Source organism: Pseudopodoces humilis, chromosome 3 (assembly GCF_049639895.1).
Source record: "Pseudopodoces humilis isolate 2021_Gansu_Grassland_sample_001 chromosome 3, ASM4963989v1, whole genome shotgun sequence".
NCBI lineage: Eukaryota > Metazoa > Chordata > Aves > Passeriformes > Paridae > Pseudopodoces > Pseudopodoces humilis.
The window spans coordinates 717,346-843,081 of record NC_142202.1 but is presented as its reverse complement, the minus strand read 5'-3'; the positions used below and the strand labels follow the sequence as shown (position 1 = coordinate 843,081).

General features: G+C 56.9%; 11 protein-coding genes across 19 annotated transcripts in view; 7 read left to right on the top strand and 4 right to left on the bottom strand.

Moving 5' to 3' along the window:
- Positions 1-1,323: 1,323 nt before the first annotated feature.
- Positions 1,324-18,555, top strand: MERTK (MER proto-oncogene, tyrosine kinase). Of its 3 annotated transcripts, none has more exons than XM_088053390.1 (19): positions 1,324-1,753; positions 6,471-6,783; positions 6,889-6,989; positions 7,078-7,251; positions 8,209-8,295; positions 8,845-8,960; positions 10,808-10,991; positions 11,203-11,354; positions 13,442-13,592; positions 13,814-13,967; positions 15,010-15,095; positions 15,189-15,284; positions 15,490-15,570; positions 15,705-15,797; positions 15,887-16,005; positions 16,207-16,316; positions 16,429-16,588; positions 16,831-16,967; positions 18,025-18,555. In XM_088053390.1, the coding sequence occupies exons 1-19, from the start codon at positions 1,684-1,686 to the stop codon at positions 18,497-18,499; spliced, it is 2,859 nt and encodes a 952-aa protein (XP_087909516.1). In that variant the 5' UTR covers positions 1,324-1,683; the 3' UTR covers positions 18,500-18,555. The 3 variants fall into 3 exon arrangements, with proteins under 3 accessions (XP_087909516.1, XP_014110203.1, XP_014110202.1); XM_014254728.2 differs by having other exon boundaries at positions 13,439-13,592; positions 13,847-13,967; XM_014254727.2 differs by having other exon boundaries at positions 13,439-13,592.
- A 1,472-nt stretch (positions 18,556-20,027) lies between these two features.
- FBLN7 (fibulin 7) lies at positions 20,028-25,211 on the top strand. 2 transcript variants are annotated; one of them, XM_014254616.2, is made up of 9 exons: positions 20,028-20,068; positions 20,968-21,074; positions 21,232-21,382; positions 21,483-21,653; positions 21,968-22,093; positions 22,176-22,313; positions 22,725-22,862; positions 23,871-24,009; positions 24,103-25,211. In XM_014254616.2, exons 3-9 carry the CDS (start codon positions 21,274-21,276, stop codon positions 24,461-24,463), a joined length of 1,182 nt encoding a protein of 393 aa, XP_014110091.1. In that variant the 5' UTR covers positions 20,028-20,068; positions 20,968-21,074; positions 21,232-21,273; the 3' UTR covers positions 24,464-25,211. The 2 variants fall into 2 exon arrangements, with proteins under 2 accessions (XP_014110091.1, XP_087908732.1); XM_088052606.1 differs by lacking the exons at positions 20,028-20,068; positions 20,968-21,074 and having other exon boundaries at positions 21,079-21,382.
- Positions 25,212-28,055: 2,844 nt separating this feature from the next.
- Positions 28,056-41,199, top strand: ZC3H6 (zinc finger CCCH-type containing 6). Its single transcript, XM_088052605.1, has 12 exons — positions 28,056-28,287; positions 32,019-32,199; positions 32,480-32,605; positions 33,149-33,404; positions 33,606-33,727; positions 33,818-33,934; positions 34,840-34,953; positions 35,592-35,699; positions 36,139-36,392; positions 36,840-37,342; positions 37,721-37,960; positions 38,809-41,199. Exons 1-12 carry the CDS (start codon positions 28,196-28,198, stop codon positions 40,302-40,304), a joined length of 3,609 nt encoding a protein of 1,202 aa, XP_087908731.1. The 5' UTR covers positions 28,056-28,195; the 3' UTR covers positions 40,305-41,199.
- A 194-nt stretch (positions 41,200-41,393) lies between these two features.
- On the bottom strand, positions 41,394-49,981 carry LOC102100796 (uncharacterized). Its single transcript, XM_088052607.1, has 9 exons — positions 49,897-49,981; positions 49,530-49,745; positions 49,214-49,394; positions 46,185-49,069; positions 45,557-45,827; positions 44,820-45,062; positions 44,375-44,547; positions 44,011-44,128; positions 41,394-43,044 (listed from the first exon to the last, which is right to left on the bottom strand). Exons 1-9 carry the CDS (start codon positions 49,977-49,979, stop codon positions 42,784-42,786), a joined length of 4,431 nt encoding a protein of 1,476 aa, XP_087908733.1. The 5' UTR covers positions 49,980-49,981; the 3' UTR covers positions 41,394-42,783.
- Positions 49,982-50,415: 434 nt separating this feature from the next.
- NAPB (NSF attachment protein beta) lies at positions 50,416-58,491 on the top strand. The gene is made up of 11 exons (XM_005525483.3): positions 50,416-50,800; positions 52,727-52,806; positions 53,068-53,184; positions 53,857-53,903; positions 53,981-54,058; positions 54,729-54,784; positions 54,995-55,079; positions 55,640-55,744; positions 55,921-55,989; positions 56,173-56,223; positions 56,863-58,491. The coding sequence occupies exons 1-11, from the start codon at positions 50,703-50,705 to the stop codon at positions 56,965-56,967; spliced, it is 891 nt and encodes a 296-aa protein (XP_005525540.1). The 5' UTR covers positions 50,416-50,702; the 3' UTR covers positions 56,968-58,491.
- Positions 58,492-58,575: 84 nt separating this feature from the next.
- Positions 58,576-65,892, bottom strand: GZF1 (GDNF inducible zinc finger protein 1). The gene is made up of 6 exons (XM_014254649.2): positions 65,669-65,892; positions 63,458-64,897; positions 62,073-62,167; positions 61,427-61,594; positions 60,770-60,927; positions 58,576-60,447 (listed from the first exon to the last, which is right to left on the bottom strand). The coding sequence occupies exons 2-6, from the start codon at positions 64,702-64,704 to the stop codon at positions 60,133-60,135; spliced, it is 1,983 nt and encodes a 660-aa protein (XP_014110124.2). The 5' UTR covers positions 64,705-64,897; positions 65,669-65,892; the 3' UTR covers positions 58,576-60,132.
- On the bottom strand, positions 65,888-74,252 carry LOC102100974 (GDNF-inducible zinc finger protein 1-like). 4 transcript variants are annotated; one of them, XM_088053895.1, is made up of 8 exons: positions 74,150-74,252; positions 73,513-73,688; positions 71,066-71,938; positions 69,611-70,486; positions 68,576-68,670; positions 67,920-68,142; positions 67,311-67,468; positions 65,888-66,603 (listed from the first exon to the last, which is right to left on the bottom strand). In XM_088053895.1, the coding sequence occupies exons 3-8, from the start codon at positions 71,935-71,937 to the stop codon at positions 66,377-66,379; spliced, it is 2,451 nt and encodes an 816-aa protein (XP_087910021.1). In that variant the 5' UTR covers position 71,938; positions 73,513-73,688; positions 74,150-74,252; the 3' UTR covers positions 65,888-66,376. The 4 variants fall into 4 exon arrangements, with proteins under 4 accessions (XP_087910021.1, XP_087910020.1, XP_014110126.2 ...); XM_088053894.1 differs by lacking the exon at positions 74,150-74,252 and adding an exon at positions 73,922-73,970; XM_014254651.2 differs by lacking the exon at positions 74,150-74,252 and adding an exon at positions 73,922-73,970 and having other exon boundaries at positions 67,920-68,087.
- An 18,572-nt stretch (positions 74,253-92,824) lies between these two features.
- On the top strand, positions 92,825-97,013 carry CD93 (CD93 molecule). 2 transcript variants are annotated; one of them, XM_088053824.1, is made up of 2 exons: positions 92,825-94,710; positions 96,598-97,013. In XM_088053824.1, exons 1-2 carry the CDS (start codon positions 92,966-92,968, stop codon positions 96,605-96,607), a joined length of 1,755 nt encoding a protein of 584 aa, XP_087909950.1. In that variant the 5' UTR covers positions 92,825-92,965; the 3' UTR covers positions 96,608-97,013. The 2 variants fall into 2 exon arrangements, with proteins under 2 accessions (XP_087909950.1, XP_087909951.1); XM_088053825.1 differs by lacking the exon at positions 96,598-97,013 and having other exon boundaries at positions 92,825-94,838.
- Positions 97,014-100,596: 3,583 nt separating this feature from the next.
- On the top strand, positions 100,597-102,389 carry THBD (thrombomodulin). The gene has a single exon (XM_005525531.3). The coding sequence runs from the start codon at positions 100,633-100,635 to the stop codon at positions 102,253-102,255; it is 1,623 nt and encodes a 540-aa protein (XP_005525588.2). The 5' UTR covers positions 100,597-100,632; the 3' UTR covers positions 102,256-102,389.
- A 2,179-nt stretch (positions 102,390-104,568) lies between these two features.
- SSTR4 (somatostatin receptor 4) lies at positions 104,569-106,728 on the bottom strand. Its single transcript, XM_014254594.2, has 2 exons — positions 106,371-106,728; positions 104,569-105,945 (listed from the first exon to the last, which is right to left on the bottom strand). The coding sequence occupies exon 2, from the start codon at positions 105,902-105,904 to the stop codon at positions 104,687-104,689; it is 1,218 nt and encodes a 405-aa protein (XP_014110069.2). The 5' UTR covers positions 105,905-105,945; positions 106,371-106,728; the 3' UTR covers positions 104,569-104,686.
- A 17,730-nt stretch (positions 106,729-124,458) lies between these two features.
- Positions 124,459-125,736, top strand: part of FOXA2 (forkhead box A2) — a 2,801-nt gene continuing 1,523 nt past the window's right edge. Inside the window, exons 1-2 of one of the 2 annotated variants that reach the window (XM_014254628.2) lie at positions 124,459-124,510; positions 125,336-125,405. In XM_014254628.2, coding sequence (XP_014110103.1) covers positions 125,337-125,405 — 69 coding nt within the window. In that variant the 5' untranslated portion in view covers positions 124,459-124,510; position 125,336. Of the gene's footprint in view, positions 124,511-125,280; positions 125,406-125,736 lie in introns of those variants that run through there. The other variant, XM_005525484.3, reaches the window with a different exon arrangement.

Below are 125,736 nucleotides of genomic sequence, written 5' to 3'. Positions count from 1 at the left end.
TCTGGGAGTGATTTGTTGGGGTTTTTCCACTGAGCTTAAGAAGGTTTTTCTTCCCAGTTGGAAAAAGCTTCCATCTGGATTAGGTATGGTTCTGTTCTTTGGGAAGAGTGCAGCAGGCAGTGACTTGTGGCACAGGTTCAGGGAGCAGAAAGGCTGGTGCAGAGAAATACCAGTGCTTTCCAGCCACATCATCAGCCTGCTGGTTCCCCAAATCCCAGTCCCTTCCCGTGGAGGGGAAACACCTTGGTCCCAAACGTCCCCATGCAAGTGTTGGGGCAGGGGCTGAATATCCAGAACCTCCCCTGTTCCCTTCCCATGGCACAGGAGATGTGTTCAGTTTGCCTTGGATTAGTGGCTCATGCTGGTTTCACCTGGGTCTTCCTCCTTTCCTCGCTTTTGTCCCCTCTTGTGCTGCTGCTGTGGGCCAGGTGAGAAGGAGCAGTGCCTTCAGCACAGCGTTCCCGTGCTGGATGTGCCACAGGGCAAGGGGGTGAGATCCCACAGGGTGAAGTGACAGCTTCTGCACCTCGGTGACAGCAGCAGAGCTGCAGGCTGGGGACGAGCGGCCGGGAAAGGTGTGAGGTGGCTGAAGGCCAGCCCAGCTGTGCCCAGCTGTCCGAGGAGGCAATGGCAGCGGAGTGGCCACAGGATCAGGGCAGTGACCGTCCCCCTGTGTGACCTCAAATACTGGGGGAAATTTTGGGCCTCGCATGAAAAGAAGGACTTGGAGGCGCTGGAGCGTATCCGGAGATGGGAATGGAGGTGGGGAAGGGTCTGGAGCACCAGGAGCTGCTTGGGGAGCTCAGCCTGGAGGCAAGGAGGTTCAGGGGGGACCTTGTTACTCTCTGCAAGTGTCTGAATCATGGCATGGTTGGGGTTGGAAGGACTTTAAAACTTTAAACATAAACAAAGGCAGGGACACCTTCCACTAGCCCAAGGGGCTCCAAGCCCCATCCACCTTGGACACTGCCAGGAACGGGGCAGAGGAGGTTGTAGCCAGGTGAGAGTCGGTCTCTGCTCCCAGCTAACAAGTGACAGGACAAGAGCGATCTTCCTCAAGCTGTGGCAGGACCGGTTTAGGTTGGACACTGGGAAAACTCCTTCACAGAAAGGACCGTCCCGCCCTGGCCCAGGGCAGTGGTGGATCCCGGCGGCGGAGGGGTGTAAAGCCCGTGCGGCCCTTCCCGACGGGGCTCGGCGGTGGCCCCGCAGTGCCGGGGGAGCGCTCTGGGCTCGGCAGCGCCGCTGCAGCCCGCTCCCTCCCCCGCCGGGAGGCGGGCCGGGCCGGGCCGGGCCGGGCCGGGGCGGAGCGGAGCGGTGGCGCTGCCGGCCCCGAGCGCGGAGCGGAGCGGAGCGGAGAGTGACCCGCTGCCGGGGCTGCTGCCGGCCCTGCGCCTGCTGCCTGCGCTGGGGGAGCGCTGCCCTGCCAGCCCCGGAGGCGGAGCGGTGAAACTCCGGGTGGCGGAGCGGTGCCGGTCCCGGTGGCGGAGCGGTGAAAGTCCGGGTGGCGGAGCTGTTCCAGTCCCGGTGGCGGAGCGGGGCCGGTCCCGGAGGCGGAGCGGTGCCAGTCCCGGTGGCGGAGCGGGGCCGGTCCCGGAGGCGGAGCTGTTCCAGTCCCCGTGGCGGAGCTGTCCCAGTCCCGGTGGCGGAGCGAGGCGGCGGCGCTGGCGGTGCCGGCGGGCGATGGGCGGCGGGCGCTGGGCGCTGCTCTGGGCGCTGCTGGCGGCCCTGCGCCCGTCCCGCGGAGGGACCGGTGAGTCCGCGGCGGGCACGGAGGGAGCCGGGCACGGAGGGAGCCGGGCATGGAGGGAGCCGGGCATGGAGGAAGCACGGAGGGAGCCGGGCACGGCCCCGGGACGGGGGGCGGCGAGCGGAGCTCGTCCGGGCCGCCGGGAGCGCTTTCCCCGCGGGCTCTGGGATGGGCACCACGGGCACCCCGCGCGGGCCCGAGGAAAAACTGAGCCTGGATCTCCCGCCGGGATCTGCCCGCATCGCCACCCGAGCGGGGCTGGCTGTGCTGGGACACAGGATCTGGCTGTGCCGGGACACAGGATCTGGCTGTGCTGGGACACAGGATCTGGCTGTGCCGGGACACAGGATCTGGCTGTGCAGGGACACAGGATCTGGCTGTGCAGGGACACGGGATCTGGCTGTGCTGGGACACAGGATCTGGCTGTGCAGGGACACGGGATCTGGCTGTGCTGGGACACAGGATCTGGCTGTGCAGGGACACGGGATCTGGCTGTGCAGGGACACAGGATCTGGCTGTGCAGGGACACAGGATCTGGCTGTGCCGGGACACAGGATCTGGCTGTGCCGGGACACAGGATCTGGCTGTGCAGGGACACAGGATCTGGCTGTGCAGGGACACAGGATCTGGCTGTGCAGGGACACAGGATCTGGCTGTGCCAGGACACAGGATCTGGCTGTGTTGGGACACAGGATCTGGCTGTGCAGGGACACAGGATCTGGCTGTGCAGGGACACAGGATCTGGCTGTGCAGGGACACGGGATCTGGCTGTGCTGGGACACAGGGTCTGGCTGTGCTGGGACACAGGATCTGGCTGTGCAGGGACACAGGATCTGGCTGTGCAGGGACACAGGATCTGGCTGTGCAGGGACACAGGATCTGGCTGTGCAGGGACACAGGATCTGGCTGTGCTGGGACACAGGATCTGGCTGTGCAGGGACACGGGATCTGGCTGTGTTGGGACACAGGATCTGGCTGTCCTGGTACATGGGATCTGGCTGTGCAGGGACACGGGATCTGGCTGTGCAGGGACACAGGATCTGGCTGTGCAGGGACACAGGATCTGGCTGTGTTGGGACACAGGATCTGGCTGTGCTGGGACACAGGATCTGGCTGTGCAGGGACACAGGATCTGGCTGTGCAGGGACACAGGATCTGGCTGTGCAGGGACACGGGATCTGGCTGTGCAGGGACACAGGATCTGGCTGTGCCGGGACACAGGATCTGGCTGTGCAGGGACACGGGATCTGGCTGTGCAGGGACACAGGATCTGGCTGTGCTGGGACACAGGATCTGGCTGTGCAGGGACACGGGATCTGGCTGTGTTGGGACACAGGATCTGGCTGTGCAGGGACACAGGATCTGGCTGTGCTGGGACACAGGATCTGGCTGTGCAGGGACACAGGATCTGGCTGTGCTGGGACACAGGATCTGGCTGTGCAGGGACACAGGATCTGGCTGTGCTGGGACACAGGATCTGGCTGTGCAGGGACACGGGATCTGGCTGTGTTGGGACACAGGGTCTGGCTGTGCAGGGACACGGGATCTGGCTGTGCAGGGACACAGGATCTGGCTGTGCTGGGACACGAGGTTTCTCTGTCCTCAAACACATACTGTGGCTGTCCTGTGACACAGGATTTTGTTGTCCTGGGACACAGGGTCTGGCTCTTCTGGGATGTGATTTGGATGTCCTGGGACACGGTTTGGCTGTCCCAGGACAAAGCTCTGCCTCTGCAGCGTGGTCTTGCCCGAGTTCTTCACTGCCTGATGTGCCTCTGCTTGCCAGGGACACCACAACAGGCAGGGACCACAAACTGTGGCAGATCAGTCTGGGATTTATCCCATTAGCCATGAGCCAGCTACGTAGTGATGCTGGGAAAAATCCTCAGGAATCCCCACGATCTGTGGTGCTGTGCAGTGCAGGCAGTTTGGTGCCTCTTCAACCCCATTTGCAGAAAGAAATGAGGAGGTAAAGTAATTTTTGGACTTTCAAAAATCCTGTGATCAGGGCTGTCGGACCTTTGGGAGCTGCTGGGGGAGCTCAGGGGTGCTGGGGGGTGTCGGAGTCGCTGTGCAGATGGAATTTAGCAGGGAAGGCGGGAATGTGAGTGTTTGCTTTGGGCAGGGAGGAGTTAAAAGTCCTGACTGTCACAGCAGGAGCCTGCAGCGAGGGGAACTCTCTGTGGATGGAACCGGGAATCCTGGGCTGGTTTGTACAAGATGTGTTTGAGTAAGGAAAATCTCTTCAGATCCAGGTGTGAGCCTGGGGAAAATGAATTTCATACAATTGTAGAATTGCTTGGCTTGGGAAAGATCCATCGAGTCCAACGTTAACCCGACACTTTCAGGTCTGCCACAGCTCCCAGGGGACGGGGAGGCTGGAAAACCCTCAGGCAGGGGTTCCTCATTGCTCCTGCTCAGCAGTGCCTGAGCAGAAGCTGTTGTCAGCAGGTGAATTACTGCCAGCAGTGGGAATTCCAGGGCCAGGGATGCAGCCAGCGTTTTGGCAGAGCTGGATGCATCATGACTGCAGTAAAAACCTTGTTTCAGTCGCAGGGTGCGCAGCTCCCTGCTTGTCATCCTGCATCCCTAATGATGTATCCCGCCCGATTTTCCTGCTAAAATTCCTCTCTCCAGGGAGGAAGGCACACAGGACCTGTGCAGCCAGATCTGCCTGTGCTGGCCCTGGAGTTTCACTGCAATTCCAGGTGTTCCAGGAGAGCGGCAGTGCCCTTGCGAGCGGTTTCATTTCCACGCCAGCTTTTGCCTCAGGCCTGGCTGTGGTTGGGACGGGAGCTGCTCCTGCACCCACGCAGGCACAGCAGGCTTGCAGCTCCCTGGCTTTAGCCTGGGGCTTTAGAGCCAGCCGAACTGCTCTGGACTCCAGCACGAGCTGTCCTGCCACCCAGTCCAAGGTGCCGTGAGGATATCCCCGTCCCAAACTCGTGGGGTACCCAAAGGCAGCGCTGGAGATGAGGAATTCCTGCACTCACATGAGTCAGAGAGCAAAGGATTTCATTCCCGGGCCAGCAAACACCTCTTAATTAGCGTGAAAACAAGGCTGAGATCCTCCCTGCTCCTTGCCTTGAAGCTTGGAGCAGCCCAGGGGAGCAGAAACCATGGCAGGACACAAATCCATGTCCTCCCCAGCCAGGGGTGCGTGCTGGGGGAGCTGCTCCGGCCAGAGCCCTCGGAATGGAGCATGGAAGCAGCACTTGGAGCCTGGATTGTGCCAGGCAGGGAGCGGCTCCAGCCCCGGTGACTCCGGGAGCAGCAGGGGAGGGAAGGGAATTTGGGATCTCTGCTTGTTTGTGTTTAGCAGATCCTTTGGGAGCTGCTGCACATCCCTGTCCCTGCAGCTCTGCACAGCTCCCACGGGCTCTGTTTGTGTCGGGATGGGGAGGCTCAGGCACGCAGGTTGGAAAAGCTGCGGTTCTTTTTGTTTGTTTGTTTTGTTTTTTTTCCTGAAAGGGAAACCCATTGTGCTGCGGGAGCGGCAGGCAGAGCCTCCCCCTTCCCTCCGGAGTGAGAAACCCTGTCCTCCAGCAGCATTTCTTGAGGGTTAAAAATAGGGAGAGGTTTAGCAAAGGGATATATCCAACCTCAAAACCGGGCTGTGTTTCTTGGCTCCGGGAAAAACACGCCAGGCTCGTGCCCCATTACTCACAACAGTGGTGACGTAGCTTTAAAAACTTGTTGTTTGATGTTTGAGGGCTAAAAACCTGCCCAAAAAGCAAACTCGGCTGAGCTCAGGTTCAATGAAAGCTGGGCTTTCTTTATCTTTTAAACTGCGAGTGGTTGATTGGCTTTTCTTTCTTGGAAAAAGGAATTAATTTAGGTGAAATTCCTGTCTGGCACAATGCCTCTGCTGGCTGAAAGGGAGATTTAGCACTCGGCTCGGGATTGCTGATGGCTGGGAAAGCCTCAGGAAGCTCAGAAATGGTCCGGGAAGACCAGCCTCCAACCTGGTGCATCTCCTAGATCTGGTCTCCTCAAAATCGCACTTATTTTTGGAAGAGATTTTGCTTTCAGTGCTGCTCTTCATCTCAGCCGTGGCTGGGAGGGGGGGTGAAAATGCCACTTGGTGATTTGGAAGAGGGGGGGTACGAAATCCTCAAAAAGAGCTTTCCCTTGGGAAAAAATGCGGGAGAAGACCCTGGGGGAGCAACAGTGAGCAGCAGCTGGCTCCTAGACGCTGTCCAAAGGCATTTCTTCATCCGCCTGCAGCTCTTTTCCTGGGAAAGGCAGAGCAGTGCAGGCACTTAGCAAAAGTTGACTCAGAGCGTGTCCCGCTCTCCCTGCCCTGGGAAGGGACAGGCTCCTGGCAGAGCCTAAAATCAGCAAAATTCCAGCCGGGAGCTCTTCCTCTGCCCCAGCTGAAAATGCTTCAGATGAGGCCCCGCAAGGGGTTTGCTGGAGTAAAGTCCCAAATTCCTGCTGCCCAGGGATCCTTTTATATTCCAGTCCCGGGGGTGTAATGCAGCAGGAACAGCTCCCTGCCCAAAGAAACGTGGCTGAGTGTTTTCTTTAGCTTGGCCTGCCCCTGTTTGTTTTAAAAAGGGCTTTTTTGGAGGTGCTGCCCATACAGAATCCTGGGACAACGTTTTGGGAAATGGAAATGATCTGCCTTCAATCATTCTGGGAAGCAGTGGGGTTGTTTTGCTGCGAGGTGTCCCAGACTTGCTGGTGGTGGTGCCACAGCCCAGGTGTTCCCTTGCAGAGGATGCTGATGGAGAAGGAGGTGTGAGGCTGTACCCGTCAGCGCATTCCCGGCGTTCCCAGCACCGGAGCACCAGGGAGGAGCCCGTGGGCCAGCTCAGCTTCAACCCCACGGTGCGACACGTGGTCATCAACGAGCACAAGGACGTCACCTTCAACTGCTCCATCAAAGTGCCTCAGGAGCTGCTCCGGCCCGATGCCCCGGGAATTTCCCTCTGGAAGGACGGCAGGGAGCTGCACGTGCTGGATCGCATCGCCAGCAGCCACTTTGAGATCCCCGACGAGGAGGAGGTGGCCATGACCTCCACCTTCAGGTGAGCGCTGCCGGAGCAGGTGGGAAGGAGGGGTGCCCCGAGGGCCGGCTCCCAGGGAAGGTGGAAAGCCACCAGGCCTGAGGGGGCGTCCGTCCTGTCCCGCAGCATCCTGGGCGCCCAGCGCTCCGATAACGGCTCCTACGTCTGCAAACTCAACGTCTCCGGCGTGGAGGTGGTGTCGGATCCCATCCTGGTGCAGCTGGAAGGTGAGCTGGAGCGCTGTGGAGTTGTGTCCCGGCTCAGCGACCGGGGAGCTGGAAACGGGGAATCCTTCGCTTCCCTGTGTCCGTGCAGGTCTCCCGCACTTCATCCGCCAGCCCGAGCAGCTGAACGTCACCAGGAACAGCCCCTTCAACCTGACGTGCCAGGCCGTGGGACCTCCGGAGCCTGTGGAGATCTACTGGTTCCAGAACAACATCCAGCTCAACCACAAACCCCACATCTCCCCGTCGGTCCTGACGGTGCCAGGTGAGTGGGGAGCGTCACTGCCGTGGAGCGTCCCTGATGGGAACGTGCCCTGTGCCATCCCAGAGCCTGTCCCTGCCAGGAGGGTCTGTTCCCAGCCCTGGAGAGGCAGGAAGCTCCATCCAATCCCCTCTGGCTGCTGACAGAAATCCCCTTCCTTGCAAAAGGTGGGATACTCAGTCAGCTCGTTCCTGAGCGAGCAGTGAATTTTTCCGCCAGCCTCTGGCTGTGCCAGCAGGAACCTGGCTGCTCTCCTGGGCCCCTGGAATGTTGGTTGGTCCCCACTTTGTGTCTCTGGAAGAGTTTGGGATGCCCCCTGTGCCGTGTGTCCACGGCAGCTGTTGGGACACGGGGAGAAAGATCCTTGGTGTCCCATAAACCCCACTGGGGTATTGCTTGCTTTGCTGGTGAGGAGGAGGCCGGTGGTTAATTAGGAGCTGGGCTGTAATTGCCCTTTAAAAGGCAGTGAAAGCCGGAAGAAGCGACTCATTCCTCTTGGATGGCCTCGCATCCGCCTGGCACCCGCTCGGTTGGGTCATCGGAGCTTCTCCCGGCCCGGGAGCCCCGGCACCCTGCGGCACGGGACAGGGATCCCAAACCCGGGCTGGCCTCAGCTGGCCCGGGAGAATCCAGCCTCGGGAATTCCCAGCGCTCCCTCTCCGCCGTCAGCTGCGGGTCTGTGACCGGCACCGAATCATCTGACCGGGGCTCTTCTGCTTTCTGCCTTCCCCCTTTTGGAGGGAGAGCAGCCCCTTCCTCAGGGGCTTGTGCAAGGGACATCGCGTCCCCGCCGTGCACACCGTGCCGGGGGCAGCCGGAGCCTGGGTCACCCCCGGGCAGCGGAAGGGGCACGGGGGGAAGTGAGAACGGGCTGGGAAAGGAAACCCTGGGCGTTTGCTGCCGGGGAGCTGCCGGGCTCGGGATGGTTTGGGATATCCAGGCGCTGTGTTTTCCCGGCAGGACTCAGCGAGCCGGCGCTGTTCAGCTGCGAGGCCCACAACAGCAAAGGCCTGACTGCATCCAGCCCGGGCCAGGTCAACATCAAAGGTCAGCTCCCACTGCCTGTCAAAGCCCGGTGTCCGAGTCTCCCCACATGCCAGAGCTCATCCTTCAGTCCTGGAATTAAAACCAAGCGGGATCCGGTTGTAACGTGCTCGTCCCGCTTTGGTCATCCCAGCACCGGGATGGGGGAGGGAGCACCAAAACCTAAATCTGAAAGCAAAGCTGTCAGCTTCAAAGTAGAATTTGGAAAGGCTGCGTTGCTCCTTTCCTTCCTTCCGTCATAACCAGGGCGGTGCTCCATAGGAATTTTCCATAGGAAACAGTGGAAATTGCTGACATTCCTGATGGGAGCCACTCCGGCAACGTGAGGAAGGTGTTCCCCAAAATAAATCGTGGCCTTTGAGCTGCCCAGAGTGGTCACAAATATAGAAACGGCCAAAATAGTCCTGAAAGTGACATTTTTGTGCTTCCCTATCCGGTGGTCCGGCACATCCGCAGAATTCGGATTTGGGGTCACAGGCCGAGCCCCGGGAGCCGCAGGGAAAAGCCACCACGCCAGGTTTGTGCTCAGGCTTCCCTGGCTTCTCCCTGCAGGAATTCCATCGGCTCCCGACAGCGTGCGGGTCCTCAACAGGACAGCCCATGGAATCAGGATATCCTGGGAGCCGGGCTTTGATGCCTTCTCTGCCTTGAACAGCTGCAGTGTCCAGGTGAGTGTCCGGAATTCCCAGAGCCCCACAGCTGCCCCGCAGGGATGCTCCAAGGCTTTGGTGGTGTTTGGCACGAGCTGCGCAGATTTCACGGAATCCTGGGATGGTTTGGGCCGCAAGGACCTTAAAGATCATCCAGTTCCGACTCCTTTCCAGCACCTTCCGCTATCCCAGGTTGCTCCAGCCTGGCCTTGGGCACTTCCAGGGATGGGGCAGCCACAGCCTCTCCGGGCAGCCCGTGCCACGGCCTCACAGGGAGTGTTTTATTCCCAATAACCCGTCTACCCCTGCCCTCTGGCAGCGGGATGTCATTCCCCCTTGTCCTGTCACTCCACTCCCTTGTCCCAAGTCCCTCCCTCTCCAGCCATAAATTTATCCTGGGAAATCTCCGCTCCAGCTGGGAGAGAGGCGACCTTTGAAGCCAGGTAAAAGTGAAAGGAATTTCGGGGAAGAAAGGTACCAGGGCTAATATTAGCGCCGTGTCCTGCTGCTGCCTCCCAGCCGGAGCTTGGGAAGCGGGGTGGAGAGCCAAGGAATTTCCTATGACTTAACATTCACGGTCTGTCCGTAGGAAACGGCCTTTGAAAGTGGAAAACAGGAGAGGGTTTCTGGCAAAAACACAGCTGTGACTCAGCCCTTTTGCTGCTGTCCCCTCGGATAATCCCCGGGCCCACCGAGCCAGTGACTCATTCCCGAGGGCTGCAGCTGGCCCACCTGCCAATTCCAACCGTTGCAGTTGGCAAACATCCCCATTTCCTTCCAAAACCCATGGATTTGATGGATTATCCTCAGAAGACGGTTGAGGATCGGGCTGGGTGCTCAGGGTCCGGTCCCGGAGGCGCTGTGTGTGTTCCTCTGCTGACTGCTCGCCTCCCTCAGAGCGTCTTCTGACAGCTTGGGGGTGGGGGTGGCATTCCCTGACTTTTTCAGGAGACAGGCAACCCCTCAGCTCCTTCCTGTAAGGAATGGGGAGTCGAGGGAAACCTGCCCTTCCGAATCCTGACTTTGGGAATGCTGCTTGGCTGGGAAGTGCGTGAGCAGGACAAGCGTGTGGCTGCAGCAGCGCCGGCCTTGCAGAGTCTTCCAAAGATCTACTTGGGGCATTTCTGGGAATTTCTCCAGGAAAACCTGAGGATGGAAGGCTGCTCTTTTATAATTTGGCTGTAAAACAGATTCTGAGACCATCCTGGGATACCCTGGGGGGCTCTTTTGATTGAGCATAAGGATAGGTGTCCTGCCATCCCAAAATCCTGGCTGGAGGCTTTTCACAGGCTTGGTTGGGTTGTCCTTGTTCTTCCTCTTCCCTCTTTCCTCCCTCTGTCCCAGTCCAGGTAGTGCTTCCCACAAAATGAGAGGTTTCCTGGAAAGCTGTGGTGCCTCCGTGGGGGCTCCACATCCATAGATTTGTCTCCCTGTGAAAAGCAGGACTTGTTTTTGGGATGTTGAATTCTTCCGTGCTGCTAAATGTGACAAGGATGGGGCTTGGTCCCGTGACATCCCATGGAGATAAATCCCATTTTCCAGTGATGTGCGGTTTTTTTGGGGTTTTTTGGTTTTTTGGGGTGTGCTGCCAGGTTATTTTATTTGGGGCTTCTTCTGCTCCATGCCACAAGAAACAGCAAATCGTCCCTCCCTCCTTCCCGACATCCCTGGAATGTTCCCAGCTCCACACCTGCTGGAGCCGTCTCCCTGTGCCCTGTGAATGTCCTGCCATGAGCTTTCCCTGCAGGAACTTTTCCCTGCAGAGCTCAAATGGGAGGCAGGGCTCTGGATCCTGTTTTCCAGCATCTCTCCCTGCAGGTTGTTGCTGACTAATCCCTGTTTTTGGGCTGATTTTCCAATTAAAGGTGCAGGAAGCTGTTCCGAGAGGCAACGTCTCCCTTCAGCCCTTCCACACCTCGGTGCCTCCCCACGTGTATCACATCCAGCAGCTGGAGCCCTTGGAAGAGTACAACATCCGTGTTTCCTGCGGGAATGAGGTCGGCTGGTCGGCATTCAGCCCCTGGATAACGGCCAGCACCACGGAGGGAGGTAGGAAACGGGGAGCGAGGACTGGGAAGGGTTTCCCTGCCTCAATCCCTCTGGATGAGAGGCAGCTCCGGAGCCCCGCTTGCTCCCGGGGTGGGAAAGGAAACATCCCCGTTTTCCATGGGCTTTTCTGGTTGAGTTTTCCATCAGATTCCCGCTTCTCCGCACCCATTCTCCCAGCTTCCCTCACCTCCTTCCCCACGGATCCCCACAGCTCCCAGCACGCCGCCGCGGAACGTCACGGTGTCCTTCAACGAATCCAGCTCCTCGCTGGAGATCCGCTGGGCGAGGCCGTCCCTGGAGAGGATCCACGGGGAGCTCCAGGGCTACCACATCTGGTACAGGTGGCACAACTCCGAGGGCACGGTGAGTCACCAGGAAATGGGGAAGAACGGTTCAACCCTGGAAAAATTCCAAGCAGGGACGTCCGGATGGGTTTTGGTGCTTCCACGGATTCTTCTGGAGCTCATTTCTTTGCTGTCTTGGGCTCTCGTGTGGGCTTCAAACCCCTCCTGGCCTTGCATTCCCTGGATTTTGAGCTGTTCCTTACGCAGATGGGATTTTTCCCACTGTAACCCACAGCACAGAATTCCAGAGCTCGAGGAACATTTTGGCCCAAAGGCCTCTGTGCGAGTGCATGAAATCACCTGGCACACCCTGCTTGCCTTTTCTAGGATTTGGGAAGTAGCTGCAGGAATTTGCTAGGGCAAGGCTGGCCCGGGCTCTGGGCAGAAGATCCCCTCCAGAGCCTGTGGATAAGAGCAGGAATGGATCCAGCTGTGCTCTGGCTTCCTCTGTGCCAGGCTGGAAACGGTGACTCATCCCCGTTTTTTTGTCGGATGCTGCACTTTCTGTTCTCCTTTTGCTCCTCCGTATAGATCCAGCCTGAATGAAGCCAGGGAAACAAAACCATGGTCTTGTGACTCGGCATGAAAGTGCTGACAGGAGCTGTCTCTCTCCAGCAAAAGGCCAAATCCAGGCCTTGCCCTTTAGGCCCTGGGAGATTCTTTGCTGTTGTTGTTGTTTGTTAACTTTTGTCCTATTTCCCAGCTTATGGAGCGAAATTTTTTTCCAGTTCTCAATTTTTCCATGAGTCTGAGGCACGAGACTGGAGTTCTGACTCCTCAAAAAGCTCCTTCTAAGGTTGGACTCGACAATCTCAGCGGTCTTTTCTGACCTCAGTGATCCTGTGAGAATCATTCCGTGAAATAAAGTCCCTGCACAGGCTAAATCTGGACTGCCCCAAAATAACCACCAGTTTTTTGCAGGATAAAGCCAGGAAGATGCCGGATTTCGGTGTCACAGGGCCACCTGCAGGCCTCTCCACGACCAGAAAATTCCCAAAAGTTGCTTTATTTTCCTCCTTGACCAGCAGTCCTTGTTGGAGCCGAGGCTGCCCGACTTGGGCCAGGAAGAAATTCCCCAACTACCACAAAACTCATAAAATCCCATTAAATTTGGCAGGTCAGGCCTGCTCTGTGCTCAGGGTCTGGTCTGTCCTCAGATGACACAGCAGGGCCCTGTAGGACAGGGAAGGATCCCAGTTTTAGCCTGGTGGTAGGGGAAGGATCCCATGTGGATATGAGGAGGGAAAAGGCAGGAATGTGGGAGCAGAGGTGACAACAGCTCCTGCCACCACCAGCAGGTGCCCACGCGTTCCCAGGGTGTTTCACATCCGTCCCCGGGGCTTTTTCGGGACAGGGAACAGAAAGTGGTTCCCTCTGAGCGGCTCTGATCCCCTCTCCTCACCCACTGATCCCCCTTGGCTCCTGCTTTTTCTGTGGGATCTTCAGGAAGGAGCCGGGTGCTGCCGGACACAGCAGCCTGCCAGATGTTTGGGCAGATGTTTTGCAGCTGGAAATCGGCAGGGAGCAGCACTTTCTCGGCTGGAAACAACCAGGAGAGGATGGAATTCGCAGGGAAAGGCTGCTGTGATTTTACCAAGCCTCCTGCCATGGTACCAGCCGAGGAAACGCATAAAAAGTTGGAATATAACTAGCTGGACACAAAAACCACAGGAGGCAGAAAACACCTGCCCTAGGATCTGCTTCCAGAGCACTTGGACATTCCCACCAGGAGCACAGGGATCAGCGGGTGCTGAGCCTCACGGGGCTCCCATGGCCACAGCTAAGGCGCAATGGCACAATCCATGTCAGCAGAGCTTTTCCCTTCCTTGCCAGCTCCTCCCCTGCCTCTGTCCTGGCCCTGCTGTGGAGGGGAGAGGGCCAGAAAGGCTGGGATTGAACGGGAAGCGCCGCTCAGCTCCGCTCCCGATCCCATCCGGCCCTCGCACACAGGGCCATTCTTCTCCCTAAATAGCCGGGTGCTGCGCTTCCTCTGGGCTGGGAAAGCAAAGCAGCTCCAAAGGTTGCCAAGGGGACAACTCTCAGTAAATCCCCAGGTTTCCCTGCCTTCCCCAGGCCAGCAGTTTCTCGCTTTCCTCCCTCCAGCAGATTGTCTCCGAGGAGGCCCGGCTGAACGGCAGCGCGGCCGTGCTGCCCGTGGTGGCCACCAACGCCACCTGCTCCGTCCGCGTGGCCGCCGTCACCAAGGGGGGAGTGGGACCTTCCAGCGCTCCCGTGGAGATCTTCATCCCTGCCGGGGGTAAGGAGGTCCTTTGGCATCTCAGCACCCTCCTTCCGATGCGTTCCCCGTCAGCCAAGGATCCTGATGTGGGAGCAGCAAAGCCTCACTCCTCATTCCCTTTTTTTCCCCCCCGTGTAATCCTCTGGGCTCCGCTGAGAACCCCTGGGAATTCCTGCCCCAAACCCCGGGTGCTGCAGGCTGACTCTTTCACCAGCTCCATTAACAGGGTATTTTCTTAGGATTAATAACCTCAGCCCCCTCTTCGACTCCAGCCTCTGGGAATGCCGACTCCTTTGTCATAGCCCTGGGATTTATCTGCGGGACAATTGCCGTCGGAGTCCTCCTCTGCTTGTCCGTGGTCATCCAGAAACGATGTGTGGAGACAAAATACGGGTAAGGGGATGGGAAACAGGGCGGCTCCCAGCCCCTGCGGGGTTTGGGGACGAGGATTCTGTCCCCAGGACTGATGTTGTTACCACAAATGACGTTTTTTGTGCCCATGGTGAGGGACTACGTGGGTTTTTCCTTCCCCTCCCTCCCTTAGCTCAGCTTAGTTCACCTTGTGCTCACTATTCCTATTTTTAAAGGGAAGTGAACTCGTGCAGCCTGGTGGGGGAGGTGTTTTGGCACAGAAATGAGAGAGCAGGGGGTGTCACTGGTCACCAGAGGGTGACCTGGACCCAAGGGAGTGGCTGGAGCTGTGTCAGGGGAGGTTAGGCTGGATTTTGGGAGAAGATCCTTCCCCCAGAGGGTGCTGGCACTGCCCAGGCTCCCCAGGGAATGGGCACGGCCCTGAGGCCACCAGGAGAATTTGGACAGCGCTGCCAGGGACGCCCAGGGTGAGATTCTGGGGTGTCTGTGCAAGGCCAGGAGCTGGACTGGACGATCCTGGTGGGTTCCTTTCAACTCCGTGGTTCTGTGGTTCCATAATACCCCATGTCCTGGAGAAACCCTCCTGCCTCATCCCACGCCCGGGTTGAATGGCCCAGCATTGTTTAAAAACACGGACAAAGGGCTGTTCTCTCCTGCAACAGCCCAACGCTCCTCACTCATCCTCGTGACTTCCCAAGTGCTGTTTAACTGCCCCTGCTCCCACTTTGGAAGCTGGTACCGAGTGAGGGTCCCTTTCCTAACTGGTTATTGCCAGCCTTCGCTCTGCAGCATCCTGCCCTGGCTGTGTTTCCCAGAGCTGGACTCTGCAGGGCTCGTCGAGTAGGAAAGAGTGTCCTGCTTCCTCCCCAAAAGCTTGTGACTCGCTCCTCGATGGTTCAGTGGTGTTTGTGGAGCTGTTGTTTTGCTCAGACGTCGCAGGCGTGATCCAGGAAAAAGGAAATGGAACGTGCATTTCCCCTTTTCCTGCGGATCCGCTGGGCTCCTGCCCCTGCCACGCCGCCTCCTTCGTCCAGGCACAGCAGATGTGTTTGTGTTCCCTCAGGAATGCCTTCAGCAGGAACGACTCGGAGCTGGCAGTGAGCTACACTGCCAAGAAGTCCTACTGCCGGAGAGCCGTGGAGCTGAGCCGTAAGGACACGCTTCTCTCCCTCTGCAAGGGGCTGGAGGGGGAGCCTGGCAGCAGGTGGCAGCTGCCTGAGCTGCTGTCCCCCTCTCCTGCAGTGGGAAGCCTGGGTGTCAGCAGGGAGCTCCAGCAGAAGCTGCAGGATGTTGTCGTGGACAGGAACGCCCTGAGCCTGGGAAAGGTCCTGGGAGAGGGTGAGTAAAGCTCCCCTCATCCCAACCTCCTGCCGCGGGCAGGGGAGCTCCTATCAGCCCAGCTTGTCCTCCTGTCACAACGTGTGACAGTTCCTCCTGTGAGGAATGAGCCTTTCGGCCTGGAGCACTCCAGATCTTCGGGATCTGGTGATGTCCTGGAAGGTGGTGCTTGGGATGAAGGGATTCCTTCTTCCCTGTGGTGCAGGGGAGTTCGGGTCCGTGATGGAGGGACGGCTCAGCCAGCCCGAGGGGCCCCCGCAGAAGGTGGCTGTGAAGACCATGAAGTGTGAGTTGTCTCCCTGCCCCACGGGACCTGACGTCTGTCCCACTGGACACCAACATTCCCAGTGCCTCTCTCAGGAGCGGCATCCTGCCACCGTTTGGGGGCTTTAAAGCTCTTCCTTTCTCTCTGCTTCCCAGTGGACAACTTTTCCCAAAGGGAGATCGAAGAGTTCCTCAGCGAAGCGGCGTGCATGAAGGACTTTGACCATCCCAACGTCATCAAGCTCCTGGGTACCGTCCCTTGCCGCCCTCCAGCCGGGGTTTGGGTGGAGCTGGATCCCTTTTCCCGGGGCGCTGTGTGAGTTGCCCGTGTTTCCCAGGGGTGTGCATCGAGCTGAGCTCCCTGCAGGTGCCCAAGCCCATGGTGATCCTGCCCTTCATGAAATACGGGGACCTGCACAGCTTCCTGCTGCGCTCCCGGCTGGAAATGGCCCCCCAGGTAGGGAGCAGCGGGAGCAGAGGGTGGGGTGGGATCGAGGTGGGAGTGGAGCCGCCCTCCGCAGCTCCTGCAGGCTCGTGGGTCAAGGAACGGCACGGTCTGAGGGACGGGAGCTGGTCTGCTGCCGTGGGCTCATCCCTTGGGATGGCAGAGGGAAACCTTTCGGATCGACGCCGTGCAGCCCCCACCTTCCCTCCCCAGTTTGTGCCCCTGCAGACCCTGGTGAAGTTCATGGTGGACATCGCCCTGGGCATGGAATACCTGAGCAGTCGGAACTTCCTCCACAGGGACTTGGCAGCTCGGAACTGCATGTGAGCCTTTTCCCCTGCTCCACCCCACGGGGCGCACCCTGTGTATTTTCCCTCGGTTTGGAGCCACAGCCTGGCCCGTGTGGCTGTCCTGAGGCCGCGTGTGTGTCCCCAGGCTGCGGGATGACATGACGGTGTGCGTGGCAGACTTCGGGCTCTCCAAGAAGATCTACAGCGGCGATTACTACCGGCAGGGCCGCATCGCCAAGATGCCGGTCAAGTGGATCGCCCTCGAGTCCCTGGCTGACCGTGTCTACACCACCAAGAGCGATGTGGTGGGTCCCGGTGCCCCCGGGCCGAGCCGCGCCGCGCTCCTGTCGCTCCTCGGAAGCGCGGGAGCCGTCGGGGTGGCCCTCGAGTGGGCCGCTGGCCTCCCAGCTCGTTCCCGGGTTGGGGAGCGCCGCAGCTCTGCCCGTTGTCCCTCGGACGCCGGGCGGTGACCTTTCCCCATGAAAAGGTTCATTCATCCCTCCTGGAAGGGTCCCCTGAGCCTCGGCCTCTCCCTTTGTGCCGGCAGTGGGCATTCGGCGTCACCATGTGGGAGATCGCCACGCGCGGGATGACGCCGTACCCGGGCGTGCAGAACCACGAGATCTACGAGTACCTCTTCCATGGGCAGCGCCTGAAGAAACCTGAGGATTGCCTGGATGAGCTGTGAGTCCCGGGATGCCAGCTGGGAAAATGGCTTTTCCTAGGAACGAGCCCCTCAGTGGAAAGCCTGGAGCGTGGGTCAGCATCTGCTGAACTCCAGGCAAAAAAATCCCAACAAATGTCCTGAGGGGAAGCAACGGCTTTGTGGGGCTGGCAAAGTCACCAGGAGCAGTCAGTGATGGGACTTGTTAGTATTTCCGTTCTCGAGTTTTGGGTTTGGTTTGGCCAAAAGGTCCTGGCTGGTGATGCTCCTCTTTGTCCCACAAAACTCCCTCTAGGGCCCTTCCTTGCCTCAAATCTGTAAATCTGTGTCCCCCTGGAAAGGGGAAACGCAGAACACACAAACCTTTGGATTTCTGAGCAGCTCAGCAAAGGCCTTTCTCCCAAACTTCTTTCCTGAGTTTTTCCCCCAGTGCCATTAGGGCTAAAAAATGCTTTAACCCCCCATGGCCGAGAGCTCTGAATCCCAAGCGGATAAACAAAGTCCAACATTTCCTAAAAGGCTCCTCTCCACTGCCTGTTCCTGAAGGAAGCAGTGCAGGAACCTCTAAGAGTCCGGCCTGCTGGAGGGCAGCGAGGCTGGCAGGGATGTGCTGGGAGCTTCCAGGGCTCCCTGACATCCACACACAGGGCTGGGATGTTCCCAGGAAACAGATCCCAGGGAACAGATCCCAGGGAACAGATCCCAGGGCTGCGCTGGAACACTTCTCACATTCTAACAGCAGCTTGGGCTGATAAATCCATGCCCTTGGGAAACAGCCTGAGCAGAGAGAGTTGGTTTCACTCTTGATTTAATGGGAATTTCAAGGCTTGCCCAGCTTGGAGGGAAGCTGGAAATTGGTTCCCATACTTGCCCTAATCCAGAGAAGTGCAGGCTGCCTGGAGAAGCTGTGGCTGCTCCATCCCTGGAGTGTTCAAGGACAGCTTGGAGCAACCTGGGATGCTGGGAGGTGCCCATGGCAGCAGGGTGGGACTGGATGATCTCCGAGGTCCCTTCCAAACCAAAGCACCCTGGGATGCCGGAATCCTCTGTCAACCGCACTCCTCTCCCGGTTTCCAGGTACGAAATAATGTCCGAGTGCTGGAGAGCCGACCCTGCCACCCGCCCCACCTTCTCCCAGCTCAAAGGCCAGCTGGAGAAGCTGCTGGAAAACCTGCCCACCGCCAAAGCCTGCGGGGACATCATCTACATCAACACCGGCCTTCCCGAGCAGAGCCCGGACTCCACGCAGGATTCGGGCTTCCCGCAAGCGGACTCGGATTTGGACGCCGCGGAGGCGTCGGAGCCCGGCTCCCCCGGCGCGGAGGCGGCGCTGGTGGCCGTGGACGTGCATCCCGGCGAGGCGTGGGACGCCAGGTACGTGGTGGAGGAGCAGCTCGGTGGCCCCGTGGAGGAGCCCTACGTGCCGCTGCTTCCCTGCCGGGGCTCGGAGCCGGGCAGCCGATGGAGCCAGGCCGGCACTTTGCCGGTGTCGGAGCGGCCGCGGGCCGGGAGCCGCGGGGAGGACTCGGAAGCGCCGCTGGGAGCGGTGTGAGCGGCACCGTGGCAAGGACACAGAGGGAATATTTTAATAAACGCTCGTCTCTTTTATTTATTATCTCCTGCACGGTTTTGCTGGCTCTCCCCGGGAGCTCGTCCCTGGGCTGAAGTCCCGGGGGTTTGGAATTAACAGTGGAATTAACAGTGGAATTATTTTGCTGTAATTATTCATCTTTTCCAGAAGGAGCAGAGCAGGGTGGGGCGGGTGGTGCTGAGGGGGCAGCTGGCCTTGCAGGGCCCGGTGTTTTCCCCCTTTTCCATGGCCTGTTAAGGTCTGTGGGGTGGGCAGCCCCCAGGATGGTGAGGGCTCCAGCTCTACAGCCTGCTGGGGGATTTGACACTCAGGAGATCCCCACGGGAAACGGGAGCCCCAGTGGGAGCAGCGGGTGCTCCCACATTCCCTTCTCCCGGCCGGCTTCCCATCCATCCCATCCCCGTGCCGAGGAACCATCGCTCCTGCTGCAACGCCAGGGAAACGGGAGCCTGGAGCCCCCCAGCCATGGCCTGGGCCCTTCCCTGCTGCCCCTTCCCCTGCTGGGGGGAATTCTGCTGCTTCCACAGCTGGGGCTGCTGCGCAGCAACCGGAGCTGGAGCCAGCGCCTCTTGCCTCTCCCTGGGGGAGACCGGGCTGGGAACGGGGGGGTGCAGGAGCTGGGGAAGGCGTTTTGGGACTGGGGAAAGGGGTGCAGTGACTGAGATGGGGTGCAGAGCTGGGAAAGGGTTTCCCTGCCTGGCGCGGGTGGTCCCGGGGCTCACAGGGGCTCCTGCACGGTGCCCGCTCCTCCCGGCAACACCAGAAACAGCTTTGCTGCGGGAAAAGGCCCCAACCGCTGGGGGTGGATGCCCGCAGCGCCCCGCTGATGTCCCGGGGGATGGATGCACAGAGCCCGGCCGGTGTCCCGGTGTCCCGGGGGATGGATGTCCAGAGCCTGGCCGGTGTCCCGGTGTCCCGGGGGATGGATGCCCGGAGCCCGGCCGGTGTCCCGGTGTCCCGGGGGATGGATGCCCGGAGCCCGGCCGGTGTCCCGGTGTCCCGGGGGATGGATGTCCGGAGCCCGGCCGGTGTCCCGGTGTCCCGGGGGATGGATGTCCAGAGCCCGGCCGGTGTCCCGGTGTCCCGGGGGATGGATGTCCAGAGCCTGGCCGGTGTCCCGGTGTCCCGGGGGATGGATGCCCGGAGCCCGGCCGGTGTCCCGGTGTCCCGGGGGATGGATGCCCGGAGCCCGGCCGGTGTCCCGGTGTCCCGGGGGATGGATGTCCAGAGCCTGGCCGGTGTCCCGGTGTCCCGGTGTCCCGGGGGATGGATGCCCGGAGCCCGGCCGGTGTCCCGGGGGATGCGCGGGGCCGGGCCGGCGCCGGGGCGGGGAAGCGCCGCGTCCCCTGCACGGGGCAGCGCGGGGGCGGCGCGGGAGGGGCGGGGAGAGCACGGGGCAGCCGCTCCCGGAGAGCGGCGGGGCCGCACCGCACCATGGCGGGGCCGCGGGGGGCGCGGGGCCGCCTCCCGCCGCCGCTGCTGCTGCTGCTGCCGCTGCTGCTGCCGCTCCCGGCCGCGCCGGCCGCCCAGGTGAGCGGGGGCCGGCACCCGGAGGGGCTGGGGGGGGACACGGGGCTCCTCTCCGCTTCTCTCTCGCTGCCCGTGCGCCCCCGCAGCGCTGCCCCGGCAGACAGGTGGGCAAAGCCGCGCTTAAACTGCGCCCGAGCCGCGCTTAAAGCGCGAGCGGCCGCTTTCGGGATCTTTTCTCCCTTCTCAGCCCACACCTGAAGCTGCCCCCGAGCGCACCGGGGGCAGAGAACCCCCGTTTGGGGCTTTCTTTTTGGCGGGGGCAGGATTTTCCAACTTTGCGATGGCTCAGCATCCCGCCGGAGCTCGCGCTGGCTCCCGGAGTTAAACCCAGCCCTAACAAAGAGCTGTTTATTAAAGCCAGCGACGCGCCAGCATCTATTTGCTTTTGCCTCCCTTCCTCTGAGCTCGGGGTATCACAGAGCTGTCAGCACACCCCCGGCAGCCCGGGAGCCCCGAAACCGCTCCCGGGGAAGCAGAGGACACCGAGTGCTTGGGCTCCCCGTTTTGTCCTCCCTCAACCCTCAGCAGCGCTTTGGAAACGGGAATCATTCCACAGCGCGGTTGTGGAAAGGGGGGAGGAAATCCCTTCCAGCAGGTGGGACACAGCCCACCAGCTCCGGTTCGCTTTCCCGGAATTCCGTAGCCCCCAGCGCAGTCCCTGCGCGCTCCCTCGTCACTGCGCTCCCCGGATTTCTGAGATCTGGGAATGGCTTTGCTCTTTTTCCTCGGTTTCGAGTCAATTCCACAGGAATCCCATAATAACGGTGCCCGTCTCCGGCATGAGTCAGTCCCGCGGGAGCGATCGCTTTGCAGGCAGGAGTCCCAGCAGCGTTCCTGGCCCCGGCAGAGCTCACAAGACAGCTGTTTTCCTCTTCTTTTGTCATGTGGAAACGGGACAGGGCTGGAGCTCCAGCAGGATGAAACATGAGTTATAGCATCTCTCCCACAAAGCGATCCCAGCCCTGCCTGGAGCGCGGGCCTAGGTGGAAAAAACTCCCGGATCTGGGTAAATGCGGAGGGAAAGACAAAGTCAGGGCGCTCAGGGAACACCGGACGCCGCGGAGCTCCCGCACCAGCCTCCTCCCGGGGCCGGCCGGGGGGCTCCTGGGGGAAGCGGCAGCACGGGGAGGTCCCCATGGCTGTCCCCATCCCTGTCCCCGCAGAGCTGCCTCAGCAGGCAGCAGCTCCTGGCTGCCATCCGGCAGATGCAGCAGCTGCTCAAGGGGCAGGAGACGCGCTTCTCCGAGGGGCTGCGAGCCGTCAGGAGCCGCCTCGGCACCATCCACGCCTCCCTGGCCAAGGAGCCGCCCGCCCGTGAGTCCTCGGCACAGCATTCCAGGGAAACAGCGGCTGAAGGGTGGCTTGGAAAGAAAGGGCCCCCTCCAAACTCATCCCCTTTCCGTGGGTCTCGCAGCCTCCTGTCCTGCCCTCCAAGCCCCTGCGGATGGGAAGAAGTTCGGCACCAAATATTTGGTGGATCACGAGGTTCACTTCGCCTGTGATCCAGGATTCCAGCTCCTGGGCTCCAGCACACGGACGTGCCAGGCCAACGGCAGCTGGACGGGGCAGGAGCCGCGCTGTGCAGGTACCGCTCATTCCCGGCCCTGGAATGGCCTTTGGAAAAGCCGATCGATTCCAACACTGGGCTGCTCACAGTGGGGAGGGATCGCGGCTGACCCCCAAAGTTCCAGGGATGCTGCAGCTCCCGTGGCTTTGGGATTTCTCAGTCTTAAGGAAAACTGGGAATTACAGCTGGAGCAGCTGAGGAGATGAGGGCGAGCGGGGTGGCGGCTGTGATGTGCCGCAGGGTACCGAGGCTATGCCGGTGTGCGCAGCATTCCCGAGGTTTGCTTCCCGAGAGGAGGTAACACGGCACACGGATCTCTGCTTTTCCCGCAGAGATCAGCGAGTGCTCGAGCAGCCCCTGCCAGAACGGCGGGACGTGCCTGGAGGGGCTCGGCCACTTCGAATGCCTCTGTCCCCCGCAGTGGGCCGGGACCAGCTGCCAGTACCGCGCTCAGACCGGTGGGTCACCCTTGCCGGGGGATAAATGGGATATTCCATCCCGCGGCCCATCCCGGCTCCCCATCCCGGCGTTTTCCCGCAGCTCCTCCCGGCTGGAGCGTGTCGGATGACCCGGCCTTCAGCCGGCAGCCCCGCTGCGCCCAGCTCGCCCAGAGCCAGCAGTGCAGCTGCGATCCCGGCTTCCAGATGAGCGGCACGGCTTCCAACGGCATCTGCCAGGGTGAGCCGGGATGCGGGAGGGATGCGGGGATGCCGGGAGTCCCGGAGGAGCCACCGGCCGGGCCCACAGCGGCTCAGCCCCGCAGCCCCGGGGCCCACAGCCCCGTGTCCGGCTGCTTCTGGAACATCCCCGGGGAGGGAGACCCGGCCGCCGCCCCAAACTCCTCCGGGAGGCTCCAAGCGCTTCAGCCCAGCGGTCCCATGGATCGCGAGCCGGGCCATGGGGGCCGAGCTGGGCCGGGCCCAGTGTCGCTCTCTGCGGGACACCGCCGGTCACAGCCCCCGGGCTCCCGTGCCCTGGGGTCCGGCAGCCCTGCCCCAAGCCGCCTCCCCGACTCCTCCAGCCCCAGCTCGCTCCCTGGCTCTTCCCGGGAGGCTGGAGCGAGATCCCGGTGGATCCCTGTCTCCGCAGACCTCGACGAGTGCGAGGTGTACCAGCAGGAAGGGGGACCCCGGCTGTGCGCCCACGCCTGCATCAACACTCCCGGCTCCTTCCGCTGCTCCTGCCCCGCCGGGTACGTCCTGCTGGGCGACGGCAAGAGCTGCGAAGGTGAGGGGGCTGGAATCCATTCGGTCCCAAGGGCTTTGTCATTTCCCCCCAGCTTTTTCTCCATTTCCAAGGCACAGGCTGGTGCAGAGGGGAGGGAGATGATGGAGCCACGCTTTGCGGGATGGCAGCGGATGGAGGATGTTTGGGTTGGCAGGAGCCCCGGCTGGATGCAGAGCTGGATGGGGAAATGAATCCCAGGGTTGTGCTGGGGAAGGGAAGGGAAAACTCCACCAGAGTGCTTCAAAAGAATCCCTAAAAATGAAAATAAAATGCTTTCCTTGAAGCATGGCTGCTCCTTCTCTTCCTTCTCCTTCTCTTTCTCCTTGCCCTTTCCCTCTCCCTCACCTCTCTGGATGATGGAGCAACACTTTGGGTCTGCACCTCCTTGAAGATGACCCTATTGTGGCTGTGGGGATGTTCCTGGAGCAAGGAATTCCTGGGAAGAACCGAAAGCGATGTTAAACCCCGCGAATTCCAGGATCAGCTCAGAGGCTGGCAGTCCCAAGGGAATTGGGGTGCAGGTGGAAGGCAGTGGCTGGGAATGGTGGGAGGCCACAACTGCTGAAAAGCCTCCTGAGAAATAGGGAAGTTTTTGTGCCCCGAAGTGTTGATTGCTGCAGTTCAGGGTAGAGAAAACCAGGATTTCCCCATTGCTCCCTGATTTTCCTGCGTTCTGTGACATCTCGCTAATGCTCCCAGCAAATCCTCTGCATTCCAGCTCCTGCCAGGTGTCCTTCGGGTGATCAGTAAATAAAAAGGGATGGGGTTTCCAAACAATCGAGCAGAAAGGTTGGGAAAGCAGCTGCCTTCCTGCTGGGAGAGGGCTGCTCTTAACCCGGCCCGGGACTGAGCCTGGGGAGAGGAGATGGAATTCCGGGATGCTCCCATATTTTTTTGCATCGTGTTTGACCTGTTTCAAGGCGGTTTTTTCTATTTTCTGACAGGAAGGTGAGCTGAGCTGGAGCTCAGTTCCAGGCTCTGACCCCTCTTCCCGCCCCTCTTTTCCAGATATTGATGAGTGTTCCCTATCCCAGGATAACTGCACGAGCGGGAGCAGCTGCATCAACACGGGCGGGGGATTCCAGTGCGTCACCCCCGAGTGTCCCCCGGCCGCCGGCAACATCTCCTACGTCAAAACCTCCCCCTTGTAAGTGCGGGGCACCAAATCCACGCCGCGCCATCCCCGCGGATCCATCCCCCCACCCCCCAAAAAAACCCTCCGTGGCTTTTCCTTCCGCAGCCGCTGCGAGCGCAACCCGTGCCCCATGGAGAGCCGCTCGTGCCACCAGGCCCCCAAAACCATCTCCTTCCACTACCTGCCGCTCCCCTCCAGGGCGCGGGCCCCGGTGCCGCTGTTCCGCATGGCTCCGGGCCGGCCGGGCCCGGACAGCCTGCGCTTCGGCATCGCGGGCGGCAGCGGCCGCGGGCACTTCGCGGTGCGGCGCTCGGAGCGGCACGCCGGGGAGCTGCTGCTGCTGCACAGCCTGCGCGGGCCCCGCACCTTGCACGTGGATGTGGACATGGCCGAGTACCTGGATCGGGCCTTCCAGGCCAAGCACCTGTCCAAAATCACCCTCTTCGTCTCGGCCTATGAGTTTTAAGTGAGGGGGATTGTTCCTTGATCCCTGCTCGGCTGCCCGTGGCTCCTGGGGGAGGTCCAGGCTGGAGCCGGCCGGCGGCCGCTCTGTCCCGAAGGTCTCCATCCCGGGGGGGATTTACGCCTGCCTGGGTAGATTCACACCACCAAATGAGGTGGAAAAGTCCCATCCTCATCCCGGCTACAACAGCAGATGGAAACCACGGCCCTGATTTCCTTTGAATTCCCATTTTTTCCTTTAGGAAGCGGCGAAGCCGAGTGTGTGGGGGGAGAGAGGCTCACGGCCTTTCCTGCTCTCCTCCCTTGTTGCACCCAGACCTGATCCCTAAAAACACACTTCTGCTTCCCTCTGGATGCTGAGAATCCCCCTGGCAGCCTGAGAATCCTGGAATCCCTGTAGGGATTGAGGTCTGGCACCCCTGGGATCCATCAGGGCTGGAAAACTCCGTGGACATCCACCTGGGTGCCCTCTCCGGCAAGCGGGGCAAAGGAGCAATTCCAGGGCTATCCCTGCTCCTCCAACCTCCCAAACGGGGATCCCCCATGGGTCCCCCTCCCAGCAGAGCTTCAGCTGCACGTGGAGGTGGGAATATTCCCTGCTCCATCAGCCAGAGCCTCCATCCCGGCGTAGGAATGCTGGGGAGAGCTGGGATTCGGCTTCTCCCGGGGGATTCACCCTCCTGCTTGTGCATGTTCTGCATGTTCCCTCATCCCGCTGGATTTAGCACAATTAAAGGATGATGTAAAGGATGGCACTGGAGTGAGGCACCTGATGGATGTGTGGGATGGGGGGAATGCTCACCCCGAGCAGTCCAAGGGGAATTGGGATCCGGGAGGGCAAGAACCTGTTATCCGTGGGTTTATTTTCCTGCTTTATTGTGTTTGGGAGGGGCTGGCTAATAGCAGGGAGCTCATTCCCACCGGAGCATCCTTTCCCCTGGGAATCTTCATCCCTGAGTGTCCTTTCCCCTGGGAATCCTCACTCCCTCGCGTCCTGCCCAGCTGCACCCACCAAAACCATTCCCACTCCTTGTCCCGGGGAAGGAGGCTCCCCCAGACGGATCAGTCTCCTCTAGGGGATCTGGATTTTTGGGGGGTACGGGAGCTCGGGAAGAACAAGAAGGGACATTCAGGGCTGCTGTCGGCAGATGGAGGATGTTTGGATTGGCAGGAGATCCGGCTGGACGCGGAGCTGGGCAGGGAAATGCATCCCAGGGTTGTGCTGGGGGAGGGAAGGGAAAACTCTGGAGTTCTTCAAAAAAACATCCCTAAAAATTAGGAGAAAATGCTTTTCTAGAAGCACGGCTGCTCCTCTCCTTCTCCTCTCCCATTCCCTGCCACTTCCCAGCCTGGCTGGACGTGCTCCTCCAACAGGCCACGGGCCTATTTTGGGATGATAACAAAATGTGGGAGCCGAAAAGCAGGAATCTGGGAGAGGACAAGCTCCTGACCGGGCAGAATCGTTTCCATCTGCCGCTTTCTCTGGATAACACAGCTGGAGACGGGCGCCTGGACCGCGCTCCGGAGGCTTTTCCTTGCGGCACGATCCCAAACTGACAACATTTTCCTAATTTCCGAGGCCAGGGTGAGCTGGTTTCTCCCTTCCAGCCCTGGAAAAGTTTAAGTTCGGCTCTTTGCCTTTCTCAACCTCTGGCTGCCGTTCCAGTTGACTAAAGGAGATTTGTTTCCCGTCCCAGAGCGGCTGCTCCGGAATCTTTCAGACTTCCCGAGGCTGGAATTTGCAGAGAGAGGCTCTTCCAATCTTGGAATACCTTCACTGGGGATGATAATATTTAGGAGCTGAAAAAAAAAAAAAAAATTAAAAAAAATAAAAATAAAAACAACAGGAACGCTTCTGCTTCCCTTTGGTGGGCACGGCTGGCCCCAGATGCGCTGTCCCAAAAATCACCATTTCTCACCCCAGAATATTTAACCAAAACTTTAGGATTCTCCCTTCTAGTCCACGTTTAGAATCCCTTTTTTTCCTTGCCTGTGGCCTGGGGAGATGATGCTGAGCCCTGTGAGCCTCAGCTCCAGGGCTCCACCTGTGCTGATGGCGCTAATTAGTCCTAAGTAGCCCTAATGATGCTTCCCCAGCCAGCAGCGGCCCGTCCCTGGAGGAATGCTGTTTTCCAGCCTTTTCCTTGGGTTTACCGATTTCTCCGAGGGTCTGGATCCTGTTTCTACACTCAGGTGTGTTGGGAGAAGATTCTTCCCTTAAGGATCTGAGGCTCTTCCCACCGGGAATCCCATGGGAATGCATGCGAATGGTCCGCCTCGTTTTTATAAACTTTATTCGACTGCTAGCACTGGAAAAAGCCGAGCTTTTTTTCAGTGTCCTGAAAAGCTCTGAGAGGCAGGGAAAGGAAAAAAATGGAACTTTTCCCGGGAACGTTTAATGCAGCGTCATTGGGGTGACTCTTGACGGACGCGTCTTCCCTTCGCCCACCACATTTTTATTAAATGACTGGCTTGGAACCACTTTATCCCGCCTTTTGTCACGCCCTGACCCCGACGGCGACTCCAGGGACAGCTTTTGTCCCGCCTTGGGGCCACGCGCTCTTGGTTTAATTACGAGCGTCACTAATTAATGACCGCGCGGACCGCTTCCCCTCACGCGCACCCGCCGCCAGGGGGCGCTGCCCACGGCGCGTGAGGGGCGGGGGGGGGAGGGGGGCGGCCGTGACGCAGCGGCGGGAGGGGAGGCCAGTTCCCGCTCCTGGTGCCCGTCCCGGTTCTCTCCCGGCGGAAGCCGCCGCCCTTTTCCCCTTTTCCCCTCCCTTTTCCCCCTTTCCCCTCCCTTTTCCCCCTTTCCCTCCCTTTTCCCCCCTTTTCCCCCACCATTCCCGGGGGGACGCCGCCGTCACGTGACGGGCGTGCGCACGTGACGCCGCGCGCCGCGAGGCCCCGCCCCCTTCGCGCGCGCACGGCGGCGGCGGCGGCCGAGGGGAAGCGGGGGAGGGCGGGGCCCGCGCGTGACGTAACGGGAAAGATTGACGGGCGTGACGGGCAGCCAATGAGTGCGCGATACGCCGCGGCCGCGGCCAATGGCGGAGCGCGGGGGGCGGGCCCAAGGCCGCGGCGGAGGAGGAGGAGGAGGAGGAGGAGGGGGCGCGCGGCGGGCGGCGGCGGCGTGAGGGGACGCAGCGACATCGCGGCCCCGGCGGGCGCGGAAGACGCTGTGGCGGCGGCGGCGCCGTGTGCGGGCCGCGGGCGCTGAGCGAGCGTGTGCGGGCACAGCGCCGGGGGCCGCTGCCGCCGCTGCTGCCGCCGCCGTTCTCCTCCTCCTCCCTTCTCAGCCGCCGCCGCCATTTTGTGCGAGTGCCTCGCGCGGGCGCCATGTTTGTAAGGAAGAATTAGGGCCGCCATCTCCGGCCAGCAGCACCTCCCTCCCCCCGTGTGTGTGTCCTCCCGCTCTCCTGTGCCCCGGGGCTGCCGCTCGAGCCGCCGCCGCCGCCGCCGCCTCCCCGCAGCGCCCGCGCGGGGCGGCCGGGCCCGGGCGCTGAGAGCCCCGTAGTGTCTCACCAAATAACCGTGAGTGCAAACCTTCATCATCTCTCCTCACTGAGGGGCCCGGCCCTCCTCCTCCTCCTCACCGAGCCGCCCCCAGCGCGGCCGTGCGCGCCGCCGCCGCCGCCGCCTCCTCCCGCCGCTCCGCACCGCGGGCAGCGGCGGGGCCCTGCCTTCCTCCACCTCCCTCCTCCTCCTCCTCCTCACCACACCACAGCCAGGCACAATGGCCTTTGAAAGCTTGTTCTCCAAACCCCCAAACCCAGTTCTTGACCCAAACATGCCCGACTCTGACAGGCAACATGCAGGGGACGAAAGGTCGAGTAACATTCTTCTCTCTCTCCGCTTCTCATAATGGTGGTACTTAGTGGGGTGATGCTGGTAATGATGATGCTGATGCTGATGATGATGATGCTCTGTTAATGTGCCTGAGGGGGTTAACGATGTTTTTGGGGGGCAGGTCACCTTCAGGCTGGAGCGGGGTGGTGGTGGTGGGGAATGCAAGGAGGGGAGGGGGGTGTCACTGCATTAAAAGTGCATTTTTTTTTAGCAAGGTTTTAATTTTTTCCTTTTGGAATGCATGCGTTTTTACATCTTCATTGATTTATTCTGGCTGGGAAGGGGGGCTGTTTGCCATTCTTTCCATAAATTGCACTTTCCAGGGGGTGTCTGTTGAATGTCACCATTGTTCTCTGTCTCAGGCAGGAAAGGGTGCTCCGAGTTGGGCGGGTTTTTTATTTTTGGCTGTTTTTGTTGATACCACAATCTCTCACTAGAGCCATATTTAACGTCATTTTCTTGCCAGATTCCACCTTACACATTTAACTGGATCTTTTTTATGCAGATTAAGGGCTGACTGACGTTATCTTTGCCACCTCTCAATCCCCATGCGCAGAAACCCAGAGTCCTGTTCCTGGTGAAAGGACCTCTGTTGCTCCCTCCCTCCTTCCCTCCCTCCTTTTCTCTCCTGCAGCTGCTGGAAATTCAAATCCTTTCTCCAGGCAGCCCTGGCCTTCCTAACTAGTGCTAAAAATACTGTGCCAGGGTGGCAGTTACCAGTGCTTGAGCCTACGTCTACCCTGAGCATTCCTGACACAGCTGCAGGAGTTAAAAACGCCGGGGTTTTGGGATTCCCAGAGCTTGGCCTGCCCCCACACAGCTCCACAACCCTTTGTGGTACTTCAGAGGACTGGAAAACACTGGGAAAAGAAACCCCAAACAAACAGATAAAAAAAGAGAGAAGAAAAAAAAAAAAAAAGGCTTGGTGGGTAAAGGCAAAACTGTTTCCTTGCTGGGGAAAAGAGTCCCGAGGTCTGTGTTACAAATTGGGAAGTGGTCCCAAAATGCTCCTGGGGTTTAGTGCAAGGGTCAGGGCAGGGCCCAGAGCTGCTGGTGCTTGTTTGTCCTTTTCTGCTTGTCCTTGGGAAATGCTCCTGGGATTTAGTGCAAGGGTCAGGGCAGGGCCCAGAGCTGCTGGTGCTTGTTTGTCCTTTTCTGCTTGTCCTTGGGAAATGCTCCTGGGGTTTAGTGCAAGGGTCAGGGCAGAGCCCAGAGCTGCTGGTGCTTGTTTGTCCCTTCCTGCTTGTCCTCGGGAAGCGGTCCCTAAAATGGGCTTGGGGTTTAGTGCAGGTTCAAGGCAGAGCCCAGAGCTGCTGCTTCTCGTTTTCCCCTTCCTGCTTGTCCTTGGGCAAGGGTGGAAGTTGGGTCATGCTCTGTTTTCCAAGCCGATTGCACACCAGGAATCCGCTGGGATCTCTGGAGCTGGGGCAGAGCTGTGCCGTGGAGTTCTGCGGTTCCCACTGTTCCAGGGATTGGGAATAGCTGGAGTTCTCCAGTCCTTGAGGACGAGCCCGAGTGACTCCGGGTAGTGCTGGGAGCAGAGTTTTTCCAGCTTGGAGTTCTCATCCTCTCACCAGCTGTTCCCACCAGTACAACCAGTTGTGACACTGGTAATTGTAAAACAGAGCCAATAAGTGCCACCTAACAACCTAATTAGTTTTAATTTACAAGCCTTCCTTTATAATGTTTTAATTTATGAGGTGAAGAGCAACAACACACACAAGCTGGGAGATCGTAACTTGATTTTTTTCTAAAACTTCAGCTCTGTAAAGTAAGTTCATTCACTTCAAAAAAAGGCCCAACTCCCAAGTTTTTGTGTAACATCAGGTGTGCAAATGTAGGACCAGTAAAACCAGTTCACTGCAGGGAACACCCATACTGGGAACCTCACGACTCCAAATCAATTTGTGCAGCAGGAATTCTGTTAATAGTTTGATTTGAGCTGATCTGAGCTGATTATTAGTAAAAAATAATTTAAAAGACTCCCCTGTCTGGCCACACTTTGAATATTCCAAGTTGGAAGGTTGTTTTAATGCAGTTTTCTCAAGACAGGAATGTTTTTAATTCTTTAATTAGTTTTAAGTAATTCCTGTTGTTGACTTTATTTTGGTGATGAAGGGTCTGAGCCTTCCAGCACAGGGGTCCTGGAAAGATTTTTCCTGCAAGGATTTTGTGAGGGTTTCTTGGTTCTGTGTGGGTAAATCCACGGCAGGGTAAGGAAAAAGTTGGAGGCAAGTTTATTTACACACAGATTTCCCAGAAAACAGCTTGGAATTAATTTACTTTCACTTTTAACTGCTCCCAGCCACCCTCTGCTTTTATTTGATTTTTCCCAGTGAGAATTCCCTGTTATTTGGAGTTATTTTCTTTCTTAATTCCTAATTTCTTAAGCAGCACCTTAGTATCAAAATTGGGGGAATTTTAGCCCTCAGGGAATTTTAACCTAAAGTAAAATTATTTTTGAATGAAATGATGGGGAATGAAAATTTAAAAGGCTTCAATGATGTCTGAGGGTAAAAATTCCCCGAATATTTCAGAAAATGCATCCTGGGTTTGGATCTTGGACTTAAGGAGCTTCTGGAGTAAATCTTCTTTGGGTGTAAGGAATTCTATTTTTAAGGATGACCTGAAAGAAGGTCAAGGAAGGGGAGCTAAAATCCAGGTTGGAAGGTTAGGAACTAAATTAAAATACCAGAATTGGGGTTTTCTGATTCTCCCTTCCCAAATATTTGTGGAACTGCCCAGGGATTTCAGCAGGTTGCTTTTCCCTGGAAGTTCATTTGGCTTCTGTGCCTTTCTGATGCATTTGGGAGATGCTCTAGGAATCCTCTAAGACAGTGGGAATGTTTCCTGGGATTGTTTTCACATATCCATCGAGCTCCAAATATCTGGAGGTTGTGGGAGAGGGAGGGAACTCCTGAAAGGGAGGTTCTGCTGTCCCTTCCTGGTGCACAGCTCCAGTTTGGGATTTAAATGGGAATAAAAGCAGCTAAACCAGAAGAGAATTCCTGCCTTGGCATTTCCTGGAAAAATGACTTTTTTTCCAACAAATGGTATCTTTGACCATTATCTTTTCAATCCTTGTTTATCCAGTTGTTGTGTTTTTCCTCCTTTTTTTCTTCTTTTTCCTTTCCCTGCCCTCTTTTTCACATTCTTGAAGCTCAGTCCTTGGAAAATGCTTGGATGTTATGGAAAGAATTTAGGGATTAGAGGACTTTTGTAATCTTCCCTCTGCCATGCAATCCAAGGGATTGTATTACTGAGATTGGTTTACCTGGAAAGTTATTCCAGGCAATGCCTGGATGCATCCCAAAAAAGTGCAAATCCACGAGTGTAATTCCCAGAGGAACTGGGACTTGGGAACAACTTTGTTCCCAGGGAGCATTTTCAGTAGGTATTTTATGGAAGAGGATATTGTAATTGAATCCTTGAGGGAATGAGTTTAACCAATAGTGTCAAAACATAATTGGATTTTTGGGATACCTGCAGGTGTTTCAGGGATATTAATGTTCCAGTTTTATTTCATTAATGTAATTCCAAGAAATTCCAGGTCATACAGCAGTTGTGTCTTCTGCCTGGCATATCCATTTTATCCCAAAAATCACAGCTTGGGGTTGCTTGGGACTTGTTAACCGTTGTTTTTTTTCCAGTGACAGGTGAGCTGGATAATAATATGGAATTTTATTGTCTTCCTGGTTTCCCTCTTCCAGGGAGGATGGAGAGCTGGAAGATGGGGAAATAGATGATGCAGCCTATGAGGATGTGAAGGAACACGGCTCAAAAGGGGAGGATAAGCAGAAAAACGAGAAAGGCCACCGGAAATCCCGGAAAAAACGCAAAAAAGAGAAGGAAAAGAAAAAGTCCAAAAGGAGAAGACGGGACAAGCATAAGGTTAGGAAAAAACCCCCAACATTTTGGAAGTGCTGATTTGACTGAAGGCTGTCCAGGACAAGAATCCAAGGAACTGGCAACGGAATTAAAATGGTTTTACTACCATTGAGACTTAAACTGGTCTTAAATGTTCAAAGTTAAAGCCCAGGTCTTGGAGGCTGGGATTTGAGAGTTTTTAGTATAAGATGCACAATGTAAATGTATCACTTTTGTGCTCATTGTATTTATGGAAAGAAGATGATTCCCTCCAAATTCCCAGCTTTTTTGTTGTGTTTTCCAGCATAACTCCCCTTCCAGCGATGACAGTTCTGACTACAGCCACGACTCCGACATGGAGCGCACAGAAAGGCCCCACAAAAAAAGCAGCAGCTCTTCCTACAGGGATTATGATTCCTCCTTCAGTCAGGTAGGAAGTTTGAAACTCATTCCTCACATCTTTATTGAGGTGACATTCCAAAAACACAAATATAAACACCGTGGGTTTGGAAGTTTGGCTCCATCCCGGTGCCCGTTCTCCCGGATTTCCGGAAGCACATCCAGCTCTCGTCTCCCTGAGGAGATTCCCAGGTGTAAAGCAGGATCTGTGGTAGAAAATAAGCCTGATACCAATTTTTCCTCCATCAGGCAACAGGAATTAAGGAAGCTTTATTATTGAGGAATCTTTTTATTGCCTGCGCTGGATTTAGGCTGGACTCAAAGGAAAGAACTCTTGAAAAGCCACTTTTCAATATCTAAAGTGGATTCTACTCCGTTTTCTTGGCTTTTCTCAGCTGGTGAATTAAAATTATTAATTTTTCCTGAATAACTGATTTTCCCTGTGTTATTGATCCTTTTTCTGGACAAATCTGGTAATGATAAAACAGCCCCAGAAATGGATTTTTAGAGCAGTTTGGAGGGGTGGGGTTTGGAAATACGGAATTGCTTCCTAATGCAGTCCCTTTCCTTACAGCATGGACACGTGTCAGGGAATTACATGAGTTCCCAGAAGATGCAGCATAAAAAAAATGTCAAAAGTAAGGAATATGACAACTACAGTCATTACAGTGATGAAAACTTTGGCAATTACAACGAGGAGGAAAAGGATGAGGATTTTGCTGACCAGCTCAAACAATACAGACAAGCTAAAGAGACTTCCAGTGGGGATTTGGGACCTCCATTCCCAAAGGAACCAGTGAAGAAGCAGGGCATGAAAGGGATCCAGAAAGGTAAGGGAAGTTTTGGTGGCATTTTGGGATGGAGACCTGGATGAGGGAAGCTGCCAGGGATGGTTTTCCTGGGGATATTCTGGCAGATCAGAAATTAAGGGAGGGGTTTAATTTACTCCATTTATCTCTCCTGGATGCCATGGGAGAACCATTTTCCCTTCATTTCTGTGATCCTTTTAAGAGCTTATCCCCGTTTTCCAGGCATTTCCCAACGAGGGAACAACTACAACATTGGAAGAGGGCGTGGAATGCAGAAGAAACTGAAGCGCAAAGATCGCGGGAGGGGCAGAGGCGGCAATAAAGGATCCGATGGCTTCCATGAGGTACCTGCAATTCCAGCCCTTATTCCCAGGATCTGCATCAGCAGTGCTCCAAAAGGGAACCGATAAAATGCGGATTTCCTTCTTTTCCAGGATGGCAAACCAGTGAAGAAATGGGTTAATATGAGCCAGGAGTTCATCAACCAGCACACGGTGGAGCACAAGGGCAAGCAGATCTGTAAATATTTCCTCGAAGGGAGGTGCATCAAGGTAAATTTAATTCTTTTTTTAAAATAAATTCTTAGCAAACTTGGGTGTTGAAACTCAATATTTTGATTTCTGACGTGCTGAGGATTTCTAGATGGAGTTATTTGTGGGAAAACATCCCCTTCAGTTACACATCTTGAATTAAATTATAATAAAAATTTGTATCTTATATTATATCTTAAAACTTACCCTGAGAATGATAATGTGTTAATGGCATCATATCTCACAAGTCTGGAATCTCTAAATAGGCAACAATTCCTGAATATATTAAATTATTTCCTGCTGATATGGGAATTTTGAAAGAATCACTTTGTGGTGCTAAACTTGAAAAAGTGGGATTGTTAGAAAACACAACCACTAAATGACTTTTATTTGGTTCCTTGGCTGGAATTTTCTGTTTCCTACCCAAATGGTAGAAATAAAAGTGGAAATGATGGGAAATGTTTCTTGCTGCCTTTGGGGTCAGATGACTGTTTGCTGCCACCTTCAGTTTTAGAAGGGACTGAAAGAGCACTTGGTGTCTTTTTCAGGAAAAGAAATCCTACAAAAAATACCCAAACCCCCATCCAGCAAAATAATCCTAAAGAATAACAGAATCTATGGAAGTCATTCAGTAAAATATTATTTCAGTGCCTTTTTAATGCAAATTCCCAGGTCGAGACAGAAAACAGGGATTGTTTTCTGTCACCGTTCCATCTATTCCTGTGAATTCCGATCCAGGAATTTTCCCTATGTCCAGAACCACCCCCATTTACAGTTTTTATTGCTTGTAATGGAATTTAATGCTGGTAAAAAGGAAAGAATTCAATTCTGCAGAGGAGGATGTTCTTTTTACTATGGAATTAAATTACTCAGCATTTCAGATGGATAATGATTTTCCCTGGTTTTTCTTTTCAATTTATTTATAGGGAGAACAGTGTAAATTTGATCATGATGCAGAGATTGAAAAGAAGAAAGAAATCTGTAAGTTTTACATCCAGGGTTACTGCACCAAAGGAGAGAACTGCATTTATTTGCACAATATCCTTTAAAAGTACTTCTAAATTCACCTGAAATGTTAATTTCTATTATTTTATTTCTATTTATTTTGATAGAAACGATTTCTAAACAATTTTTTTTTTTTAAGAGACTCTGCCACCTACTGTGTAGATTAATTGCAGGATTCTTTTACTCAAATACTTCAGAGGAAAAAATAAATATAAAATTACTGATTTGTAACATTGTTATCTTGAAATGTTTCAAAACACTATCGTGTTTGAAACATGATTGTTTCAAAAACAAAATCCCTGGAATTTTGGATACATTTATCCACACTTTTAAACCCCTGATCTGTTCCTCTTTGTCATTGTTATTTTGGCATTTTCCTCTGGAACTGAGACCTTTCCCTTTTTAATCACAATTGGAAAATTAAATCCGAAGGCCACAAAAATGTAATTTTTAGGAGAATTTTAAATGGAAGTAAGAGGTAAGTTGGTTATTAGCTTTCGGAATTCCTCCCATAAAAATGAATTCCTGATGAAGAATTGAGGGGTAGCCACCAGCTGGATTTTGGATTTTTGGATTTGATTGATTTTTGTATTTTTTTTTTTTTTTTGCATTTTGGTATTTTTGATTTTTGGATTTCCCAAACTGTTAGGAATCCTTAACTCCTTCCTCACATGAATTCCCCTGCAAGTTCTACCACACAGGAGCAAAGTGTTATCAAGGAGATAAATGCAAATTCTCTCACGCGCCCCTGACTGCGGAAACCAAGGAGCTGTTGGATAAGGTGAGCGATCCGGATACCGGGAATATCGGGATTGCCGAGCGGGGAAGGGGTGAAGGAGCCTTCTCCATGTGCTCCAGGAAATCCTGAGCTGTGGTTTATTGGGATATTCCCTCTCCAAGGGGTGTGAATCCAGCACTAAAAACGTGAGGAATCTTGGAATAACTCCTTCCACTCCTGTTTGAAGGACTCGTGGGAAATTGTTCCTTCCTGAAATAAAGAAGTATTTTCTTGGCTGGAATTTGGTGTCCTGGAAAACAGCTCCCAAAAATGGGTTTGGAATTCCTTTGGGTTGCATGTCATTGCCCAGCAGTATTGTAGCAGATGACAGGAAAGTTGTTTATTTAAATATGGAAATAATATCCCAGTGAAAGGCACAAGACTGAATCGAACTGGAATACTGGAAAATCGATGGAATGTTTGCCACGTGGCTTTCTTTCAGGTTCTGAATAATGAGGAGGAACCCCAGAATGAAGATGAGAAGGAGCTGGAGGAACTCCGGAAGCGGGGCATTGTTCCTCTCCCCAAACCCCCGCCGGGGGTCGGACTCCTGCCAACCCCCCCAGAGCAATATCCCTTCTCCGAGTCCGACATGGAAAATTACCAGGATCCCTCAGGAGATTATAAGAAAATCCCATCTCTTTTTGAAATCGTTGTGAAGCCCACGGTGGACTTGGCACACAAAATTGGGAAGAAGTAAGTGTTGGGATTCTCGGGAGAGCTCTCCTGGATATTTATCATTTAATCTTTAATCGTTGTTCCTGTCAGGATTCTGGGCTAAGTTAAGGATCAGACAGTTGATACCAGGATTATTTCATGTTTTCCATAGAAAAGAATTTAGGCCTGACCTCCCAGAAGTCTTGGTTTGGCATCTCCATCTGCAGGTGGAGCAGTTTGTTCCCTGCTCCAGTCTTTTTGTAGTTGGGTTTTTTGTGGGCAGAACTGATGGAGGTGAGCAAGTACTGGAAAAAAACATGGTCTTGGCCAAGGTGAGGAATGTGGAATGGGTGTAGTTGGAAAATAATGCTCCTTTGGGAATTTTATCCAATGTCGGGTCAAGTAAGAGCGGGAGGGGGCGAAGAGATCCAGCTGTTGGTGTTTGGAGGTCCAGAACCTGATTCCTTGATTTTCTTGTGCTTCCAGGCCGCCGACCTTCTACAACAGCGCGTCCCCGCCGCGGCCGCCGTTCCAGGGCAACGACCCACATTCCCAGCACATGTACAATCCAGGCTCCAGCCCAGGGCCGGGTCCTGGCATGTCCCAGGGACACAACGGGCCCCCGATGCACCCCGGTTCTCCCGGGCACCATCCCTGCGGGGGCCCCCAGGGGCCGGGAATGCCGCAGAGCCCCCCCATGCAGGGCGTTCCCCCGGGATACATGGGCCCGCAGAACCAGACTGGAATGCCCATGCAGGGCCAGCAGGGTGGGCCACCCCTCACCCCCCCGGGGATGGGGGGATCCTACAATTCCCCCGGAGTGCAGGGACACATGGTGAACATGCCAAGGGACAATCACTGTCCCCCGGGGCCGCAGTACCAGCAGATGCCCGGGGAGTACGAGCCCATGCAGAACCCGGCCGACTTCTACGACAACTATTATTCCCACCAAGCTGTGCACAACTTCCAGCCAGCCAATAATTCCGGAGGTAAGGACGTCTGCTGGATGAATTTTGGATAGAAATTTCCTGGAATGTCTTCAGCGTTCTGGCTTCTCAGCTGGTGCTGTTAAATCAAGTTACACTTTAGGTTGAAATGGGCTATTGGGAAGAAATCCTTCCCTGTGAGGGTGGGGAGGCCCTGGCAGAGTTTTTTCCAGGGAAGCTGTGGCTGCTCCATCCCTGGAAGTGTTCCAGGCTGGGTTGGATGTAGATTGGAACAGCCTGGGATGGGGGAAGGTGTCCCTGCCGTGGCTTGGAACCGGATGTCCTTTGAGCTCCTTTCTAACCCAATCCATTCCACGATTCCACGTTTATAGCCATCAACACTTCTGTAGCTTAACCGCTAACCGGGGTTTTGTCCCGCAGATGGAGCGTGGCACGGAGAGTTTACGGATCACCAGGCTCACCTCATGGCTCCGGAGTCGCATCCGGGCGGGAGCGAGTCAGACTGCATAGGTGGCCACATGGGCCACAACCAGGGCATCAACGTGCCCGACTTCCTGCCCGCCATGCAGAAGGCCCTGTACGTGAGGCTCAGCCAGAAGCACCAACGGGATGGAGACTCTGCCAGCAGCCAGGGACAGAGGGCCATGAGCAAAGATGAAGGTGAGCAGCATTTGGTTGGAATTCTCCTCGTACTTCCATGGCCACGGTCAACAAATCGGTTGATGTTGACTTGCGCCGTGTCACTGTTCACAGTTCTTGGGAACTAAGTCCAAGCAGCAGCTCAGTGTTTTCAGCTCGTTTTCCCAGCTTGTTCTAGGATCTTAGCGTAGGCTCAGTCCATCCTAGCTCCAGTGAATAATTTTAAAAGGTCCTTTGGTTGATGATTACTTTGGAAAAATCCCTTGCTGGAGCAGAGTGGCTGTTTGTCGCTGCCGGGACCGGAAATGCATCCTTGATCCTGTTTCTTCAGTGGCACCTCTTGATCTGTTTCCTCTAGAGCAGGATTTTTCCTTCTCAGATAGTCTTTAAAATAAAATATTGTCATTTCTTCCCTTCCTGAATCTCAGCCTGTCCTGCAAACTTTGGGATTTGGTTTAAGTCAGGCAGCAAATTCATAATTTACCTGGATTAAAGACCACCGCAAGGGCCCATTTTATTTTTCCTTCTTCCATCAAGACTCAGATTTTGGATACAGGTTTTTTACTAGTACTGACAAGGATTGTTTGAAAGCAGGTTATTTTCCCCAATTAATACTGGGGGATATGGAGAGACTCCCAAGCTGTGTCACATTCCGTCTCCACTACTTCCAGGGTTTGTTGTTACGGCACTTCTCCGGTTAAATGGATTTTGGTCATTCCAGGGTGTGATTTTTATGACGCAGGGAGAGATTTCATAGCAGATCTTTTCACTTTGACTTTACTGAGAAGTTTCCCGTTAGGGAGTGTTGGGTTCTCCCAGGATTATTTGCTGGAATAATCTAAATTTTGTGGCATTTCTTTGACTTTTAGATGACAATGTCAACTGGTATTCCAGTAGTGAGGAGGAAGAGGGGAGCAGTGTTAAATCAATCCTCAAAACCTTAAAGAAACAAAGCGAAAACTTTAGGAATCGGCAACAACATTCCACGGAGCAGCACATGCTTGGGATGCCTACGGATCCGAGGCTGGCCAAGGACAAAGGAGTGGGGCCTCAGGCTGCTGACCCGAGACTGCGGGGCTCCCCGAGGCCCAATCCCAGGAAGCCTTCGGAGTCGGCGTCCCTGGATCCCCGGCTGGCCCGCGATCCGCGGATGCACAAGGTCAGCGAGGGTGGCCATCCCGGCTCCTCCCTGGCCGGGGCCAAGCTGGATTTGCACCACGCCGGAGTGAAGGTCAAGCAGAAAGGGCTGGACGATGACGAGGAGGACTCGGAGAGGGAGCTGAGGGAACGAGCTTTCCTCATTCCCATGGAACCCCTGCCGGGCGTCACGTTACGGGATCCCCGCTCCCAGCTGCGGCAGTTCAGCCACATCAAGATGGACGTGACCCTGATGAAACCCAACTTTGCCAAGCACATCGTGTGGGCCCCCGAGGACCTGCTCCCGATCCCGCTGCCTAAACCCGACCCCGTCTCTTCCATCAATTTACCCCTCCCTCCGCTCATCGCCGACCAGAGACTGAACAAACTGCGGAATCTGAAGAATGATCCGCACCCCGGCGCCGTGCCGGCCGATCCCCGGCTCGCTGCCAAGGCCAAAAACAGCCTGGCGGGCCGGGGCGGCTACCTGGATCCATCCACAGATTCCCATGCCAGTAGCTCCAGCAAACTGGGGGATCCTCGCTTGCAAAAGAACGTCGATCCCAGGCTCCACAGACTGTCGAGCGCGGACGCTCACCACGGAGTCGGGAAGGATTCCCACCCTCCCAAGTTTGACCCCCGCCTCGCCAGAGCTGCTGCCAGCTCATCCCAGCCCTCGGAAGCCGCGACTCCGAAATCCGACCCCGACGCTCTGCCTCCGTACGCGCCCAAATTGTCGTCCAGCGGCGTCAGGCTGGGATCTCCCGGCTCCATCCTGAGCGGGATCAGCCTGTACGATCCCAGGGATCACAGCTCATCCTCGGACACGGCTCCGGCCGCTTCGGGAGAGAACGGAGAGAACCAGAAAAAAAGTATTTTGAAAAATTCCAGTAAAAACGAGGCGAGTCTCGTGGAAGACGTGTCCCAGCAGAAGGCCGCCTCCAACGCGGAAAAAGCCACGGAAGGATCAGCGGAAGGCGCTTCAGACAAGGCGAACAGCACCAATAAATCTCAGGCTAAACACTCCAGCGCCGCTCCTGCCGTCCACAATCTCCCGATCCAGGCTCTGTCGGGATTGATCCGGCCGCAGTACAGCGACCCCCGGCAGGTGAGGCAGCCCGGACAGGTAACGCAGGCCCCGGAGAGCGATCCCAACGGGGAGTCAGATGACAAATCCTTAAAAGATGTTTTCAAGACTTTCGATCCAACCGCTTCCCCGTTTTGTTAGCAGATGGCTTTGGAGTCTTTTTACCGTCGTGGGTATTGCAGTTCTCTGCTGTTTTGTACCTGGGTTACCTCTTTTGGCTTTATTTATTTTTAAATTATAATTCCCACCACTTTTCAGCTGCTAATCTCCGAACCACACGCAGTTCTCCAGTACGCTCGAGTGTTTGCAAGGCTGTGGTATTTTCTAGAGAATCCTTTTTCTTTCCAATTTCAGGGAGACTAATAATTGACCTGTAGAAAGGAAAACCAATTCCCCCCCCGGATCGTGTTAGAGCTGAGAAAAGCACTTTCATTGTAAATAAGTCATGGAAAATTCCCAGAGCTGTATATGTGTGAGCTGCCTCTTTCCCAAGCACCACTTAGATCCGATTGCCACATTTGTATAGATCCAAGCAATATTATGTACATGAATTCCCGGGAGAGATGCCGTTCCAGGACTGCCAAACCCCCGAACTGATGGAAAACCCCACGGAAATGAATCCAGAGGAAAGCGTCGCTCCTCCTTTTCCAATGAGTCGATGTAAGACACGGACAGTTTTTATTCCTGCAGTCGATATTAGTGTAAAAGAGACTATATCACATATTGAGGATGAAAAATGTCATATCTTTTGAAAGTATTTTATTCTATGCTGTACATAGAAGAAATTGTGAAGTACATAACTAGCAAAAGTAACTGTTCAAAGTGGAGAAAACTACATTGTCTAATACGAAAAGGAAAAACAAAAAAACAAAAAAAAAAGATTTTTATTTAATTTTTTTCCACGCCTACACGATTGGGATTTAGTGCTCCGAGTTCCATTGTGGTGTTCATGTATTTCAACGTATTTTTGTATTCAGCTGCTTAATTTGTATTGCTTTTTTTGTATGGCTGTAACTGCAGTACTTGTATTCATGGTGTCTCGACGACATTTTTAACAAAACAATTAAAAAGGGTACAGTTAATTCCTGGTGACGACTCCGTGTGCGTGCCGGTGGGGGACTAGAGCCGGGCTTTTCGGGATGGTTTGTGGGGTTTTAACGTAACCTCGTACCTGATCCCGAGGTCTCACGGAGGGAGCTGCCGTGTTCCGTCTCGGAGCGTCCTGCGTGTCTTGGATTGCCCAGGTTTTGCATGGCAGAGCACAGCTGGCCTCCAGAGCTCTTGTCCTGCCTTTGGGGCTGCTTTTTCTCCAGAGGAAGAAGTGCAGTTGTTCCTAGCCAGCTGCCTTTCCAATAAAAACGTGCTGCCTGCAGAGTCTTTATCCCAAGTTCCGAGGTTTTGGATGAGCCGAGGGAAGCTGGCGATTCCTGCACGGCACAGGAGCCATCTCCGAAGGCAATCCCGGCTTCACTTTGCCTCCCTGATTTCCCAGAGCGTGAATTCCATTGATTTCATGATTTCCTTTGGGTAGGAGAAGTAGAGAATGGACGTGGAACTGGGTGGTTGTCTTGGAGTAATCCATTAGTCCTTTGTTAGTAGTTTGTTATTTCTTCATCCACTCCCTGGAGTGGCTGCTCGAGGTTTTCCTCAAAAAACGGAGCCAGCAGGGAAAAATAGTGTGGAAATGGCATGGATACAGAGGCCTGCGAGTCCTCACAGCCTGTTGTCTCCATGTGTAATTCCTTCCTTTCCTTCCCTCCCTTCCTTCCTCTCCTGCTTTATCCATTGCAGTTATCTTCCCAGAGTCTCCGGTGTGCCTGCTGCTGCTTTTCCTGGGAATGCGGAGGAGATGCCTTGCTGCCGCGCAAGTAGTGGAATTCCTGGTCGGGGGAAGGTGTTTGGGATGCAGGTGGGACACCAAGGGGGGCTGGAATGGGCTGCAGCCACCATGGAGCCAGTTGTGATCTGCTGTGCCGGTTGTGTATTCCACAGGGAATTCCACGGTGGCTCCTTTCCACCTCTCCTGCAGAATTCCAGCACGGAGCAGCGCTGCCATGGGGCAGCTCGTGATCCCGAGGCTGGGAAGGATGGATGTGGAGAGCCAGGACAGAGGAGCAGCAGTCTGGGATACTCTGGAAGCTGTGAGGTAGGCGATCTCGGGGACTGAATGTTTACTCTGGATGGGAGAGAGTCCTGGGGCCCAGTGGGATTTTGGGAGGAAATCTGCAGGCTCAGGGCCAGCAGGTGAGACAGAACGCTCCCCACTGCTGCATCCATGGCTGGGTGAAGCAGGAAAGGTGGAGAGATGGCAGAAAGCCCGAGCATCTCTGGATCACAGAATCCTGGAACAGTTTGGATGGGAAGGGACCTTAAACTCATCCCATTCCACCCCCTGCCATGGGCAGGGACACCTCCGTCACCTCCCACTGGATCAGGATTCTCCAAAGCCCCGTCCACCCCATCTCACCAGCTGGGGGTAGAACACTCACCAGAAGATTCCTGGCCTCCCCACCGAGCCTGTTCCGAGGTTTTCCTGCCGCGGTGGAAAATTCCAGCGTGAATCCTTCACGCTGCAAAGTATTCCTGCTCTGCTTCCAGCGCCACGGAGCCCCTCTCTGGGCTACAGGTGTCTGTCCATAACTGTGTGTCCCTTCCTAGGACTGGGGTGCTTTGGGACATTCCTGCTCCAGGGGGGTTGCTCTTGCACCAGAGACATCAGGGTGGGCTCAGCCTTTGCCCCTCGAGTTTTCCGGAGCCCTAATTCATCCCGGTCAGAATTTAAAGCCTCCTTGGCTCTGTGCTGGGTCAGGTTTTTCCTCCACTGCTGGCAGAAAGCAGCAACTTCTTCTTCCTCAGGGTCTGCTGAGGGCTGTCCCAAACCCTGTTGGGAAAAGGAATTGCTTTAATTCATCCCTGTGCATCCTAAATTATGGAAAAGTCTGGAAGTGCCGAATGCGCACGTGATCCACACAGCATCGCTGCCTCTCAGTGCTTCAGAATGCCTCCAAAGCTTCCTACAGGGACAGGAAAGGAGGGCAGTTTGTTGATAAGCAGGGAATTTTCCAAAGGGAAATCTCCAGGTCATAAAGGACTTGGGGATCTAGATAGTCAAAATTAATTAATTAATTTTTTAAAATAGATTAATTACTCCAGGCTGGCATCAGCAAAGTGAAAAATGGGCAAATAGAGGAAGCTTTAAGTTTAATTAAGCACGGGAGGAGCTTTGTCACCCTTGGGGCTGATTGTTCAGCAAATGGGATTCTAAAAATCCTGCGTCCAGGAAGAGACGCTGATCCCAGGAAAAGCGGTGGCGTGGGATTCAGGTGGAATTGTTGCCTCGGGAAGAGGCTGGTGGTGTTTGCACTTGTTTTCCAGTTGTTTTCTGGAAAAATCTGCTGCCACAGACTTGATGGCAGCTGCATGGGGAACTCTTGGGAATTTGGTTTTTGGGATTAAAGAGGATAGCATGGACTAATTCCAAAGAAAAGGTGCTCTACGAGCCAAAAATTAAGTGGGGAATGGACCAGGTCAAGGTGACTTCAAGGACAGGCAACGCCTGAGGCAGAAAGGCACAAGATGAAAGAATTCCAGGAGGAATATTTGCTGCAGCTGGAATCCCACAGCAGCCAGATCCCAGCTCCCATAGAAAGACCTGGATGAGAAGCTCCCGCAGCGTGGAATTGCTGCCGTTAGGGAGAAACCCTTCCCTGTGCGGGGCGGGCAGGCCCTGGCACAGAGAAGCTGTGGCTGCCCCACCCCTGGAACTGCTCAAAGCCAGGTTGGACGGGGCCTTGGAGCAACCCTTCCCACCCCAATAATTCTGGGATCGATTCCACGATGGACTCACTTTGACACACGCCGCCTCGGCCGCCCTCAGGACATGCTGGGCTGCTTGGATGAGGTTCTGCACGTTGCTCAGCAGCAGCTCAGAGGAGGCCCTGCTCTCCCCAGTCACTGCCTTCACCCTTCAAAGACATTCCAAAGGATTTTATTGGAAGGACACTGGACGTTCTGACAGCGTTGTTATTCCAAACCCAGTTCGTCCCCTGCGCCATCGGAGCGGGGAAACCCAAGGAGGGAAGGGAGGCCTCCAAATGGTTCCTCAACTCTTGGCCAATACCCACTCCCCTAGGAGCTCTGGGGACCACCACCCGCATTCCCTGGAGAAGGGATTCCTGTAGGATGCCCTTGGAGAGCTGATCCCAGCTCACCTGGCCACGATGGCGAGCTGGCTGCCGATGGATTGGGTGTGCTCGGCAGCGCGGAGCAGCTCCGTGGAGCACCTCTGGTCCAGGCAGTGCTTGGCGAGGATGTTCCCAAACCTAACAACCACCTGCCCGTCGGAAACCATCCGTCTGGCACAGGCAACAAACTGCTCCTTGCTCTGGAACGGGATAAAAATCAGTGGGATTGGGGAGAGAAGGAGAAAAAAGCTTTTCAGAAAAAAGCTTTTCCTGCAGGACGAGGAAGGGTCCAGGAGGCTCAGGTACATCCTGAGGAAAGGACAGGATGCCAAGCTCACATCCAGCCAGGAGGACAGAATTTGGAGTATTTTGCTCGCACAGAGCTGGTGCCACTCTCCCAGGAGCTGGGTGACACAAGGATTTGGGATGGAGCTGCCGTGATCCTACGGGAGAACGGGAGGGATGAACCTACCGCAATGGGGCCCTTCCTGCGCAGGAACTGAGCCATGTGGAGCATCCTCGTGGCCATGTCCTGGGTCACCTGGGACACCTTGCTGGGGCCACCCTGCCACTTGCCATGGTTTCCTGTCTCCTGCTTTGCAGGGGGGATGCTGGAAGGGCCGTCCTGGTGCTGTGGAGACAGGAAGGGAGCAGATTCCAAGCCTGGAATGTGTGGACACGGCAATGCCGGGTGGTCTCCTCCAGCTGGGTGTTTCTGAAGGAGATTTTGGTGAGTGAAGTTGGTGGGAGAGCTGCTCACCCCCTGCTGGGTCCACTCCACCTTCCCACCAGCCCTTCTCCCTAAATCCAAAGCCCTTGGAGCCATCTCCAAGTTGGGAGTAGGGTGTCCTGCAAGCTGTGACAGCTTGTAATTAATTCCCGGCACAATTAGAGCCCTACAGCGCTTTGCTGAGGGACCTGGGTCTGTGCCAAAGCCTTTCCCAGCTCCTGACACCCATGGGAATGGAGTTGCTGGTTCCAGAGGGAATGTGAGGCGGTGAGGGAGAGTGCTGCAGCCCCCCTGCCTCTGAAATGGCGGATTGGGATGGATGTAGGAGAGCCTGGCCGATCAGATGTCCAGGAATCCAGGGCTGCCAGCAACCTGAGCTGCCCGAGTGGCCCAGGGTCAGCCCTGCCAGCATCCCTCACATTCCTGCTCCGTGCTGGGAGCGCCAGGAATGACGGACAGGGAAAAAAGAGCTTCCATACCGGCTCACCCGCTTCCCGCCCGGCTCCACTCGCTCCTCTGCTCCCGCGTGGATGAATTCCTGCTGCCTCTGGAGTGGGCTCTGGAGCTGGGGAGAGTGCGGCTGTGCCCTTGGGTGATCCTGGGAAGTGTTCCCGCTGCAGGCATTCCGTGAGGCGCCGCAGGACATCCCTGTTGATTCCAGGGATAACCCGGAGCTGTGTGACAAGGTAGTGTGCCTTGGCTGACCAGTACCACACCGCGCTGTCCAGGCGGGGATCCCCGGTGTCCAGGCGGGGATCCCCAGTGTCCAGGCGGGGATCCCCGGTGTCCAGGCGGGGATCCCCAGTGTCCAGGCAGGGATCCCCAGTGTCCAGGCAGGGATCCCCCATGTCCAGGAGGGGATCCCCGGTGTCCAGGCAGGGATCCCCCATGTCCAGGAGGGGATCCCCGGTGTCCTGGCGGGGATCCCCAGTGTCCAGGCAGGGATCCCTGGTGTCCAGGAGTGGATCCCCGGTGTCCTGGCAGGGATCCCCAGTGTCCAGGCAGGGATCCCTGGTGTCCAGGAGGGGATCCCCGGTGTCCTGGCAGGGATCCCCAGTGTCCTGGCGGGGATCCCCGGTGTCCAGGAGGGGATCCCCGGTGTCCTGCTGGCTCCTGAAGTGCTGCTGGACACTTTCCACCAGGTCAGCCGTGAGGAGCAGGAGGTGGTCAGCCACGGACAGCAGGTCAGCCTGTGACCCAAGTTGAGCACCGGCCTCCAGAGCATCCCGGAGGGTGTTCCTGACCCACTGGACATCAGCCATGAGCCGATTTGCCTTCTCCTCAAACCCTTCCTTGCTCCTCTCCCTCTCCTCTTGGCTGAGGTTGGACAGAGCTGCTCCAGCCACGTCCTGGATGAGCTGCAGCTGTTCCATGTTGACCCTTTCCATGTGGAGCGACAGCGCCTTGGCCCTGAGGGCCACGTCCCTTCGCAGCAGCTCGAAGCGGATGGCCAAGCTGGCAGTAGGCAGTGGGGAGAGCAGGAGGGTGTTGGACACGTCCAGCAGCGCTTCCATGAGCACCTGGATCTCCTCCCGGAGTGCCAGGATTTCTCTGGCACCGTGGTCCCCAGGGCAGGATAAGTAGGAGAGGCGGGCAGCCTCCTGCAGCCTGAGGGAATTCTCAGCCACAGCAGGCAGGAGGCTCCGTGGGGCAGCCTTGTTCCTCACAGCTCTGCTCAGCTCCGCCAGGAACAGGACATCCCTGCCCACGAACCCATCCATGGCATCCAGCAGGACACGCATGCCAACGGCCCACCGGACGCCGCGCAGCTCCAGGACGGCCTTTTCCATCCCACAGGATTCCCTGAAGGATGCTGCCTTCTCCAGGAACGCTTTGGTGTTCAGCTGAGCACGGGAAAACTTGGCTTGGAGCTGCAGAAAGCTCTGCTGGCCACGGGAGGGATTGGGGTTTTCCTGACCGCAGGCTATGCTCGCCATGGCTCCCGCCACCTGCACTGCTCCCGCTAAACCCAGCAGGGTCTCATCCAGAGCCTGCTTCCCTCTTGGAAAGTCACCCGCCAGGATAAATCCAAGCACTTGCTGGGCCAGAGCATTCCAAAGGCCTGCCACAGCCGCCAGGCACTCCAGAGTCTCCCGGATCCTTCCCGAAAGCCTGAGTGCCATTTGGAGAAGCCTGCCTGGAGCAGGGAGCTGCCCGGGGGCCATTTTCGTGGCCAGGCTGATGATCCGTGGGGTCAGTGCCGCGATATCCCGGTGCTGCTGCAGCACCTGGAGCTGCGGGGGCTCGGCCATGGGCAGCGCTTCCCGTGCTGCTTCCACGCAGCCATCGGAGAGCTCCAGCAGGACGGAGCAAGCAGCACGGACAGCGTCCCTGGCACCGGCTCGGGATGCTGCCAGGAGAGCTACGATGACAGGGTGTGTTTCCCCTTCCCGTGGATCCAGGCGGAAGTTAGCTGGTGGTGAAGATGGATGACTTTGGAGATCTCCTTGGAACGCTGCCTCAGCCGTCCTGGTTCGTATCCCAGTGTGGGACCGGAGCTCCAGCCCCTCTTCCACCTCGGTGCTACGCACTCGCTCCCGGAGCGGGCTGAGGATCTCCGGGTGGTTGGAGCCATCCAGCCCGGCTTGGACACGGAGAGCAGAGTCCATCAGGGAGCTCGCTGCCTGGGAAAAGGCATCCCGGCTTTGGAGGCAGGAAAACCTTCCCGGAATGAGGGCCGTGACTGCTCGCAGCTCCAGGATGGATTTGGCCAATTGCTCCACCCACACCAGCAAGCCGTTCCTGAAGATGGGATCCGTGGCCCTGTCCACGTGCCGGGAGGCGGCTCCGACCACCCAGCGCGCCCAGCCCGTGAGGCGAGCGGCGTGCCGGGAGAATCCCTCGGGATCGCGGCGTTCCAGCGCCGCTTCGCACCGTTCCTTGTGCTCGGCCAGCTCCAGGATGGATAACTCCAGGAGTTCCCTCACGCCGACCGTCTCCTCGAAGCAGCGCAGGAGGCCGTCGGTGGCTCTGGCCCAGGCACGGCCCAGGGCCTGGAGCTGCTCCGTGGCATTCCCGCTCGTTTCCGTGAGCAGGGAAGGGAGGCTGCCCAGGAGACTCCGCAGCTGCTCCGCGCCCTCCCGGATTTCTCTGGCGGTTTGGGCCTCGGCACACCCGGCCAGGACCAGATCGGCCGCTCGGAGCATCCGCTGGGCCTGAGCGAAGAAGGCGGCAGTGAGGGGCTGGAGCTTCCTTAAAATTCCTCCTGGTTCTGCAGGAAAACGTCCTGAACGGGCAAGGCTAAGGACACCTTCAAGCAGCAGCCTCAGGGGCTCCTTCTCCTTGAAGAATCCATCCAGGATTTGGCACAGCGTGGCTCTGAGCGCTGCCCGCTCCAGGTCTTCCAGCTGCACCCTCAGGCTGTGACATTCCCGCTGCAGTCCCTGTTCCCCCTGCCTCCGGCTCGTGTGGCTGAGGATGCTCCTCCTCAGCTGCAGCAGCACCCAGCAACGTTCCAGCAGCTCCAGCCGCAGGTCCAGCCGGGATGACTCTGCCAGCAGCATTCCATGGAGAATGACCGCTTCCAAGAGGGAGCTGAACCCGCCCTCGGAGAGGCGCAGGGCGTCGGGCTGGGAGAGGAGAGCCTGGAGCCTGCTCACCTGCTGGGAGAAGATCCCACTCCTGTCCTGGGGCTCCGTGAGCTGGGAGAGGAGCCCCCTGACGGTGCTCTCGGTCAGCTGGAAAACAGAATCCTGGGAGAGGTCAGCTTGGCGATCCCTGGAGCGTGGCAGGGCTGTGTGGATGAGCGGGACACACTGGTGGAGCAGCTGCAGGCTCTGGGCCAAGCTCTTCCCTCTGGGACAGTCTCCGAGTAGCTGGAGGCGCTGGGCCGTGAGGCGGCTCAGCCGGAGCAGGGCCTCGGAGAAGGCCTGGAACGCATCCAGCAGCCCTGGAGCATCCTGGGCGTCCCGCAGCTCGCTCAGGCTTTCCAGGAGCCAGCTGGCAGCGCCAGCGATCCTCCTCAGCCCCGCAGCCTCTTCCAGCTGAAGGATCTAGGCAGGAAACAAGGCAGAAACACCGCTCAGGTCAGGAGATGCCGTTCCCCTTCCACCCCTGGAGCAGGGAGGAGCTGCGGTTGGCTCCGTGGATCTGCCAGAGCTTCCCCTGCTCGTGTCCCTTCCCGGAGTGCCCCTGACCTTTGCTGTCTCCGTCAGGCTCCTCTTGGCGGCCGCTGCCAGCTGCTGGCGGTGCCCAGGGCTGTGAGGATGCTTCTGCAGCTGGAATGCTGCCAGTGCCACGTCCCTCCCGGCCCGGAGCAGGGATTCACCCGCGGGACGCAGCTCCGTGCTCCCTCCTGCGCCACAATCCTCGGAGATCCTGCGAGGGAAGGACTGGGCTCAGCTCTCCTGGCTATCCCCTGCTCCCAATCCCACCTCTCCAGGGGGATCCCTGCCACCTTTTCCGTCTCTTCCCAGCCCTCGAATCCACCCGGGAGACTCCCATCCACCTCACCTCCTCGCCACAGCAGCGAGTTCTTCCATTGCTTTGGCCAATTCTCTCGCCTTTTCCCCCAAATTGGGGAAGGCTGGACAAATCCCATCTTCCCTTTCCAGGGCGAGGAGGAGGTGGCAGAGCTCCACCGCCATGGGACAGAGAATTCCCTGGATAGCTTTGTTTTCTGTTGGGAGCCCGAGCTCAGAGAGAGAAAAACGCTCCATGTTGTCCTGGCTGGGAAAGGGAAAAAAACTTCGGGGTTAATTGGGATCCAGTGTGGAACAGTTCCCGGTTTTCTCAGAGAGCTTGGATGGGGATGGCAGTCCCTGGCTTGGGAAACGCTCCCGGCTTTCATTTCGCCCAGCGCCGAATCCAGGTCACTCACCTGGAATTCCTGGCACACCGGAGCCGGGATTGCCTTTCCCGGGGGATCGCCACGGGCTGTTCCCGGCACTGCAGAGCCGACATTCCCTCACAGGGAGGGATCCGGGACAGCGGAGCCGGGGGCAGCGCCAGGTCCCTCTCCCCCGGTTCCCGCGGCTCCCGGGACGCCACGCGGGCCGTTCCCATGGGAGCGACGCCGGGATGCGCCAGCGTCGCCATGGAGATAACGGGCGCGGGGCGGTGACGTCACGGCGCGCGCGCCGGCCGCGGGGCACGCCGGGAGTTGTAGTTCGGCGGGCTCGGGGCGCTGGGCTCCCCTCGGGCCCGGCGCGCGCGGGAGGCGGGATCAGGCAGGAATATCCCGGTTTTCCCCGTACAAGCCTCACTCCTTCCAGGGGAGTTTTTGAACAACACAAATGTGCGCCCCAGCTAACGGCGGCGGGACACAGGTGACCCTTCTCCAGACGCGGAATATTCCCGGGAAAGCGTAGCCGCCCTCCCGGGAACCTGAGCTTCAGCTCTCCCGCGTTACAGGTGAGGTAATTCCCTGGCAAACGCGCGGGGCGCCATAAACAACCTCCGGGAGAAGCACTGACCCGCCACAGCCCCCGCAGGCACTCCCCTCGGGCAAGCAGCGGAGGGCCCCGCCCGCCGGGAGGAGCCGCCCCTTCCCCATCCCCGTTCCCGGCGGATCCCGGATCCCGCATCCCGCGCGCGCCCCGCCCCGCCCCGCGCACGCGCCCGCCGCGCTCCCGCTGCCGCGGCGGAGGAGGAGGAGGAGGAAGGAGAGCCGGAAAAGCGGGAGCGATGGACAGCGCCGGCAAGGAGCGGGAGGCCGTGCAGCTCATGGCGGAGGCCGAGAAGCGGGTCAAGGGCTCGCACTCCTTCCTGCGGGGGCTCTTCGGGTGAGCGGCTCCCGCACCCCCTGCCCGTGTCCCGCACCCCCTGCCCGTGTCCCGCACCCCCTGCCCGTGTCCCGCATTCCCTGCCCGTGTCCGGCATTCCCTGCCCGTGTCCCGCATTCCCTGCCCGTGTCCCGCACCCCCTGCCCGTGTCCGGCATTCCCTGCCCGGCTCCCGCACCCCCTGCCCGGCTCCCGCATCCTCCTTCCAATCTCCTGCGTCTTCCCCGGCTCCTGGACCCTCCTTTCCGGCTCTTGCCCCCCTTCACACCCCATTCCCAGCTCCTGGATCAGCCCCTGGCCCCCTCCCCTCTCCTCTATCCCTTCCTTCCCCGTCTCCTCCATCCGCCCCCTTCCCTATTTCCTGCCCCCCTTCCCCATCTCCTCCATCCTCCCCTTGCCGACCTCTTCCCCCCCTTTTCTCAACTCCTGCCCCCCAGTGTGGGTGAGGGTTTTCCTTATCCGTGCCAGGTCCGGGGGGTGGCACAGGGAGCCCCCTCCCATCCCGCTCCAAGGCCGGATCCCCCTGGAGCAGCCCCAGGGATGGCCCCAGGGATGTGGCGAGCGCCCTCGGCCTCTGCGGCTCCCGTCCCTTCCCCGCCTCGGGCCCGCGCTCATCCCGGCCTTATCCCGGCGGGAATCATCTCCCGGGCAGGGGTGGGCTCTCCCGAAATCCCAGGGAGCACCGGCAGCGTTATCCCAGAAAATGGCAGAGCGTCCTTTTCCCTGGGCCTGGCTGCTCCAGGCTCGCTGTTCCCTGGCCGTGTGTCTGGAATCGGGATGCTCCGGCCACCTCGCTCCCGCTTTTCCTTTGTTTTTCTAAGGAAAGAACATTCCCGGAGCGATGCTCTGTGAGGGCCGGGAGGTTTTTATCCATCAGCCCGGAAAAATCGGCTGCGGCCGCCCTAAAATCCACAAGTTTTAAATAGAAATTCCTCTCCGGCCTCCGGCAGATTAATCAGCCAGGGCCTGCTCCAGGGGCATAATCCGGGCGGCAAATTCCTGAAAATCCTTGCAGGGAACGGGCAGAGATTTCGAGAGGGGAATTTTTAATTTTCAGGGCTAAAAACAGATGGAAGAAGAAAAAAAAAAAAAAATAAAAAGAAACAGGGAGGAAAGGTTTGCGGGGGTGACTCGGCTCTCGGCTTCTTCCCGGCCAACAGGATGTCCAGGCCTCCCAGCGCCGGCCAAATGCCTTCTTCCCACCTGGGCTCTTCCTGGAATTCCTCCAGCACCTTGCACAGGAGCTGATATTCCTTTATTTCCAGTGTTTTGGGATTGAAAGGCTGGGAGCTGCCCAGTTCCTGGGGCCTCTCCGGGTGTAGAATTCCTCGCTGCCGCCTCCGTTGGCTTTGGCTCGTGCCAGAGGCGCCTTCCAAGGGCAAGGAGGGATCCAAAAATCCCGCCTGTGCTTCCAAACCAACCGTGCTCGGCTGCCAGAGGGAGAGAGGGAGGGGAGAGAGGCGCCAGAATTCCCAAGGGATGGGAAAAAGAAAATGGAATAACCCCTGTTGTGAGGTGGATTGAAGAGCAGCACTCAGGGGGGAATGTTGGATTCATGGGATTGAGGGATTTTCCAGCCTTAAGAATCCTGGGATTCCTTTTCGTTCTGCAGGAGTGGAGCTGGATCCCACCTGGGTCCTGTCAGGGAGTTATGGAGAGCGGGGAGCTCCCCCCAGAGCCTCTTTTTTTTTTCCCCAGGGTATCCATGAAAATAAATCTGCATTTCCTTACCAAAAATCTGACCTTTGGCATCTGGGAATTCCGGGAGAGCCCCCAAATCCAGCATTCCCCCTTTCAGTGTTCTCACATGGTGGGGTGGGATCGGCCCCACACAGCCTGGAGAGGCCAAGATTCCCAATCCCAGTTTTGGCTCCGGAGCCGTGTTCCCTCCCGGCCCGGCCTCAGGAGCGTTCCCGCTGCGTTCCAGGGGCAACACCCGGGTGGAGGAGGCCTGTGAGATGTACACCAGGGCTGCCAACATGTTCAAGATCGCCAAAAACTGGAGTGGTGAGTCCAAATCCTGGGATCTGGGGGGGATTGGGAAGCGCCCAAATGTCTTCCTGTGAATTATTCCCTGGGGAACGGTCTCTTTGTCCGTGCAATTCCTATTTAAATACTGGGAAGGAGCTGAAGGATCTTGGAGGAATGTAAAAATGCCAGCTGGTGATCCTGCTTGGGAAGGCCTCATCCTGAAAAATCTGCCCGGCTCCCGGAAGCCGCGCGTTCCCGCTCCCGGGATTCGCGGGATTGGTATTCCTTCTTTTCCAGCGGCAGGAAATGCCTTCTGCCAGGCGGCCAAGCTGCACATGCAGCTCCAGAGCAAGCACGACTCGGCCACCAGCTTCGTGGACGCCGGGAACGCCTACAAAAAAGCGGATCCGCAGGGTAAGGCGGCGGAATCTGGGATTGCTCCCGGCCAGCGGTGGCAGAGGTGCATTCCCGCTTTTCCGGGAGCTTTGGGATGGTGCAGGAGGTCAGCAGCGTGCTGGCATCTCCCCTTGGTGTTTGTTGGGATTCGGGATGCTGCAGGGCGTTGGGAGTTTTGGCAGCTTCCGTGCCGGTTCGGCTTGGCTTTAGGGAATGGCTTCCAGAGGAATGGCTTCGGGGTGGATCCCGGTGGGATCCGCATTCCTGAGGCTTTCCCCAGCCCTGGGATGAGAATAAAGGATCTGGGATTCTTTCAGCTGGGTTGTGATTTTTGAGGAAGTCTCCAGCCCGCTTTTCCCCAGATAGCTCTGGGAGCAAATCCCCCACCTCCAGCAGCGTTATCCCGGGAGCCAGGGCTGGATAACACCCTTTTGGAATGGTGAAACTCCCAAACTCCCTGGGAAACAGCAGCGTTTTGGAGCTGATCCCTTGAAGTCGGCTCCGTTGGGGGACGCAGGCGGCAAACTCGGGCTGGGATGGTCCCGGTGTCGGTTCCCTTTGGGAATTCGGGGTGCTGGGGCGGGGTCCCGGCAGAGCCCGCTCCGTGGGCAGCCGTTCCCTGGAGCAGCAGCCGGCCGGGATGCGGGAACGGGAGGTGGCTGACGCTCTTGTCTCTCACGCACGCTGCAGAGGCCATCAACTGCTTAAACGCAGCCATCGATATCTACACGGACATGGTAAGGCCCCGCCGCCGGGAACGCCGCGCGCCTTCCCGGGAACGCCGCGCCTCATCCCGCTTCCCTCCCGTCCCCAGGGCCGCTTCACCATCGCCGCCAAGCACCACATCACCATCGCCGAGATCTACGAGGCCGAGCTGGTGGACATCGAGAAGGTGAGGGGACGCCGCTGACGTCGCCGCTGACGTCACGGCGCAGCTTTCCCGGGAAACCCGTGGTTGTCACGGCCCTGGAAGCGGCCGAGGCCAAGCTGGAGCAGCCTGGGATAGCAGAAGGTGTTCCGCCAGGGGAAGTGGATCGGCTTTGAGGTCCTTTCCAACCCAAGCCATCCTGGGATTTCCTTGCCTTCAGCTCAGGAATTCCCATCTCCCATCCAGCACTGGAATTCCTGGTGCAGTCCAGCCCTGAGTTGGAGTTCGTGGTTGTCCCGGCCCGGAGGCTTTGGTGGAGCAATCCCAAGGGATTTGCACCCTCTGGTGTGTCCCTGTGCCAGCAGCACGGGCTGAGCGCTCCGCTGAGAATCCACCCCAGTGTTTCCCGTTGGAAAAGCGCTTGGGGAATGTCACGGAGCCATTTCCCGTCACCTTCAGCTCCCAGCTCAGCACCGATTCCCTCATTCCCACTGCCAGGCTCCCCGGGCAGGAATCCCGCTGCGGATCTCCTGCTGGAATTTCACAGGATAAAACCCGACGGGATGTAGGGGTTGTTTTCCAGGCAGGGATTTCCTTCCTCGGCTCCGCTCCGTTGGATCCCGTCTCTCTCCTGGAGCGCTGTTCCCTGGGGTGCTTTATCCCGGGATAACCCATCCCACCTTTCTGTCCCCAGGCCATCGCGCACTACGAGCAGGCCGCGGATTATTACAAGGGAGAGGAATCCAACAGGCAAGTCCTTGGGATCGGCGGGAAGGGCTGGAACAGGGATCCATCCCGGGCGCTCCCACAACCGCCACACTTCCCATTTGGGCTGATTTCCAAGAGAATTCCTCTAAATCCCAGCTGTGGGTTCCCGCCTTTCTCTCCGGGAAGGGCTGCTGGGCTGCGGGCTGGTGAATTCCCGGGATCCAGGGCCTGATTTTCGGGATGTGCTTGCAGCTCAGCCAACAAGTGTTTGCTGAAGGTGGCGGCCTACGCGGCGCAGCTGGAGCAGTACCAGAAAGCCATCGAGATCTACGAGCAGGTCGGGAGCCAAATCCCGCGGGAATAGCACCTCTTCCCAAGGAGAAGGGCCCGGGGGCGTTGGCAAAACCTCCGGGATCAGGGAATTGTTTAGGTTGGAAAAGCTCCCTGAGGTCAGAGTCCCGCTGCTCCCCGAGTGTCCCCGAGCGCCAGATCCATGATTTTCAGTGTTTCCAGGAAAAGGCTGGGAGAAATCCATCAGAATTCCCCTTTGAATGTACTTGCAACTCCCTTTGGCAGAAAATTCCCTCCCGGATTTGTCAGCTCCGCCTTCCGTTGGATATTTACCTGCCAACACCGGCACTGCTGCTTGGTGCTTCCACAGGGTTAATCCTGGAGCAGCTTTTTCCCCAAGTGGATTTGTTTTCCCATTTCCTCATCCACCAGGGATCAGCCTGCTGGGATCCGGCTTCCCTTGGGCTGAGTTCAAAACCTCCCTGCTTCCCCACGGCTTTTTGGCCATTTTCCCCCTTTTATTCCCAGCCTCAGGGTGGGATTTGGATTGGTTTAATCCAGCCTTTCCTTTCCCGCCCCTTTTTTCCACGTTTTTTTTTTGTCCAGGTGGGAACAAACACGATGGATAACCCTTTGCTCAAGTACAGCGCCAAGGAATATTTCTTCAAAGCCGCCCTGTGCCACTTCATCGTGGATGAGCTGAATGCCAAGGTCAGTTATCCCAGAATTCCCAATCCCCCCTCAGCAGTGGCTGGAATTCTTCACGTGCCGCTGTCGCGTTGGATTCCCGGTGGACGCTTTCCCGAGTTTGAGGATGGGAAAGCAAATCCTGGGGAAAAAAAAAATAAATGGGAATGGTCTGTGAAGGGATCTCTCCTCTCTTCCAGCTTGCGCTGGAGAAATACGAAGAAATGTTCCCGGCTTTCACAGATTCCCGGGAATGCAAGCTATTGAAAGTGAGTAACCAGGGGGCTTTCCCACTTTTCCAGGGGTTTTCTCCTTTATCCCAGCATTTTAGAGGACGTCAGCCTCACTTTTCCCCGGGTTTGGCCCAGAACCCTGTTTGTGGTGGGTGCTGTTCCCGGAGCGGGGACACGCAGGAACAGAGCATTCCCTCATTTTTCCTGGTGTTTTCCCAGAAACTGCTGGAAGCTCACGAGGAGCAGAACAGCGAGGCCTACACCGAGGCAGTGAGTACTCCTGGGTTCCCTCGGGAATGCTGCTTCTCCCTTCTCTTTTTTGGGATGCCCATGCCCTGCTCAGTATTTGGGAACCTGCGGAGAGGGGCAGGGGGACAGAACTGCTCCAGCGAGGTCCCGGCTTCTTCCTTGAGCATTCCCGGGTTTTCCTGGAGAGTTCACATCCTGCCTGGGATTGCTGTGGCTCCTTCAGTGTTTGACAGGAGCTTGAAGTGCTCGGGGTGGGTTTGGAGAGGCTTTTCTCTGGAATGTGGCCCTGTCCCTTTTCCCTTTTCTTCCCCCATTTTTTTCCTTTCCCTTGTTTTTCCCCACTTTCCGCTTGCGTTTTTCCCCCCCTTTTTTCCCCGCCTCTTTCCGCTTGGTTCTTTCCCCTCTTCCTCTTCTTCTCTTCTTCCCCTTTTTCCTCTCTTCCCCTTTTCCACCCTCCCTTTGTTTTCCTGTCCCTTTCCCCTCCTTTCCCCTTGTTTTTTTCCCCCTTTCCCTTTAGTGTCCTTCTTTCCGTTCCCCCTTCCCTTTTCTCTCCTCTTTCCCTCCCCTTTATTCCCAGGAGGAGCCCACTCATCTCCCATTCCCATCCCTGCCTCGTTCCCTTTCCCGCCGCTCCCTGATCCCGCTTTTTCCCGCTGCCAGGTGAAGGAATTTGACTCCATCTCGCGGCTGGATCAGTGGCTCACCACGATGCTGCTGCGCATCAAGAAAACCATCCAGGGCGAGGGCGACGGCGACCTCAAGTGACCCCCACGGGCCCTTCCCGCCTCCAGCCGAGGACTTTTCGGGAATTCCCGACCCAATCCCGCGCTTTCTTTCGTCGCTTCCCATTCCCATGGCTCACTGTGTTTCTTTAGCCCCCGCTCTGTGACGCTCCGGGCGGATGCGAGGCAGGAGAAGCCCTCGGAGCGGAATTCCTCCTCCTCCTCCTCCTCCTCTTCCTCGGGATCGGTCCCGCTCATCCCGGTGCCTGCACCCGCGGCTCCCGGTTTTCCCGCTGTAATTTCCAGCATGTAAATATTCCATCCAGGCCAGCGCAGTACCGATAAGCGCTTCCAGCCCGCTGTGTTCCCGTTTTCCCGTTCCCGAGTGTTGGATACGCTTGGATGTGGGGGGTCTGGAAGTGCTGCTAGCCAGAGGCTTTGGGATTTGGGAATGTCCCGCACACCCCCGCCGCGCCAAAGGCATTCCAGGAGCGCCGGGATCCGTGTCGGCCCTAGGTCCTGGTTGGTTTCCATCTTTCTTGGATTGATTTTCCACTTTAGCTGGTGGTGCATCCCCATCCCTCCACTTCCCAAATAATTCTGAGGAAGGTGGAATTTTTGTACCTCGCCCTCCGCGCGAGCCGGGCACGATCCCTGAATTCCAACCCCTCGGCTGCACGCGGGTGTTGATCCCGCGGGAGGAGCCTGGCTGGAATTCGGGTGGCTGGGGCCAAGTTTTCTTGGGAAAAGTTGAGAAATTCCCGCAGGAATTGGTGGATGCGTGATTAAGGAGAGAGGATGGAGCGGCCGGGATTTTCAGGGATGTGTCAGAGGCGTCGGGAGTTTGTGCAATTCCTCACTCCTTGGGAAGAGCAGAGTCATTAATTACAGGCTGTTCCAGAGGCTCCAGGCAGCCCCAGCCCCCCTTTCCTCTGGAAAAGTCTGGTTGGAATGTTGGGCTTTGGACAGAGCTTGGCTCGTTGGGCTCTGAAGTTGTGAAAACCAAAAATTCCGATCCATGCCAAATTAAATTCCCCTCGCTTTGGTGTTTTCCCGCCCTTCCCGATCTCTTTATTTCCCACAGGTCCTTGTGTTCATCCCAATGGAAAAGCCCGGGCTTGGGAGGCGGGGCGGGGGGATCTCCCAGCTCCAGGCTTGGAAGCACCTGGAATTCATCCATTCCCACCCTTGGGAATGGCTTTGTGTGGCGTCCAGCACTGTGGGAGCCGGGAGCAGGGGAAGCACAGCTCGGGAGGCTCCGCTTTTCCCGGTGTTTTTTCGGTTCTGTTGCCGTTCCCTGCGCCGGTGTCGTGGGACAGGAGGAGCAGGAGGGCTGTTACTCCATCCCTACACCCGGTAGTTGTGTGTGAGTAGCTCCAGCATGTCCTCCGCTGTATCCATGGTGAAGTGTGACGGTTCCCAGGTGATAATTCCGCCACTCCCGCTGTATTCCCGCCCCACTTCCATCACTCTCTACTCGGAAAACTTATTTAAGGAAATGGCCTTAGCAAGAATATCATGTTTGGTGTGACTCTGTACATGAATAAAGTGAAAATCATGGATGGAAGGAGGCAGAACTGGTTCTTCCGGAAAACTCCTGAGGCTGGAGCGTGGTGGGACGATGGCGGCTGGGAGGGGCCGTCATTCCTTCCATTCCTCTTTGGAATGGTTCGGGTGGGAAGGGACCTTGAAGCTCATCCAGGGACACCTTCCACCATCCCGGCTTGCTCCAAGCCCCTGGAACGCTGCCAGGGATGGATTCCTTCCCAACATCCCAGCTGAATTGTCCCTCTGTCCCTGGGAAGCCATTCCCTGCCTCTTGTCCTGTCACTGCGATTCCTGCCGAAGAATCCCTCCCGCTTTTCCTGCTGAGGTTTCCAGGGAACCTCCTCTTCTCCAGGTGAACTTCCCAAGCCTCTCCATATCCCAGAGTGTCCCACTGGACGCGACTGAGTCACCGGATGAGGTCTCCATATTCCGTATTTTAATAGGAACAGCTCAAACAAGTTACTCGCTTCCCTGTGTTCCCGGAATACCAAACATTCCCCGGCTCCAGATCCGAGTGCTCAGCCTTTAACTATTCTTACAACCCCTTTCCTTCCACTGGGAATGACTGAGCTCCAGCAGGAAGAATAAGTATCTCAAATATAACCCCTTGGAAATGTCCTCTGGTACAAAAATTCCCTTTTTTTCTCGCTTAAGAATTCCCTGGGAACGCCTCCGCCATCCCTTTATCCCAAAAACCAGCTCTGTGCCACAGGTGGGGGGGGTTCCTTTATTGCTGGGTCTCACCGGGCTGGATTGTGCTTCCCTTTCCCAAAGTTCTGCTCACAGCTTCACTGAGGAATCGCTGGGGGAATACCACGGGAACAGGCAAAGGAGTGGGAAAAGGAATGGGAAAAGCTGCGGGTTTTTCCTCTGGGAAGCCCATCCCGAGGTTTGGAGCGTTAAACCGCAGCAGGGACTCGCTGCTCCGAAAAAATGGGAGCGGGCCCAGCTGGACAAGGCTCCCAAGGCTCCTCCCCTGCCCTGGGGAAATCCCCCCAAATCCCATTCCACTAAAAAGGAGCAGGAAAAGCCTCTGAGCCGAGCCCTTCCCAGCACAGCTCCTTTTCCCAGACTTTATTCCAGGGGATGTTCAGGCCTCCTAAGTGCCCGATTCCCTGGGAGCAGCTGGAAGGTGAGAACTGGCAGGATCCAAGTGCCAGACTGCTCCAGTTTCCATGGAATTGTAAAACCATGGAAGTAGCACTTGGCTGCCACCTGCCCTGTTTTGCTGCTCAGAGACTCCAACCTCCTGGAATGGAACTCCAAAGCCGCTCCCACTCTTTGGGATCTTTGGCAAAAGCAGAGAGAAACCAACATTTCCTGAAGAGCAAATGCAGCCAGACTTTTCCTGGATGGAATTCCACTGGGGAAAACACAGCGAATGTCAGGGAGAAACATCGCTTCTCCTGATTGTCCACGTGGCATCGAATTCCCTGGAAAACACACCTGCACCACCGAGCTACCTGAATTCCCGGGGAATCCACTCCCACACGTTCCCTGGTGCGGTGCCACCTTGCCCGACCTCCAGGAGATGGAGCTGGGGAAGGAATGTCCAGAGGAAAGCTGGAAATCCGCTCTTTCCCAGCTTCCCGCCACCGGCCTCCCTCAGGCCCGGGACTGTCCAAGGGCTGCAGCCTAAGGAGCGGGAGGCAATCCCGAATCATTCCATGTTCACCAGGGCTGAACAGAGCTGGGGCTGCCCGGAGTCCGTCTGCGCGTGCAGCACGGTGAGTTCTCCCAGCAGGGATTCCTGCGCTCCGGAGCCCTTCCGCTCCGTGCTGGAATTCCCGCTTCCCGGCACCGCTGCCAGGCTCTGGTAGGGGCTGTTCTCTGGGAAGGCCAGCAGCTTGTCCGGGATTTTGGGGGACACCTCGTATTCCTCGTCGGGAAGCTCCGTTTTGTGCCCCTCGTCGTTCTTGGCGGCTCCTTCCACGATGACGAGGAAGGATTTCCAGGGGGTGTTCTTATCGTGGATCTGCAAAGGGATAACCGGCAGAGAGAGAGCAGGCTGGGGATGAGGTGCCCGGGAAAAGTTTGGATCAAGCTCGCGTTCGGCGTCGGTAGGGAAGGTTTTTGGGGCTGTGGAATGGGTTGGGTTGGAAGGACAGCGCCACGGGCAGGGAAACCTCCCCCCTCCCTGCTGCTCCACGTCCAAGCTCCTTCTGAGCAATTCCAGGGATCCAGCACCCGCAGCTTCCCCCGGCCAAACCGCGGCAGAGCCTTCCCAACCTCCCCCAAAACAAAGGGTGGGGAAAGGAGGATGAAACCCGGCTCCCTCCCGCCGTCCCTGGCAGTACCGAGGTGTGGCGGCGCAGCGTGGATTTGTCGGTGAAGGTCCTGCCGCAGGCGTTGCACATGAAGGGTTTCTCGCCGGTGTGGATGCGGTGGTGCCGCTGCAGCGCGTTCAGCTGCGTGAACTGCTTCCCGCACTGGTCGCAGCAGTACGGCCGCTCCCCTGGGAACGCGCCACGGGACACGGGCTGGGAACGCCGGCCCAGGGAAAACGTCCTGCCCTCTCCATCCTCCCAGCCCCACAAAGCCCTGCTGCCTTTTGCCATGGATTTCCCAGGGATTTTTCCACTGGAGACCCGAGTCCTGCCCAGAATCCAAGTATTCCTCCCCCTTATTCACTGTCCCGCTGTTCCCAGCCCCGGGATCGCTCCCAGCACACCGCAAACTCCCCGCTGGGAGGAAACTGATCCCGTTTTCCCCCTTCCCTGGATAAACCTCGGGAGCTAAACCCTGGGTCCCCCACGATCCTGGCAGATCACCGAGGTACCTCCACGGCCTGTGGAAGCACCCCAGGGAACGCTGTCCCTCGGGACCAGTGGGAGAAGGGGAGAACACGACACGTGGAGCGGTGCCCCGGCGGGGGAAAGCCTGGCTGAGAATTCCTCGCTGGAATATTGGAGCGCTGAGGGGTCTGCGTGTCCAAGAAAAGGGGCACAGCCTACCTGTGTGGACCTTGATGTGCTGGTAGAGGGAATTCCGCTGGGCAAAGGTCCGGAAGCAAACCTCACACTTGAAGGGCTTGGATCCCGTGTGGATCCGGTTGTGGTGTTTCAAGTATTCCTTGGAGGCAAAGCTCTTCCCACAGGTCTCACACATGAAAGGCCTTTCCCCTAAAAAAAAAAAAAAAAAAAAGGGTGGGGGGAAAGGAGGATGAAAGCAGCAGAGCTTTGGGAATGCTCCTAAAAAAATCCCGGAGAAATTCCGGGGCGTGTCCTCACTGTGGGGTCTTTTCAAGGTCAGCCGGTTCCAAACCGCTCCACGGGCAGGGACGCCTTCCCCCGTCCCACCGGCCACTCCCAACCTGGCCTGGAACACTTCCAGGGATGGGGAATCCACAGCTTCTTTGGGAAGACCGTTCCAGCACCTCACCACTGCCACAGGGAGGGGTTTCTCCCCCAAAAAATCCAATTTAACCCAACCCTCCCTCAGCTCAAAACCACCTGGGGAACCTTCCTCAGGCACATCCCACCGAGGAGACGACAGGATCTCGTTTGAGCCCTAAAAACGCAGATTAAGAGCAGCATTCCCTGAGGGCAGCGGTTTCCCTGGAACGTCTGGGGTTGGATTTTCCCACTTTTCCGGGCTCACCTGTGTGGCAGCGCCGGTGGTAGATGAGCATGTGGTTCTGGGTGAAGCGCGCCCCGCACTCATCGCACACAAAGGGCTTCTCCCCCGTGTGGATCCTGCAAGGAAAAAGGGATCTTCAAACTCCAGGGAGAACCTTTCCCCCATTCCCTGGCTGCCCAATCCTTTGGGATGTGAGGGAAAGCCTCTCAGGGATGGCTGCTTTTCCTGGAGAGGCACATCCACCTGGCACAACAGATCCCAAAGGATGAGGAATTCCCACCACCGGCTGCCACCTCACCCAAACTAAGGCAGCGTTGAGTTCCCAGAATCCAAAATTCCTGAAAGGCCTCTGGGAACAGGAAAAAAAACAAAAACAAAAAACAGGTTTAACCCCTCAGAGAGGATTTTTTTTCCCCCCCCTCATAAAAATGTCTCTGGCCCAAGACAGATAAAATTAAGGATAAAATCACGTTAACCCCCTCAGAGATGATTTTTTCCCTGATAAAAATCCCGTCACAAAGATCAAATGGATAAATTCAGGTTAAAACCCCTCAGGGTTGATCTTTCCCTTATCAGAAGGCCCTGAGGTAGATAAAATACTGCCAAAATCAGGTTAAAGTCCCTCAGGGTTGATATTTTTCCCTCATAAAAACACCCTGGGACAGATAAAAACCCAGCGGCTCCGTGTGGGAGTCATGGGGGACGCGCCACCCCCTCCTCTGCCCACATGAAAACTGGGATTTGGGGGGGCCCTGAAAGAGAAAACTGGGATTTGAGGGGCCCTGAAAGAGAAAACTGGGATTTGAGGGGCCCTGAAAGAGAAAACAGGAATCTGAGAGGCTTTAAAGGCTGAACCTCCACATGGAAACAGGGATTTGGGGGGCCCTGAAAGAGAAATCAGGGATCTGGGGGACCCTGAAAGAGAAAACTGGGATTTGAGGGGCCCTGAAAGAGAAATCAGGGATTTGGGAGGCCCTGAAAGAGAAAACAGGAATCTGAGAGGCTTTAAAGGCTGAACCTCCACATGGAAACAGGGATTTGGGCAGCCCTGAGGGCTGAACCCCCATATAAAAATGGATTTGGGAGGCCCTGAGGGCTGAACTTCCACATGAGGAGAAAAGAGGGATTTGGGAAGCCCTGGGGACTGAATCCCACATGGAAACAGGGATTTGGGAGGCCCTGAAAGAGAAACCAGGGATTTGGGAGACCCTGAAGGCTGAATCCCACATGGAACCGGGGATTTGTGCAGCCCCAAGGAGCATACCCCACATGGAACCGGGGATTTGTGCAGCCCCAAGGAGCATACCCCACATGGAACCGGGGATTTGTGCAGCCCCAAGGAGCATACCCCACATGGAACCGGGGATTTGTGCAGCCCCACGCCCAGGCCGGCGCCTCTCCCGTACCTCATGTGCGTTTTGAGCGCGGAAGGCTGCGAGAACTTGGCCTGGCACTCGGGGCAGCCGTAGGGCTTGTGTCCCGTGTGCGTCCTCTCGTGCAGGCGCAGGGCGGTCCTGGAGCTGAGCGCCTTGCCGCACTGCTGGCACTGGTGCCGCTCGGCGCCGCCCTCGTGCACCTGCAGCACGTGGCGCCGCACGTCCTTGCCGCGCTTGAAGCGCTTGGCGCACAGCTCGCAGGGGAAGCGGCGCTCGCTGCTGTGCACGTGCCGCTGGTGGCTGCGCAGGTTGCAGCGGTTGGCGAAGGTCTGCGCGCACGTCTCGCAGCGGAACTCGGGCGCCGCCGCCGCCCCGTGGCTCTGCTGCACGTGCTTCAGGAAGCTCTTCTCGTACAGGAACTCCTTCTGGCACGTGCCGCACTTGAAGCCCCCGCCGCCGCCGCCGCCGCGCTGCTTCTTCCTGTCCCCCTCGCCGCCTTCCGCCGGGTTTTCCGGGCGGGCGGCCCCGGTTTCCCCGGAGCTCTCCTCCTGCTTGCACTGCCCCTCCTCGCCCTGGGGCGGCTCTTCCCGCTCGGCGGCGGCGGCGGCGTCGCGCTGCTGCTCCCGCAGCCTGCGGGTGTATTTCTTCTTGGGGATCTCCACGAACACCTTCCTGCCGGCCAGCCGCCCGCTCGCCCTGCGGATCTTGGCGTACGGAGCCTTCAGCGCTTCCTTCTTTCTGTCCGCCTTCTCCTTGGCTTTGGCGGCCGGCCCCTCGGCCGCGGGCGGCTCCGGGGGCTCCCGCTTGGCCTCGGCCGCGCTCCCCCCCTCGGGGCTCTGCGACTCCGAGAAGCTCTGCAGCTCCAGCAGCACGGATTCCAGCATCTGCCTCTTCAGCTGGAAGCAGGTCTCGGAGAGGTCCAGGCACTTGAGCTTCTCGGCGATCTCCAGCATGCGCTGCACCCTGTCCTCCTCCACCTCCACGCGCGCCGTGTAGACGAACTCCAGGAAGGAGGCGAAGTCGGCCACCTGCACCTCGTTGAGGAAGACGTTGCTGCGGGGGCCGTCGGCCGCCTTCTCGTTGAGGAACACCTCCTTGAAGAACTTGCTGGTGGCGGCCAGCACGGCCTTGTGCGCCGGGAACTCGGCGCGCACGCCCTGGTACTCCACGCTGACCGTCACGTCGCACAGGTGGCCCAGCAGCCGCAGCTGCTGCATCTCGTGCAGGAGGTTCAGCGGGGACGACTTGGATTCCAGCAGCACCGGATTGCTCTCCATCTTCCCGGGAACGCCGCCGCGGCTCCGTGGGGATCCGAGGAGCTCCCAGGTCCTTCACGCCCACCTCGGAGCCATCTCCGGCTCCTCGGCGCGGCCACCGAGCTGGAAGCCCACGAGAGCTTCAACGCCAAGCCTGATTTGCCAGGAAACCCTGGGACAGGGATGGAGCGGAGCCGGATCCGAGCGAAGGCACCTGGAATTAAGGAACGAGGCAGCAGGCAATAAAAGGAAGGCAAGACTAAGCACAAGGTAACGGGGCAACCCTAAAGGAACCGCCTGGAAACGCTTCCCCCGTACGATCCCGAGCTCTTCCGTGACGGATAACCGCGTCCACGCACCGAAAACCCCACGGATAACGGCAGCTCCTCCGGAAGGACTCGGGGCCTGCTCGTTCCCAAGGCCCTTTTCCAGCCCCCCATTTCCCGGGAATGTCAGAAGCTGCTCCCAGCTTTGTAAAGGGGCGGAAGTTTTGGGGCGCCGTTCCCAAATGTCCGACCCCAGAACAAACCAGGTTTCTGTGGATTTAAAGCTGCTCCGAGGAATCTGCTGAGCCCCACCCTGTTCCTACCGGAGCCCCAGGGATTTCTTCCCGTGTCCCAGGAATTCAGCCGTGTCTCACCCAATGCTCCATAAACCACATTAAGCCACACCAAATCATCTTTTACCCCGAGAAAACCCATTTCTCTTAGCTCCTCCTCGTGCTGCTGCACAAGCTCCAATTCCCATCCCGGCCGTTTCCCACAGCGCCCACTTCCAACCCCCTGGATCCCTGGGAATGCTGCCGCGGGGGAAAGGCGGGGGGAAAACGGGAGAGGAACGGGAGACAACGGGGAGGGGAAGGGGGAGGAGGAGAAAAAGGAGGGGAAAAGAAGGGGGGGGAAAAGGGGGAAAAGAGGCGGAGTGGGGAGGAATGAGGGGGAAATGAGGCGGGTGGGGGCCAGCCCGCCGTGGCTCCCGCACTCACGGTTCCCGCTCGGTTCCCGTTCCGTTCCCACTCCGTTCCCGCTCGGTTCCCGCTCCGTCCCCGCTCGGTTCCCGCTGGGTTCCCCTTCCGTTCCCACTCCGTTCCCGCTCCGTCCCCGCTCGGTTCCCGCTGGGTTCCCGTTCCGTTCCCACTCCGTTCCCGTTCCGTTCCCGGTCGCTGCTCCCGCTCAGCCCCGGGCGCGGCCGGAAGCGCTGACGCGCCACGACCCCGGGCCGGGCGGCGGCGCGCCGGAAGTGACGCCACGAAACGCGCCGGGCGTTGCTCGGCAACGCGGCCTTCTCCCGCCCCGGCATTCCCAAATCCCGGCGTTTTTGCCGGGGCAGTCCGGGAGAATGAAGGAGGGCCGGGCTGGGCGGCACTGACAGCTTTATTAAAGGAGGAACTGGTGATTTACAGCGGCCCGTAAACACACACCCCGCCCCGCCCACTCATAGTGGGATGCTCCCACAGCTTCGGGGAAAAACACAAACCTCCGGACGGCTGCAAAGGTTTCCGTGGAATAAAAACCCTCCCGAGGAGGATAAATTACCTAAATTACCTAAATTACCCCTTCAGCACCTGTAACGCTGCCGCTCCCGAGGTCACACCGAGCGCTGGGAACGGCTCCCTGCATCCCAAAGGAGAGTTCCCACCTCGAAGCGCCCGTTTTGGGGCTAAAAAGGAGTTTATAAGTACAAAAGGGAGGGCTCAGCGCCGCCGCTGTCCCCAGGCCCGGGGCTCACGCCTGCTGCCGCTGCTGCTGCTTTGGCCCTTTGTGGTTTGTGAAGTTGCCCGTGGTCCAGCGAGCAAATTCCCGGCGTGGGATCCCGTCCCGGCTGCGCCTCCGCCAAAGTCTCGATCTTGGACCAGTTGTGGTGTTTTTTCTGTGTGAGGTCGATCAAGAAGCTCCTCCAGTGAGCGTTGCGGTCGTGGATCTGGGGGGGAAAAAAGGGAGCGGGGCGGGAAAAGGGATCTGATCTTTATCTGCCAAATATTTGACTTCATCCCGAGCTAAATCCAGCAATTTTGGGATAGCGCCAGGATCCTGCGCTCCAAGTCCCAGCTCAAACACGAACGAGGCTCTTTTGCCAGCTCCGTGCCGGATTTCTGGCTCTGCTGCCATGGAATGCTTCCAGAAGCCAGCTGGAATTTCGGCACACGGGCAAAAGTCTGACTTGGGAGCTGGAAGGGAACCTCCCGTTCTGTCTTTGCTGTCACTTCCAGGACCCGGAGGTGTCTGGGAAGAGCCGAGCTCGGCGTTTTCCTGAGCTGGGAATGTGTGAATTCCTGCGGCACGGGGCCGCAGTGAGGGTTAAAGCAGCGGGGACTCTGCTGTTCATCCCTAAAAAACAACCTCAAATCCCGAGCCCTTCCTCACACCTTCCCACGGAGTCTTTTAGGAAAAGATCTGGGAGAGAAAGTGCCGTCACTTCCAGGGATGGCCACCCTCCCCCTAGGACTGGGAACGGACTGGATTGGCAGCCAGCAGCGGCAGGGAGGAGGAAAAACCCCACAAACTTCAGGAATAGGTGTCAAGGCGGCGGCTCCCCGCCCTGCCCCGAAGCTCCCGAGGGCCGGGAATTCCCGCTGGGATGGGGAATGCCGGCAGGGAGGAGCGGGAAGCTCCCGTGGGATGCCGTACCGCCGCGTGCCGGCGCAGGGTGGACATGTCGGTGAAGGTTCTGTCGCAGGCCCGGCACTTGTAGGGCTTCTCTCCGGTGTGGATGCGCTGGTGGCGCCGCAGAGCTCCCGGCTGCGTGAAGGCCTTGCCGCACTGCTCGCAGAAATAGGGACGCCTCTCTGGGAACAACCACCCCGTTAGGAGCGGCTCCTCGGAGCCGGCTGGGAGAGCCGGGGGGTGTCCGTGCCAGGGGGTGGGATGGGATGAGCCCTGAGGCGCCTCCCAATCCCAACCATTCCGTGGGAAATGTTCCTCAATGCCCGCCGAGGCCGCGGCCGACCTCCGCCCCCAGATTCCTTCAGCCGCACAATCCGGGCCTCGGGGTTTGTTCAGGGTACCGCGCACGGCTCCCGTGAGCCGGGGTCAGGATGAGCCCCGCTTCCCGATGGAATTCCCCTCCTTGGAATCCAAGGAATGCCTGGATGTGGCACTCGGTGACGAGCTGGGGGGATGGGGCACAGCTCGGACCCGACGTCCTCGGAGCCCTTTCCCAAGCTCAGTGGTTCTGGGATCCCACCCCCAGCGGGAAGCAGCACAAAGGCAGAATCCCTTTTCCAGCCTGGGAATTACCTGCGTGGACGTTGCTGTGCTGGGCCAGGGAGGCTCTGAGGCCGAAGGTTTTCCCGCAGACCTGGCAGCTGTAGGGTTTGGCTCCCAGGTGGCAGCGCTTGTGGCACTTGAGGTACTCGTTGGTGGCAAAGTGCTTCCCGCACACGTCGCACCCGAAGAGCCGCTCTCCTGAGGGAAGAGAAACCGGGAATTCTCCCAGGGGGATTTATCCGTAGGAGTCGGCCTGCAAATCCCAGAGCCCAGGCTGGAAAAGGGCTCCGAGGTCATCGAGTCCGACCTGTGCCCGATCCCGGCCCCGGCAGCGTCCCCGGGCACACTCAGGCATGGGGACTCCATCCCATTCCAACCCTGAGAACCCTTTCCATGAGGGATTCCTTCCCGATAGCCTCCCCTGGCGCCACTTGAGGACGTTCCTCTCATCCTATCCCTCGGTCCTTGGGAGCAGAGCCCAAATCCCCCCCGGCTCCTCTCAGGGTATTGCGGAAAGCAACAAAGTCCCTCCTCTTCTCCAGGCTACAAGTCCTTCTATCCCTATGAATTCCTTCCTGGTACTTGGATACTCTTCCAGGAGTTACAAAAAAGGGAGCATTTCTTTCATATCTCAGCAATAAAACAGGAAAGGGGTGCGGAAACCAGCTGGAATATTTAATTCCCACCTGTGTGTGTCCTTTTGTGGCCGGTGAGTTTTCCTCTGTCGGCAAAGGAAGCGCCGCAGTCCTCACAAATGTAGGGCTTCTCCCCGGTGTGGGATCTAATGGAGACAAAACACCGGTGATTAGGGATTAATTAGGTCTTGATCCCTAAAATGCTGGGCCTGAAACGACGTTTGGGTTTGAAATGTAGTGGGAAAAGGAAATTCTGCTCCCTCAAAAAACAGAGTGTCTCCAGGAGTAAAATTCACATTTAAAATTTACCTTTTAAAATTTAAAACTCACCTTTTAAAATTTAAAATTCCCCTATTTAAATTTACCTTTTAAAATTTAAAATTCCCCATTTAAATTTACCTTTTAAAATTTAAAATCCCCACTTAAAATTTACCTTTTCCTCACTTTTAGGCCCTACAAAATCCACCTTTTTTTTTTTTTTTTTTTCCTCCCCAGGCAGCTCAGAGCATGGGAAAGGGGAAAGAAGGGAAAACGACAGAAAGTGACAGAGAATCAGAAAAATCTGAGCCTCAGTGTTTGGTCTTAACTTATTCCAACCCAAACAGGACGACATCCAAAATCATTCCTGATTCTGAGCCGTCAGGACAAAGGATTGTCATCACTCTTGCTCCGAAGAGGGGGAATTCCACGGGATGATTCACCCTCTCCTGGGAGAGGACACATCCACGCAGACACCACCACCAGGGAGCAGCTCCTCCCGTCAAGCTGCAGCCGAGCGGCGCGGATCTGGAGCTGCGCACGGAGATGAAATCCCATGGCAATCCCTTGCTCCAGGACCCGCTGATCCAGGATCCCTGACTCTCTCTTCGTCACCGAGGGCCGGCGTGGGATTTTAGAGCCTGTCCCGAATGACGGACATTCCTTGCAAGTTTGGCCGGGGCATCCGTGTCGAAACCCCGACCGCGGGAAACACGGCAGGGAGCCAAAGCCTTCGCCTAAAGGGGGATTCATCACGGATCCCACCGAACCCGATATCCCGGCGTTCCTGCTCTAAGGGGCAAGCAAGGGGCACGGCTGGAGTCTGACCTGGTATGGATCTTGAGCTGGGACGGCTGAGCAAACCTGGAGCGACACACGGCGCACTCGTAGGGCTTCTCGCCGGTGTGCGTCCGCATGTGCAGCACCAGCGCCGTGCGGGAGCTCAGCATCTTGCCGCACACGGAGCACAGCGGCCGCTTGGCCCTGCCCTCGTGCTTCCGCACGGAATGGCTCCTCACATCCCGCTTCCTCTTGAAGGTGGCCTGGCAGAGGCCGCAGGAGAACCTCCTCTCCTCGCTGTGCACGCAGGCGCGGTGCTCCTTGCAGCTGGTGGAGCTGGCGAAGGCCTTGCCGCACAGCTCGCAGTGGTAGGCCTTGCCGGGCAGGCTCTGGTGCGCGTCCCGGCAGTGATCCACGTACTGCTTCCGGGAAACAAACTGCTCCTGGCACTTGTCGCACTGGATCACGCACAGGGATTTCTTGTTGGCCACGCTTTTACCGGCCTTCTTTAGCTTGAACCCCGCTTCGGGTTCGCTGCTGTCCTTCTCTGTTGAGGCTTCCTCCTCCTCCTCCTCCTCCTCCTCCTCCTCCTCCTGGTGACATTCCTTGTTGTCTCTGCTTCCTTCAACTTCCGAGTATCCCGCGTCGTATTCTCCCTGCTCCTCGCCCTTCACACTCATTCCACCTTCATCTTCATTCCCTCCTTCAGCTTCCTGGGATTCCTCTTGCTCCTTGCTCCTTTCTGCTTCAGCAACGGAGGAATTCCCGGGGTCTTCCTCGCGCCCCGAGGTTTCCGGTGTCCCATCCCGAGTCTCTCCGTCGGGATCTCTGCTACGGCTTGTGGGGTTTGGGCCGTGTGGAGGTGGAACCACCATCCAGTAGACAGGCAGGAGTTTCCTCTCTTGCCCAGACTCATGGATTTTCCTGTTAAAAACGGAGCACAACTTCAATTAAATTTATCTGAAACTCATTCACTGTTTAATTGTTTCAACTCGGGCCTTGGGGGAAGAGTCCGTTCCTTCGAATTGTTCCTTGCGCCGTTTAAGAAATTCGCAGCATGTTTGGAAAGCCTACAAATAGGGGGAGTTTGGGAAGAGTTGGACTGGATAACTGAGGACAATTAAAATGCCTCAGTTCATTAAGGTCTGCGTTTTTCACCTCAGCAGGAACGCAGGATGGACTTTTCTTCCCAGGCCGTGAAATTACGGATTTAAACCAAAGGAAACAGGGATTAAATGCTCAGAGAGAGACACAAAATTCCTATTTATAACCCCAAATCTGGGGATTACAAAGAACTCCAGTTGCACAATCCAACAGGAAATTCCCTGAATTCCCCATCTGGGAGACCCCAATCCAGTCATCCACACCGCGCAGCCAAGAGAAAAATTCCCATTTCAACCCGCTCCGAGTCAGATCCAAGGAATCCCGGAACGAAGGCAGGGAGGACTCCAGGAATGCTTTATCCCGGGATCCCTGGGCAGCGCATTCCCGGCAGTTCCGTACCTGAGGTGGGAGGTGCAGGCGGCCCCGTGGGCGAAGCCCCGGTAGGGCCCGTCCCCGCCGCGCGTCCGGCCGCGCTCGGAGCCGATGGCCTCGTCGCAGTAGGGACACGCCTGGCATTCCCGCTTCCGCTCCTGCCCCTCGCCCAGGGAACGGCCATCCTGGTGTTCCAGGCTGCTGACGGCCACACCCAGTCCCGATGGGGAACGCGTCTCGTTGCACTTGGGCAGCTTTGCCGGCCTGGATTTGGGGGCTGGGAAAGCTGCGGCCTCCCGCTCCAGGCCTCCCGCCTGGCCTCCCATGAGCTCCGGCAGCAGCTCCTGATGCTTCTGCCTATCCCAAAGTTTCCTCTGCATGGGAATTGCCACGACCTGGGCGGAGTTCCTGGGGTTCTCCTCCTGCTGGATGCCAGGCCACTGCGATCCCCCGTTCTCACCCCTCCGCCCCTTCAGGCGGAGGCTCAAATCCAAGCCCTTCCTGCCCTCTGCCTTCACTTCTTCACAGATGTCCAGCAAATCCTTGCATTCCAGCCTTTCCGCTATTTCCTTCATCCGCTGGAGCTTTCCCGCCTCGATCTCCACCTCTGCCGTGTAGACGAACTCCAGGAAGGAGGTGAACTCCTCGGTGTAGATGTCCTGCAGGGTCACCGTGCACTTCTGGGCGTCCAGCGTCTCCTGGTGCAGGAAAAGCCCCCTGAAGTAGTTGCTGGAAGCTGCCAGGACGGCTTTGTGAGCCAGGAATTCCTCCTGAATTCCCAGGTGCTGGGTGAGGACCGTCACGTCGCAGAGGTGCCCGAGCCGGTACAGGGAATGCAGAGCCCTCAGGAGGTTGGGAGCAGCAACCTTGGACTTCATCAGGATTTTCCTCTTCTCCATCCTGCCAGAAGGAAACAGAGAAACGCTGGAATGATTTTTCCTATCCCTCCACTCAAGTCTGGCAGGGAAAGCCCAGCGGAATTCCACGCCCTCATTCCTTGCTCACCCCGCAGGGGTGGAATTGTAGAACCTCTGGGGTCGGAAGAGACCTCCAAGCTTGGATGGACCACCAGCACCTGAACTAAACCATCTCCCAGGAGCAGGAAATTGAGGGAACGCCGGCACAAGAGCGTTGCCTGTATTCTGTCGGAAAAGGATCGCTCACATCCGCATTCCTACCGGGCAATTCCCACGGCCAGCAGGGATCTCCGCAACGCTCCCGACCCAACACCTGCCAGCCGTTCCCACCTGGAGACACAACCCCGGCCCACCGGCAGCCGTGCAGATCCAGAGGTTCGGCTCCAAAATCCACAGGAGCTTCCAGCCCTTCTGCTGCCTCCGTGGTTTCCAGCAGGAAATCCCGGGTTGTGTGCAGTGCTTAGAGAAATCAATGAGAGCAGCACCTGCTAATTCCCTGCCGCTCCTTTGCCAGATTCCCGCCTGCGATAAGATCCCGATCCGCGCTCCCGCGGGAGCTCCTCTGACACCAGGACCTGACATGGAGCCCGATGGGAGAGATAAGTTCCAGGATCATCTCCGAGTTCAGCTGCTTCTGGATTAACACACCGCCCCCCACCAGCAACTGAAGCATCTTTCCACAAATCCATCAATTCCCACCATGTTTTCCTTCAGGAAAAAAACCCAATGGGATTTCTATTTTCCGTTCCCGTTCGGAAGCTGATCTTCGGTTTTCCGAAGTGCTGCCGAATGCTTAAGTCTCCAAAACACTCCCTCCAAGGGTTTAACCGAAAACCCCATTTCCTCCCCATTTTATGGCTTTGTTTGTAACTCCTTTCCAGCTTTTTCCCTGGCAATTTGGGAATAAATACTTCAAAAACGTGCACAGGTGTGCGAGATTTGCAGGAAGCGTAATTAATCCAAGAGATTATTTGGGAAGACACTTCATCATCAGAAATGTCAAAACTGCATCAGAACTGGTGCAAAACTCAATCCATATTTCAAGTACGGAATTCCTGATGAGGAATTGGAATCGGTGCAACTGGAATTGGTACAATTCCTTTAAAAAATAAAGCCCAACAGCAGCCTGAACCTCCGAGAAAATATTTATATTCGTATATTTTTATAATCTCCGTTTACCTGCTGGAAAAATTTCTGTTTTATCCACCTGAAAAATCTTCATTTATGCTCCAGAGCATCCCTATTCATCACCCAAAATCAAATCTCCATTTACCACCCCCAATCTCCGTTTACCCTCCTGGAAAATCCCCACTGATGCTCCAGAAAAAACTCAGCTTGCACTCCAGAAAACTCTCCCAGGAAAATCCCCAGTGATGCTCCAGAAAAATCTGTATTTGCGCTCTATGAAAAAAAATCTGTTTACACTCCAGAGAATTTCCATTCTCCCTCCAGCAAAGCCCTGGCCAAACTCCTCCAAAAGTCCTGAAGTTTGGGTTGTTGTTTATTTTATTTCTTTTTTAAATGCCGAGCACTTGTCTCTCTCCCTAAGGACTTTACCTTCGGGACAGCGCTGGGAAGGCTCCTCCCCCGAGGAATTCCAGGCTCCCTCAGGAGCAGCCCTCACCATCCTCTGGCAATGTTCCGCTTCGCTCCTTGTGCCACCGGCACAGCCGCCTTCCTCTCCCGCATTTTGAGTGCAGCCACGGGATTTGGAGCCGGACACCTGCGAAGGGCTGCAAGGAAAGCGGGGATAGGGAATGTTTATCCCGGCTTTGCCATAAAGCGCCGGGACGTCAGGGGGAGTCACCTGCGCGCTCCCGCCGCCGGCAGCAGCCAGGAATCGCTTCCCGCCGGGCAGGAGCGGCCGGGATCGCTGCCGGGAATGATTCCCGGCGTTCCCGGGGGCGATTCCCGGCGTTCCCGGGCTGTATCCCGAGGGTCCCGCCCGGCCCCGGGCCGCCCTTACCCCGCTGCCGGTTCCCGCCATGGCGGCCGCGGCCTCAGCGCCTCAGCGCCGCCGCCATCTTGAGTGCGGGCAGGGCGTTCCCACAAACCGGGGGGAAAAAAACCCTCAAAAACCCCCCAATCCCGCCTTAAATCGACCCGAATCCGCAAAAAAAAGCGCTCCCGAAACGATCTGGGAACGGTTTGTTTCCGCGCTTTTAAAAAGCCGGGTTTTATCAGGTGAAATGACCTCGGTGATGCGCGTCCTCAGGTGCTTTAAATGCAGCCCGCTTCGCTGGGGCAGCTCCTCGGGCTCTCCCGGTGTGGATCCCGGGATATCCGTGAGGATCCCGGGATATCCACTGGGGATCCTGGGAGATCAGTGCCAGAGTTAAGGGAGGTGTTCATAAAAACCAGTACAAAGCTGTGAACTTTAGCGGGGTAAATCTGGGATTCGGAGAAGTGCAGGGTCTCCCTGTTTCTTCCCGCTGGTGGTCTCATGTTCCTGTCTTTTATCACATAAAATCATTTGAAAGTGGGCTGCCGAGTAGTTCCAATCTTTTTTTCAGAGATGAATTCCTCCTTTGAAGCATTATTTTTTTCCCCTCACTTAAATGCAGGTTTTAATCTTCACATTTTAACAGCTTGTAAAAATGTTGGATGACTGCAATTCCCTGAGGAAATGTAAAATAAGTTCCTCCATTAAAAAAAAAAAAAACAAAAAATCAGGAAAGGCAGACATCTGCGTTAGCCACGTTTTCAATCCTGATTATTTCGTTTGTAGCCAGGGAATGTTTCTATTGTCCAGACACAGCTCTCGGAGCGGTAAGAACGAGCGGCAGTGCGAGCGAGGCGTGTGGAAAATGTCAGGATAATATCCCTGCATCTTCGCACGAGGGATCCGTGTTTGCTTTTCCTTTATCGCGAAACTCGGCAGCTCTCACCCAGAGGAGCTGGGCAGCTCCCGGCCAATTCACTCTGGATTCCACGAGGATGGAGGGAATTTCTGGGTACACTGCTGGGCTGTGTCCGTGTGTCGGTCCCAGGAGGGATTTTCCCAAGGCTGAATTTACACTCTGCTCTTTGCCACCAGTTTTGTTTCTCAGGAGATCCACTTGATTCTCCAAATGTTCCGGGTGCTCGGATGCACTTCAGGGGCTCCCTAGAGCCCATGGAATTCTGCATGTCTCTCCTGTGGGGAGGAAGAAGGAAGAGCATCATAGCTGCTCTTTCCCAATCCTTAATTTCGGAACTTCAACAGGAGGGATGAAACATGTGGGAGGCAGCTGTGGGAAATGCCAATCCCGTGTGTCTCGCGGTGGGTGAAGCATTCCAGGCGCCGGGATGGCGAAATAAAACAACCTGTTAAGCCAAAACAACAAAATCCAGGGAAGAATCGGAGCCTGGGAACTCAGATTTTATCTGAGCACTTCCCCTTGGTTGGGAGTGGAGGGATACCTGGGGCTTTGATTGATCTTGGTGACTAAAACCAGGAAAAGGGGGAAAAACTGGGAGTCGGCTCTGCCAGTCAGGTTCTGCTCCTGATCCATCGGGTGTTTGTGTTTGAGGTCAGCCAGGACATCTCCAGCAAAGCAAGGGTTGGGAATGTCCCCAGATCCCAGGTTCCTTCCCCCTGGAGCACAGCGGGCCTTGGCGATTTTGGCTCTTCCCAGCAAAGCTTGGGGGACATTTTAGAGCCCCCCAGGGAAACATCCTGGTGTGTTTTCCATGGATGGATATCCCTTCCGTACGGCTCCACCAGAGGATGCTGCAGACTTCGGAAAGAGCAGCCCTGACTGTGGCCCTGCTCATCCCTTTAATCCAGAGGAATCCAACCCTGGGTATCAACCACGACACTGCAGAGAGAGCTCCCAAAAGCCTTTCCTCAGGAGCCGAGTAAACCTCCGGATCATCCCCGAAGCAGGGACAGGGCTGTCAGCGTGGGCTAAACACGCAAATTCCAGAGAAAATCCTGATGGGAAGCACAGAGCAGGCCTTGCTCCATGTGTCAGCACCGAGCACTGCTTGTCTCTTGTTCTCCCTAAGAAATTTTGGCATGGGACCATGCTACAAATCAAACATCCCACGGATTCTCCCCGTCACGCTCAGTCTCAAGGAGCAGGAGTTCCGTGTATCCCGGCAGAACGCTTCCAAGATCCTGCTGTCACTCGAAAACCACAGGAATTGAGGGAAGTCCCCGTGTGTTTTGTATGAAAAAGGAGATCTTAGAATCCTAAAAACCAGCAAAGTTGAATTCCCACTAAGGTTCTGGTGGGGAAAACCTGGATACCAGAGCAAACCAAGAGGGAATAGGAGAAGGCCTTTAAGATCATCAAGTCCAACCATCAAATTCCAAGATCATGGAATGGTTTGTGTTGGAAGGGACCTTAAAGATGATCCAGTCCCACCCCTCCCTGCCACGGGACACCTTCCAGTGTCCCAGGGGTCTCCAGCCTGGCCTTGGGCACTTCCAGGGATCCAGGGGCAGCCACAGCTTCTCTGGGCACCCTCCCAGGGAGGGCACCTTCCCAGGGAACAGTTTCTTCCCAATATCCCGTCTGTCCCTGCCCTCTGGCAGCCGGAAACCATTCCCTCTTGTCCCATCATTCCAAGCCCATGGAAATAATCTCTCTTCACATGTATCTCCGTCATGTCCTGGCCCGGAGTGCCGCATTTGGGGCACCCCAAAGCTTCTCTTCTCCGGGCCGAACGCTTGGAGCTCTGGAAAACCTGGAAAACCGATGGCTGTTACGGACCGAGGCGATAAATAAATTAAATAAACTAGAATGAAACCAAAAATAAGGAACAAATCAACGAAAAGCCCTTTTCAGCCCTCCATGTTCCTGGGGTTATTATGGAGCCCACACTTCGGATGCCAGCTCCGTGTTCCTGATGTGGGGACACACCCAGGAGTCCCTGGAAGGGCTCCCACCAAAGCCAAGACCCCGCTTTTGGGAAGGTTTCTCCGGAACGAGCTCGGAGTCAGCTCAGCACCACCCCGGGCACGAAGGCTCCCAGGATTTTGGCTCTGGGCTGTGAATTCCGGACTCTCCCTCTCATTTTTCCCGGGAGCTCATTCCTGCGAGGTGGCGCCAGCGGCGGGATGCATTCCCACAGCTCCAGGGGAAGAGGGAGCAGGGCTGCTTTGGAGTTAATTCCCTGCAATGCTGACCCCACGCTCCTGACAAGTGATGTGTTAGGGCGATGGGAATCCAAATTCCGGGATTCATCTATGATGTTTTCCTTCTGGCACGAAATAAATCCTCGGCACAGATCGTTCGCTTGTTTATCGCACATTTTTAAGCTCTTGGCGAACTTCTTCCCCTTCTTCTCCCAAATATTTTAACCCCTGCTAAACCCTGGGCATCAAACCCGGGAAGTTGCCTCTGGAAGCAAAGGATTTCCCATCACATTCCATGGATATTGAAGGTCTGATCCATGTATTTTTAACTCCTTAACACGGCCGGTCAAGCCCAAACTGAAATGGTTTTGAACTGATTTTTTGTATAGTTGAGTTTGAAATAGTTGATGCTGGAATATCCTAAAGATCCCGTTTTCCATCCGGGATCTGGGAAACAGGTGGGTAATGTTTAGTCTCCGGCTAAAAGACAGGATGTTAATGCTTTTCCCGCTTGGAAAGGAGCTGCCTCCTGTTTAGTTACAGTTCAATATAAAACAAATATTCCATTAGCAAAAGGAGGCGGGGGGAAGATCCCGGTTTTTTCCTCTCTCTTCTCCACAGGGTCCCTTCCAGCTCAATATTCCACCAGAAATCTGTACGGAATGCAGAGGATCCCGAGGAATGAATTCAGATTAGCACCTTGCTCCCAGCCAGAAGGAATCCAGCAAAACAACCCCCAAAGTTATTCCTAATGGCAAGAAAAGAGGGAATTCTTGCCAGATTTACCCTCCTGTTGTTCCAAGACACCGATTAAAAGAGTTGCTGATTTCATGGAGGTGATTCCGGACAAATTCCAGCTGATCCCAGCTGTTCACCAGGGGAAATGATAAGGAAAATAAATCTGAATACATTGGATGAAGTGGTATTTTTCCAACAGCTGGCTGTTGGAACAGGAATGTTTTTCCGTTGCTCCCCAGAGAGCAGCATTCCCTCTCAAGATCCCAAACTTCTCATCCTCCTCCGGCAGCCTCTTGACTTTTAGCCACCGGAACGATCCCAATATTTTGTTTTTTAACGCAAAACTCTCTCCTCCCAGCAATAACATTTTCCCCCCAGTGTTTATTTTTCCTTAGTGCTGAGCGCTCACCGCGGTTGGCGAATCCAAATTATTTGGGGGAGAAACGGGAATGTCAGTTTATATCTGCGTCCCGACCCCCCGAGTGTTTTCAGGGAGAGCGTTCCTGCCTCCAGGTGCTCCTGCAGGGATGAGAAAATGCCCTTTTTAAAATCCCGGTTTGAGTGCGGAATCTTGGCACGGGGATGATTAAACGTGGAAGGAGCAGCTGCCTGGAGAAACAAACACCTGGCAAAATATTTTGGGGAATTTCAGGATGAGTCATCCCGGGCCGTGCTGGGGAAGCTCGGCCCCAGCTGCAGCTCGGGAGGTCGGCTTTTAGTCCCGCAGAATCCCATGGAATTACTGAGGTTGGAAAAGACCTCTGGGATCGTCGAGTCCAACCTGTCACCCAGCCCAGGAGTGCCTCATCCAGGTATTCCTTGGACACTTCCAGGGATGGGAATTCCAAACCTTTCTGTGCTGTTCCAATCCTTAACAAACCATCCCATGAAAAAATTCCCGTCTCTTTCATGTCTTACTCCTTGACACCTCCAGGAATGGGCATCCAAACCTCCCTGGGAAATTCCAATGCTAACCCCCCATTCCATGAAGAAATTCCCATCTCCTTCATCTCTCATTCCAGGACATCTTCATGGATGTCAAACCTCCCTGAGAAATTCCAATGATGACAACCCTTTCCATGAAGAAATTCCCATCTGCTTTCATCCCGTCCCAAGGACTGCTCCAGGGATGGGAACTCCAAACTTCCCGGAGCAATTCCAAAGCTAAGACCCCATTCCACGAAGAAATTCCCATCTGCCTTCATCCCTTATCCCATCTTTTCTCCTTTCAGCTCTCCTGCTTGGAGAAGGTCTATGCCAAGATCCATCCCCATGCCTGCAAAGCCAATGGAACGTAGGGAACTCATCCCAAGCCAAATGTCCGAGCTCATTAAAATCCCAATTAATCCCTTTGGATCCATCACCGTTCGTTCCCCGCAGGGTCGTTAGGCACGGAAAAGGAGCGGGGAGGGAGGCTCCGTGCTGGAAGTTCCCAAATTGGTTATTTTTGGACTCTTCCCAGAGTTTTGCTGTTCCCTCAAGCCCTCCTTGCCCTCGTCCCCTTTGGAAGGGAAACAATTCATTAATTCCAGCATAAAAAGGGAAGGAAACAAAGGGAAACATTGTTGGGAATGGTGGGGAGGTGCTGGGATCTCCTGGGAAGTGGGAATGGGCGGAGCTTCACCTTTCTCCAGCTGTGTCCGCATCCCAGCTCGGCTCCATCGGGATTGATCACACTCCCAGATATTAACCATGACCAAACCCGGAGCCATCGGAAATGAAAACCTGTCTGGAATTCCAAGAAAAGCTCAAAACTGCGGAATGAGGCTCGGATGCCCACGAGGAGCTCAGGGTCATGCCAGCCTTCGGGATAAAAGAGCGGATTAGGGATCTCTGGAGGAGGAGGAGGAGGAGGACTTTCTGAGTTTTCCCACCGCTAATTCCCCAGCTTTGTGCTGATCCCTAATAACGATCTCAATAATTATCCCAATTAATTTCAGGAATGGCTTTTGGAACCTTCAAACACAAAAAATCCATCTCCAGAAGTGTTCCCAGACCAACCACCCACCTTTAAAAGGAATATTTTCCCAACTGGGATTAAAATCATTCATATTCCCAGGGAGGGAGCAGCGGGGCCGGGAATGGCCGGATAACCTTTGGAAAAGCAGCGGGAATGACTTTGGGTCAGGCTCTTTGTTAAAGCATCTGCTTTTACTCCAGGACATTTAATGATCACCAGGAATTCCAGGGCTGGAGGAATGCCAGGGTGGATAAAGGAAAAGTATCCCTTCGGGTGGAGCTGCAGTTCCAAATCCCGGAACGTCCCTCTCCGATTTTTCCCGTCTGGATTCATTATCCCTTATAAACCGGGGCTGCAGGGAAATAGGAAAATGTTGCTGCAAGCACGGAGAAGGCTCCAAGTGAGGAGGAATTTTCTGGGATAGCCACAGGCAAGGCAAATTCCAGCACCTAAAGGGATGGATCCAGCCTCCAGGACCTTCTCCTCAGGGAAAACACATTCCAGAGGGAATTATAACAAGCAAAACCCTGCGAGCTGGATGCAATGTGGCAGCTAATTCCATCAAAAATTCCTTTATTTTTCCCTAGGGGAATCACACCAGCAGATTCCGGGTACCCACCAGCATTCCAAAGGCCGGGGAGTTTATGGATCCCTTTGTATGGCTCAGAGGGATCCCTGGAGTCAGGAGGTTTTCCGGCAGCTGGAGCGTTGGCTCCAGGTTATCCCAGAAATCTGGGAGCACCGGGATGGCTGCAGTGGGATTGCCAAGCCCAGGCTTGCATTGGGAGCCGGAAGAACATCCCGAAATATCTGTGGTTTTAATCCCTACCTACTCCCAGGCATGTGCGGACACGGAACCCCATCCTTAGGGAAAATAAAAACAGGGAAACAGGCTGGAGCCTGAAAGTGTCAGGGAAAAACATGGGAGAGACAAGGGAAAGAAGCCAAAAGGAAAGGAAGAATGATCCCAAAATCCTTAAACGCTGTTTTTAGGTCCATGGGTCCGGGCCCAGAAATCCAAGCTCATCCAGGAGATGCTGCGGATGCACATTTCCAGCTTCCCAAGGGAACGGGCTGTGGGAAAGTTCAGGAGCGGGTCCGTGTGACTCCGCAAACACTTTCCTCTCCGGAGCAAGAAGTTGGGAATGCTGGGATAGGAGCAGGGAGCCATTTATGGGCCCAGAATTCCCAACCGGAATACCAACATCCGAGTTTTCCTGCCTTTTCCCGGAGCTGGGACAGGGTCACTGTGGGCTGAGCCACCAGGATCAGGTGGGAGTTTTGTCCCTCTGGAAAATGGGGGTGCGTGGGAAGGAAGCGGAAGCTCAGAATTCCGGAATTCCAAGGACAAGGTGCCGGAGCTACCCCTGGCATGGAGCAGTTGGGATTGGAGCATGGGAGGATGCCTTGGCACCGCTCCCTTCTTCTCAACGTTCCCAAGAAAAGTGGAAAAGCCGCGTCGGTTATTTTGCTGGGAGGAGAATTCCAAGAGGATCTCCACACCTTGCTCCTTCCACAGGGGGCTGCTCGCTCCAAGCCTGGCAGCTCCACGTGATCCAGGATAACCCCTGGATCCTGGATCCAGACCCAGGATGACCCCTCCTCACCCAGGCTGTGGAAAATGGAAGTTCATTCCAGCTGGAGAGCCGTGCTCGGGAGTTCCCATGCTGCTGCCTCCCATCCCAGGCCTTCGTCACCTCACCCCTGAGTAATCCCAAATTCCCGCATCCAGGCAGGAATGACGGCGGATCGCACGCGCCCTGACGGAGCAGGCGGATCCCTCCTGGGGATCCGTGTTCCCTGGATTTTTTCCAGTCCTTTCAAGCTGTTCCCAGTGAAATGCTGGCAGGAGCTGGAGTCTGCTCTTGATGGAGAGAGGCTGCTCCCTCCAATCCCCTTTTCCCAAGGCGCTGCTCCGGCCATCCCGGGGCATCCCAGGCAGGGAATGACCGCCGGATCCCGCTGTGCCTGGCAGCAGAGGCCGGAACGGTTTCCCCATGGAAAAGCAGGGTGAGGATGCGGGGCTCGTGGTGAGGAGCCCTGTTCTTGCTGGGATCCTGGCTGGAGCGAGCAGGAAAAGCGGGAATGACCCCATCCCACTTCACTGATGGAATCCAAGAGCTCTTTGCCGTGGCAACAGGGCCGGGACCACAACTTGGGATTTTTCCAGCGGCTCCGGGTACATTCCAGGCCGTTCCCACGGGGGGTTGGGGCTCCCCAGTTTGGCACTGAGACTTTCTGAGGAGGAGGGAACGAAGCGGGAAGGACAATCCCTAAAATCCCACAAAAGTGGGAAGAACAAGCAGCTGCTGTCCCCAGGAAACAGCTGGAATTGCCTGGAGAGCGATTCCAGGGGGGAAAAATGGATCCCACCAAAAGAAACCACTCACTCCTCATCCCTGGAGCTGTGGCTGTTTGATCCCGGATGGATCACACCGGGATAGGGTGGATTCCTTTTTGGGAATGGATTCCACCTTTTGGGAATGGCTTTTGCAATCCAGGTGGGAGCGATTCAACACCAGCATTCCCGCTCGGAGCCAGAACTGCTGGGGGAATTTATAGCCTGAATTCCGTAGGAGATCAGGCTGGAATGCTACGGATTTGGAAATAAAGATTGGGAAATGGGGCAGGGAAAAGCTCCAAGGAAAGGCGGTGCCAGCGCTGCGCATTCCTGAAATCGTCGGCTGAGCCAGGCGATGCCGCTTTTCCATCTCCTCCCGTTAAAAATCCCGGAGACGGTGCCTGGTTCTAGCCCTGCCAAGGTGGCATTCAAAGGGAGCAATCCCGGCTTGGCTGCTGGGAATTCCCATATCCCAGATAACATGGCGGGAAGAGGAGCCGTGGGTGCTGCGGCAGTGCCGGCAATAAACCACCCAATCCCATTTGTTTGGGATCAAATCCCTTCCCATCTCCTTTCCCTCTGTTTCTTTGCAGGGTGGGAATGACATTCCCATTATTTTTCCAAGCCGCCCCACTTCCAGTTCATGCTTCCCACTTCCCTAGGGATAACTCTATCCAGCTCTGGCTGCCCTCTTGGGGTATCCGTAGCTGCCTGATAAGGCTTTTCCAGCTTTTCCAGGGAATTTTTTGGGAAAACCACACCAAACCTGGGCTGTTGAACGGGGGAAATTAATCGGTTCCAGCGGAATTCATGGGAATCGGATCCATTGGATTCAGGAATTAATGGGAAGCTTGGCCTTGGCACAGCGCTTTCCTTGGGAAAAAGCAGGATTTGACCCCCAGACCCCCCGAGGGTATCCAGCTTGGATTTCAGTTGGAGCCCTCAGAAAATCCCAGGAGGATTTGGGAATGGGCTCAGCCTTTAGGAACGGTCTCAGTGGATTTTTCCTTCAATCCTGCGTATCCAGCCTCTCATTCCCTGCAAAACCAGGGAGGAGGGGATGTTTTCCCAGTGAGGTCAGTGGAAAGCTGCCTCCAGCTGGGATCAGGCCTGCAGGTGGCCGGGAGGGACGAGAATCCAAGGATTTCATCCCTTTGGAAACATCAGCCCTGCTCGGAGTGTCCCTGGTTCCTCCCCACCTTTCTCCCGCCGCTCCTCTCGGGATAACAATGGCAGGATCCAGATGCTTATCCGCAAGGCTCTTCCCATTTCCCCGCTGGCCTTCACCGAATTCCATGGGGAGCTCCGGAAGCAGCCACAGATAACCCGGCGAGCTCCCGGGAAAGGCACAAGCCTTGGAATTCCAGCACCTACAACACAATCCCTGATTCCGTTCCAGCACGGGAATGTGGCCCTAATTAACCCTTGAAATCCCATCTCGGGAGCTGGAGAATGGGTCCCGATCCATGGTTTTTTCTTTCCATTTTCCCAGAATTCCCTTTGCTCCATCCATTCCCTGTCCGTAGGCAAATCCAGCCTTGGATTCCCACAGCCGTGGCACGGAGGATCCTATGGAAACACCGATAAATAATGCTGGAAAAGAGGGAAAACTCCTTTCAAACCTCTAAGGAAGCATTCTCTTCCCTGTTTTCGGGGTGAAAAAAACAACCCCAAAACCTTGGAGCTGGGTGCGGAATCCAGGGAAGATTTCCCTCCGGCTGTCATTCCCTGCCCAGCAGCCCAGGGAATTTTCACTCTGTATTCCCTTTTTCTCCTTGCTGAGGCAGGGAAATTCCAGCCGAGGCAATCCCAGCTCCAGCACATCCCTTGGCAGCGGCGGCCGGCTCCTGCGGAGCCGCGATAAGGAGGGAAAAGCGCGGCCTCGGGACGCGTTCTCCAGCCGGAAAACTCTGCCCGGCCTTCCCGGCCCTTATCTTTATTGCCCACATTCCCAAGGATCCCGAGTTTTCTTTACGGAGTTCCCATCCCCGAGGTTACGAGGAGCTCGAGATCCGAGGTGAGGATTGACGGCGGCGTGCTTCCAGCAAAAACCGTGGGATCGATGCTCCCTGCTCCGAAGGCAGCCGGGAGCAGGGAAGCAGGGCTGGGAGCCTCTGGAAAAGTGCCAATGTTTTCCTGCCCTGCCGGCTCCCTCCCATCAGGAAATTGGGCATTGTACTGGGAGCGCCGAGTTTTCCGGACCGATCCCGCCGGGATCCGTGTCCCGCTCCGCCGTGGGCCGGGAGCTCTGGCCTCGGCCGTGGCGCGACGCCCCGGCTTCCCAAGGCAGCTCCAACAAAACCTTGGGATGGGCTTTAAAACCGGGCATAAGGCACGGATTTGATCCCTAAATTCTGTTAATCCAGCTCCGTGGAGCGGATCCGAAGGGTCCTGCCCTGGTGGTGGTGACCTCTGGCTGGAATCCAGTCTGGGATTTGGGAATTCCAGGAAGATCTGGGGACATTTCCCTGGGCCACTGAGCCCCATCCCAACACCAGAGGGATCGGGAGCACTTTTGGGATTGAATCCCAGCCCGCTTCCCAACTTCCCAGCTCGCTCCCAGCTTGGCAACTCCAAATATCCCAGGGTTGGGAGCAGGGATTGTTTCCCACGTAAATCACCAGCACGGAGCAAAGGCCATCCCATTCCAGGAAAACCTGGGATCCCGGCTCTGCTGCGGGATTTGCTTCTTCCCAGAGCCCGAGCAAGGAATGAAATCCTTGCTTGACTTTTCCCGGGAATTGCAGAGCTGCTTTTGTTTTCCCCCTTTCCCAAACTTCCCAATTCCCTAACAGTCGGTTTGCCCCGGCTCCAGCTTTTGGGATCTCGTTTCTCCAAGCCCTCCATCGGTTTTCCAGTGGAGCTGCTAGGAGATTCTTCCTCAATCCCATTAAAAATTAGGGAAGCGCCTCCGGATCCCCCCGGCAGCCCACGGATGTGGAGCCAGCAGCTCCTGCCTTCCTCCCATTGAATTCCCGAGCAGCCCCATTTCCTTGGATAAATAGGAGGGGGAAGAGGGAAAAGAGTTAAACCGGACAAAACCGAAGGGAAGAAAACTTGGAGCAACAAGGAAAAGGAGAAGCAGCTTGGAATTGCCCAGGAATTCCCACCAGGCTTCTTTGCTCAGCACTGGGAATCTTTTCCATGAAAAAAAACCACCCAGGATTTTGGTGCTTTTCCCGGTCCAAACCATGGAATTGGTGCTGGGAACATCACCGGGCTTTTCTTCCCTCCTGTTTTCCATGGATTTTCAATCCATCTGCTCCACACAAACTGCGGGAACCGAGGTCAAACCTGCCTGGGCTGGAAGAGGGTGGAATGGGAATTCTTTGGGAATTCTGCCATCCCAGAAGGAGATGGGACACTTCCGCTCCTGCCACAGGGGTTCTCCCATGGGAATTCCCGGCTCCCGCATCCCGGTGGGCTCCAGAACAGGGATCCCAGCTCGGGATTTTGGGAAGCACCTTGAAGGGTTTGAGTCCAAGTCTTTGTTCCTGGATTCTCACGAGGGTCTGGAAGGGAAGGAGCCAGCCTGGAACAGCTGTCCCAGGAGCCACATCCGTCCCATCCCAGGTTTTTTCCTCCAAAATTCCAACTTTGGAATGTGCCAACAGCCTTTCTTAACTTTAGTTGCCTTGGGGGCTCCGAGGGCAGGGATGGGGCAGTTTTCCAAGGATTTCTCCACATCCAAAGGGGTTGGAAACTTGGGATCTTCAAGGCAAAACCCAAAGGATCAGCCATTCCAGGGAAAAACTTCCTTCTTCTGGCCCAGGTGCCAACAGGAATTCCCTTCCCATTTAAATCCGGTTCAGCTGGACACACCGGGAGATGGAAAAGAGGGATCCTGGGATTTTTACGGATTTTGGGAAGTGGATCAGAGCGGGACCTGGCTCTGCAGGGCGGGGAATGCCCAGGAATTCCTGGCACTGGGATCTGCCTCGTCCCACACTCCAAGAGGGAAAGTAGCAGCGTCCAAGGCCTGAATCCCATGGGATGTGAACTAAACCCAGGGAATGGTTATTCCAATCCATTTCCTGGATCCCGGGTGTCGGGAATGAAGCCTGGCCCAGCTTTTCCTACTTTAAGTGGGAATTCCAGCCTAACCCTGGGCCTTGGGAAGCAAATCCATCCAAAAGCAGGAATGGGCTCCCACTTCTCTTTGGCTCCCCTGGGATTGGTGTTTGTGCTGGGATATGGGATGGGGTTTCTGTGGGATAATGCTCCCTGAGGGTAATTCCCTGCTTTCAGCTGGATTTGATGGGAATAAAGTTTTGGCAGTGCTTCCCACACATCCCGAGCTCCCTGGAAAAACCTTGAAGTGGCTCCCTGCAAAGAAAGATGGATACGTGAGCAAATCCCACTTCCCTGCCTCTGGAATTGCTCCCAAGCCAAAGCATCTGATTCCCTATGGAAGCACATCCCAAAAGTAACGGAATCGCAGGAATTCCTTCTGCATTTGCAAAGGAATGAGGGAAAACTGGGGGGGGGGGGGGGGAAATACGGAACTGAGAATCCCACGCTATTCCCGGCTGGAAAAAGATTCCCAGAGTCGGCATCCAATGGGGAAAGGAAGCGAGCTGGGATAGCCTTTCGATCCAGCAGTAACAATTCCAGTGGGAATATCCCGTTTTTCTTACCTCCCTGCCACCATCGACAGAAAGGGAAAGGGACGGTTTCCCCCTCAGGATTCCCCTCCTCTTCTCCAAGGAGGAAGATTTCTGGGATAGGACGGAAGAACCGGGCTTTGCTGGGATCGGCTCCCGCCGGGAATGAGCTCAATGTTTTCATTCTCCTGCCAAATTTTTTTTTTTTTTAAGGAATATTTGACCTTTCGGCTCCTCCCCGAATGTTGGGATCTGTCCTGGGATGGGGAGAGGGGCCGGAGCGGCCGCATCCCGACCTGGGGGGCTCTGGATTTCCCCGGGGATGCCAACGTGGATAATTCCCTTATTTTTTTTATGGAATTTGTTCCGCAACACGATCCCACATTCCAGACGGGATCGTTTTGGGGGAGAAGATTCTGGGAAGGTCAGGATCGGGAGAACGAGAATCCCAGGCTGGGGAATTGGCTCGGGAATGACCTGAAATCCCACCTCGCTGCCAGCCCTTTGGAAAACAGGGAATTCATTGTCCCGGGAAGGCGGGGCGGGCTCTGCTCATCCCTCTGGAGAATCCCACCCTGCTTTTCCTTCCAGTTGTTGCCGCCCTGCCCGGGCAACACCCGGCGCTTCCCGAGCCTCGGGAATGTTTCCAGCCCTGCCTTTCCCTTCGCATTCCAGAGCCGCCTCCTTCCCGGGATTTTGCGCATCAGCGGGAAAAGCGATTCGGCGGGGCTGGGACAGCGGTACTAAAAAAGCGGGAGGAGAGGGGGAAAGCAGGGAACAATCCAGCTGGGAGGGTTGGGAACTCTGGGATTGGGCCAGGGCTGAGTCATTCCCGGCCCTCCCAGCCCCTCCGGCCGGGAATGACATTTGGGAATGGCAGCGAATCCCGATTGGAGCCGGAGCAGCCGGAGCGAGCCCGGATCCCGCTTTAACCCCATCCTCGGGTTTTGCCGCTTGCGGGAATTTGGGGAGGACTGGAAATCTGGATCGGGCCACAGATGTGGGAATTCCAACAGGAGGGGGAGGGAAAACGGGCAGGGAATTCTGTGGGATGAGCAGAGGGGGGAAATGGATGTTTGATACCAGAGCCCAGCGCTTCCCTGGCTCTGCTCCTGGAAAAAGCCATGGATCTATGGATACACCTGCCTTGATCCATGCCTGGGGTGTCCCGGGCGTGCCAGAGGAAAATGGGATTCCCCAAATCCTCTGGCCAGATCCCAGCGCCTTCTCCAGATCCCGACCCTGGGATGGCGAGGCCGGCTCTAAAACCGCTTCCATGGGAATACAGGGATCACCTTGGAGGCCCTGATCCTGATTCTCGGTGGAAATTGGGAATTCTGTCCCTCACAGCTGCTGTGGGCAGGGAAAACCTGATTTCCATGGGAAAAAAAAGCGGGAGCCGGAGGGGGAAAAGAAGAAGGAATCAACTCCTCATGGATCCCCTGGAATGTTTCCTTCCCGTGGTAATTCCATGTTTATTCAGGCAGCATCTGCCTATGGATGCACTCCCAGCTTTTATTTTTATTTTTATTTTTATTTTTATTTTTATTTTTATTTTTATTTTTATTTTTATTTTTATTTTTATTTTTATTTATTTTTATTTTTAATTTTAAATTTTTATTTTTATTCTTATTTTTATTTTTATTTTTAATTTTCAATTTTTATTTTTATTCTTATTTTTATTTTTATTTTTATTGATTTTTATTTTTAATTTTCAATTTTTTTTATTTTTATTTTATTGTTTATGTTTTTTATGTTTTTTATGTTTTTTATTTTTATTTTCATTTTTGTTTTCATTTTTGTTTTTATTTTTATTTTTTATTTTAAAATTTTTCTTTTTATTTTTTAATTTTTTTCATCTTTATTTATTTATTTATTCATTTATTTATTCCTTAATTATTCCACCTGGAAAACCGATCCTGCCTCCAAACGGGATGAGCTAAAAAGTGGGAATGCCCGGGCGGGGGGGTGTGGGAAATTCCCAATTTATGCCCAAAAAAACCCTCCCAAATATCCTAAAAATGTTCCCTCTTGCCTCCAGCTTCCCACGAGGAACAGGCGCACAAATCCCGGTAAAAACCACATGGGAATTCCCCGTGGGATTCCTCTGGGAATTCTCCTTTTTTGTTTTTGTATTTTCCCGATTTTCCTTTCCTTTGGGCAATCCCTGCTCGGGGAGGCGAGTTGGAATTCCCTCAGGAGCAGCAGATTCCCTGATGGCTCATCCTGAATGAGCAGGAAATTTGGGAATTAGAGGGAATTCTGTGGAGCTGCAGCTTTTCCCTCACTCTGCCTGCTCCGAGCTCCAAATCCCGCTGGAGCGGGATGGGCCGGATCGGTTGGAGAAATCCGGGAGCTGATCGGCGTGGGCGCTCTCCAGGTGTCCTGGTGGCATTCCAACTCCCCCAAATCCGGGATGAAAACCAGGGAATTTGGGCTGGGACTGAACTGTCCTCTCCTTCACCTCCTCCCTGCTATTCCAGAACTGGAATATCCCGGAAATATCCCTTGGAGAATATCCCGCTGGGAGGAGGGACCCGTCCCCGTGGATTCCCGGTTTTCCTAAATGGGCTCCATCTGGAGGAGGGGTTGTTCCCGCCCCCGGACCACCCAGGACAACCCCGTCAGCAATTCCAAGGCTCCAAACACATGGAAAAATTCCGGAATAATAAAAGAAGTCCCTCGGATAACAAAGGAGGAGGGAAAACATCCCTTGGAATGAGGATTTTCCCCAGGGCCCTGTTCCCACTGGGATCTGAGGAACTTTTCCTTCTTGGCTGGAAGGCTTCCAGAGCCAGGATTCCCACTTTTCCAGCTGCTATCCAGCCGAATATTCCAGCTGTGCTCCAGTCCTCCCGCTTCCAGGGGGAAAGAGTTTGGGAAGAGCGTCCCGCTTGTATCCCAAAGCAATTCCAAAGCATGGATCTGCTGTGGGGCCGCTGGGATTTCTCCTCCCTGGAATCCCAGCCGCCCTTTTCCCAATGGGAACGGAAAAGGCTGGAAAAAACTCAGGGATCGTGTCCTCGCTTGACATCCAGCAAAAATCCTTGGAGCTGCTCGGAACACCTGGAGCAGCTCCCTCCCACCTGGCAGAGACCTCCTGGAATCTTGCCTTGGATTTTATCTGGAGAGATACGGAATTCCTGGATTGGCTCCGGCTTGTTTTGATCCCACTCCACCTCCCTCCTCCAGCTTTAGCCTGGAAGCTGCTCCAAGGTTGGAAAAATGGGAAAAGCAGGAGGGAAGGATGGAAAATGCCAGCCTGGAATCTGGACTCCAAGGAAGCAATTCCCTGCTCCCGTGAAAAGGAGGGAGATGCCTGGAAGGAACGGGATATTTGGGATGGGAGCTGCTCCTTCCTTCCTTCCCTCTTTCCCATCTGGGTGGGCGTTCAGCCGCTCCATGGAAAAAAAAAATCATGGAACGGTTTCAGCTGGATCTTAATTCCTCCTCTCATTCCATGGGCAGGGACAGCTCCCGCTATCCCGGGGTGCTCCGAGCTGGCCTTGGACAATTCCCGGGATCCTGGGGATCCTCTGGGAATCTGTGCCGGGGCCTGCCTGCCCTCCCAGGGGATATTCCCGATATTCCATCCCAGCCTGCTCCCTGCCAGGGGGAGCCCTTCCCCTTCCCTCGGGAATAATGTCTCCCGGTTTTTCCTCCTGGAGTGGCACAGCTGGACCATCCTGAAGGGCTGAGCAATCCCAAACTCCCGGTTTTTCCTGCCGGCAGTGCTGCTCCATCCCTCTGATTATCCCGGTGCCTCCTCTGGATTTGCTCCAAGGGCTCCACGTCCTTCCCGGAGAGCCGGGAGCCAGAGCTGGATGCAGAATTCCAGCCGGGATCTCCCCGGAGCAGAGGAGCAGGGACGTGAAAACCCAAACAATTCCTTTCCCTGCCCCCTGGAATTCCACTCCCATTAAACCCCCGCTAATTCCCACTCCTCTACATCGCCCAAATTCCCAAAATTTCATGGAACAGAAGGTCTCCAAGAGCCTTCCCAGAGCTTCCCATTCCAGCTCCGTGCCCTTGGGATGTCTCCAGAGGGAGCCGAGTTCCTCCAATTCTTTTCCCGCACAGGTGTCCCCCCCTCCGGCTCCATTGTCCCTCATCCCAATCCCGGGATTTGCCGCCGCTGACGTCACCCATTCCACGCCCTTTTCCTTCTTCAGCCTCAGACTTCGCCTTTTTTTTTAAACCGATTCCTTCATTTCCAGCAATTCCCGTTTTTTTTTTTTTTAATTGGTTTTAATTAATCATCTTGGATCTTCCCTTGGGCGGGAATTCCGCTGTCCGGGAGATGGCCGGGATCGGATTCCTATGGAAAACGGGGGGTTCCGGATGCCTTCAGCCGAGGGGGGCTGGGAAAGAAAATCCTTCTAAAATTGGGAGCCAGGACTTGGATTTTCCATGGGAGCCATCCAAGAAAATTTAAGGAGCGTGGAACATCCAATAAAAAAATCCTAAAAAATATTCCCACATAAACTTGGAACGTGGACATCTCCCTGGAAGTGATGGGAGGGAGCTTTCCTATCCATGAAACTCTTGGAAACAGGGATATCCCAATTTTTTTTTTATATATTTTTTTTTATTTTTTGGAAGGGGGCGAAGAAAATAAAATGAAAATAAAATGAAAATAAAATTAAAATTAAATGAAAATAAAATGAGAATAAAATGAAAATAAAATGAAGATAAAATGAAAATAAAATGAAGCCACTGGAAAAGGTTTTTAGCTTTATTTTTGCAAATATTCCATGAATATTCCATGGTTTTGAACCAGGAGTTCTCCCCTGGGATGGGATTCCTGGTTGGACACCCCACGCATCCTAAGAAAGAACATTCCCAGCACTAATTCCTTGATTATCCTGGAATGACTTTCCATATTTAAATTATGTTTCGATATTTTGGGATTTTCCCCCAGTCTGGGAATCTCCAGAGGAGCTGTGGTTAAAAATTCCCAGATTTTTGCCCGGGAAATCTTGGTTGGATGAGAAAGGCCAGGTTGGGTTGTGGAAAGAAGGAAAATGGTGGGATCAGCTGGGCGGACAAAGCAGGATCCGTGTTTTTCCAGGGAACTGCTCCGTGCTGAGCTCTCTTATTCCAAGTCCAAAACAAAATTCCCCCCGTTCCTGGAATTCTGGATAAATCCAATGAGAAACAGCATCCTGCTGGGGTTTCTCCCTCCCGCTTTTTTGGGAAGTTGTTGTCCCACAAGGTTTGGGAGCGTTGGCTGTGGATCCCTGATGGGATGATGGGATGGGAGATTCCAGAGGATATCCCAGCAGCCAGGGCTTTCCCGGGAATGCCGTGCATGAGCAGGTCTGGGAATAATCCACGCTTTTTCTTGGGATTTTTGGCAGATCTTTGCAATCAGGAGGGAAGCGAAGGAGCAGATTCCCGGTATTTCTTTCTCTGCTGGATCACGGCCATTCCCTCAGGAATTCCAAGCCCACCTGAGCCAAGAAATCCTGGAATGGGCAGTGGATCCAGGGCTGTGCCAGGCGGGAAAAGATACCCCCGGACTCCCAGGGTTAAATCCCGAATCAGCCAGAGGGAAGCTCCAGGAGAAACCCTGGGAATGCGGGGAGGGAATTGGGATCAGCCCGGTTGTTACCGGGGACCATCCCAACATAGGAACCATCCCTGTTCCTATGGAATTCTCATGGATGAAGCTGGAATTCCGGGAGGGATCCTCATCCAGCGCTGCTGGGGATGGCACCGGAGCCCGGCCGAGCTTGGCTCCATCCCGGCATTCCCAGGACATTCCCACGGCCCAGCTCCTATTTCAGGGCTCTTCCATCTATTTAAGGAAAGGGGAAAACGCTCTGGAATCTCCGCGCGTGCGCGGGAAGAGCCCGCGCCAAATATTCCCTTTTTTTTTATTATTATTATTTTGTTGTTTTCAGAGCTCGATATCCACGGATCCCACGGCTTTTTCAGCCGGGATGTTTTCCTTCCCCTTTTTTTAGCAACACGTGCCTGAAAACTCCCGGCCCTTATTAAGGCCTTGGAAAACTCAGCTGGTGCCGCCGGAGGGAATAAATCAAATTCTTGGAAGGAGGGGGGAGGGGAAAAAAAGGTTTAAAAAAAGGGGAAAAAAGGCAGGGAAGCGTTCTTCCCTAAACTTTGGGATGGGAGCGAGGAGCCGGCGGGAAAGGGAAGCCAGGGAGCTCCACGCTACAGGAAGCCGCGGCCTCCGGTGATAAATAGGAAAGCCGGGAGCACAGGATGCGTTCGGGGAGAGCTCGGCGGGACACGGGGATGTGACCGCGCTCCGGTCGCTCGCTCACTTGTCCGGCGGGATGGCCGCGCTCCGGCCGCTGCTGCCGCTGCTGCTGCTGGCCTGGCGCTGCCGAGGGGCGGCCGTGGAGGTTCTGTGCGCGGCCGGCGCCTGCTACACCCTGCACCGCAACGAGAGCACCTGGGCCGGGGCGCAGGAGCGCTGCCGGGACAACGGCGGTAACCTGGCCGCGGCGGGCAGCGCCGCCGAGGCCGAGCGCCTGCGGGAGCTGCTGGCCACGGCCCGCTGGACCGGCCCGGCCTGGCTGGGGCTGGCCCTGCCCCGGGGCCACTGCGTGCGGCCGCAGGAGCCGCTGCGAGGCTTCTCCTGGGCGGCGGGCGGCGAGCCGGGAGACTTTTCGGAGTGGGCGGCGGAGCCGGCGGTGACCTGCGTGAGCCCCCGCTGCGTCTCGCTGCGCCCGCCCGGCCCGCACGGCCCCGGCGGCTGGAGCGACCGCGCCTGCCGGAGCTCGCTGCCCGCCTTCCTCTGCAAGTTCAGCTTCCAGGGCATGTGCGGGCCGCTGGCCGCCCGCGGCTCCGTCACCTACAGCACTCCCTTCGGGGTGCGCGCCCCGCGCCTGGCCGCCGCGCCCTTCGGCACGCTGGCCGAGGTGCGCTGCCACAGCGGCGGCCGCTCGGCCTTCGCCGTCTGCAAGGGCCCGCTGGACGGCGGCGGCTTCGCCTGGCACCCCCCGGGCCCCCTGTGCCCGCTGGCCTGCGGCCACAGCAACGGCGGCTGCGAGCAGCTCTGCCTGGACGGGCCCGGAGAGTCCCCGCGCTGCGCTTGCCACGCCGGCTTCGTGCTGGCCCCGGACTCGGTGTCCTGCCTGCCCGAGGATCCCTGCCTGCCCAACCCCTGCCAGGGCTCCTGCCGCCCGCTGCCCGCCGGCTTCCAGTGCTCCTGCGAGCCCGGCTACGTCCTGGCCGCCGACGGCCGCGGCTGCTCCGATGTGGACGAATGCGAGTCGGGGCCGTGCCAGCAGCGCTGCCGCAACTTCCCCGGCGGCTTCCAGTGCCTGTGCCGGGCCGGCTACCGCCCCGCGGGGCCCGCCGGCCGCCTCTGCCACGACGTGGACGAGTGCGCCCAGCCCCACGCGTGCCCGCAGCTCTGCATCAACATTCCCGGCTCCTTCCGCTGCGCCTGCCGGCCCGGCTTCCAGCGGCAGCCGGGAGGAGATTCCTGCCTGGACGTGGATGAATGCCTGCGGGATCCGTGTCCCGGCGCCTGCCGCAACTTCCCCGGCGGCTACGAGTGCCTGTGCCCGCCCGGCTCCCTCCGGGACGGGGATGGGCGCGGCTGCAGCCCCGCGGAGGCGATCCCGAGCAGCGTCCCAGCGAGCTCCGGCAGCATCCCGCCGGGGAGCTCTGGCATCTCCCAGACTTCCAGCGTCATCCCACCGAGCTCCAGCATCATCCCACCGAGCTCCAGCATCATTCCACCGAGCTCCAGCATCATCCCACCGAGCTCCAGCATCCCCCAGAGCTCCGGCATCCCACGCACCACGCGCATCCCATGGACCACGAGCATCCCGCGGACTCTGGGAATGCCCACGGCGGGATTTGGAGCCGGTTCGGACTCGGACGGCCCGCGGCTGCTGCTCTATTACATCGTGGGCAGCCTGGTGGCCATCCTGCTCCTGCTGGCGTTCGCCCTGGCGCTCGTGGCTTGCAGGAGAAGGGCGGCCAGGAGGGAGAAGCCGCCGGCCAAAAGCGCGGCCGATAATTATTGCTGGGTGCCCGAGCAGCCCGAGAGCCGCGGGGAGCGCAGGTAGGAGGGGGTTAAAAATCCCAAGGGAAGGCTGGCAGGGAATGCTCTGTGCCCTGAGGGAGCTCCTCTGGCCGTTCCGGTGGGATCTGCAGTCCTGCTGCTCCAGGGGAGGGAGGGGAAGGGAATGGGCTGGAATTTGTCTCCGAAAGGCAAATTGGAATTTATGGGAGCGCGCTCCTGAAAGGAAACGGCTCACTTGGAATTCTCCTGCTCCCCCTGGAACATTCCAGACTTGCACTTGTCTCGTTCGCCTGGAAAAGGGATTGGGGTGGGGATGGAGAAGGGATTGGGATGGGGATGGGGAAGGGTTTGGGATGGGGATGGAGAAGGGATTGGGGTGGAGATGGAGAAGGGTTTGGGGTGGGGATGGAGAAGGGTTTGGGATGGGGATGGAGAAGGGATTGAGATGGGGATGGAGAAGGGTTTGGGGTGGGGATGGAGAAGGGTTTGGGATGGGGATGGAGAAGGGATTGAGATGGGGATGGAGAAGGGTTTGGGGTGGGGATGGAGAAGGGTTTGGGATGGGGATGGAGAAGGGATTGAGATGGGGATGGAGAAGGATTTGGGATGGGGATGGGGAAGGGTTTGGGATGGGGATGGAGAAGGGTTTGGGATGGGGATGGAGAAGGGTTTGGGGTGGGGATGGAGAAGGGTTTGGGATGGGGATGGAGAAGGGTTTGGGATGGGGATGGAGAAGGGTTTGGGATGGGGATGGAGAAGGGTTTGGGATGGGGATGGAGAAGGGATTGGGATGGGGATGGAGAAGGGTTTGGGGTGGGGATGGAGAAGGGTTTGGGGTGGGGATGGAGAAGGGTTTTCAGCTGGGATGTGCCCCGGCAGAGCTGGAGCAGGCCCCTGCAGGCCCAGCCAGGGTGGGGTTGAAGGGTTATTTTTGGGGTTTTATTACAAATCCCTGAAACCAGGGAAAACGGCTCAGCACGGAGCCAAGGAATGGCATAAAAGTAGGAAAAGCTGTGTTTGGAATAACCACCAGAGTATCCTGCCTAGATCCTGTTCTAAACACAGCAAACAATGCTCTCCTTCCCATCAGCCGCATGGGAGGCCAAGCTTTTCCTGTTGGATCAGTTTTTTTGGGAAGGATCCTTCCTGGCTCCAGGCTGAGCATGTTTTCCCTCTTTCCCTGCGTAAGGAATTGGAGTATTTGCTGATTATTATTAAAACTCATAACTCCCCAAAAACTCGCCAGGACAAGTTGCTACCCGGGTGCTTCCCAAAATTCCTTGAGCCACTTCCAGCTTTTCCAGCGGGAATTCTCCCCGGAATCCCGAGGGGCACATCCAGCAGCACCTCCTCCATGGTTTATCCGTGCCCAGCCACAGGGTTTGAAGGGTTCCTGAAGTTTCTGTTGGAATTATTTTGTCCCTGGGGCTCCGGGAATGGGAATGGAACACAAAGGAGTTTGCGGTGGGCAGGGAGCTGCATCCTGTCATTCCGTGTGCTGAGGAAAAACCTTTCCTGCTTTTTTCTTGTCTTGGGGCTCCATTGTGAGCCGCAAACAGGAAAAGGGAGCTGGAAGGAAAGTTTTCCGTGCGCTGCTGGGGTTGAGAGAACGGGGGGCAATGCTGCAGAGGGATTCTTGGAAATCCTGCCGAGAATTCCCGAATCCCAAGCTGGCAGAGCGCTGGGAATAGCCGGATCAGTGAAGGGAATGAATTATCCCATGCAATTCTGCCAGCTTGGGGTCTGTGGGATCTTTGGGGTCTTTGGGAAGTGGCAGCCTTGGGGGTTTTTATGGGATGTAAGGCTATAAGGATGGAAAAGGAAGGATGAGGGTGGAATCAGAGCTGGGAAAAACCTGAGCTGTGCTGTTTATTCCCCAAAAAAATCCTTGATCCCGATTTCTGTTGCAACCTCTGTGTGTTCCAGTGGGGAATGACGGCGGAGCTGGGGGAAGACGGGAATTTGTGCCAAGGTTTAGGCTGGATTCTCCCTAATGGAGTATTTCCTGCTGTGGCATCCTCCCTCCTGGTGCAATTCCACCTGGATCCCACCTCCTGTCTCCCATTTTTCCTGCCACATCCTGATCCTCCTCTGGGAGTTATCCAGGTGAATCCCACAGATGGGAGCAGGATCATTTGGTGCTCTGTCTTCCACAGGAGACGGGGTGTTCATCCTGCTCCTGGGAATTCTTTTGCCATGGATGAGTGCTGTGTTTGCCCAGGGTGAAACTCTTGGATTTGCAGGATAAAGTTATCCCGGCACCTCTCTCGGGATGAAATTCCAAGAGAACCTGAACAAAAATGTGTTTGCAGCGGGTTTTAATAAAGATATTCCTAAAAATCCGTGCTCTGGTGCTCCTAATCCTTGTGTTCCCCACGGCAGTGGGTGGCAATCCCAAATCCTTTCCTTATCCCGTGGTCTCAGCCTTTCCCAGGATCTGTGGTCCTGGGCAGGGGCCATGGGGTGGGAGCAGTGGGATGGGCTGTGTTAGGACCCCAAGACCACAAGGAAGGTCCAAAATCCACGAGGAAGGTTCTAAACCCACAAAAAAGGTCCCAAAGCCACAAAAAAGTCCCAAAGCCACAAAAAAGGTTCTGAAGCCACAAGCAAAGCCCTAAACCCAGGAGGAAGGGCCCAAGTCCATGAGCAAGGTCCTAAAACCATGAGCAAGGCCCCAGTCCCATGGGCATCTTCCCAATCCCACAGCCGAGGTCCCAATCCCACAGCCAAGGCTCCAATCCCATGACCAAAGTCCCAATCCCATGGCCAAGGTCCCAGTCCCATGGCCATGGTCCTGATTCCATGACCAAGGTCCCAAACCCGTGACCGAGGTCCCAATCCCACAGCCAAGGCTCCAATCCCATGGCCAAGGCTCCAATCCCATGACCAAGGTCCTGATTCCATGGCCATGTTCCCAATCCCACAGCCCAAGTCCCAATCCCGTGGCCATGTTCCCAATCCCGTGGCCATGTTCCCAGTCCCACAGCCAATGCTCCAATCCCACAGCCAAGGCCCAATCCCATGACCAAGATCCCAAATCCATGAGCAATCCCGTTGGTTTCAGCAGCGCTCCACGCAAGAGGGTTTTTTCAGGATCAATGAATAGGATGGACCCCTTTAGGTCCTATTACCCCATGATATTTCAGATTATTTTCCATTCCATCGCTTTCCATTCCCTCATGGACAGCTGCCAGCATTCCAGCGGAGCAACCTCATCCCAAAACCCCGCGGAGAAGCCAAAAATCCCCCCCCCGTGCTGACGCCAGCTCCCGGATCCGGGGGTCAGGCCGAGCATTCCAAGTGCCCGCTCCGAGCGGAGTGAGGGCTCAGGGATGAGTCAGAGCCGAAGGGAAAGGCAGGGAGAAGGTGATTAATGGGATCGGGAAGAGGAAAAGCAGGAAGGGCAGTGCTGGCACCCTGACTCAGTGGGATAAAAGGGAACGATGAGATCCCGCTGGATCCCGCTCCTCCCGCCCCGTCATCCTTCAGGGACGAGCCTTGTCAGTGGGGCAAGGCCAGCGGAGCCAGGTCATTGTTTGGGAAGGCTCTGTTTTTTCCTGGAAAAATCCTGGGCAAGGAATTTTTTATCTGGGCTTGCAGTTACTGAAAAAAAAAAAAAAAAAAAAGGTAAATAAATAAAAGAAATAAAAATAACGGCAGGAGCAGAAATTTATTGTTTGTTTTTTTCTTTTCTTCTCCACCACATTCTGTTTTCCTTCTTTTCCTGTGGTTTGCCGGGATGTTTCCCCCCCTTTTCTTGGTGGTTTTCCCTGGAAAAAAAACAGAAGTAAAAGGAGAAGTGGAAGAAGAATTGGAAATAGTGAAGTGAAAATTGTGGGAGCAACAGATGTTCCTAAAGCCAGGAAAGGTCAGAGTTATCCAGCGCTCCAGGAGATTCCTGGGAATGATCCTGCTTGGATAAATTCTTCCTTCCAAGCCCCCTGAGGTTCATCCCTGCTGCTGGAATTAAATCCCGTGGACATTTCCATTTTTGTGGCAGATCCCAAGCGTCTGATGGGATTGAAGAAGAGTTAATTATTAATTTATTAATTATTATTATTACTTTTATTACTACTATTTTTATTTTTATTTTTATTTTTATTTTTATTTTTATTTTTATTTTTATTTTTATTTTTATTTTTATTTTTATTTTTATTTTTATTTTTATTTATTCTTATTCTTATTCTTATTCTTATTCTTACCTTTTTCCCCATCTCCCCTATTCCCCATGGACACCTCCGAATGGATATCCCATCCCATCCCATCCCATCCCATCCCATCCCAATCCCAATCCCAATCCCATCCCATCCCATCCCATCCCAATCCCAATCCCATCCCATCCCATCCCATCCCATCCCATCCCAATCCCAATCCCAATCCCATCCCAATCCCAATCCCAATCCCAATCCCATCCCATCCCATCCCATCCCAATCCCAATCCCATCCCATCCCAATCCCAATCCCATCCCATCCCATCCCATCCCATCCCATCCCATCCCATCCCATCCCATCCCATCCCAATCCCAATCCCATCCCATCCCATCCCAATCCCAATCCCATCCCATCCCATCCCATCCCCTCCCATCCCATCCCATCCCATCCCATCCCCATCCCAATCCCAATCCCATCCCATCCCATCCCATCCCAATCCCAATCCCATCCCATCCCATCCCATCCCAATCCCAATCCCATCCCATCCCATCCCATCCCATGGATCCCATCCCATCCCATCCCATCCCATCCCATCCCATCCCAATCCCAATCCCAATCCCATCCCATCCCATCCCATCCCATTCCATAGGTTTATCCTTAGGGAATCCCTCTGTGCTGCCAGCATGGGGCCAGGAGCAACGCAAAATCTCAACCCAAATATCCCAATTTTCCAAGTTCCGAGTATTCTCCACTCCACAAAAAGGGGAGGTGAGGCTGTTTTTTCATGGAATTCCAACAGCCTCGGGCATCACAGCTGGGATGAGCAGCGAATCCCAATTTCCTCTGATCGTGGCAAGGAAGTTTCTTTATTAAACTTTATTAAATTGGACTGAACTGTATTGAACTTTTGTTTGTCCTTCCTTAAACCCTTGGGGTTTGTTTTGTCCTCTTACAACCCTGGCTGCTTCCCGTAGATCCCGTGGGGCTGTGGGGAAAAGGGAAGTTGGGAATAATAAAAATAAAAAAAGAATACTATCACCAAATAGAAGAGATATCTAAATTATGTATAACTATGGATGGATATATATAATTATATGTTGATTATCTGTTAAAGAAGTTTTCCCCAATCAAACCCAAACCATTTCCTTTCATCCCGTCCGTTATTCCCCAGGAGCAGATCCCGATCCCACCCGGCTCCAGCCGCCTGTCAGGGATTGTGGAGAGGGAAAAGGTCCCCCCTGGAGCCTCCTTTCCCCGCTCCCTCCTGGGGCTCCAGCCCCTTCCCGGCTCCATTCCCATCCCTGGACACGCTCCAACCTCTCCTCTTCCCGTGCTGGATCCAGGGCTGGACACGGGATTTGAGCTGTGACCTCCGCAGTGCCGGCACTGAGGCAGCGGCTGGGGGACATCCCGGGGGTGAGGATCCCATGGGATGAGGATTCCAGAGGAATGAGGATCCCACGGGATGAGGATCCTAGCGGGACGAAGGTCCCAGCGGGGTGACAATTCCCACCTCGAAGGCGGAGGTCCCGCCGCCCTTTCCCCCTTTTCCCGAGGCTCCCGCGGGACGCCCCGGCCGCCGCCGCCGCTCCCCCCGCGCTGCCGGGCGGGCCCCGCCGGGGCGGAGCCGCCGGGAGGATGCGGGAGGGGACCCGGGGCGGGGGCAGCTCCTGGCCGGGATTCACCGCCGCGCTCCCTCCCGGCCCCGCGGGCGCTTCCTTCCCCCGCCGGGGCCGCTATAAAGGGCGCGGCCGGGAGCGGAGCTCCGTGCTCAGCTCGGGCCGCCGCCGGCCGCCCCCTCCGCGGGCCATGCGGCCGCTGCTGCCGCTGCTGCTGCTGCTCGGGCCGCTGGCGCTGGCGCAGCCCCGGGAGCCGCTCCCCGCGGGCGCGCAGTGCCTGGAGCACGAGTGTTTCGCCGTGTTCTGGGAGTCCCGGCCTTTCTCCGGCGCCAGCGAGGGCTGCCAGCGGGCCGGGGGGCACCTCATGACCGTGCGCTCCACCGTGGCCGAGGAGGCGATCGTGCTGCTGCTGCAGAACCGCCCGGGCCGGCTCTGGCTCGGGCTGTCGCTGTCGCCCACCTTGTCCTGCACCGAGCCCGGCTGGCAGCCCCGCGGCTTCCGCTGGGTCACGGGCGACAGCAGCACCGATTACACCAACTGGGCTCCGTCGGGGAAGCGCTGCGGCGAGCGCTGCGTGACCGTGTCCCGGGAGCTGAGCTGGGAGGAGCGGCACTGCGAGGAGCCGGCCGACGGCTTCCTCTGCCAGTACAGCTACGGCGGCAGCTGTCCCCGCCTGGCCGCCCCGCACGGCGCGACCGTCAACTACCGCACCCCGTTCGGCGCCCGCGGAACCGAGTTCCTGGCGCTGCCTCCGCTCAGCCTGGCCTTGGTCCCCGAGCTCGGGCTAGAGCTGCGCTGCGAGGACGGCGAGGGCGCGGGCCCGCGCTGGGCCCGGGAGGCTCCGGGAGCGTGGCCGTGCCGGCTGGCGGGCGGGGGCTGCGCGGGGACGTGCGCGGAGGAGCGCGGGGAAGCGCGCTGCTCCTGCCCCGAGGGCGCGCTGCTGGCCGCGGACGGGCGCGGCTGCCGCTCGCCCTGCGAGGGGGCGCAGTGCCAGCACCACTGCGTGGTGGCCGGGGACTCCTTCGTGTGCATGTGCGCCGTCGGGTACCGGCTGGCGGCCGACGGCATCAGCTGCGAGGACATCGACGACTGCGCCGCCGAGCCCGGCCCCTGCGAGCAGGAGTGCGTGAACACCCAGGGCGGCTTCGAGTGCCGCTGCCACCGCGGATGGAGGATGGAGGACGGGCGCTGCCAGCGGCTGCCCGCCTGCTGGGAGGCTCCGTGCGAGCACTTCTGCGAGGAGCTGCCGCACGGCTACCGCTGCTCCTGCCAGCCCGGCTACGCCGTGGACCCGCTGAACGCCACCCGCTGCGTCCTGTTCTGCAACACCACCGAGTGCCCGCCCGTGTGCGACGCCACCGGCTGCTATTGTCCCGAGGGGTTCCTGCTGGACGGCGAAATCTCTCTGTGCACGGACGTGGACGAGTGCAATGGCAACCACTGCCAGTTCAACTGCACCAACACCCCCGGCAGCTTCCAGTGCCGCTGTCCCAGCGGCTTCCACCTCCGCGGCATCGACTGCGTCCCCGTCCTGGGCGGGGGGGACGGCGAGGAAGAGTTCTCGGGGGACTTGGAGCCCGGCTCGCCCACGGCCGTGCCCAGCCGGGCCCCGCCGAAAGCGGAGGGGCTGCACCCCGGGGCGCTGGTGGGCATCGCCGCCGGAGCCCTCCTGAGCCTCCTGGCCCTGCTGGCTGCCGGGTTCCACCTGGCCAGGAAGCGCTGCGGCTCCCGGGGCTCGGGGGATTACAAGTACAGCGGCCCCCAGGAGAAGGAGCTGGGGCTGCAGCCCGTCCCCGCCGCGCAGAAGCCGTAGGGACAGCGGGCAGGACGGACAGCGGGAGGCCGAACTGCGGGACCTTTACCCTCCCCTCCTTCCCCCACTCCGCCCCTCCCGGCTGGAATTTTCTGGTGGGTAATTCGGGAGGAGCTGCCATCACCCCGCTCCCAGAAATAACTGCTCTCGTCCCAGCCGCCTCTTGGAACTCTGGCGCCGGAGAGCTGGGACGGAGGAACACCCGGAGGCTGCCGCGCTCCCGCTCCGCTCCCGCTTCCTTGGCGCTCAGCTCTCCCTTCCCCGAGCCGGCGCTCGGGAAAACCGCGAGAGAAAACCCAGCAGGGACGGCTCCGCGTGGAAGCGACTCTGAACCCGTGGGATGAGAGCGCGGGGTGGCCGAGGCGGGGACTTCAGAAGGACACCTCGACCCAAATCCCCCTCCCCTGGGCTGGACGAGTTTTCCCGGGAGCTGGGAGGCTCCCGCTTTTCTTTGGGATGGGGTTTGTTTGTTCTAAGCTGTTGTGGGAAGCACCTGTTGTCGCCTCGGGCCGCTGCTGACAGCGGGGACCCGGCTCGGTGTCACCAGGGTGGGACTCGAATTCCTGATTCCCGATTCCTGGCGTTTTTTGCCGGATGTGGAGGTTAAACAGGGACACGAGGGCTGCCGGGGTGGGTTTTGTAGGGAAGGTTTGCGGTGCCACGTCCGGCTCCTTCCATGACTTAAGTTGCCTTCAATTGTTGGATTCGGGATATTTTCACGGCCCCTCCCGCCCTCAGGGATTCCCCCCGTTCCCTCCCTCAGGGCTGACTCTATCCCAAAGCAAAACATTCCCGCGGGGCGGGATCCTCATTCCCAGCCGCGGGCTGGGCTGGGGGGTGGAATTCGGGATAAGGATCTGGTTTTCCAGCTCCATCCTTCCCTGGGGAGCCAGAGGGGGTCCTGCTCCGGCCGCCCTTGGCAGCTCCGTGCCGGTGAAATGTTATCCCGGGAGTCTCGGAAGCCTTGGGATCAGAGCCGGGCTGGGGATGGTTCTGTTCCCCCACATTCCCCCTTCCCACCCTGCGGACTTCCCAGCAGGCAGCATCCCCCCCCCACCCGGAACGCTAAACCTCGGCTGCAAAATCCCAGGAAAATCCAAACAGAGGCGTTGCAGGAATCGCAGTTTTCCTACGGGGTCGTTATCCCGAATGCCGGGGAGCCGAGGGTCGCGTCCATGGATCCCTTGGGATGGATTGAAGTGAAACCACATGGAGCGAGGGCTGGAAATCCGTGGATGTGCCAGGTTTATTTTAGGACAGTTTGGCTGCAGTGGGAAGGAGGGAGCTGTTGCGATTCTCCATAATTATCCGTGACTATCCAGAAAGAGATAACAAAATAGAAAGGCGTCACTTGGGAAAATATCCAAGGAAAAAGGAAGGGAAAGGAAGGATGAGGTTGGAGAGAGGAAAGACCTTGCTAAGAGGCACCATCCCACCTGCAGGATCTGCTCCCCGCGGACCTTTCCTCCTTATCCAGCTCAAACCCCAGCTCATTCCTGGGTGGATCCGAGGTTTTGCCACCACACCCCCAAAAATCTCCTCCTCCCTCCTAATCTCAAATTCCCACTGCGGAGCCTTATCACGAATTCCTCCCTCACGGTGTCGTGTCGGAGTCCCGCGAATTCCCGGCACTCCCTGTTTTATCCTCACCCCCTCGCCCCGGGGCCGTTTGTAAATCCTTATTTATTTGTTGGAATTTTACCCTGTGAGATGGAATTGTCTCGTGGAGATCCCGTGTGGGCACCAATAAAGCTTTGCCAGTCTGGTTTAGAGGAACTGCTCAGGGAATGTTCTTTCTCCCCTTCCCAAAAATTCCTCCGGGAATCCAGGAAAACCCCGGAGCGTTCAGGGCTGGTTACTTCCCCAGTGGGATTAAAAAGGAAGGAATGAGCCATAAATAATGGACAGCATTTCAAGGGCAAAGTTAAACCCCAAATGAGCTGCAAGTGTCTCGTTCCGCGCCGCCTCCACACGCTGTTCCTCACCCCGGCCTTCCGAGCCCACCAAAACCCGGTTCTCCTGCTTTGGTTTGTTTTGGTGGAAGTTTGGTCCTTGGGCGTGCTAAAATCCTGGGAATTTTGGGGAGGGGGGTGTGTTCCACGGGGTCTCATTTTGCTGGGGACTCAGCAGAGCTGACGGCCCTTGGGATTTTTCCCGGTGTCTCCCCCTCTCCCGGGAAGCAACGGGAACGTATCGTTTATTAATCATGAGGGCCTCACGCTCCGGCACGTTTTGGGATCCTCCCCACGCCGGGTGGAGGCTCCCGGCTGCCGGAATCGCGGCAATAACCACTCCTCAATCCACGGAACTCGCTCCGTCCCAGGCCAGTCTTATGGCTTTTTATTTCGGAGAGCGGCGCGGCGAGACCGGGCCCCGGCCCGGCGGGTTCTCTCCGTCCGGGATCCCCTTTCGGCCCGGCCCCCGGGCTCCCCTAGAAGGGGGTGGTTTTGGGGAGGAGGGCCCCGGGCGCGCAGCAGGGCTGGGGGCGCAGGGGGTGCTGCTGGCAGGGCAGGGGGGGACACGCGCAGCCCTTGGCGTCGCCGCGGGGCGTGGCGCGGTAATCCAGGGGCTCCTCCTCGTCCTCGCTGTCCCCCGGCTCGCCGTCGGCGCCTCGGCAGCAGCACAGGCCGGCGGCGCGGCAGCGGCGCAGCACGCCCTGGAAGGAGCTGCGGAAATTCTCGGAGAGCAATCCGTAGAGGATGGGGTTGGCGCAGCTGTTGGAGTAGCTGAGCAGCAGCGAGGCGTTGTGCGCGCTGGCGTCCAGCCGGCCGGGCAGCAGCAGCTCCAGCAGCTGCACCACGTAGAAGGGCAGCCAGCACACCACGAACATGGCCACCACGGTGACCACCAGCCGCGTCAGCTTGCCCTCGGAGCGCCGCCGCTGCCGCCAGCCCACGCCCTGCGCCACGGCGCGCATCTTGCCGGCCAGCAGCAGGTAGCACAGCGCCATGGCCACCACGGGCAGCACGAAGCCCAGCGCGCTGCTGTACACCACGAAGGCGGCCGCCCACGCCGGGCTGGGCCACAGCAGGTCGCAGGCCACGGCGCGGCCGTCGCGGGTGACGGCGGTGCCGGCGAACACCGGGATGGGCGAGGCCACCAGCAGCGCCAGCAGCCACACGCCGCCGTTGACCAGCTTGGCCACGCGTGGGCGGCGGTAGGAGGCGGCGCGCAGCGGGTGCACCACCGCGGTGTAGCGGATCAGGCTGACCCCGGCCAGGCAGAAGCCGCTGCTGAACTTGTTGAGGCCGTCCACGCCCAGCACGGTCCGGCAGAGCGCGCGGCCGAAGGGCCAGCGCCGCAGCGCCGCCGCCGTGGCCACGAAGGGCGCGCTGAGCATGAAGAGCTCGTCGGCGATGGCCAGGTTGAGCAGGTAGATGTTGGTGGCCGTCTTCATCTTGGCGTAGCGCAGGATGACGAAGATGACCAGCGCGTTGCCCAGCAGCCCCAGCAGGCACACCAGGCCGTAGACGCACTGCAGGACCACCATGCCCGCGATCTCCGCCGCGCTCTCGCCGCGCCCCGACGGACGCTCGGCCTCGGCCGCCGCCGCGCTGCTGTTGGGGGGCGGCTCGGAGCCCGCCCAGCCGGAGGAGACGCTCCAGAGGGGAATCCCGGCCCCCAGGAGCTGCTCGGCCTCCGTGCTCATGGCGGGAGGTGATCCATGGACGGCGCGGCGCCGGCGCCAACCTGCGGGCAGGGCACGGGGCTGAGGGCACGGAGATCCCGGCGTGCCCGTTCCCCTGGGATTGGGAACCTCCGTCCGTTCGCCGCCCCCCGAATCCCTCCATCGACCCGCGCCCTGCCTGGACACCTCCTCGGGCCGCAGCATCCCGGATTCTTGGGATCTTGGAGGCTCTGGGGTGCGGTGGGAAGTAACCCTGCGTGGGGCTCCTCAAACCAGGTGGGATGGCCTGGGAATCCCGACCCAGCCCAGGATCCAACCCCAACCTGGCCTGGGAATCCCAACCCGGCCCAGGAATCAATCCCAACCCGGCCCGGCATCCAACCCCAACCCGGCCTGGGAATTAGCGCCATCCACCTTAAGGAGCGCCCGCCAATCTCCAGGATTTCATTCACCCTGCCGAGGAGGAAGCCAGCCTGGAATGTTTTACCTCTCAGTATTCCAGGGATTGAAGGAGCCTCACGCCCTCCTGCCGGGGGGAAGCGGCCGCTGCGGGAAGCTGCTCCGGTGGGATCCGTCACCGACGGAAAGTCCTGCTTGACCTGGATCAGATGACCAGGAAGATCCGGACCTTTTAAAGCGAAAGACAGAGCGGGGATGGACACGCGGGCTCTTCCCCCTCTCCCGCGTCCCTACGCCGCAGGCATCGGCTTTCCATGGCGAAATAAACGCGGCGCAACTTTCTGCTCCAGGATTTCCGCTGGAAAACAGCGCAGCGCCCTCCGCCCTCCTCCCGCCGGGCTGCGCCGTCCTGCGGCTCCCGGCCGGAGCATTCCCGCTCCAGCGGCTCCTTCCCGGCGCTGCGGAGGGCGGGATCCGCAGCCCCATCCCCCCCGCCCCCAACCACCCACCACCCCCCCGCATCCCGAATCCCGAATCCCGCATCCCGCATCATCCCGCACCCCGCCCTCGCATCCCCCCCGCGGCTCCGGGGGGAGGCGGGAGATGGAGAAGGAATGGTTGCCTCGGCAACGCATCCCTCATCCCGCATTCCTGCCGCGCATTCCCGCCTTCCCCGCGCTCCTTCCCAGCGCCGCAGGGCCCCGGGTCCTTCCCGCTGGAGCCCCTTCCCTGCGGCGCCGAATCCCGGGATTCCGGGCATGGAGAGGTGAGGAGCAGCCCCACGTCCAGACCCACCGGGAATTCCAGCCCGGATTGGCGGCTCTGCTGGAATTGGGGTGCAAGGAGTGAAAAGGGGAAGACATTCCCCCATTTCGTTCTTTTGTTGGAAATCAGTTGCTGGGTTTGGGTTTTGTGGGGATTTTCTTGGATGAGAGGGATCCAGGGAATCTTATCCCTGGCAGCAGCTCAGCCCAGGCCATGGAATCATGGAATTGTGGGATCACAGGGTCATGGAATCACGGAATGGTGGAACCAAAGGGCAGTAGGAATGAGGGAACCCCCGAGGTTGGAAAAGCCCTCTAAAATCACGGAATGCGATGGTGAATCCAGCACTGATCCAGGTCCCCCCAGTGCCTCATCCACATGGGTTTAAATCCCTCCTGGAATCAGGAGTCCACCACTGCCCCAGGAGAGGAATGTTCCTGATATCCAACCTCAGCCTCCCCTGAGGCCCTTCCCTCTTATCCCGACTTTTATTCCCTGGGAGCAGAGCCCAATTCCCACCTAATTCCCCTCACGGAGTTGTAGGGAACGAGATTCCCCCCCCTCCCGATCCTCCTTTTTTCCAACATTCCCTTCTCCCTCACTGCTCCTCATCCCATTTATCCCAACCCTGGCCGGGAAATGGTGGAGCTCATTGCCTCAGTCATCCCCAAATCCCAGCACCGGGAATTTCTGGGAATTTGGAGCTGGCTGAACGAGCCCATTTGTGGCCCCACTGCCGGGACGGGAATAGGGATAAAGATCCATCCGATACTCCTGGGAACGGGCTTGGAAATCCTGGGAAAACAGGTGGATTTTCTCCTCGCTGCTGAAATCCACGGCCGTGGTTAATGGTGCAGCTGGCGCTGATCCCGCTGGGAATATCCGGGGAATGCTGGCACCCCATCCCCCCCGATTCCATGGGGTGTTCCAGGGGGATGGAGGAGAGCGGGATCCCGCTGTGCTGGCGCAGAAATTCCCGGGTGCCAGCCCAGGAGCTCCGGGCGTTCCCGTCACAGCCGGAGACCGGAAAACATGGAATTAAACAATGGAAGCGGCCGCAGCTTCCATGGGCCCCCTGCACCTCCCGGAGCAACAGGAAACCTTTGCAGGCTCCTTTGCTGCCAAGGAGGAAACTCCGCCGTGGATTTGATCCCAGAATTCCATGGAAAACTCTGGCTCGGGAGGAGCGGGAATAACCTTGGCTCCAGGGGGACAATTCCAGGTGTTTTGGAGCCTCGCCGTGGGATAAGGATGCTCTGACTAGGAAGCTTCGGCTTTCTTCCCGTTCCAGGAGCATCCGTGAAATCCTGGCATATCCCCAGTAGAGCCCAACTCCTAAAAATCCTGGGATTCTCCTCAATCCCACCCTCAGGAACGGCCCCTGATCCCGGATCTCGGAGCCTGCTCTGATGCCGAGGGAAAAGCGGGATTTGCTGGGCGCATCCCAAGGAATCTGTGGATCTTGGGATCAGCAGTTCTGGGATTTTAAGACCCGGGGTTTGTAGGGAGCCTCTAAGTCAAGGAATTCCAAGGAAAGCATCCTGGGATTTGGTGGGATGTGGTTTTCCCGGTGTCCAAGGAAATCGTTCTGCTCTCTCCTTATCCTGGAATCCAGTTAATTTTCCTCTTCATTCCCATTATCCCTGTCCAGGGATCCCTGTCCCGCTCCCCCGCCGGGGCTGGATCCCAAATCCACACCGAGGACTTGGGAAAAGCGGGAAAAGTGGAGAGGAGCCTGTGGATGCTGGGAATTGATGAACCCCTGAGCGGGGTGGGATTTTCCTGGAGGAATTCCCGTTAAAAGGGTCCCGCTCCCCTTTTCCAGGTAAATCCCCTACGGAATCCCTTTTCCACCCCTCGCATCTTCCCAGCAATTCGGGATCCAGGAATTCCGCACAATCCCGGAATATTTGGAAGGGATCCTAAAGGACACGGTGTTCCAGCCCCACTTCCATGGGCTGCTCCCAAATTTCCCCGCCTCCCCCCACCCTTCCCGCTCCTTCCCGATTTTCCCGAGGAAAGCCCGAAATGTGGGGATTTGCTGCCCTCTCCTGGGAGCCGCCAAATCCTGGGATTTGGGATGCTTGGAAATACACTTTGGAATATTTTTCTAAACTCCGATTAAAATCTCCAAGGCATTCCCAGGAAAGACAGGAACTGTGGGAAAAGGATTCTTCCCAAATTCCAGAAAAGCCAATTTTTAATTTTTTTTTTTTTTTTTTTTTTTTTTTTTTTATCCCTCCTTAAACCCCTTTTATTTTCGGGAATTCTGGGAAAAGCTGGATCGGGAACAGCCAAAAGCTGACCTCGTCTTCCGGGAAACAAAACTTAAAATTTCCCGGGCTTTTCCCCCCTCTTAACTCGGAGCTTTCCGCTCCTTCCCAGGCTTGGGAGGGAAAAGAATCAGGAATATTTTTTGGGATGTAAAGGAATTCCCAAAAAGTTCTCCAATGAATATATTGGAGAAATCTTTTGGGAGGATCCCGGGATGAATGATAAGGGGGAAAAAAACCAACAACAACAACAAAAAAAGGGATTTATCCGTTTTGGGAGTTTATAAAGTGAATATCCGCCCAAAAATTTGGGAAGCCTGGAATTTGGATGGTGTTTGGATCCCAGGTGTCACTTCCGTGGACCCATGGCTGCTCCCCAGGGTGTTTCCCTGCTTTTTTCTCCGTGGAAAACGTGGAAGAGCCTCGGTTTCCCTTTCCCGGTGGGAGAGCAGGCGGCGTTATCCCGGCGGGAAGTGGAGCCGGAGGTCAGGGCCTCATTCCCGATGCCAGCCGGGAGCTGGGATGTGTTTATCCAGTCTGGGATCCACACTGCAGCTCCTTATTCCCGGCCTGGCGCTTTTCCCGGGAGCTCCTGGGCTCTGGCAGCCGCCGCCGCATTCCAGGCCCCGCTCAATGCTCCTGTGTCTGCTCCTGCAAAGAATTCCCGCTGGGATGGGGACCGGGATGTGGGGATGGGGGATTGGGATGAGGATTGGGATGTGGGAATGGGGATACAGGGATGGGGATTGGGATGTGGGGATGGGGATTGGGATATGGGAATGGGGATTGGGATGCAGGGATGGGGATTGGGATGTGGGAATGGGGATTGGGATGCGGGGATGGGGATTGGGATGTGGGAATGGGGATTGGGATGTGGGGATGGGGATTGGGATGTGGGGATGGGGATTGGGATGTGGGGATTGGGATGTGGGGATGGGGGGATTGGGATGTGGGGATGGGGATGTGGGAATGGGGATTGGGATGTGGCGATGGGGATTGGGATGTGGGGATGGGGATGTGGGGATGGGGATTGGGATGTGGGGATGGGGATTGGGATGTGGGAATGGGGATTGGGATGCAGGGATGGGGAATGAGTGTGGTGTCCCGGAGCTGGGGGATCCCGGGAATGTGGGCTGGGATGAGGAGCGGATCCAGCCCTGCTTTGGGATGGGGCCGTGGCCAAGGAATGTGGGGAAGCTCTGGTGGCTCTTCCCATTCCATGAATTATCCTCCAGCCTGCTCCCAGCCTCCTCAGCTCCCGAGGAATTTGGGGACCATGGGGCAATTCCCTGTGGCTCTTTTCCATAAATCTGCTGGAAAAAATTCCCCCTGGCTTTGGTGGGGTGGGAAATGCTGATGGACATGGAAACGGCACCTGGAATTCACCTGAATCCCACTGGATACAACGGATGAGCTTGGATTTCCCACTTGGAAAGACTAAAGGAGCTCTGGGAAGCAAATTCCGTGGGAATCTGGGCTGGGAATAATGTGTGGTTCTCCTTGCTGGGAGCTCTGTATCCCAAAACCACTGGAAAGGGAAAAACCCGGGAATACAGAATAGAGGGAAGGCAGCGGCAGCTCCCTGTGAAATCCCTGAATATTCCCAAGTTTCTCGCTCTGTGGTTGTGGTGAATTTTCGGGAAGAGCAGGAGGGAGCCGGGACAGAGGGATGCATTATCCACCCGAAATCCAGGCTGACATCACCTCCCCGCTCCCTCATTCCATAATCATTTTGGAGCTCTGGATCCGGAGGCTTTGCCGCTTCCTATGGGCTCCTGGAGGTTCTCCCAGCTGCCAGGCCGGAGGCACCTGGAATTTTTATGGAAAGCCGGCCGGGGATGAATGGAGTCCAGAAATAGAAAAGCTGGAGCAGCTCCAGAGGGAGGAAATCAGGGAGCCAGGAAGTTTCCCGTGCTCCCAGAGTCGGGATGGGGACACTGGGATGGATGGGCTGGAACACCTGGAAATCTTGGATACCTCACTGGGAAGCTGCTCCCTCTTTTCGTTCGGGTCTGGATTTCTTTTCCCGCTCAAATCCATGGATTCTCCCCTTTTCCAGCCGTTCCCGCAGCTGCATCGCTCCCGAGGGGAGGAGAGGCGCTTTTCCTGGGAATCCCAGATTCCCATCCCATGAGGAAATTCCCCCACCCTGCTCTTCCCAAATCCTGGCATCGCAGCCGCCTCAAACCCATCTGCAAACAGCTGGGAAAACCTCTGGAAAACATGGAAAATCGATTCCTCTTCCTGGCAGCAGCTCCTAGGTGTCTCCTTCCACGGTTTTCCTGCTTTTCCAGGAGTGGTTTTTCCTCAAATCCGGCTTTTCCCGCTCGGCTTTGCCCCTGCACCGGCGGGGTGGGAAAGAATTCCCTGCTGCAAACTGGGCTGGAGCGACATTCCCAAGGGAATGTGCCAGGGCTCCCAATCCCTTCCCAGAATCCCTCCTGTTGGAAATCCCATGGGATTCAGTGTTTCCCTCCCGGATCCCCTTGCTCATCCTCCCCCGGAGGCTCGGGAAGGGCGGCAATTCCCAAGGTTTTGGATTCCCCGGGCTGCAGTTCCTGCAAGGCCCGAACGGGATCCCGGTGGGAAGAGGGAAGGTGAGGGATTGATCCCATCCCTGTGGAATCCACTGGGATCCCACAGAAAAAGCAGGAAAAGGTGGATTTGCTGCTGGTTTCGGGGATCAGAGCAGCGGGTGGGGCAAGGAGAGGGATAAACCCCAAAGGGAAGCTGGGAATGTCCTGGAAGGAGCCAGAATTCCCAAAAAAAAGCAGCGAATCCACATTTTCCTGGCAGGGGTTGTTCCCTATTCCCAGAGCAGCTGGATTTTAGGGATTGGATGATCCCGGCTATGCCAAGGGACCTGACTTTTCCATCCAGATATCAATTCCACGTTCAGATCCTCGTATCCCACGGCTGGGAATGAGCTGGGAATTGCTGCTGTGGAGTCCTGTGACAATGCAGGAGCCGCTGGGGAAATTTGGGAATGCTTCCCTAAAAAGTTATTTAAAAAACCCTGGAATTTCAATGGGGTGTGAGTTCGCCTGAATTCAAGGAAGAAAGGAAGGGAAAAGGAAAGGAGAAAGGAGGGGAAAAGGAAGGAAAAGGAAGGAAAAGGAAGGAAAAGGAAGGAAATCCTCTTTTTCTCCCCTTTGCTTTTATCCATGGGATGAATAAATCAAAACCTGGGAGCAGGGAATGGGAAGGACGATGCACAGAGCGGGATTTGGGGATGGGAGCCGTGATACTGCAGGAAAAGGAGGAATTACACAGCAGGAATTACAATAATGTCATTCCTGTTTGCTCCGGCTCCCGCTTAATCCGCCGGGAACTCTGACATTTCCCAAAGAATCCTGCACCTCAGGAAGTTCGGAAAAACGCTGCTCCTCGCCGAAAGCCGGGGATGCTGGATCCTGCAGGAATAAATGGGAAGCGGGATGGGATCCGTGCCCGGATGGGAGGCGGATGCCATCCCACATTGGGTTGGGATAACGGGAATACGTGATCCCGTTTGAGGTTATCCCAGTGCCAGCGCCGATCCCAACCTGGCTTTTCCAAGGATTTGGGCACTTTGGGGGAGTTGAACGTGTTGGAGTTAAAAACCAGGGTGGGAAAAGCAAGGCAAGAGCCAGAGGTTTTCCTCTGGAATTCCAGGGCTTGTGGTGCGCCTTTTCCTCAGGGAATACGAGCTGGGAGAGGGATCCATGGGGCTGATCCTCCCTTTTCCTCAGGGAATATGAATTGGGATACGGATCCATTGGGCACTGTTGCTTTTCCTCATGGAATACGAGTTGGGAAAGGGATCCATGGGGCGTTGCTCCTTTTCCATATGGGATATGAGTTGGGAAAGGGATCCATGGGGCACCACCCCTTTTCCTCATGGAATATGAGCTGGGAAAGAGGATCCAGGGCCGGATCCGGGGTGGAGCTCCGGCATGGAGCTCATTTGCCGGGATAATTGTATGCTTTGCCCTTAAGCGTATTGATTCGGAAAAGTTAATCAGGACCATTTGGAAGCGCTTCCATGAAAAGCCAGAAAATCCCATTAAACTGATTAAAACTGAATCCATCTTAAATAACCCCCTGCTCCTTAAAAGTGTTGAAACAGGGAATTGTGTTCAAATAAAATTATTTCAGTCAAACACGGCCGGCGGCGGCTCCCGCCTGCCCAGGCGGCCCCGGAATTCTGGGATAACGGGAATGCTGGGAAGGTAACAAATCTCTTTTTCTGGGATGAATCCTTGGGAAGCGAAACTGGGGGCAGTGGGGGAGGTGTGGCCACGTCTAAGGGAGGGGTGGGGCACACCCTTCTCTTTTCCATGGATTTTAGGGGAAAATTCCTCGTGGAAAAGGTTGGGAAGTGCTGGCAGAGCCGCCCAAGTATCCCAGTTCCCAGAGGGATGTAAAGCTTGGGAATGTGCTGGGGGAATGGTTGGACATTCCCAGCTGTCACTGTGCTGGGATTCTGTGGTTTTCCTTCAAAGAGCGATGTTTTGCTTCCGTTTATTCCCGAAACATCGGATCCTGGGGCTGGGGAATATTCCTGGATATTTGAAATGGAAACCTGGGAAGCTCCTGGCAAATGATCCTTAGGGAAGGGCCCAGCTTGAGCTGGAGTCTGGGCTCCGCTCATCTGTGCCTGGGAATCCCCAAGGATTCGGGATGGATGGAATTTGGGTTTTCCAAGCCTGGAGCTGCTCTTCCCGTGGGGAAGGGTGGCAGGAGGAGGCTGGGATAGGGTGGGAAACCCTTGGGATGCGCCTTGGGATCTGCCTCGTCCCGGGAACCGCAGGGCAGAGCTCCCTGCTGACGTCAGTGCCTGGAATGACACAATTCCTTCTGGGAGCAGGGAGGGATGGGGCCGATCCCGGCCGCTTTCCCACCCCTGCTGTATTCCCATCCCAGCATTCCCATCCCTGCCGTATTCCCACCCCTGCCGTATTCCCATCCCAGCATTCCCAACCCAGCCTTCCCATCCCAGGATTCCCATCCCTGCCTCCCCATGGGATCCACCGAGCTCCCCTGGCTCTTCCCAAAATCCACCTGCTCTTGGAACGAGTTTGGCTGAAATTCCAGCCTGGAGCATCCAGCAGTGGGAGCTGGTTCTGAGGGATTGGGAAGGCGTTATCCGCCCGGAGCGCGGGATTATCCCTGATTTCATCACTCAGCCGGAGCACACTGGGAGATAACCGGGATTGCTCCCAATTTGCTTCCCAATGGATTGATTTTCCCTTTGGAGCTTCCATGTCTCCCTCTGGATAAAGCCCGAGGGGGAGCCAGCAATACCCACATCCCTAGGGAAGGATGGGAATGATGGGAATGATGGGAATGATGGGAATGATGGGAATGATGGGAATGATGCCACTGGCTCCCATCCCAAACTCCATCAGGGACCGATCCTGAGGGATTCTGAGCATCCCACTCCGGCCAGCCTGAGCTTTGATTCCCCTTTCCCAAAGTTTTCCATTCAGGATGGGCTCGGGCACAGCGGGATATGAAATTCCATGGGGATGTTCTGGAGCTCGGCATGGGAAGTGTGTCCCACGCTCCACGGACACGCCCTTGGCACCGACATTCCCTGCCCAAAATCCCATTTTTTGGGGGCGATTTTTCCCACAGGTAAATCCTGTTCGGGAATGTTTGGAAAAGGCCTTCAGGCAGAGGGTGGAATTCTGGGCTGTCCAGGAGCGGATCCCTGCGGATCAGGATTTTCTGGGAGCCCCTGCAGGTGACGGCGCAGGGAAGCGGGAGCGGATGGGAGCCATGGAATCCTTCGGGATGCGGCTGGGGCCGCCTCTCCCCATTCCCGCTGCTCCAGCGGATGTTTCCTGGGGAATGTTGTGCCATTCCCGGTGAGGAAGGATGGATGAGCGTGCTGAATTCCCAGCCCTGACCTCCCGGGAGCTGCCAGGCTGCTTTATCTCCCAGCATTCCCAACAAAGGAGCGGCGCCCGTTTGTCAGCGCCTGCTCCCGACCGCAGGAATAAATCCTGGATCTCTCCTGCCCTCCCTTCCCAAGGCCGGCCGCCGGCCGAGCCCCCCGCGCCGCTCCCAATCCCAAATCCCGGGGAAGCCGGGATAATGGGGAGCCCGTTAGCATCTCCATGGAGCAGCGGGATGCAGGGATGCTTCCTGAATCCACATCCTGCCTTCCCCGCGCTCCCAGGTGCTGTTTGCCGGCCTCGGGAGCAGCTGCGCATCCGAGCGCCAGGAAATCTCCCGCTCCTCATCCTCCTCCCGCCCCGGGGGCCCTGCATCACAAGGCCCGCGGATTTCCTTGGATAGCGGCCGGTGTTTGCCGGGATCCCCGGGAGCTGATGAGGTGTTAATGGGAGCAGGGATCGGGATTGGCGCGCGGGGGGGTCACGGCCGCATCCCGATTTCCCAGGCAGCTGGGAAAAGCGGTGGGAAACAACCCCCCCGCCGCGCCGAGCCTAAAAGGAGGGGGGAGCGGGGTGGAAGTTCGGGATGCAGGGATGCCCCAGGGGGCGGGGATGGTGCCTGTGGATTGGGAATGTTATCCTGTTAGGGGCTCTTTTGTGATGGAAGCCGAGGGGGAAGAAGGGCGGGAGTGAAAGTTGTGTGCTCCAGTGAAAGTTGGGATACTCACTGGGGAAACTGGGATGGTTTCTATGGGAATTGGGATGCTCCCTGGGGAAATCGGGGTATTCAGTGGGGAAACTGGGATGCTCACTTGGGAAACTGGGATGTTCCCTGGGGAAATTGGGATGCTCGCTGTGGGAACTGGGATATTCCCTGGGGAAATTGGGATGCTCGCTGTGGGAATTGGGGTGCTCTGGCTCCCTGGCCCTGGAAGCTGGGATGTGCCTGCACCCTCCCAGTGAGAGCCGGGATAAAGGCCACAGGATAAAGCAGAATCCCGGTGCTCCATCAGGTGAATCCCGGTGGATGAGGACACTCCCGGCACATCCCCAGCGCTATCTCTGGAGATAAGGAGCCGCCCCGGCATTCCCAGGTGGAGCCGGGGCTGATGAGCCGCGCAGGGCTCCCGGCCCCTCTCCAGAGTGGATTTACATTCCCGGTGGGGAGCTCTGGCTCCTCGGCAGAGATTGAATCAGCTGGAAAATGGGGCTGGAAAGGTTGGGAATGGAGACAGGGAGGCTGCTCCTGCAGATAAGCGGAGCCCTCGCCCCTTCCCGGTGGGATGAGGGCTGGGTGGGACTGGAGTCACCGCATGGCCCCAGGGAATGGCCTTCCCTGGCTGTAAAGGAGAAGGAAAACCGGGAGCTCCGGCTGTGGGCCCGCTGGATCGGTACCGGCAGAGCTCCTGGGATTTGGGGACATCGCCTCTCCATGACCATTTAGGAGTTTTGGCGAGGAGCGAGAGGAGAAGGGGGAGAAGCTGGAGAAGGGTGGATCCGGGTTGGATATGAGGGGGAAAAAATCCTTCCCTGGGAGGGTGATGAGGCCCTGGAACAGATTTCCCGGAGGAGCTGGGGCTGCCCTATCCCTGGGAGGCTCCGAGGCCAGGATGGAAGGAGCTGGGATGGCGGAAGGTGTTCCACGTCCTGCCCACGGATGGGATGGGATGAGCTTTAAGCTCCCTTCCAAACCACCGTGGAATTCCATGAAATTAATGAAAAAAAAAAAATTAAAAATTAAAAAATTGGAATATTATGGATATCCCGGGGCGCTCTGCCCCGTGGCTTTTCTCCCACAGGACTGGAATTGCCCGTGGAAGCTCACGGAAGGACCGGACCCACGTGTGCGCCACGTGCCACCATTCCCGCGGCGGCTCCCAAAATCCCTCGGCGCACACCTGGCCCGGGGAGAGGGGGGGGGGCTCTATCCCTGCTCCCAAAAAAAGCTGGAAATAGCAGCAGCTCTGTTGATTCACGACCGCAGCCCTGCCTGCCCCGCTCCGGATCCGAGCTGTGTTTTATTTTAACAATCCTCCCTTTTTCCCGCTGAGCCGAGGGCACACGGAGCGGCCAGGGCTCCCCTGGATATTCCCGGGGGGCCGGGCCAGCTCCTCTTTTCCCCCCTTGGAAAAACAAGCCCGAGGCACAAAAAGCCTTTGTGCGGATCCCCGGGGAAGGGGATGGCACCCTGGGCTGGGGAGGGCCGGAGCCGCCCCGGGAGCCCCATCCCGCGGGGTGATGCCTCCCCGCGCCAGCCCCGGCAGGAATGTTTGCTGTCACCGCAGCCTGCGGCAGGGAAATATTTTCCAAGGGAAAAAAAAAAAAAAAAAAGCAAAAAAAAAAAAGCCTCCCAGTGTATTCCAGCTTCCAGCGGCCTCTGTAGCCGTCTTGTTCTGCCGCCGCCGGGACACTGAGCCGGAGGAAGAGAGAGGCAAAGGTGGGAGAGCTTTAAAAAGCTCTGGTTAAGGTTGTTCCACCCTCTGGAAAAGGGACTGGGAAGCTGCAAAACAGCCGGAGCCGCAGGACAGCCGGAGGCTGCTTTCTGGGGGAGAGGGCGGTTTCCCTCCCAATCTCAGCTCCGTATCCCAGTTTTGGGATGGAGAGGGATAGCAAACTGTCCTTTCCCGAGTGGAGGATGCTCTCCTTCCCCAAATCCAATCTCCGAAACCCCGCTCTCCGTCCCAAAACCCAGCGAGGATGCTGCTGCAGCAGCTCGGGCTGGAGCCTGTCCCTGCAGCTCTTTACTCTGGCACCAAAACAAAACACACTCAGAAAACTGTGAAAAATAAGCCCAGCTCGGGAATGCAGCTGATTGGAAGTTTTTCCAGCGGCGAGCGCCGTCCTATCCGCGGAAAACCGTTCCTGGGGCGGGTGTTGATTTGGGCACTGTTTCCTCGGAGAGGGGGAAAAAAAATTAAAAAAAAAAGAAGAAAAAAATCGGAGAGAGGTGGGGGGAGAGAGGTTTGGAGCTGCTGCCATCACGGAGCTTTTCCAGCCCTCTGCAGAACGGCTCTTCCCTGGAAATGCGCTGGATTTAGCAGCCCGAGGGTTAGTGCCGGGCTTAGCGGCCCCAAAAACGTTAGGTTTGGGAGGCCAAAAATCACTGGATCCAGTAGCCCCAAAAATGTTGGATTTAGGAGGCCAAAAGCCCTGGATTTAACAGGCCAGAACCATTGGATTTAGGAGCCCAGAACCATTGGATTTTGGAGGTCAAAACCATTGGATTTCATTGCCCAAAACTATTGGATTTAGGAGGCCAAAACCATTGGATTTAGGAGCCAAAAACCATTGGATTTAGGAGCCAAAAACCATTGGATTTCATTGCCCAAATCATTGGATTTAGGAGCCCAAAACCATTGGATTTAGGAGGCCAAAGGCACTGGATTTAGCACTTCAAAACCATTGGATTCATTAGCCCCAAAAACATTGGATTTAAGAGGCCAAAGGCACGGGATTTAGTTGCCAAAACTACGGGATTTAGCAGTCCAAAATCACTGGATTTACCAGTCCAAAGGCACTGGATTTAGTAACCAAACCCACTGGATTTCAAAGGCCAAAATCCCTGGATTCAGCAGCCCAAGCCCACAGGATTTAGGATCCGAAGGCTCTGGATTCACCTGCCTTCCTTGGGCCACCGGCGCAGGGGATGAGGCCCCAGGGGCACAGGAATTCTGATTTTACCGGGAGGGAATCGCCGGCTCTGTTTTAGGGGCAAAACGTCTTGGAAATATTCTGGATTCTGGCCGTGGGAGCCAGCCTGGCTGGGATGAGCTGTGCCCTCATCCCACTCAGGACAGGCAGCCTGCAATTCCCTGTTTTCCAGCTTTTCCAGGGCTGGAGCAGGTGCCAAAAGCTCCTCCTCAACCCGAGGCCATTTTTCCATCAGAAAATCTTTATTTTTTCCAGCGGAAACAAAGGATTTCCCCTTGTCTGGCAAAATGAAGCCTATCCCGCAGTCAAAACTTCCCCGGATTTTAAAGCCCGAGTTGAAATGGAATTTTTTCCCCCCTGGAAAAGAGCAGAAAGGGAACGAAAATATCCTCGCAGGTGGCAGCGACCTGCGGGGCGACGCTGGGATGGGGCAGCTCCGAAATTCCCACCGTGATCCAGCTGTCACCGCGGCGCCACCGCTCCCTCGTCCCGAGGGACAGCACCGGGATTGTGCCGACCCCGAGCAGATTTATGGGGTGATCCTGGCCTGCTATTAGTGGTCACGGAACCGCAGGCTCCCAGACGGGGCCCGATCCCAAGCTCCCGTGGTTTTCTTGGAAGCGGAGATCTCCGCTCCGGCTGTTTTGCCGGGGACACCTCATTCCCGGGAAAACGGGGTGCCCTTGGCAGCAGGCTTGCCAGGAGGGGACACGGGGGGTGACACGGAATGAGCGGTGCCGAGCTCGGAGAGGCTCCATCGGCTATTTATACCCGGAGCGCGGGAATGGAGCCGCTCGGGATAAATGGAGCTATTTTCAAGGTCTTGGCCAGGTCTAACTGGTTTAAACAAGGCCGGGAATGACTCACAGGGCTATAAATGTCCGTCAGAATCCTCATCGGAGAGGCTGTCTCCGATGGATCTCCTTGGAAAAGCAGCCTCCCGGAGCGCTGAGAAAGCTCCTGTCTCCCTGCTCCGGCACCAAATCCCGTCAATCCCAAAAGGCTGGGGCCGGTGGGACTGGGGCCGTCTCCCCCTGTACGGAGGAGATTTGGGAATTTTGGAATATGGGGAATTTGGGAATCGGGTCCCTTAATTCTGCTCCTTGGATGATGTGCTGGGCCCTCCCCGGGGTCACCCATCCCCCTCCCCGGGCGGCCGATTCCCGGTGGGAGCCGGAGCACCTCAGCCAGGCTGGAAGCGCTCCAGCAGCGCCAGGGTTTTGTTAGGAAATAACAGGGAGCTGTTAAATCCCAGGGTTTTGGGAGGAGGCTCCAGGTTCCATTTTCTTCCTGTTTGTTTTCTTCTTGGGAGCCCAAGGACATTTCGGTTTTCAGCAACTGATCATTAAACATCAAAAATATTTCCCGGGATGAACCCAAAACCTGGATATTTCAGCCGGGTGAAAACTCCCCTGCCTGCCGGGAGAAAACATCCACGGCCGGATTTTCCCGGGATGGGGGGAAGACTTTCTTCCCCTCCTTTCTCGGTCTGGGCATCTCCCTGGGCTCATCCTTCTGGCCGTGCCGTGGGAGCTGGGCACGGATCCGTTCGCTCCCGGTTTTCCGCAGCCGGCCGGCTCCTCCGGCCGTCATTCCGGATGCCTGCGCATCTTGTTTATCCAGCAAAACGTGCTGCTGGAAAGCCGGGAACGGGCGTCACGTGGCCCACGGCAAACAGCCGGCAGATGCCCTCTGTTGATTTTGCTCCGGAGCTTTTCCAGAGGCCTCTTCCAAGGGGGTTCTGCCCGTTCCCGCTGTGATCCCATCCCACCACGCCAGGATCCCCGCCTCATGCCGGCCTTGTCTCCAGGGCGCGTTCGGAATATTCCCGGGAATATTCCCATGGGGATAACTGCCGCCCGCGCCCCATTCCCGGCCGTGGGGCTCTATTCCCATCGGGCTTTTCCAGGGTTTTATTTGATTCCAGCGGCTCCTTCCCTTCATTGGATAATTACAGAGCAAGGAGGAGCGTGGAAACAGGGAGTGCCAGGGCCAGAAATAGGGATGTATCCCGACTGTCTGGATCCTCAGGAATCCTTGCGGATGGAGCCAACCGGCCTGCCCCTGAGATCCTGGGGTTGAAGGATCCCATTCCAGAGCTGGAAGGACGGATATCCTTGGGATATTAAAGAGGGGGAATTTTTTGCACTCTCCCGGCTTTTCCTTTGTTAGCCTTCCTAAGGCCTTGGAAAATCTTTCCCGGAATTAAGCAGCCCCATTTAATGTGGAATCTAATTAGGAGGGACTCGGTTGGACAGTTCCTCAAACAGTTGAGTCAATATTGGCCGGTGTAATTGTGGGAATTCCCGGCGGAATTCCAGCACCTGTTCCAGAGCTGAGGCTCTCTGGGTGGGGAAAAAGAGGGAATTTCGGTGGTCCCCCATCCGGATCCTTCCAGGAGCTTTTCCCAACATAGGGAATTTGTGGGACCTCAGGACCTGGTGCGGGTTCCCGGATTGGTGCTGGATGTGACCTTGGGATGTGCTGCCGGCTCTTCCTGGAGAGCTTTGGTGGGAATGTTGAGCTTAATCCCCAACTTCAGGAATGAGAACCGTCCTCATCCTCATCCTCCTCCTCATCCTCCTCCTCATCCTCCTCCTCATCTTCCCGTTGTTGGAATGGAAGTTCCTGGGAATGCTCCCAACCCAGCAGAGCTCTCGACCTTCCAAAGATGGATCCTCCAGGAAAAATTTGGGATAAACCCAGCAAGAGGCAGCAATGGGAGCTTCCCACCTTCATCCTTCCCTCTTCCCGCCTCAATCCCATCTCCCACCTCTTCCTGAAGTGCTTCCAGGCACTGATTCATCCATGATTTCCACGCCTTATCAGGGAAAGGCCTCAATAAATCCCACTCGTCGCCTTTTGTCTCCGACAATCCTCCTGGAGGGCGGCTCTTCAGGAGCCGCCGTCTCCCAATTTCCTGAGTTCAAGGGGAAAAACCCAATCCCGCTTTTCTTTGGGAGGAGCGGCACAATTGGGAGAGTTCATTACCCTGAATTAATGATGATAATTATCAGCAGAAGGGGGAATAATTATCCAGCTCGGAGGGAGGGCACCGGCGTTGCCGTGAGGGATGGAGGTGGGAAAAGCCCGTCCGGACTCCGGCCATCCCTTGGGGAAGCGGGAGCGGCCCCCCCCAGCCGTGACTCCCAATGCAAATAAGAGCATCATTTCAAAATTAAATTTAAATTAAATATTAGTTAAATATTAAAGAGAAGGAAATCGGGCGGAGATGGCCGGGAAAGCGCTCGTTCCGACCGTGAGCGTTTAAATGAGGCGACACGGAAAATTATTCATTTTTAGCGGTCCTGGTATTCCCAAAAATGTTCTTTTTTGTGGGAAAAACACCGATTTTCCTGCTTGTTCTCCCTAGGAGAGATTCATTTTATCCGTGTGGAAGGAGAGAAGGGAGCGGGAGGTGCTCGGACGTGGGAGCGGAGCCTCCGGAGCCGATTCCCACATCCAGCCGCTTTTCCAGGCCCGCATTGCTGAATACAAATGTTGGAATTGCTCCGTGTCCTCGTGTTCCCGAGACAAAGGCTTTGTCTGAGGAGAGGAGCGGGATGCGCTGCCTGTGCTTGTCCCTGTGGGCACACGGGGATGGGATGGGCACCGCCATTCCCGCCGGGATGCGCTCCATGGATGGAGCCGGCTGGGGGAATTGTGGGAGAACGGGATTGAAGTGTCTGGGACGGCAGGAACGTCCTCAAGGATCACAAATCCAAGGAATCGGGGCGGCTCCCGGTCCACACCTGGATGAAAATCTTCACCTTTGGTGGGGACGAAACTCCAAGTCCTGCGGAGCCATAGCGGGGAAGCGGCGCCGGGTAAAGAGGGAAAAGCAGGAAATTGGGAAAGGCGGGAGCCGGGGATGGCGTCACCTCCCTTCACCCCTCACGCCGAGGTGCCAGACGCGCTCACATCTGCCCCAACATCTGCGGGGCCCGGGCCCGAGGTGGGAATTGCCCAGGGAAAAGCTCATCCCGGCCTCTCCGGAATCCATGGGAGCAAACCTGGCGGGCCGAGGGAAAAGGGGACGGAAAGGCAGCGGGATCTGGCCCGAAACGCCTGGATCCAGCCAGCAGCGGACAGCCCGATCCTTGACCTTGCCCAGCAGCCGCATCCCGAATTTCACCCCGTCCTCAGAGAATCCCCGCTTCCCGAGCCTTTGGATGAGCAGAAAGCTCCCTGGAAAAGCGGGGAGCGGGGATTCAGCGCTTGGGGTGCGCCAGCACCTCCTGCAAGCCGGGACGGGGGATCCGGGGCTGCGGGCCGGGGGTGACCCCCACGGGGGTGACCCCACGGGCGTGACCCCAGCCGGGTGCCCGGGGTGTCGCTCCCCGTCCCCCCGCGGCCGCTGCAGGCGACAGAGGGCGCCGCGCCACCGCGCTCGGGGCGGCCCGGCCGGCCCCTCCCTCTTTTTGGGGTGTCCCCCCTCTTGGGGAGGGGGCGTCTCCCTGCGGGCCGCCCCCCAAATCCCCCCAAATCCCGGCAGGAAACGCCTGGAAGGGGCGCCTGGGAGGGGGGCGGGCTGCGGCTGTCGAGGGGTATCGCGATAGGAGGAGGTGACGGGGTTGTTTTCCTCTGGCCGTGGATCCTGAGGGATTTTGGGAGCCCAGGGAAAGAACCCTGAAGGGGTTCTGGGGGGTTAAAAACTCTCGGCGGTGTGGGGCAGGGGGAGCCCCTCTGGGGAGCGCCGGCTCAATAAATAAATAAATCAGTAATTAAATAAATAGATGAATAAATAAATAAACAAACAAATAAATCGGGTTTGCGGTTGGCTTGGGTCAGGGTTTTTTTTTGTTATTGTTGGTGGGGTTTTTTTTGTTTTGTTTTTGTTTTTTTTTTACGACGGTAAAAAAAATTCCTCTAGGTGGAAATTCATGGAACACTTCCCGGGAGCGGCCGGGATGCTCCCGGAGGAGCCGGGCGGGCACTGGGAAGGGGCGGTGGGAACGGGGGGAAGCCCCCCGGTCCCTCCCTGTCGCCCTCGGTCCTCCCCCGCCGGCGGGACCGCGGTGGGGGGGGGGGGATTTAGACCCGCGGGGGGGTGATTTTGGTCACCCGTCTGTCCTTCCTTCCTTCCTTCCTCTTTCCCTCTTTTCCTCCTTTCCTGCTTTTCCCCGCTCCCAGGCGCTCCGGCAGCGGCGCTGCCCCGACGGAGCGCACCGGGACCCGCGCCGGGATCTGCATCCCGACCCGCACCCGGACCAGCACCGGCATCTGCACCAGGATCGGCACCGGGATCTCACCGGCATCTGCATCAGGATCGGCACCGGGATCTCACCGGGATCTGCACCGGGATCTGCATCCCGACCCGCACCCGGACTGGGATCTGCACCGGGATCCGCACCCGGACCAGCACCGGGATCTGCAGCGGGACCCGCACCGGGATCCGCACCCGGACCGGCACCGGGATCTGCCCCAGGATCTGCACCGGGATCCGCACCCGGACCAGCACCGGGATCTGCAGCGGGACCCGCACCGGGATCTCACCGGGAGCCGCACAGGGCCGGCCCCCGCGGCCCCGCCGGCGCTGCCCGCCCCTTTCCCTGCTCTCCCTGCTCCGTTCAGTCCCGGTTTTCCTGCCGGGAAGAGCCGCGTCCCGAGCTGCCGGCCAGGCAGAGCCCCGGGCCCGTTCGCCGCGGGGAGCGAAGGTGCGTGCGGAGGGGCGCGGGGAGCTCGGGGGGACCCCCAGCCGCTCCAGAGGGGCTGATCCCAGCGGGAATGCTGCGGGGGGACCGCTGCCGTCGGGGCTGCACGGGGAGCGGGATGGGAATGATGTCCCCAGGAGCAGAACGGGATGGGAACAGTGTCCCCCGGGAGCGGGATGAGGTGGGAACGGTGTCCCCCGGGAGCGGGATGAGGTGGGAACGGTGTCCCCCGGGAGCAGGGTGAGGTGGGAACGGTGTCCCCGGGGAGCAGGAGGCTGTCCCCGGGCGCGGGGCGGTGGCGGAGGCGCGCCGAGGTGCGCGGGGCCGCGGAGGAGCCGCTCCCGCCTAGGTGTGAGCTGATTATTCAAATGGGCAGCCGAGGACCTGGGGATTGGAGGCTCGCCCGGCCGCTCCGTGCTATATCACTGGGGCACCCACGTCACTGCAGCACTTGTCCTCCTCTTCCTCCTCCTCCTCTTCTTCCTCCCTCCTCCCTCCTCCTCCTCCTCCTCCTCCTCCTCCGGCTCCTCCGTCGCCTCCGGGCGCCTCTTCGCCGCGGAGCGCTGCGAAAACCCACCCAAGGAGCGGCGGCGGAACAAACCCACCCCAGCCCCAGCGCCGCTCCATCCCCCCCTTCCTCCCTCCCTCCTCTTCCTCCTCCTCCAGAGGCTCCGGCGGAGGGGAGGGAGGGTTGGGGACTTTTTTTTTTTTTACTTTTTTTTTTTCCTCTCGATTTTTTTTTTTTTTTTTTTTTTTTTTTTTGGGTCGCTCTCCGCCGTCGTTTGTTGTGGCTGTTAAATTTTAAACTGCCATGCACTCCACTTCCAGTATGCTGGGAGCGGTGAAAATGGAAGGCCATGAGCACACGGACTGGAGCAACTACTACGGGGAGCCCGAGGTAAGGAGGGAGCCGGGACCCCCAAAACCCCCCGGGATTAACTCCGGCACCGGCTCGGCGCTGCGGGCGGGGGTCCCGAGGTGCGGGTGGCGGCGCGGGCGACTCTCCCCTGTTTTTCCCTCTGCCCCTCCAGGCATTTTTCCCTCTCCGGGCTGGGATATTTCCCTCTCCCTTCCCCTTTCCTTTCCTGCTGCTCCGCTTCCCGGGACGGCTCCGCCGCTCCCGCTGCCGCCGCGTCTTTTTCTCACATAGATCCCAAAATATATTCGGGTTTCATTAAGAAGAAAAACAACCTCCCCTCCGTCCCCCCCGTCCCCCCCACCCACCACCA

Bases quoted from the DNA above. Each gene is read 5' to 3' on its own strand.
- MERTK (XM_014254727.2), top strand. From the start codon at position 1,684: ATGGGCGGCGGGCGCTGGGCGCTGCTCTGGGCGCTGCTGGCGGCCCTG. The intron at 6,990-7,077 runs GTGAGCTGGAGC...GTGTCCGTGCAG, and splicing joins CATCCTGGTGCAGCTGGAAG to GTCTCCCGCACTTCATCCGC. The intron at 15,571-15,704 runs GTGAGTTGTCTC...TCTGCTTCCCAG, and splicing joins GGCTGTGAAGACCATGAAGT to TGGACAACTTTTCCCAAAGG.
- FBLN7 (XM_088052606.1), top strand. From the start codon at position 21,079: ATGCGGAGGGAAAGACAAAGTCAGGGCGCTCAGGGAACACCGGACGCC. The intron at 21,654-21,967 runs GTACCGCTCATT...CTTTTCCCGCAG, and splicing joins GCAGGAGCCGCGCTGTGCAG to AGATCAGCGAGTGCTCGAGC. The intron at 22,314-22,724 runs GTGAGCCGGGAT...CTGTCTCCGCAG, and splicing joins TTCCAACGGCATCTGCCAGG to ACCTCGACGAGTGCGAGGTG.
- SSTR4 (XM_014254594.2), bottom strand. From the start codon at position 105,904: ATGAGCACGGAGGCCGAGCAGCTCCTGGGGGCCGGGATTCCCCTCTGG.
- ZC3H6 (XM_088052605.1), top strand. From the start codon at position 28,196: ATGGCCTTTGAAAGCTTGTTCTCCAAACCCCCAAACCCAGTTCTTGAC. The intron at 35,700-36,138 runs GTGAGCGATCCG...GCTTTCTTTCAG, and splicing joins CCAAGGAGCTGTTGGATAAG to GTTCTGAATAATGAGGAGGA. The intron at 37,343-37,720 runs GTAAGGACGTCT...TTTGTCCCGCAG, and splicing joins GCCAGCCAATAATTCCGGAG to ATGGAGCGTGGCACGGAGAG.
- THBD (XM_005525531.3), top strand. From the start codon at position 100,633: ATGCGGCCGCTGCTGCCGCTGCTGCTGCTGCTCGGGCCGCTGGCGCTG.
- CD93 (XM_088053824.1), top strand. From the start codon at position 92,966: ATGGCCGCGCTCCGGCCGCTGCTGCCGCTGCTGCTGCTGGCCTGGCGC.
- LOC102100796 (XM_088052607.1), bottom strand. From the start codon at position 49,979: ATGTCGGCTCTGCAGTGCCGGGAACAGCCCGTGGCGATCCCCCGGGAA. The intron at 49,746-49,896 runs GTGAGTGACCTG...TCCCTTTCCCAG, and splicing joins CGGTGTGCCAGGAATTCCAG to CCAGGACAACATGGAGCGTT. The intron at 49,395-49,529 runs GTGAGGTGGATG...CTTCCCTCGCAG, and splicing joins CTCGCTGCTGTGGCGAGGAG to GATCTCCGAGGATTGTGGCG.
- NAPB (XM_005525483.3), top strand. From the start codon at position 50,703: ATGGACAGCGCCGGCAAGGAGCGGGAGGCCGTGCAGCTCATGGCGGAG. The intron at 52,807-53,067 runs GTGAGTCCAAAT...CTTCTTTTCCAG, and splicing joins GATCGCCAAAAACTGGAGTG to CGGCAGGAAATGCCTTCTGC. The intron at 56,224-56,862 runs GTGAGTACTCCT...TCCCGCTGCCAG, and splicing joins GCGAGGCCTACACCGAGGCA to GTGAAGGAATTTGACTCCAT.
- LOC102100974 (XM_088053895.1), bottom strand. From the start codon at position 71,937: ATGGAGAAGAGGAAAATCCTGATGAAGTCCAAGGTTGCTGCTCCCAAC. The intron at 70,487-71,065 runs GTACGGAACTGC...CGTTTTTAACAG, and splicing joins GCCTGCACCTCCCACCTCAG to GAAAATCCATGAGTCTGGGC. The intron at 67,469-67,919 runs GTAATTCCCAGG...GGTTGTTCCCAG, and splicing joins GCACAGCAACGTCCACGCAG to AGAGGCGTCCCTATTTCTGC.
- GZF1 (XM_014254649.2), bottom strand. From the start codon at position 64,704: ATGGAGAGCAATCCGGTGCTGCTGGAATCCAAGTCGTCCCCGCTGAAC. The intron at 61,595-62,072 runs GTGAGCCCGGAA...TTTTTTTTTTAG, and splicing joins CCACCGGCGCTGCCACACAG to GGGAAAGGCCTTTCATGTGT. The intron at 60,448-60,769 runs GTACTGCCAGGG...ATCCCTTTGCAG, and splicing joins CGCTGCGCCGCCACACCTCG to ATCCACGATAAGAACACCCC.